The sequence below is a fragment of the Mugil cephalus genome, chromosome 22 (assembly GCF_022458985.1).
Source record: "Mugil cephalus isolate CIBA_MC_2020 chromosome 22, CIBA_Mcephalus_1.1, whole genome shotgun sequence".
Lineage (NCBI taxonomy): Eukaryota > Metazoa > Chordata > Actinopteri > Mugiliformes > Mugilidae > Mugil > Mugil cephalus.
The window spans coordinates 17142892-17287070 of NC_061791.1; the positions used below are offsets into that span (position 1 = coordinate 17142892).

Sequence of the window (144179 nt, forward strand, 5' to 3'; positions counted from 1 at the left end):
GGATCTGGGATTCATCGTAAATTAGCCTGGCTCTCTCAATTAGGAAAGCAACATTTAATCAGCTCAGCTTTCTCCCACTGGGATTTTTGTCTAATTCATTCCAAGGGCCTGTGGTTAGTGGGATCATCTTTTTCTTCTTCTTCTTTTTTTTTTTTTTTTGTACTCATAATTGTGAATGGAGCTAAAAGTGTTTGCAAAAAACAAAACAAAAAACAAATTCCGTCCATTTCCTTTCGATGCGACATTGGACTTCATGTAAGACCAAAAGCATCATTAGCAAGGATGTTCTGGCATATTTAGAGAGATTTTTACAGCATGCATTAGCACTGAAGCACTCTCAGCTGTGGTTTATGTGCTCATTGACACCAGTTACATTCTCGTTGATCAAGAACATGGTGGTAAGTTCCTCTGAGATGGACTTGGACCCATGCTCAAGCTCAGTCTGAGGTTCATAAATATATGTGTTTGGGAAATAACACTTACTGGGACAGTGGAGAACCACTGTATAAATGGACTTGTTGACCCATAAAGACCCATAAATCTTAACATCAAAAGCAGAATAAAAAAATAAGTACATACTGAATGTAAAAATGGTAATAATTAGAAGCAGAGCATGACACGTAGGACACGATATGATATGATATGTCACGATACTACACGACACAACATGATACGATATGATACAACACCACACCACACTGCACCACGCAGCAGCACACAGAGTTAACATCAAGAGAGAATTTATCAAAAGTAGAGTAAAAATGAGCTACAACTGTAACAATTAGAAGTATGTTGAATAAGAGAATAGGAGAGACACTAAAAAATATCAGTGTATATGGTGTTCCAATATACGTACATGCGGAGTATGTGTGGCCTTTGCTTGGCACAGGGGTATATACTGTACAAAGTGAATATTTGGATCTTTGTGAAGTTGAAATTATTGCAGGACTTAGTGGTCCATCTTGCACACAATTCCCTGCTATTCCACCAACTGACATTTGGTGGCGGTAATGTTCACCACGAAATGTTTTCATGAGGCCACGTACTGTTGATGATACTGGAAGGTTCCGCGCATCGTCAGTAATGGCATTCGTGGCTTTTACAGTCTGCATGACAGTTTTTTTTTTTCTTTTTTTCGTGGAATTGAAATTGTGGCACAATCTGAGACTCACAGGGAACAATGCAGCATATTATGCTGTATTTTGTAATGATACTGGCGTTTTCACATTCACTTTTAAGTCTCTTAATAGTGTGTCAGAGCTATGTTTAGTTCTTGCTTTCTTGTTCTTGCTGGCCACTGCCACTTATTAAGAAATAGATACAGATGTGTGTCTTTCAGCCAGTACCTTGCAGTAAAAGCATATGAGCTTATTTGGTTAGATACAGACACGTTATTTTGTTTACAAGACAAGTCCTTTTAAATCAACAGCTTCACATCTTGATTTTACAACTGCCATCTCCATATACCAGTGTATGTTCTGCAGGTTTTTGCACAAGGTATTAAAGTTAAGGAATTGTACACCTTAGATAATGATACGACTTTACCTCAGACAAAATTGAAACGCTAATACAGTTACAGTGGGGGAAATAAGTATTTGATCCCCTGCTGAATTTGTAAGTTTGCCCACTTCCATAGAAATGATCAGACTCTGGTTTTTATGGTTGTTTACTGGTTATGGATATAGACAGAATATCAATCGAAAATGCATAAAAAACACACAATCTAAAAGTTATAAATTGTTATGTATTTTATTAAGGGAAATAAGTATTTGATCCCCAACAATTCACTTAGAATTCAGGCTCCTACAGATTGGCTGGTGCGCATGTGGCACACAACTGTGCTCAGTCAACTAATTACCAATACTCCTGATCTTAACTCGTCATGTATATAAGGCACACCTGCTCTAAGAATCAGTTTCTTACATTCCAACTTCTACAGCACCATGGGCAAGACCAAAGAGCTGTCAAAAGATGTCAGGGACAAGATTGTAGACCTGCACAAGGCTGGTATAGGCTACAAAACCATCAGCAAAAGGCTTGGTGAGAAGGTGACAACTATTGGTGCCATTATTCGCAAGTGGAAGACCCATAAAAGGACCATCAACTGTCCTCGGTCTGGAGCTCCCCGCAAAATCTCGCCTCATGGAGTGAGGATGATGATGAGAAAGATGAGGGAGCAGCCTAAAACAACACGGCAGGAGCTTGTTAATGATCTGGAAGCAGTTGGGACCTCCGTCACCAAGAAAACAGTTGGCAACACACTGCGCCGTTATGGATTGAACTCTTGCAGTGCCCGCAAGGTCCCCCTGCTCAAGAAGGCACATGTACAGGCCCGCCTTAAGTTTGCCAGTGAACATCTAAATGACTCAGAGAAGGCTTGGGAGAAAGTGCTGTGGTCTGACAAAACCAAAGTTGAGCTATTTGGCATTAACTCGACCCGCCGTGTTTGGAGGATGAAAAAACGTGAGTATGACCCAAAGAACACCATACCCACGGTTAAGCATGGAGGTGGAAACATCATGTTTTGGGGCTGTTTTTCAGCAAAGGGTACAGGGCAACTTCACCGCATTATGGGGCCAATGAATGCAGCCATGTACTGTAACATCTTGGACAAAAACCTTCTTTCCTCAGCAAGAACACTGAAGATGCCTCGTGGGTGGGTTTTCCAACATGACAATGACCCAAAACATACTGCCAGGACAACAAAGGAGTGGCTCAAGAAGAAGCATATTAAGGTCATGGAGTGGCCTAGTCAGTCTCCAGACCTTAACCCGATCGAAAACCTGTGGAGGGAGCTGAAGCTCCGAGTTTCCAAGAGGCAGCCAAGAAACTTGAAGGATTTAGAGACTGTCTGTAAAGATGAATGGGCCAAAATCCCTCCTGCGCTGTGTGCAAACCTGGTGACCAACTACAAGAAACGTCTCATCGCTGTGCTTGCCAACAAAGGTTTCTCTACAAAGTACTGACTTGTGTTGTGCTTGGGGATCAAATACTTATTTCCCTTAATAAAATACATAACAATTTATAACTTTTAGATTGTGTGTTTTTTATGCATTTTTGACTGATATTCTGTCTATACCCATAACCAGTAAACAACCATAAAAACCAGAGTCTGATCATTTCTATGGAAGTGGGCAAACTTACAAATTCAGCAGGGGATCAAATACTTATTTCCCCCACTGTATGTATTTTGTGTTCACCAGGCAGTAAGTATTCTAATGAACAGACTGAAAGGTGTTCGAGAGGAAACAGAATTGATCATTTTCAGAGCTTCAGTCAGCATATTTTGACTTATGTGGCTTTGATTTTGTGTATTTCCTCTTATTTTTAATTTTAAACCATTTTTTTGTTATATGATGAGAAAGTAGTAACAACTGATTTTTTTTTTTTTTTTTCTGGAATCATTGGGAACATGTAGCACGCCCTCTGAAAGTGAGCACTCTAAAAATAAGATCTCAGCATGTCCACTGTCGGTTCTTGTCATTATTTGAAGAGACGTTTGAAATAGTCATTTTTACTTTAGTTTCCAATGCAGAGAAGTGTCCTTTTGGTCCCTGTGTGTCTTCGAGCGTCAGCAGGATTGTGTTGTCAGAGGTTCTGGGAGGGAGGCAGAGGTATTGTGCTTGATCAGATATAAACCCGGCAGACAGTCTGCATAGCGCGGCACCGCTGAAAGTTCACACTGAAAGGCCAGAAAACTCTTCCTGTGTCTGACAAGACCAGTGCCTTTGTAGTTCAGTGAAAGGAATACACTTCACGAGCATTTATCGTCATCCAATTAAATTCTCTGAAAAGTTGTCTTTATTCTGAGGACCATTGTTCATTTCTGTTATTCTACTGATTCAGTTCAATTATCTTGGTATATTTTATGTAAATTCCAGCTTCTTAAAATGAATCCCGAGAATTCATTCTGATTAATTAGAGTCAGAATGCCTTTATTGCCCTTGCAATGTGTGTGCAAACTGTTGTAAGCTTTCTTTTCACCATTTTCTCATTTTTGTTGGCAGAAAACATTGAAGATAAACGTTGGTAATTCCAGTCATGGCTGTGTGTCTAGCCTCTAGCCTCATCTGGGACTGATCCCATTGCTGCACTTGGGGAAAATGGACTGGGCAAGGACCTTGGCTTTCCAAAAGATACCGATAAAGATCAGCAATCTGGCTGCTCTATTTTTAGTGAAGATATTACAAGGATGGAGGGGGTTGAGGAGCGGGGTGCCTCCAGCTTGGGATGCTGTTTGCTTCCTGTATCATTCAAGGCAAGGATGGATGTTTATATGGCAAGAACTGTCTTGACCCACACGAGTCCCCGATACTTCCATTTCTATGATGAATGGCCTCATTAGTAAAACATTAAACAGACTCAGCACCCCAATTTGAGAATCCAGCCGAATCTGCTGCTTTTAAAATTAAAATAGGAAGCACATCATAAAAAATGAGTAATGTTATCAGGCTAAATGTTTTTCAAAGAGTTCACATGACCCAAATTGACCTCAGTTGGTGATCAGTGAAACCGATCCTATCCTGAAACTACACTGAGCTGTAACTAAGCCGTACGGCTTAGATTCTCTAAAGTGGGGCTAACAGGTACTACATACGCTATAAAAACTTTTATGGTTGTAGCAAAATAAACACTGTTATATAATAGTCGCCGCTTTAAGGTTTCTAGATATACAGTCACTTGTCACTTTATTAGGTACACCTCTTCAGTTGCTTGTTAACACAAATAGCCAGTCAGCCAATCGCAAGACTTGCTGAAGTTCAAACCGAGCATCAGAAAGCAGAAAAAAGGTGATTTTAGTGACTTTGAACATGGTATGGCCGTTGGTGCCAGATGGGCTGGTCTGAGTATTTCAGAAACTGCTGAACTACTGGGATTTTCACACACAATCATCTCTAGGATTAGAAAAAATATCCAGTGAGCAGCAGTTGTGTGGATGAAAATGCCTTGTTGATGTGAGAGGTCAGAGGAGAATGGGCAGACTGGTTGGAGATGATAGAAAGGCAACAATAACTCAAATAACCACTCGTTACAATCAAGGAATTCAGAATACCATCTCTAAACACACAACACGTCCAACCTTGAAGAAGATGGGCTACAGCAGCAGAAGACCACACCAGGTGCCACTCCTGCCAGCTAAGGACATGAAACTGAGACTACAGTTCACACAGGCTTACCTAAATTGGACAATAGAAGATTGGAAAAGCGTTGCCTGGTCTGAAGAGTCTTGATTTCAGCTGCAACATTCGGATGGCAGGGTCAGAATTTGGTGTAAACAACATAAAAAAGCATCGATCCATCCTGTCTGGAACCAGCGGTTCAGGCTGCTGGTGGTGGTGTAATGGTGTGGGGGATATATTCTAATCTTAGTACAAACTAAGCATGGTTTAAATGCCACAGCCTACCTGAGTATTGTTGCTGACCATGTCCATCCCTTTATGACCACAGTGTACCCATCTTCTAACAGCTACTTCCAGCAGGTTAATGCACCATGTCACAAAGCTCATATCAGTTCCAACTGATTTCTTGAACATGACAGTGAGTTCACTGTACTTCAATGACCTCCACAGTCACCAGATCTCAATCCAATACAAGACCTTTGGGATGTGGTGGAACGATAGAGATTTGAACCATAGATGTGCAGACATGTCATGTCAATATGGACTATGCCACAAAGAATTAAGACAGTTTCTGATGGCAAAATGGGTCCAACCTTTTACTAGTAAGGCGTACCTAATGAAGTGTTTGGTAAGTGTACAGTAAGTCTGTGGAGGTTCTCAGTCATCAAGGTCAAGGTATATCGAAAAAAAAAAAAGTTAAAACAACTGGACTTGAAGGGTTTCTTGAAGACATTTCACTGTTCATCCAGGTAGCTCAAGGATTCACCACCGACACCTGAAGGACAAAGAACACCTTTGAGGACAACCTCATACACATAGCCAGAGAACATGGATGCTTGGAAAGAGAAGTTAGGAAGCTATATATATCAAATTGGATAACCCCTCTCTGAACAAATGCATCATAATAGTCCCCAAACGTTTCACTGTGATCCGAATCTTGAGACTGGACTCACTGGCTATAATGGATCACTGGGGACAGAAAACAGATTCAAACTGTCCTCTTCAATCACAGGTAAGTTTCTGGTTGTTTTATTCTGATGAGAAACACCTACAGGTGTTCCTATTCAACTCTCTAGTAGTCTTTTAGAACTGGAGTACGCTCAGTAATCATGATAATTTAAAAGCTGTTGGAGTCTGTTCCACATTTCCTCACCCAGAATTTAAAAGCATGAATTTATGTCTTTCTTGCCAGATTTGTTAAAGACAAGTAATGAGCAATAAGGTTTCTTTGAAGTTGCGGTTTTCCAAAAGAGACTTGCATCAGGGGATAACGATGCATGTAATGATGGGCAAATCGCCTGCCGTGTCTCCTCGCTGATTGAGCTGTGCTTGGATTCCCTAAAGATGTCACTCTTTCCTTCTAGTATGCCGTCTCGTAGGCTGTCAGATGACGGGCCTTCTGGCTGACAGCTGCTTCCCCCGTTCAGATCTGTTCTAGTTCTAGGCAACAGAGATTCAGTGACACGAACACCAGGACTGGAAATGAAAGTGTCTGGTAGTGTCTGACGTACACTGTCTGATCCATGAATGACTTATGTAAGTGACATCATGCAAACAGGCTAGAGGATCAAATCAAATACTTGGTTAATGTCACTTTACCTGTATTTTCCCATACTACTACTTTGAGTACCACTGTTGCCTTTGCCACTTCCATCTAGTCTGACTTCTAGTAATACTACAACTGTTCTTTCTGTTTCTGCTAACACCTTTATTATGCTACTACTAATACTAATGGGTAAACTAGGCAATTTCCTGTCATGGTATTGGTTTTGTAACTATTTGGTCTATAATGATACTGAGTTTGTTACCCTTTGTTGTCCACTTTCCACTTTCCTTGTATTTCTTGTTTTATTTTGTAAATCTTTTACTTCCTGTCTTTTTCCACCCTTGTGATTATACTCTTCTGTCTTTCCTTCATGCTCCTCCCCTCATTAGTCTCACCTGTGTCTTGTTTCCCAGTTAGATCTGAATCCTATAGAGCCTCTTGTCAGTTCATCTGTGTTTCTTTGCTGTTTCCCTCTTTTTGGATTCTACATCACCTTAATCTTTCCTTTGGATTGATTTTTTTGTTGGACTGTTTTTTTTGGTAATGCACACCGATCAGCCACAACATTGTGACCACTTACGGGAGTAAGTAAATTACATTGATCACCTTATGACAATTCAGTGTTCTGCTGGTAAATGTTTGGGCCTGGTCTTAATGGAGATGTTACTTAGACATCTACCACCCACGTAACCCAGACCAGGTACCCCTACCCCATAGCAATGACACTCCTTGATGGCAGCAGCCACCCCCATGTCCATTCTCTGATGAGTCACAACTGTTATGGAGGCAAAAAGGAGACCTACACGTTATTAGGCCATAATATTACGTCTGTTCTGTGTATAAATGCATACCTAAAGCAAAGTAAAATGACTCGGTTAATATTCCTGCAGTCTCAACCTCTTATAGAACTTGTTTTATATAGGGGGGCCTTTTATGTGTTTGCCTGACTTTAAAGTGTAGTTCACTAACCACGCCTTGATGTTTATTGGGTGACAGGACATGAAAGAAATGCTGAATACAGAGATGGAAGGTTAAGTTCAGAGGCTGAGGAACCCAGGGAGTGAGACTGAAGGAAGCTTCAGCTGCATGTCCCCCTGGTTCTTGTCATGAACGAGGGAAGAAGAAGCAAAGAAAAGATAGTGGAGTTTGACAGCTGAGACGAACATGGAGAAAGAGGAGAGTCGGACACCTTTACAGGTAAGGGTGAGAAATACTATGAACATGAAATAATGTAGTCTTGTCCCTGAACTTCAACCTGAATTAAACTGTCATCATTAAACTTGGCTGAACTAGAGTCCCGGTAACACACTTTGGGTCAAATATAATTATGCACTCTCTGCTCTTTCCTGTGTGCACTATACCTGTTGAAGTCCTCTAAAAGTTCAACAAACGTGGGCTATGTCATATATTTTATAGACCTCTTTATCAAACATATGAGATTTTAGTCCCATATAAAAATCTTAACAGATAACATCAGTGAAGGGTAAAGTGACAACTGTTACCTATGCTCTCCAGTACAGAACCCTTACATTAAAATGTCAAAATTAGTCATGGTGAAAATGACCAGAACATGATCATATAAACTAGATGTCAGTGAAGTATACATGTCCAGCTTTTAACCGTCTCATCCCAAAAACTACCACACTCACTTGTGTGAGTGACTTCTTAATACTTAAAAAACTGAAATGACAAATTAAGGAAAACATATAAATTGGAAGGAGTGTGGGTTAAACAGTTTGCACTAAGACTCTATTAGTTTCTTAGTTTGATGACACCCACTTTTATAATTAGTGGCTCATTCAGCAGATAACAGGTGAACAGATCGGCTCCATGGCCTGTAGGCCTACTTTGTTTCTACACCACAGTTTTCACTCTCTCCACATATTTTTGTTCTTTATCATCAAGGATGGAAAAAAATAACAACAGACAAAAAGAATGATGCGGGCTGCGTGACCTGTTGATGGAGGAAAAGCTTATTTAACATCATTCCCGTGATTTTTACATTCACTGGGAGTAGATGTCACCTTCACTATATTGCATCGAGCCAGAACCACTGGAGAGGGGCGCTGATCATTTTTCCCCGAAGCTGAAGACTTGTGCTTTTCTAAAACAACGAACGTCGTGGTGCCACTGGAGCAGAGCTGTATCGCTCAAAAGATGTGTAACTGGTAACTTTTCACGTGCAGGGATGTGTTCAGTAGAGACACTGGCTGTTTCTTGACAGGATTTGTAAGTATTCCCTTTATTTCTTTTGAAAAAGTACCGACCCCGGCGCTGACGAGTGCTTGTGCGTCTTGGAGGGCAGGGACGCAGGAATACGCGCAACGGTATCAGCAGCGCAGTCTGTTTGGAGCAACGGTTGAGATCATTCATCAGCTCGCAGCGTCGCTCACTTTCCAGCACGGATTGATTGTGGAATACAAACCGAAGCGCTCTCTCTGAAATCTTCCGGAACGAATGATGGACACCCTCCTCGCCTCCCGAAAAAGACACGAAAGCGACGGATAAGTGAAACCGGAGATGCTGCGCACCGCGGCCAACCCCGTGGAGCTCTATTAAACAGGACTGTGGGTGTGTGCGCGTCGGGCTCGCCGTTACCTCCGGACTGCACTCGCCAACTTCCCCCCCGCTTTCCATCAAGTCATGTCTGATACAGAGCGATGGGCAAGTTTGACGACAACGAGAGGATAATCCTCAACGTCGGGGGCACCAGGCACGAAACCTACAAGACCACCCTGAAGACCTTGCCGGGGACGCGACTGGCCCTGCTCGCCTCCGACTCGGACATCGACTCCGTGCTGGATCAGCTGCAACAAGTCCCCGGCTTCATCGAGTACAACGCGCGGACCAACGAGTACTTCTTCGACCGCCACCCGGGCGTCTTCGCCTACGTGCTCAACTACTACCGCACCGGGAAGCTCCACTGCCCGGCGGATGTGTGCGGACCGCTGTTCGAGGAGGAGCTCTCCTTCTGGGGCATCGATGAGACGGACGTGGAGCCCTGCTGCTGGATGACATATCGGCAGCACCGGGACGCGGAGGAGGCTCTGGACGTGTTCGAGCTCAACGTGGACAACGGGGACGAGGACGACGAGATAGGGAAGAGGCTCGGCATCGAGGACGTGGCCGCCGACGGGAACGTCAGCCTGTGGAGGAAGTGGCAGCCGGTGATCTGGAATCTATTCGAGGACCCGTACTCCTCCAGGGCGGCGAGGGTAAGGGCGCACCGCTGCGTCTGGGGCTCTCCACACACGCAAGAACCCCTAGTTTATCCCACACTTGATGCCTCATCTTTTTTGTTTGTTTGTTTGTTTGTTCACGTAGACACACAGCAGCTCATAAGGGTATTTTAAACCAAAATCTGCAAAAACAAAAAAAAAGAGTATGAGTCACACAAGTTTCCCCCTCAAAAAAAAAAAAAAAAAAGTCTTGCTCTGCTTGGACCTCATTTCCTTCCAACCTTTCATTTAGTTTTTGTCTAGTCTACTCATTTTCTCTCTTAAATCTTGAAACCTGCTTTGAGAACAGTTATATCCTTTCCCCCCCCACTTGTCACATGCAAATAAGGCGTTAACACATTTAAGATAGATACTGATGGCAGCTGTGTATTTTAAGTGAATGGGCCTGTGTCAGACCCCGGCAACACCAGCCTACATTTGTTGCTCTGATGCTGATTGCTCCAGCCTTTATCTGTGCCACATTCCGAGCTCTCTATCTCTCTCGATCTCTAAAGGTTTTTGTTTATTGGGACATGACTCTAGGAGTGTCATTTCAGCAGTCACGCCGCTTCGGTTGCCCGTTTCAGTCTCATCCTGTGTCTCTTAATGAATTCCTTCCCAGCAATGCCAACACAAAAGCAATGTGCCAGACAGAAAATAGTGCAGGGCCTTTTGCTGGGAACAGAGGGGATGCAAACCTAGAGGCCACACTGTATATGTAGCGTCTTTGCTTTGTTTTCCTTTTTAAACCTCGTCGGATTTTCGGCAATGTTTAAGTGTGTGGATGACGTTTCAAGTTTTAGCATCTGCAACTCCTCGAGTCTTCAATAGCAAAAGGGAATCTGTTAAAATGGCTAAACACAAACACTCCATAAATCAGCTGAAGTTTTTGACGGTTCGCATTCAGCCTGTCACCTGGACTTTACACGAGCAGACAAAAGAAAGCCACATCTGCAAACACCTGCCTCAGATGTGAGTGGAAAACAGCCGCCTTGCTAAGCTCGCCCTCAGGCTGAATTCTGGGTAAAGGGCAGCAAATCGTTTCCTTATCGGCAGCCTGACGTCTTTGCACGAGTCGAATACTAGCTGCCGGCCGTGATGTCATGTAAATGAATGAAGAACGGCTACGCAAAAACCCCCTGATGGTGTCATCACAGGTTTGACGGATGGCAGAGTTTTTTTGTTTGTTTGTTTTGTTTTCCATTTGAGGTTAATTAAACACACAGTCACACAGGACACAACCAGCTGCTGACGTTCAGTCTCTGCTGTCAGAGGCGAAGCGCCTGCTGTGGCGTCGCATATGTGGGGGTGTGGTGGAGGGAGGTCGTGTAGCCTTCAGTCCTAGAGGGCAGTGAGGCAGTAGCAGCTTTTGCTGCACAATTATATTTGAAATTAAGGGATTAAAGATCAAAATGGAATTCATGTAAGGATAATTTTCCGATGTCTAGAGCCTCTTAAGTTAGACCAACAGGTGAGTCCAAAACATTGCCAGTTAATACTAGAGGATTTCTGCACAGCTTTGCGCTGTAACCTGGACGTGCGGCGTATTAAATAAGCGCAGATAACGGTCACAATGCCAGAGTTTTGTAGGAGACTTCACACTTTGCGTAGAACCTTCCGACAGCTTCATGATGTTACGTCAATACTGCCCTTTGGGTTGTTGTGGGGGTCTGAAGACATCCGTCTGTAAATCAGCCAGAAGCATTCTACCCAGAGACTAGTATTAGACCTTTGATCTACCGCACTAAGGTGTAGCCTGTTTGCATACAGCATAGCGGATCGTTTAACCACCGTGTGGCCATGGTTTGAATGCTATTTCCTTGACAAAAACCGTGCTGGGGAACAAAAAAAAAAGGTGGAGGGCCAGATCTAGAGTTCTTGTTTCTGTGCAAATTGCCTACTGTGAACTTGACAAAACCTTTTACATCTATACATCATTCACATTAAGACAGAAGTCCAATCAGATGGTCATACAGTCACATTTGGTCAAATAATACCACTGCACATTAGCTTTTTTTACAATAGCGATGCTGCGTTTTTTCTACATTTATCCCGCATTAGTCGTGATATAGCGTAAGAGGAAGATCCCCACTGAATAAGTTCCAATATTTAACATTTAACATCATTCAATATTTTAACCACTCATAAATGAGTCAAGCTTTACAGTCAAGCCAAACCTCCTCTTAGGTGCTAGACCTTTGTTTATACCTCCAACGGCTAAAAGTAGAGGAGCAGGATCAGCTTTGGTTTCATGTGCTGTGATTACATCATGCCTCCTCTTCAGTGTCTACAGGTGCAGCATGAACAGGGCAAACATGGGCTTTTATGAGGCTGATGTTTGAACAGAGGAAGCTGTATGGTTGGTTTATATAATGGCACGAGATAAGGCAAACATACGTATTTGATTATGTAGTATGTATTGTTAAAGGCTTGCAATCATCTCATATTAAAACCTATAGAACATTTTGTTTTATTTTATGTGTTAAACTGTAATCACTACCAGAATTTTGAATGTTAGAGTGCTAATCAGTTTCAGTTTCTGGCCTATTGATTCAATTATTATTTATTTTGTTGTCGTCCAATTGCACAGATGGACACCCATCTACATTTTTTTGTACCAAAAGGAAGGTGCTGGGGTTGATGAGCCTGTGTGTGAGTGTGTGTGGTATTGACATTGACCTTGTCCTGTGCCACTTGTCCTCTTCTTTCAATCCATCAGCAAACTTTCAGTGAGGACGAGGGCAGGAATTTGTCTTGATGTGTGAGAAGAATACTGATATAATAAGAGTACCGAATAATTAGTGAGTGTGCTTGATATTACGCCTTGATATCCTTCTCAAAGCCGCTGTAACACTGAGGTCACATTAACCTTTTGAGACCGGAGCTTTTGTCTGGTCTGCATTTTTAATTTCTCCAAGGTATTTGGGATCAGTATGACCTATACAGGCAGTTGAAGTTTTAGAAAAAAACGATGTCCTCATATGTGGACACAAGGATCATTTCATTATTTTAATAAAGTCACCAATGTGTGACAAAATACGAAACTTTTTTTTTTTTTTTTTTTTTTTCAATACCGGAACATGGCTGAGCAAAACCAGAATTTGCAAACAATGAAGTCCCAATGTCCTCAAATGAGTACTTGCCAATTAGCGAGGTTGTAGCTCAAACGAGAAACGTCAATAAGCATAAATAAGTTTTTCCGATGAAATGCCTGCTATCAGGTTTTTACTGACCAGTGTATTACCACTAGATGTCAGACTAAAGTGTCCACTAACGAGGACAACAGGTTTGAACGAACCAGAATAAGCTGCAATGAAACCTAAAACTTACCAGGGTCTCAGGAGGTTAAGATACACTGTAAAAACTTAAAAAAAAAAGTTTTAAAATTAGGAATATGTCACGTAAAATGAGCACAATTAACTGCCAATAGTGCAGGAACATTTAGCCTGACATGATTTTTTTTTTTTTTTTAAACAAGTGAACATATCTAGCTTCAAAGAACCCACAAATATCAAAAAACTAGTGTTTCTAGAGTAATTTGTGTTGGTACGAGGAAAATAAGAATGGTACGGTTTACTAGCTATAGTAATAGTTGTGAGTGTGTTCATCTAAATCCTTTAGGATAGTGGTAGCTCTCATTTTAAGTATTAACCTACTAGGAACCAGTAAAAAAACTTCAGTAACAAGTTATAATAGCTTATTAAGAGAATTTAGAACAAAACAATTATACTACTCAAACATAAAAGCTGTTCATAAGAGGAATTTTCCTGGAAAACAAAAACAACCATAAATTGACTTAATTTATTTCATCTTAGTTAGGTTCTTAGTTGTAGTGTAATGTTGGTTGGTTTTACAGCACCAGTTAATTTTTCACTCTCAATGACCAGGACACATTTCAGTCAGTCTGCCTTTCCTTGTTCACATCCGCCAGACTTTATTGGTGATTTCTTGGAAGTGTTTCTTGGCGATTACCCCGCTGACTGAGGAGCTAGCGGGGATACATCAGAGGTAAATATTGGGTTAGTTTCAGCGGCGCTTTACTGGCACCAGAGACTTGATGGAGCTGAGTGCTCGTGTTTACAACGCGCATACATCTGTCTCCCTGTACCAACGCTAGCCCAGTGTGCGCACGCAAAAATGAAGTCACACAACATTTCCCTGCCACCAGTGCAACTCGGAAGCATCTGTTTCTGCCTTCAGACCTCCGTCGTCAACGCGAGAATCCCATTCCCTGCTCTTCTCTCATGTTTTTGGTTAAACTTTAATAACGACTCACGCAGGGTTTGTGGGGAGATGGAATTCAGTGTGTGCCTAATCGGCACTGATCTGTCAGCTGACAAGGTGTTAGGAGAGAGTTACGTGGAATTATCCTCCATAGAACAGGAAGGGTGTGATTAGAGCCAGTTCACCCTTGACCCTGGCACCTTAGGGGGATAATATTAACAGTAAAAGACTCTTTAACAGCAGATATGATATGAAGTGCTGTAGTGGCGATAATAAAATAACGTGAATGGGTCCTGGATGTCCCATGAACATTTATCATCATATAATGATGATCATCATCATATGATTGGTCGCCATTTGCAGAAAGGCTCTGAAATTTTGTCACACTTACTGTTACTTGTCCTATGGTCCATGTTTGTATTCGCTCAAGTAAACTGTAACGGCCAAATCTGTTATGGAAAAAATGTTGTTTTAATTGGGTTATTCCTGTCCATGCAAAAATGTTCATAAGGGAGAGGTTTAAGTCACAAATTTACAGCCGTTCAACTCTCAAAAGTGCATATCCTGTTCTAATGTGTATCTAGTACTTAAAAAATCATGTTTGTTCTTCATCCTGTAATGGCCATGAGGGATTTTCTCTACATCCTAGGTCGTGTTTCTGTGCAAAAAACGAATAAGGCAAGCAAATGCGATCCTACCGCTTTATTAACACTTTATTAAGGTGAGAAGGAACCAAAAAAAACATGTGAGTGAAAGATGAAACAGATGGCTCTAAAATGGTTCATGGTTCATGGTTGCCTGAGCGACAGGTTTCTCATAGCCACCTGCTTTAAAAGGACTACATAAGATTAACCTGATTTTATGTCGTGATCTCTTCACGTGTCAAGCACAGAAACACTGGTAGAACATGCAAATTACAGATGTTTTGTGATTTGATCCTCATTAAAGATCTAACAAATTGCTAATTATATTCTAAAGTTTGACTCACTTTCATCTTTTATTCCTCATTTTAAACAATAGATGTTTTATATTTGCAATAGACCCTTGCCAGATGGGACCATTGATGTAGATGGAACTGCTCCTCATAGATAAAAATAATGTAAGCAGAGCTCCCCCTGGTGATTGGCTGCAGTATAGGTCATAAGCTCCACCCTTCTATGTTAACAGACAGGACTTGGGCTCAATTTTTTTTTTTTTCAAGGACAACACAGTATTGATTTAAAAAAAAAAAACACACACAAGTGAGTCTGGAGGAAGTGTGGGCAGGTCCCCGATAACGCGGCTCCACTCTCGGACCGTACTGCACCGACTCTGGCTCCTAACTTGGTCGTGCTCATCTGTGTGCCATGGAGTTAAATTTGTTTACAGCAATCTGCCTCTAATTGGTTATAGGATCCAAGTTTGTGGTATTGGAGGTATATTTTCCTCTGTAATCGCTGAAACATGCTTTACAATGAAAGCCAAAGGGAGTGTTACCAGACTCGTATCCTGGTCGGCACTGGTCTGACTATGCCAGGCTATGTACTAATACTTCAGTTCAAACTCCAAGAGCACATGCAATGAAATGAGAGCTGTGTAACTTCTAACCTAGGCCTACAACTTACCAGTCACCACTAATAGTAAGACTGTTATATCTAAAACCAAAAGCCACAGGCGAGTTGTTCTGACCAGTTTGATTGATGGTCTAAGGCTGATAATAATTCACTAGTTTATATAGGATGATAGCATGATGTAGCCCAACCACCAGTCCTCTAATTACATCCTAACTAATCAGACAGTACTCCATGTAACAGCTTCATTAATGGCCTAATGACTGATGGCAGAGCACGCCCCGGTGTCAGATCATCTGTCTGCAGCTATCAGAAAGCCTTTCATGTATTCAGGTAAGCCTAAAATCCCCCAAGTCGGGTCTGTTCCTTTAACCGAGTCGTCCGCGAGTATTCATGTGCCAGCACTCAGCACGGTAGCAGGCGTGTTTCTCAAGGCTCCCCACGCTGTTTCTATTGTTGTAGCCATCCTGTTCTCTCCTCACGCACGATGCTGAGATGTTCTCGTTGCTTTTTCTATGTTTATGATGGTGTTTCTGAAAGGAATACCAGCGAGCATGTATGACTCTATGTGTGCCTGTGTGCGAGTGTATATATGTGTTCTCCTATGTGTTAATCTGTTTGTTTGTCCTTCTCATATCTCTGTAGTTGGCCATTGCTGGATTGGGATGGTAACAAATAAAGGAAGAAGAAATAACGCCCACCACCTTTTTTCCATTTTCCCATGTCTGCGCTCCTAGGCAGATGTTTAACTGATGCCTGACTTTGTAGTACCCTGCCCCCCCCCTTCACTTCACTTCACCCTCACCCACCGTCCCACGCACCCCCCACCCCCCCCCACCCCATCCTCTCACGATCCCATCCGAGACTGCAGCTTGCTTTCTGCCACTTAAGAGGTTAAAAACCCAAACTGTCTGGGTGCCGCCTGACGCACGCCTCAAGATACCAAAGCCAGGCTGCACGCTCAGCCTGCCTGTTGTCATGGCAACATCATTGCTCATCACCACAGCCTGTTTTCATTGAGATCCATCCGGTTTGTGAAACTGATTGATTTCAGAAACCTGCTCGACCATGAACCCTTATTGCTCAGTAACCCCTTGCGTGCTAGCTTGTTAGTTTTGAGGGGTGATGCAAAAAAAAAGGTTGTTGAACGGATCCTTGTGTGCATGTCTCTTTAATGCCTTTCTTATTACTGTCATACGTTGACTGTACATCACTTTCTTTTCTTAACCTGGTCTGAGCGGAGCTACAGGTGCACATCGGCCTACGTGCACCTCATCAGAAGGTCCTTTTAAATCGTGTTATGCAGAGTTTGAGGCCGAAGGAGGCCAGGAAATATGGCGGATCCGCTGCAAACAGACGGCAAGGCCTCTCTGAGTAAATACAGGCTGACGTGTAAACAGCAGCAGACTCGACACTGCTAGGAGAGCTGGGTAAATGGCTGCCTGGACGTGGGCAGTGACGGCATGCCGCTGGGCATGTTTGTAGCCACTGCCATTCATGTTAATCTGTCCCGCCAATCATCATCTTTTGCTACTTGGGTTGAGTATAATAGCTCAGTGTACAGGAGTGGAGAGAGTCCCCCAGCTGTGGTAATTATGAAGGAAGTCATTATGAGTAAGACTTCCACATTAACGTCTTTGGTTATGTCGAAGCTGTATTGTGAGACATCTAGCAAGGGTGGTAGGATCCAAATGCTGGACACACGCTAGGAAGCGAGGATGAAATGATAAAAATCAGTTTAATGAGACTTCCAATGAAGGTTACAGAGTTAGGCAGGGTAACCCAAACAATCCAAAAACTAAAAAGAAGTGAAAACGCAGAACAAGGAAAGGAACCAAAGCAACCAATCGCAGAGGAAGGAGCATACAAGGACAGGAAGTACAATAAACTAAAAGACAAAGAGAGACCAGTGTTCAATGCCATGACATCTGTATTAGATTTTCTTCTGACTATGGAAATATTGACACAACCTGCTTTACCAACTGAGTCCCATCTCAACTATCACTGACATAGTCCCCCCAAGTATGCACTGATCAGCCACAAAATTAAAACCACTGACAGGAAAAGTAAATAACATTGGTCATCTTGTGACAATTCATTGTCCTGCTGGGAAACCTTTGGATCCGGCATTGATGTGGATGTTACTTAGACATGTAGCACCCACCTAGACCAGACCAGGCACCCCATAGCAATGACACTCCTTTCAACCCCCCCTACCCTCAACCTAGACCCAAGACTCAAAGGCCCCCCCTAACAACATTCTGTTGCCAGACACCATAGGACACCCTCAGAAGGCCCATGTCCATTCTCTGATGAGTCACAACTATTTTGGAGACACAAGGGAGAACTACGCAATATTAGCCAGATGGTCATAATGTTATGCCTGATTGGCCTATCAGCTTCAGTGTAAATAATAGCTTTCCTTATACACATTTAAAGTCTAATTTATTAGAAATGAAACACAACCTATCTGGGATGGCTAGTAGCCTACAGTGGCTAAAGTTAGCTTCTGTTCCCTAACTAAAACACATCTCTAAATTTGATTGATGGTAAATAGTGTGAAGCATTTATTAGAAAAGTAAAATAACAAGTATAATCTATGTTTCATAGTCCGGAAGATTACTTGTCTGTTGTTCCCTGATCATGGTCTTGTCCTGTTTTCCGTCAGTCAGTTTAATTCAAGTGCACCTTGGAGAATTGTTGAAAGTTTAATGTGTCAGCGTCCTGTAATTACCCCCTGTAGTCACTTGTGGTTATTAAACATCCAGTAGACTCAAACATTAGAACATCAGCTAAAAGGTTGATCCTTTCGTTGCTCAGTCTCCAGACTGCTTACTCATTTTGGCCTGTCTTTATTTTCCAACCACTTGCATTTCTGACTTTGCTGTTATAGTGTGAAAACAGATTTATATTGTGACAAACTGCAATAATCCTTTAGGACACATCTGAAATAGTTTAATCCCCTAACGCAGAAGCTGCTGAGTTCTGTGATTTGGCTTGGTGATCTATCACCCAGGAAAAACCTAGCTGATACTACATCAGCAATAACTTGTCTTTTAAATCTTTTCATGATTTCAGGTCGTCCACACCTCTTTCCATCCCATTCTTGTTTGCCCAGTAACTCAAGAATATTTGACAGAAGTTCTGTAAATTTGCCACTAACGGTGACTAAGGTTTTCTCTGAGCACTTTGAGGGGCTTTATTCACATTTTGCTCCAACTGTTTAGTTGGACTGACGGAGGAATTGATTAAATTATTTGGTGGTCAAAGGCCAGGGATGCTGTGACAGAAAGCCACTGAGAATACACATCTCGACCTTTGCCACAATAGGACATGCCGTATGGTAGGGCTGCACGATAAATCGTTAAAAAAAATCGCAATCTCGATTCACACATATATGTGATCTCATTTCGAAACACAACAATTCTTAAGCATTTCATTTCACGTGCATCACAAACAAATGCTCCCATTTCTTCCCAGATTTTTTCAAGCGCCTCTAAAGGCAGCACTGCAGCTCGACCTATGGTAAAGTGTCTTTACATCACGTGATTCCGTCAGTGGAGGAAGCAGCGCCTGCAGTTGAGTGTGTGGAAACGGTGAGGGAGGGAAGCAGAGAGAAGTTAGCGGTAAAGAGAGTTAAATGGATGGTGAAGAAACCCCAGGTGGTAGTGGCGAACTCATGGCCCAAAAAGGTTTGCATTCGGCGGTGTGGAAGTATTTTGGATTTAAGCCAGATGATGACGAACAGTCTGAGGTACATTACAAAGTGTTCTGCCCTCATTGCAGCACCGCAAGGCAACTTGAATGACCATTTGAATCTCTTTTTGTTTTGTTAAAGTTCATCAGTGCAATTAACATTTTGTATAAAGACAAAAATCGTGCCAAAGAATCGTGATCTCAATTCGAAGCAAAAAAAAATTGTGATTCACATTTTTTCCAGAATCATGCAGCCCTACCGTACATGCTAATTATGATAGTTTCACATATGTCAAGTACAAAACGTTTAAGGGACATTTTTAATACAAAGGGTAAAGATGAACTTCCCTGCCCCATTTTAACTGACACCTTTCAAGTATTCACTACATACAGTGAATCGTATGGTTTTAGAAACGTGACTGGCAGATGCATGCAATCACAAAATGCTCATTTTAATTAGTGAAAGAGTAAGTAAAGTAATTTTGAAACTGTTTTATGAATTATCAAAAAAAAAAAGCGCAGATATGTATATGGTGATGCAGTGAGCGTCAGCCACCAACAAAAAAGATGAAGTGCAGGGACGTGTCTGTGTGCATACAAAAGAAGAGGAGGAGCGCGAGAGAGGCCCGTTGGATAGTTAATGAGGCTCGTTCAGTATGCATGATCGGACCCCTTGCCCCAGAGTTGTCACCGCTCGCTATATGCGGCATCCCATCAGGCTTTGCTCTCTCGGTCTGTCAGCCGGTCTCACCCTTTCTCACACACACAGTCGCATGCTTTCCACCGAAATGAAGAACATACTCATTCCTGCTCCCCTGCAAAGAGACTTTTAAATTATTACGCAGAGGATTAAAGTGCCAGATTTGACATACGTGGTGACGGTACTACTCTGAGACCTTAAACTGGGTCTCTGTGACGGATTCCTAGCCTTTGGGAGGCCTTTGTAAAATATTCATATGGCAATTAGAAATCAGATTTAAAAGAATACTGCCTTTATGAGCTTAGAATAATTTTATTAATAGTTATAAATAGATGAACTTCTCCTAGCTGATGCGGAGGCACCTTGATGGAGAAAGGAGTGATGAGTTGTTGGTGATAATGGCTGTTATATCTTTCCTTTTGATGAAAATGCAGCTTGTGTTTCTGATATTAAAGATGTTTTTTTAAATACCGTGACGTTCAGCTGCGGTCGGCATGACATGCATTTGGTCATGAATGAAGAAGCATTTTTGAAGCATGAGACAAAAAAAAAAACGCATGTTTGACTTTCCACGAGAGCAGCACTCCTCTCGGTCCCTCTAAAGGTTTCTGCAGATTAAACAAAGCACTTGACTGTCACAAGTTGCGTCTCTTAACCCGCTCCCACCCACTAACTGTCTTCCTTGAACATCTACGCTGAGACTTTACAGACGCACGCCTGGAAATAAGAAAACAAAAACAGTTAGTCATTTGGCTCATGTGAAACGTTCAGGCGTGGCGCCTATGTAGTGGAAAAGAGTCCTCGGTGTGACAGTCACATCAACAATGGATTACGTGGCGGATGGCTTTTAACAAAATGCACATGACCCAATTTTAGCCAAACTGGAAGGGCTCCCTTGGTCAGTTTGGGAACAGAAACCGATGTTGCCATGAGCGGGGACTGCGGGAGGTGCTGCTCAAACTGGAACGGATCAAAGAAAAGATGTTCCCTGATGTCCATTTCGGCAGGAGGCCAGCCTGAAAGATGCTGGAGAATGCAGGACATGCTTCCGAAGTGCACTTAGGACTTAGTTAGAGAAAAGTCATGTATCATGCATATATGAATGCCATGGCATGCATGTTAAAGGTGTGCTCCTCCGCCTTCTGTGCTCTGCCCGTCGACCGCCCGACTCGGGCCTTGAGATGCTAGACGTTCGTTTGGGCTTAATGCTGAATAATTTATGCTCATCCATTCACTCTAAAAGATTGAGAGCTTCCCAAGGACAATGGATTTACTGAAAGTTTTTTTCCTCTGGCAGCATTTGGTTCATGCATTAAAAGGTAATTAATAAATCTGACTTCCAGGCTGATTTGTGTTTCTTGAGTCTGTGCCCCGCTTGGCTGAGGCACTGCCTAACCAAGAGATAAAACAGTGAGCAGAAACCGCTGTCTATTATTTTCATTACATCTCTGTGATGAAGGGTTCCTTATGTGGTTTTATTTACATTCCCCTTGGACATGCTGTAGTGTGTGTTTGACAAGATTTCCTCCGAGGTCACAGATTTTATACTGTATGTGGTCTGAGGGTCAAAATACAAACAAATGTGTGTTGAAATGACTTTAACTCAACTTCCACATACTTTCAGTCATATTTATTATCAACAGGAAGTCACTTTTCATGGAACAACATACTAACATTTGTAAATAAATAATTTAGTAAATAAAAAAAAAACAAATCTAGTTAAACATTTTATTTACAGTGTGTTGAAGGAGGAAATATGTCTTTAACAACAAGTACCACAAACTGAAAGGTAATGAAATATGATATGAAATGTCTGGTGCGATGAGAAAAAAAAATATATCTTGAATTTTGTATCCAAAGCATTTTTTTTTTTTTTTGATAAATTAACTTTATCAGTTTGTTCTCGTTGGCGACACCTATGGCAAAAAGTGGTAACTGCAGGTGTGTTCTGCCTGTGTAACTTTGAGTCGTTTGAACGAGAGCTCCACTCACTGTCTTTGGCAGAAAGATAACAGCTTGAAGATGGGACAAGAATTTGGCCTGTGATTTTTGGTTCCACAGGTACCAAATACCATAAATGCAACATAAGCTCAAAGACCGTCTTTTGAATCTCATTTGGCAACACACAGACTTTTATTGATATGAAAATCTTTGAGATTGCTAATTTAAAATCTGAATGAATTGTTGTGAAGTAATGTTTTTCTGCTTCATTACACCTTTAATATTGCATGTTTTCAAAAAAATAGCTTTAAATAAATAAATATATATATTTGTGACACTGGCTGAGTGAAGCTCTTAAACATGTGTGTGTGATGTCAAAATTGTCACTTTCACTACTTTTGACCTCAGTCTTCGACCTGCATATCACTAAAATCAATTTTTGGTTGAATCGAGGTTCAAATGGTTAGAGTATCATGTGGGAAAATGCAGTCGTAATGGCTGAACCTTCGAAGATAGCTCTGTTAAATAACTCCAGTTTTGAAAATCCTCAGGAAAGTTGGTGAGAAATTATGATTAAATGCAGAAATGCTTTATCAAAATGCAACAAAAAAAGTAGTCTTTTTCTCATAAAGGTGTGACATTCTAGAGATGGTAATGTTTTGACGTAACAACTCAAGTTTTATATCCAGTCACTTAGCAACTGAAACAATCTAATAAGCTGCATAGCTTTCATACTGTACATCTTTCCCATTGAGCCACAGCAAGTATTGAATAAACCCATCCCAACTGCTTAGATAAACTTAAATCTAACAGTAACGCGCCCGAGAGCCTTCCAGACACAGACAAAGGTCAGACCACATTTTCAGAGGGGTGTTTACGTTCAACGGCCTCTCATTTATTTGCTGTTACATTTATAGCACCGCAGGCTCTGGAGGGGCAGCGTATCACGCAGCCGTTCTCACTGCATTAATTTAAAACAAAAAAACATGGGAACTGATGATCATTGCGGAAACTGCACCACAAACGAGGGTCGGTCTGCGAGCTGAAAATGTCACAGGGACAAGCCGGCATCATCTCTTAATTACGGTGTCGGAGGCTGACCCTCTTTGACAGCTTCTGTTGCATTCAAAGCCGTAACATGCCTTGTTTATTCCTGTCCCTATAAAGTGAGGACGTGCAGTGAACCGGGAGGCCCTGTCTTCATGGTAACTTTGGCTGAAGCTAATTGCGAGCCTGGTTACTCTGCCGCGTCAACCCCTGGCTCTCAGCTTTCCCGCTGATCATTAACAGAGGCTCAAAGACAAGGCCTTATAAAGGATCCACTGTTTAATGCAGCCATATCTGAGCAAGCACAGCTCAATTAGAGGACATGTGGAGCTAAATCAGCACACCAAGGAGCAGGGGTGGACAAAGTGAGCCGTGGAGAGACAGGTGCACCTATAGTGAAAAGGAGAGTGGATGCAATTTAAGTCAGATTAGGAACCCGTGGAGAACATGAGTCCCAAGGCTGCTAGTGTTCAACCAGTGTATCACACAGCTGTGTCCATATACTTTCTTTATGCTATAGTTCCAATGTGTCTTCGATATTTGTCTACGGGAGCCAGGCCACTTTCTGCCCCACATACTGTATGAGTGGGCAACAGCTGCCTGCCCAGTCAAACTGTTAGGGATTAGGCCGGTTTGCGTAAAAAACTGATACAAAATGCAAATCATAAATAAAAATCAAATTGTATAAGTGCAGCTTGGTCATTGTAATGTATTACTCACCCAATACCTTTGTATTATTCCTTGTTTTATTAAATAAATGTTTTATATTTTTCTAAATGTCCCTTGCCAGATGGGAAACGATCACAGACGTTCAGATAGTGCCTTAGACCTGTAGTGGAAACTACCAGTCACTCCACTGGGAAATGATTATGCTCCGGACCAATCAAATCGTTCAAATCAAATCTATCGCTAAAATGCACCACTATGAAATCTAAAAGGAATGTTACCAGACTCATACTCTGACAAGAGTCTGGAGTCTGGCTAGCACTTCCCTACTTATGTTTTGTTTGAAGATTATGAAGTATTTTTATCAAAGGACAACAAGTTACACCATTTAACCCACTTTCACTTGGACCAGGGTTCAGCCATGCAAGGCACCTGGGAGCAGTCTATAGGCCAAGATTAAGTCTAAATTAACAATGTATGCTCCAGTAATTATTGATCTGTTGAATGTTTTATTATTTTTATTATTATATATGTATACATTTGCGGCTACCTAATGCAATCTACTGATAATCAAAGACAGTCCAGCTCAGATGGAAACAAGACTACTACTTCCACTATTCTGTGGAACCATAATTGCAAACACTGTTAATGGAACATTCCTAATTATCTCTGACATCTCCCTGTTGTTGATGATGACACATGGTAATGCATGCTCTGCTAGCCTAATATCGACTGCTGTTGATAACACAAACCTCCCAGGAAGTCGTCTCTCGAAGAAGAAAAACATGCTCTACTGTATAAAAGGTCGATGCGTTGTCTCTGGCCTATGGCACAAAAAAAAACACCGTCGTAGCTGCTGAGCTCCAGAAAACGGTTTTGTAGCATCCTCAAGAAAGCAGGGCTATCTCTGAGTTAAAATGTATCAAGAATAAGAAGACAATTGATGAAAATACACACCACTGGAAAAGCATAAATAAGGACAGGGTAAGGATCAGTGGTGAAGAGCGACTTTCTCCACTTGCTGTAAACAAATCAAAAGGTTATTAATATTTAAATCTGACGTTTAAATATTTAAAACTTAAATCATTCAGATGAGCCTCCACCCGTCATCTGCATGATTTAAGGGTCAAGTTAAAAGGGTCAGGTTTAAACTAGACTGTACAGCTATGACAACCCACGGGAGTTCCATAAAAACTTTCTTTGCATTTTTTAAATAAATCCCGATAGATATCCTTTCCGAGGTCATTAACATGCACTTTTCAACAAATCTATCTCCAAACACCCATTGTGTTAATAAAAATATTCATTATAGCCCCTTTAAAAGCAATAAGTTATAATTCTACGCGTAACGTATAAGGGTCATTCAGCATCTCGGCTTTTCCTTACAGCTGAGGTTCCTTACTTAGCTTGGAGCATTTTTGCATTTTTCTTTCATGACTCATGTAGTATATTTTGGTTTCCTAAGCAGCCAGCAGTGGAAAGGCTGAGAGAAAGTCATAGTGTGCTACCTGCTTAGTACCACACAGCACAGCCTCTGAACAAGGCGGAGCATTTAGCAGCGAATAACTCTGATATTTTTGCCAGAAGACAATGGAGACCAAAACTTAAAAGAAGGTTAGCGTACACTGGGTGTCCTAAAACTCAAATCAAATAACGATTGCAAGGCGATTATGTCAATACTGTGTTTAAATCGTAATCTCTTGCAACAATACAAAAAAAAAAAATAAATAAAAAATAGTAAAAATAGTTTTATTTTTGTCTGTATTATAGAAGATTATTTTTCCATTTCCCCCTGGGGTTGTATCTGTAATAACAGCTTTTTTTCAAATCTCTGTCTCACTGTGGTCCTTCTTCACTATAACAAGTTACTGGAAAAAATATGGGGATTATGGATTGTGGGCTGAACACATTAAATAAGAAATATACCTCAGATTTATTTTGTGGGAAATAAGTGTGACATGGTTGTCTGTCTTGGGACCGATTTAGGTCTGTAGTGCAGCCCAGCCTTTAGTTTCAACTTAAAATAGTACAGTTCAACGGTTTATTAAAGTTGAAAAGATCTGGATTGTTAATTTAAAACTTTGAAATGTCATAAAATTGTATCTGAAGACAGGTGATGTCCTTTGCTTCAGTGCCAGGTTAACAGATCAGATCAGTGTTGTGGACAGACTCAAGTGAAAGCGAGCTGACCCTCAACCCCGCGGTGCAGCGCGTGAGTCTGTCTGAGCCGTCTTCTATGGTTCACCGATAAAGACCTCGCAGAACCAATCCTATTAGTAACTCTCTACTGGATTCAGGCTCCTCTGGACCCAGAGGAGCCCTCCGCTCCTGCTATCCTCTCTTCTTCACCCGGCTCGCAGACAGAGGATGTTCACGCCCGAGTGAATTCACGGCCGTCTGCTCCTCAGTAACAACCACGAGGGGTTTGCCAGTACAAAGATAGAGTCCTGTCTCTGAAGGAAGAGGTTAAAGGGCACACGCTTGAGAAGATCTCTCTTTTCCCACTGTACGTTTGCAACAACTTCCCATGTTGTTTACGGCGATCACTTTAGACGTGGGGGGATAGTCTTTAGAGAGAATCGAGCACAGTTTTGGTAAGAAAGAGTTTCACTCCCTTTCTTCTTCATGCGATACATTCTAGCCCTCTATTTGTATCGTTTAATGGCAAATGCATGCTAGAACTAAACCTGTATGGTCCCTCTTTATGACAGGACAAATGATGCCTTTATCGAAGGACGGAACATGCCTCGGACCAGTTGACGTATGTTTGCGTAGTGATAACTCTGTCTCATTAAGGTACATAGCAGCAGCCAGAGAGGGAGGGAGGTAGGTAGGTAGAGCCAACCTTCAAGCTGACACTGTGTCACAAGGTTTGATGTCTGGGAAGTGAGGTTAAAAAAATGTATCTGCTGCCAATGAGGACAATCTGACATCTTTGAGATCTCAAGACCTTTGTTGCACAACTATCTAGTTCCTTTTCAACAACGTACCAAACACATTCAAAACAAAGTGATAGTGAGATCAGTCTAGCGCCTGACATGCCCTTCATGGCTTTGGAAAGCATGTAGTCAGCATGTAAACGTTGTTCAGTGACTGTTTCCAGTAACTTCTCTGCAGTTTTTTTTTCTTCATACAGGCAGTCACGTCAAACTCATTCCAGAATGTTCTATTGTTGCTGCTGGTAATGACGAAGGGATCATTAATATGTTCCCTGGGTCCTATGTTCCCTGCTTTGTATTTGACCGGGAAACATAGGACTTTTTTTTTTTTTTTTTTTTTAAAAAAAAGGGTTAGGGTTAGGGACCCGGGGAATATAGGACCTGAGGAAGATGGGTACGCTCCCATGACAAATTACCCTTATTCTGGAATGACACTGTTCTTTATGAAAGTCAGAATCAGAATCAGTAATTTTTTTTTGTGCAGCTGTAAAGAGTTCATAACGGGGTATACCGTATATCCTTGGACATTTCACTCCAATTTTTATGGTTTCCCATGTAATATTATCAAAGCAAATGACATAAGAATTTGTGGCTAGCGCTGCTTATTGCCATGTTTTTCCATCTAAAGAAATTTCGCCAAGCCTTTGTATCAAACAGAAGATTGGTAACATTGCACTTTTATTTAAATTGGCACGTAGACGGACAGGATGTTGAATATTTAATGATATATGATGCCTTTGGAAATAAACTGAGGGTGTGTATTCATTAGTACACAGGACGAGATGTTATAGTCCCTTGTGCCATGATCTAAGGCAAAACTCCTTTAGAAGCCTGGTCCAACTGGACAACCAACCAGGAGACCAGTGTTCAGCTACTAACTAACCTAGCCAGCAGCAGTAGGTAATAGAGATGATGGGAATGTGACCACAGTCAACCAGACTCATTAATACTCACTACAGACCCTCATGTGGCAGGTTGTCAATTTTAGAGAATCATACGCCTTCACAATTAACACGCTGATTGATGTCACAGCGTGCTGCAGAAATTCATAGAATTTCATATCAGTTATTTCCAATTAGACGTGAATTAATTTTTTTTCTTGATCATTTGGCCCCAGGTGCCTTTACCCCAGGATTCTTTAATCTTGACAGATTGAAAGCAACACACCCTCACGTTTTTACCAGAGGTTTGGAGTTGGCATGAAATACCAAACCTCTGGTATCTGACATCCTTCTCAAAGGTTATATTTAACATTTAAATTCTACCTTGCAAGGACGGATTTGCATTAGCCTGCGCTGGGAAGAAAGAAACCGTTTGCACATTTTTCTGCACAGAAAGATTAATTTATTCTTGTTGCACTGCACATTTGTGGTTTCAGGATTCCACTGTGAGCCTGTAATTTTTATGATCATTAAAAACATCAACGGCATGGCAGTATTTTCAGGTTAGTTAATTTGACACCTTTGGCCGTCTTTGAGCAGCTGCCAGAGAGAGCGGCGTCAGCTCACAATGGACTGTGCGGCCGACACTTGTCAGCTTAGAGGAAGTGTCACAAAAATCCAGCAACACTGGTGATGTCAGGAGACCTTTGCAGCCAGAGCCGAGACGGTTGAATGAATCTCAGAGCACAGAACCCGGGGAAACCTTTATCCCTCAGTTATCCATTACTCAACAGTGTCAAACCTTGCGCTTCGTTGGAAATTCCTGCTCAGCACTTAGTGAGTGTAGGCTCTTGTGAGGAAATCAGTCTCATACTTTAGGGGGAAAAAAAGGGTTTAGCTATCCGTGATAGCCTGGCAACGTGTTAAGGTATATTCCGCATCTTGACAGCTGGTAAGGTGAATACAGATAATGACCAAATCACAGAGCTAAATTTCTCAATGAGACACCAAAAGCAATTGATTGAGTAATCTGAGAAGGAGCTCCTATCTGAAAATCATGCCAGTATTATTTTTGGATGTGCCTAATGTTGGGGTTAAACATGATGTTAGGGTTAGTTTGTGGAAACCCACCAAAAAGGAATGAACCGCTCAGTCGTCTTTGGTCTCTCATTGTAGTAGTATCAACTCTGAACTGTCCACATAGTGATTGAGTTCTTTGATTTATCTCGCACTTGCCCTGTTCATGCACAGATATGACTCATATTAGTCAGTAAAATGAAAATCATCCTTAATATCTGCCTTCGCCGGAGAAGCGCTCTCCAGTGGGTGTCGAGTAAAGTCATTCATTTCAAAACATGAGTGGGAGAAGCACGTAGACGCAATTACTTCAGTATGACAACTGCTCTTTTAATGTACCTTAGTTGTAGTGTAAATATTTTGCAACTTAAAATGATGGGATGTGGACTTTTTTTTTTTTTTTTCCACTTGTCAAAGTACAAAGCTGATTCACTCCCACGTCAGCAATTTTGTCATCGACTCAGATCTCCAGTGTTACAGAATCAAGCTGGGAGGAGAACATTACCCCCAGGCCCTTTCTATAAATGACTCTAAAATGAATCTGTGTGTAGCGGCAATGCTCTGGAAGTCATTTGCGATACAAATGCACCCGTCTGAGTCAGTGACGTCCAACCGTGTGCTGCAGAGCGATCCAAGATGCTTCAGGTCGCGTTGGTGATTGGTCCCACCTGGCGGAAGGTTCCCAAAAACTAGAAACCAACTAGGCACCTGTGACGTACCAATGAACTTGTGACCTAACCTAAACACCAGAAGTACATGCCAGAAGTATTTTTTTCTTGCTACTTCTACAGTCTACTTTGGGACATGCCTTCATCAGCCCTATCCCTAGCAAATTAGAAGCAGTCAAATTGGGTGTTTTGGGGATCTATGGACCACGGTTAGAGTTGGGGGGTAGATTGAGCATAGTTGTACAGTGTTTTGCATGGCAATATCATATGTGGTTTGTAGTGCTAGTAGTTGCCTTTTCAGTCAACTACTACTGTTGAGATTTTTTTTTTAAATTTTCTGATACAAAGACAAGGATGGATGAAGGAGATGATAGGACACATGGGATTTGCAAGGTGAGGCATATGAAAATAATACTGTAATAACATGGTAAAACTATATTGTGTCTTAAGTATTGTTGTACTTGGTGATTATTCACACAACTACTGGAAGTAAGTGTACACATAGATGTTAACCCATCAGTGTATTCTTCTGTACTATTACTGAAGTGCACCTTTTCATTGTGGGTATGGTTTCAACCCATACAAAAACAAACAACTACACCCAATTGGATAGTCCAACCAAATCAATCAGAGCTGAACATATTATAATACTAATGTAATGAGGAAGAAATTGATGCTTTCCAAATTTCAATTTACCTGAGAGAGGAAACTTGTCTAACTGCTTCAAATGTGACAAGAAACCTAAAGTTTCTCATCACATACTGTACATGCATGAAGCTCTCTCCCCCACCTGCTCCTCGAAGGCTGTTCTGCAACACTTAACCTGAATTTTGTGGCAGTCAGCTCGCTCGGCTTGCCGTGGAGGGTAACCAAGCGCCTGCTCCTGCAGGCCAAGGAGCCATTTTAAGAGCTTGACTTCAGTGCCGCTCGAGCGCAACAAGCTCAGCCTCTCGGCAGTACGCCTGCTGTGATCCAAGGACGACTGCATCCCTCTCAGGCTCTGCCGTGCAGGGGGAGGCTTCATCTGAACAGATGCATGCCACTGTGTGCCAGCCACTAATGCCTCTTGGCATGTGATATATCTTAAATTACCGCCGCTGCTGGCTGTCAGAAGGGGAGTGTAGTAAGTCGGTTAAATGACTGTTTAATCCACCGCTAGCTTCACAATTCAATTTAGTATAGCTTGACTGGCGTTCCATTAGACGTAAAGTGAAAGGACACAAATTTGTGGCAACACAAATTTGAATGAGCAAATCTAGTACCTCACTCAATGGAAAGCAGTACTTGTGCTGTTGTGTCTTTCAGATATCGTGGCAAAAATAAATAGAAATGACAATACATTCAAGCCCTTGCAAAACCATGTCACGCAATATGGATGAAGCTGGTCAGAGCTATATAATCAGGTGTATAATACTGTGTATGGTATATACTGAGTTTTAAATCCGTTAAATCTGAGGTTGCTGTACAGAGGTAGCAATGGGTTTTGGGTCAACTATTGATAATTGTTGGCCAGAGCTGATGAGGGGAGAAACAGCAGTGACAGAGACTGACTAACATATGGTTCCTAAGAATATGGCTGAACTGTTGGCACAGAAACAAAATGAAATTCAAATGACTGTATTTGATGGTTCTAGTCGTCTAGGCATTCAAGAAAGGTTTCCGACCCTTTCTACAAAAAGGAAACTTGGCCTTAAGTAGGAAAGTGTTTCTTACGATAATCAAAAGTCAGGAAAAATAAAAATAAGGACCAACCATGATTACTGTTGGTCTAGCTGACCTTCACTGAAACAAGAAGGGACCAGTAAAACTGTGCAAACTCTGAATTGAATGACTTTGAATAACTGGAGATAAAGACTTGGTCTTGGTAACACCCTCTTTGGATTTTATTATGTAGCGTATTTCAACCAATCATTATTGTAAACAAATTCAAAGCCACAGTACTCAGATGATACGTATGTCCACACTGATGTTACTCTTCTGTCCATCTCTGCATAAAGCCAAATAATTAGATTATTTTACCAGAGCAGAATCGACTCCAGACAAACTTTCAAACGCAAAAATGCTGCATACTGTATTTGGTGGAAAACTGTGGCTGAATAATACAAAACCACTTTAACTCAGCAGTTTTGTATTAAACCTACGATTTGTAGATTTGCACCAAACAAACAAATGACAAAAACATGTTTTCTAGGTCAGTAAAGCAGAGACAGATGTATCCCAGCTTTTAATCCAGTTTAAGCGACTAAAATCCTGGATGCTACACTACCAACTGGACAACTGTCTGTTCAGAAAATGGTCAGGTCTTTCAAACTATCCAATTTGTATCAAAGTCCACAAGCACCTATGGCTTTCCAAATACGCCATACAAGTGCATACGTTGCCTTCAGCAAGTACACTTGCCAAGGCTTCCCACATTCATGTCCCGATAGGTTCTCGGCTTAAAACAATAATGACAGCAACAACCTACAGTCTAGTCTTAAGTCCAAGTGCATCATATCATGATGTATGCTGGCATGAACTGAAAAATAATCCTTTAGATGAACAACTATTGGCTTTCATCCAGTTAATAGTGAATATTTTCAGTGTTAATATAGAGTAATATTTGTTTTTATAAAGTGTCAACAATTGCAATTCTCAACACCTTACAGAATCCAGAGCCTGAGACCCCAGAGTAAGCACTAAGGCACAGGGGCAAGGAAAAACTCCCTTTTAATAGGAACAAACATTGAGCATAACCCAGCTCATATGGGGGGACCCATTTGCTTGAGGCCAGTCAGGAAAAAAGACAGGAAAAACAGAGATGAAAGGAGGAAACGAAAACAGCAGGGGGAACAAGATGATACACACATCTGATCAAAGCAAAGATCCAGCATCTAAACATGATACAAACAACAGTACAAGTCATGCATGTCAAATAAGAGACTGATATTAAAATGGATAAAGGCAGCTTTCAAACTGTTAACTGTAGACATGTTAAGTAGAATATTTCAATTTATATGAATAAATAAGGGCAGAGGGGCATGAAAGTGGCAGCGAGGTCAATGATAGTATGCAGCACTGCAGACCAGAGACGTCCGCTACATAAGTCAGAAACACACCGCTACACGGTTCAAAAACACACAGCTCCACAGATCAAAAATGCACAGCTCCACAGTGACAGATCAGAAACCTACAGCTCTGCAGATCAGAAACACACACCTCCACAGATCCACAGATTAGAAACGCACAGCTCCACAGATCAGAGCACACATCTCCACAGATCCACAGATCAGGAACACACATCCCCACAGATCAGAAACACACAGCTCGACAGATCAGAAACCTACAGCTCCACAGATCAGAAACACACACCTCCACAGATCCACAGATTAGAAACGCACAGCTACACAGATCAGAAACGCACACCTCCACAGATCAGAAACACACACCTCCACAGATCAGAAACACACACCTCCACAGATCAGACACCTACAGCTCCACAGATCTGAAACAAACACCTCCACAGATCCACAGATCAGAAACACACACCTCCACAGATCAGAAACACACACCTCCACAATCAGAAACACACACAGCTTCACAAATCAGAAACGCACACCTCCACAATCAGAAACACACACGGCTCCACAAATCAGAAACACACACCTCCACAGATCAGAAACATATAGCTCAACAAATCAGAAACGCACACCTCCACAGATCAGAAACACACACCTCTACAGATCCACAGATCAGAAACACACAGCTTACACAGCTCTGCATAATGGAAACATACAGCACCACAGATCAGGAGCATACAGGCTGGGGGGACTCAAGAGAAGATGGAGAGTTGGACACAAAAACATGCTATACAGTTGTAGCATATGTAAGGGATAATGCCCGACGAGGATGGACTTTGCGGAAGCGCTTCCACAAAGCAACTTGGCGGAAGCAACCTTCACGCCTCTGCGTCGACCATTCATTTCTGGTTACCAAAGCGTTTGAGCCAGAGCAATCATTTAGAACTGTCATCACGTAATTTGACTGGAACGTCTTTATGGGTTTCCATTATCACTTTTTAATGTAAACCCTGCAGCCAATCAGAATTGAGGATTCACACAGACCATGGTATAATAATAGATAAATGGCATAGATGGCAAGAGAGAAGAAATTAGAAGATAGGTTCCCAAGAGCGAGAGAGCATGCTATTACTACTAATGGTATTAATGCTCAAGGGAAGTTTTATTGTACATATCAATCACTACATCTTATATTGCGCAAAGCAGCAGACCCTGATATATAATGAATATTATTAACACTGTTAAAAACCTTTCAAGAAAAATAAACTCATATGGGCCACGCGGTTGAGAACTTCATATCCACTAAAATGAGTGTGGTTTGAAGTCTGGGAGTGAATCAGCCTGCAGTAAAATGGACATTTAGATTCAGATTTTGACAGTGAGGAAGATATCTTCTTCGAAACAGTATATTTTTATTTAATGAGACGAAATAAGATGGTGGCCCAAATATGTCTGTCAAAAGGTAGCCGATGAGTCAGTGGTGATCAGCCTAGAGCCAGCTACAGTTAAAACACAATATTGTAGTCCTCGTCAAAGCTCTCAGCCAGCAATCACAATAATACAGCATCATTAATATATCAAATTAGCATTATTGTGATAGTGAAGGTCAGTCTGAGATATGATGACACTAAATTGTGACTTCAATGTAGAAATTCTAGTTTCCCTCAGATGATGGTCTCTCTTGTTGCCATGGTGATGTATCAGCCAGGGGTACCGCCGTTATTTAGAACATATTTCATGGGCAAAGTCAACATGGAGGGGGGATAGTTCTTTTTTTTTTTTTTTTGTAAAGCAGCACCCTAAAATAACAGCAGCATCTATGCTATTTTATGAGCTCTGAAAGGGAGACAGGAAAGGATGAGTGGAAGGTAGCAGGAAGGAGGACTGATGCAAAAAGAAAAAGAGCAAAGTCACGGTGTGGCTAGTTTTATCTGAATGACCTCAGATATCACTTTCACCCAGATGCTGAAATGGGTTGAGGTAAACAGCTTGACTTTGGGAGGATTACACTTTGGCTTGCAGGAGCAAAAAGTCAGAACTTCTGCAAGACTAAGCCTTACTCGTGTGTCGGTCAGTGAGACTAGAGTCAAGGACGCTGGAATACTTAGACAGGGAATGAAAGAGTGTTTCACAGACTGCCGCAGGTCACAGGGTTCACACAGTAAGAGTCCTTTCACGAATGCAAATATGACACGATTTGGTCTAAAAGTAACAGAAAGAAGGTCTGCCCAAAGTCCCTCTGGAGTTGTCCAAATCCTTTTGTAAGGGAATAAAAAGCCCTGTGCGTATGTTCTCTGCATTTGACTTGACTGTTTTTGCCTCTGAACACTGGAATGAGGCATCACACAGCATTGATTGTGCACCATTAGCCATTAAGTGTATCTGTTCCTTAACATTGACCTTTCAAGAAGATCCATTATGCGGTAGGCTGCATTAAAGCTGAAATTACATTGAAGCTAGCAAGCCAGGCGAAGCTGGACCAACTCAAAAGTAGAAAGAAGAACACACTTAGCCACATTTGCTAGCATGAGCGCCGATTTCCTGCAAAGGCACATTCGCTAAATGCTTTGCTCATGCTATTCCGACACCCGCTGAGTCACTGCAACTCCTGCACACTTGCTGCGTTTGATACTTGGAGGAGAAGGGTCTAGCTGTGTCTCTTTCCTGGATCTGAATGAAGCAATATAGCAAATGAACAGAATGTCATTGGGTGGCCATGCAGCCTCATCACAGATTTTAGTCTCTCAGCACGCCAAAAGCAGACGCTGCTGTGCCTGCTCGCATAAAATGTTAAGGTGGTATGTGCGCTTGATGTGCTACGTCCTTGTAGTTTTGAGGTTTTCCTTTCTGAAGCACAACAATGAGATCTCCCTTTGGTTCACAGTTGTGACTAATACATGCACAACAAAATAGATACAGAAGATATAAAATTTGAGGTCTTTTTTGTGGGCCTCTCACATGTTATCCTTATATTTGAATTTGAGAGCTAAGCCCTGAATTATACCTGACCCAGGAAGTCATTTAATAACACTTTATGAGCAAAGTCTCACTGATAGTGCTAGCCTTAGTGATTTAAAAAGTCCCTCAAGTTACTTTTTTTTATCCTAAACTAAATTCTGCTTTTAATAAAACTGATATTTTTTTTATTACTATTATTTTAAAGGATTAAATTGTTTCCATTTATTATTCCATTTACAATTTATGTATTCATGAAATTAAAAATTAAATATTTATTCAGTCTAAAAGTTAAAAAAGTCTTTGAGGAACACTACTGATAGCTCGGGGTATTTATTTCCGGAACACTGGATGCTTTGCAGCAACTCAAACGTGACACTATGCAATGCACAAACTGGCGCTAAACCTTTTCCTCCTCATTCATTAGCGGGAAACATCAGCATAAATAAGCAATACGGGCCTTGTCGTGTTCTCCCTCGTTCTAATGTGTTGGCACCACATGTGAAGCGTGTGTCATTCAGAGCGGTATCATTCCACCGTTTATGCGGCGAGCGTTTATGGGAGTAAAAACAATCAGGCGCTGCATGAGATCTGCAGGTTCACCGCCGGCTGCCGTGTCACATTTTAAATGCCATGGTGTGCCTGCTCACGCTCGCAGCCCAGCATGTAAATATAACCCTCTCCTCTGTAGCACCCTCGTATTCCCGCCCTCCTCAGACACAGTCAATTACGCTATTCATTCTCTGCCAAGCTCTGCCTCGAACCATGACTCTCTTCCCATTAGAAGTCACTTAAGCAGCGTGCTGGAGGAGACTAGTAGAGTTGTGGAGAGGGTTCCTTTTTTACAGGCAACCACGCATACGCAGTCATGTACATACAGTAGGGTACTCAACCACTAAGAAATCTTCATCCGTCTTCATCTCTTGTCTTAACATCCTTCCCTCTTTAGTTTTCAGCAGCTGGCTAGATTGCACACATGAAGTTCCAGCTCTCACTTTCCTTTTGTTCCTCATTTCCTGTTGTGATAATTTGCATCATTAGGGAGTGTATTTTGTTGTCGCAATGATGTCACAATGCAGTATAATAATAATGACAGGAAGAAATTAAATTGCCAAACCTTTCTACATAAAATATAAAATACCCATCATAACTGTGCTGTGAGATTCCAGACGGGACTAATACACCGATTCTAGTATTGTGTAGGTCTCCTTATGCCTCCTAAACAGTTGTGACTCATCAAAGAATGAACATGGGGTATCCTGTGGTGTCTGACAACACAATGTGCGTTTTCATGCCAAGCTTAATCAAGCTTCTGACAGCAGTCCTCCCAGTTTACATGCAACGGAGAAATCCTCCTCCTCCACACCAGGTGGCGATATGTGTCTTTTCAGCAGGTTAATACCATGTTAATACGGCCCCCTTTACAGTTAACCCATTGCGTCATATGATAAATAAGAGTCGCTTATGCGGCAGACCGACATTTCAAACAACAAGGAGAACTCCAATTTTAGTCAGAGTAATGTGTTTACATGCGCTTAAGTTGTCCAGTTAAAGTCGGATAAAGTCAGTAATTGTTTTTTTTTACGTACATGTAAACGTACTGACTGTTGTTGGGTGGCATATGGGTCCTATGGGTTGAGGGGAGAAGTCTCTGTGTTCATCATCCCACAAATACTTGATCAGTTTGAGATCTAGTGAACTCGGAGACCAGGTCAACACCTTGTGCTGTTCGTCCTTGTGCTGCATCCTGCTGGGGATGGCTGCTGCCATCAATGCCATCACATGAATGCCAGGTCCAAAAGTTTCCCAGCAGAACACTCAATTGTCACAAGATGGTTCAATCTTATTTATTTGTCCAGTCAGTGGTTTGTAATGTTGTGGCTGATTGGTGTATAGGCACAGGCTGACAGGGTAACAACAACCAGGAGAAACTAATGAGGCGAGGAGCATTCAGAAAGATTTGTGTTGATCACTGAAAAGTAAAGTACCTGCAAAGAGAAAACTGATTTCAGAATAACACAGGAAACCCAAGGAAACCAAACTAGATTACAAAGGTAGCAAAAAACCATATTATGACAATGGAAGTCATCATAGAGAAAATGTTTTTATGTGACTCGATTTATAAATGTTAGCACAAGACAGAGGTTCAGTTCTTCGATGAGATGAGCCATCTTTTAAAAAAAACAACAACAACAATAGTAAATGAACTTAAATATTTTCCTGCACAATTCCAAAGCTTAACCCTTAAACCCATTTTTTTTAGCCACTAAAAGCATACACAAATTAACTGTGTAGGGCCAAGATGACTAATCTTGTGCTCTGCGGATAAGGAGAATTTTGAAATAAAAGCACTCACTGTGAGTTTGTAAAACAGTTTGACGTCCACCTGATCTAATTTGTAAAAGAGGGCATGATGCGCAGCTGTATCACTGTGAGTCAGTGACAGTATGAGTCAGTGGTGATGCTATTGAAACAGTTCTTAGAAATGATCAGCTGCGAGTCAGTTTGATTCAACGGTAATGGAGCACAACAGCACAGCATTTTAGTCGTAGTATTAACAAGCATCCGCTTGACTGAATATGTACAGTAACACTGAAAACTTCCAAAAATGGAGGCACTTTGCAATTTTAATAACAGAGACACATTGTAATTGTATAAAATACATTTTAGATGTAGACTAACATTACAGAGAGTTGCAGCTGTGTTGCAAAATCAGGAAGAGATTTTGGAGTTCCTGAAAAGTAGCTGGTGACTTGGGTCTGCTCAGCTCTGCAGGCGCTTTCCGATTTTTAATTTTTTTTTTTTTTTAAACAAGTCGGTGTCATTTCTCCTTTAATGGACATTATTTGTCTGGAGTTTGACCTATGACAGCTTTGCAAACAAACAAAGGTTTTGGGTTTTTAGCCGAAAGCAGAGAAGTGAGATCCAAATCAATAATGGAATCTTTACTGCAGCCGATTCTGCATCACTGATCTCTGTTGAGATCAACCTCAGAACACAAATGTGTTTGCGAGTTCATTTTTTTTTCGTAACCCTCGTGTGAAGTGTCTCTGCTCCCCCTTTTGATCTCTTGCTCCCTGTCTGTGAACGCAGACGGCAGGAGGGCTGTGACTCTTGAGGAGCCCTGCCTTGACACCATCTGTGCCACTCTGGCTCTCCGTGCTCGCCACCACATGACGGCACTAACGTCACTGCACTGCCCGCAGCAACAATACATGCTACACACACAGTATCCAGTACATAAGCTACAGTTTCATCAGCAGCCCTTAGGAGATCCTTGCATAAAACTTTTATATCTGTTCTGTAGATTATGACTCCAAGTGTAGGACTATTACAGCACAAGATTCCCTCAAGACTCATTTCACTATATAAGTGCACATAAAACTACATCAGATGTAGCTGTGGTAAGCTCTACAATAAGGCTTGAACTGTATTAAAATGACTGTCTTCAAGACTTTAACTAGCTAGAGATAGCTAGCTGTTAGATCTTAGGATCTTTTGATGGCTAAGTACTAGTGAACATGTGCCAATAGGACACGATGGATGAAAAGTACATGCTAGAAAGTTTATTGTGGTTTATACCGCCATGTCGATTTGACACCGTAGCTACGTCAGCCCAGACCCTACGCACACCCTAGCCGTAGCCTGACATGCACCTCCCCAAAAATATAACTGCACACCACGGCAATGCAGACCGCTAGAGCTGTGATTCATCCGCTAGGTAGGGACGTATTTCTGCTTCAGTATTCAAAGCTCCTTCTCCATCTCCGCAATTTTCAGGTTGATTGTTTTGGATCAATAAAGATGGAACACATTGAGGAAAGGTTAACTGAGGAGTTTCGGCGATACAAACATTTGTAGGTCTGTGGCGAAATTGTGGCAAAAGTATCATTTGCCATGGTTGAAAGTGGAGCAGTAAGTACAAACAAATATAAACTTGACAGGCAAAAAAAAAGCCAGAACTGAAGTGCCAGTGCACAAGAAAAAACTGCTTGCACCAGCATAAGTCTTGCGTGGGCTAAAACGTTCCGTCCATGTCCCAGAGTACTTGAAATGAGTCTTAATGCTTCCAACTGAATTTGTAATTGGTTGGGGTCTGTGTATCAGTGGTCAGTTTCACTGCACCATCTTTTTTGTGTTTGTTTTTGAGGCTCCAGAAGAGTTCAAATGAATTCCTGTGGATGAAGTAATTTGATTTACTGCCAGCTGCATCAAAGAATGGAAAAAGTTTTGGAGTTGGAAAGAAGTGTGTAAAGAAGTGAGTTTGCCAGATGTCTTGCTGCCACATTAGCTTGATATTGTTTGAGAAAGTCAGAAGGTGCCCTCAGCAGTTTTTTTTCTTGGCATATTCTTGTGTACAGCCAACTGCAAATCTCTGAATGCCTTAGAGGGCTTTCTCCTGTTGTCCCAGTTTGTCTAATTTATTGTGTGCAAAAGCTGTAAAAGATCCAGAATGACCAGAAAAAGATTTGTCCACTGTCTATTGCTAATATATTGTCTGTATTTAAAAATCATTATAACAAAGGACACAATTGATTTCCTTTCTTTATTCTTTTGATATCTGATATTTCCTTGCTCTGCCCCAGAGTTTCCCTCTCAGTGAGTGTTTGGAGTGAGTCATCATCTGTGCCAACTCTCGAAGTATGACTCAGGTTTAGCGTCTCATTATTGTCAAAATGCTGTCTCGGAGGTGTTTCCACACGGACAAGAATACAATTCTGTGGGAAAACACTAAGAGCTTTAAATCTAAAAATAAAAATCGTACCCTTTGAAGTCCTGTGTTTGCACTTTAACAAATCACACCCAGTAGCTGGTACATTTCTTCGCAGGAGAAAATTACTTGACTAGACATGACTTCTGCAGATGTCAGAAAGAGGTGTCCATAATTGTTGTCAGAGTGCTTTAATCTGGATTACTCTGTAATAATCAAGATTTCACTCCAAACACAACATGCAGATTATGGAAGTACAGTATTTCCAGCTGGGATAATGGTGCTAATCAGTCAAAGTCTGGCCTTGTCCAAAGTCTATAAACTTTTAGACAGTTTTTTTGCATGTTTTATTTATTTATTTATGTATTTATTAGCATCATTGTCTAATTCCACGTGAACCAAAGCTAGTTAAGTACTTTTGCATTTAACATGAGCTTAGGTTTCATGGCTATCAGATGGTCTTGTATTTATGTAGTGCTTTGCTACCGTGGTACTTTCCTTAACACAAGCGCACACAAACTCACACACCACTTGGAGCAATTTGGCATTGCGTGTCTTAATTCAAATACCAAGGATCCAACCACAAACCCACTGGTTCGTGGACAATCCGCTCATCCAGTTTAATCACGGCCCTATGTCAATTCCCTAAATGGTAGTAGCTGATTTGCAACTGTAAGATGTAAATCGTGGCATTTTGAAAGTGTCGCCGTAGTTATCTAGAATTGGACACATATCATACATCACCATTATATCAACTACCTAAAATGTCAGAATCCATCCTTGAAAAATAAATATTTTGCATGTACTTTAGTGTTTAGTCCCATCAACTAACATCGAGGGGGTAGAGTTTATGACCTATACTGCAGCCCGACACCAGGGGCAGCTCTACTTGCTTTGGCTGTTTTTTGTTTTTGCTAATTTTGAGGAGCTGTTCCGTCGTCCATCTTTACTTACAGACTATAGAGTTGACAAATAAAAATCAGTTACCAATACTGTTGCCAGATTGCTTGTTAAGAACATGTTTTTAAACTCCCTAGCCCGACTTCTTTTTAAGTTACTTATACCAGAAAAAGCAGAGGCTGTTAGATGTGTTTTTTTGATTTTTTTTTTTTATGTAGTTGTCTGTGTGTCGTGACCTATACTGTAAAATCACTCAGGAGAAAGCGAGAACAGGAAGATTCTCTGGCCACTCTAAAACCCAGCAGCCCACACACTCAACTGTGCCCAACAACAGTTTGAAGAACTTATAGCTCAGCCAGTGCTACGACATATGCCACTTACTTTAAATAGTGTTTACTTTCTCCAGAAGGTGGACCAGCTTCCTGCCCTGCTACTTCAGAGACCCAAAACCATAGCTTTCATTCCAGTGCAGGCTTTTCCAGTGAAAATTACATCCTCGCTCGGGGCTATACAAAGTATGAGGTGAGACTTCATATTAATGCGTTCGTCCATGTGTGAAGAAATCCCCCTGAATTTCCATACATATTACCCCTTTTCCTCAGAGGAAATGTATATTTTAATGTCATGCGACCACTCGTGCTGCTATCAAAGCTGTCAATCAGGCCGACTGATGAATTTTGCTGCCGCCTGTCTCAACGCCAAACACAGCAGGTCAGAGCAGATGCATCGAAGTCAAGAAGCAGTTGGTTGTCTTCCATTAGGCATAATATCCTTTAGGCCGTATGTACATACATACTGTGCATGACCAAACTCACATTGGTCTAAGTGTGCGGAGGTGAACTATTAATAAAGGACCTATTCTGGGAGTGTTTCTAAAAGGTTATAGTAAAGTAGTGCTAGAGGACAGTGAGAATGCTGCAGGTGTGAATCAGAACATATCTCTAATGTAAGGAAAGAGGACCCACAGACCCAGTCAGGCCCGAGGGGGCTTGGGGCATTGCACTTTCTTTTTTTCACCTGGGTCCGTTGGCTTTATTTCCTCATCTCTTATTCAATAAAATGCCTTTTATTTTTCAGTTTTTTATCATATTTCCCTCATTTGGTTTCACTACATTTCTACCATGGAAACAAGGAAAATGTCTGGGTACAGCCAGAGGCGTTACTATCGTGTCATCATGGAAATCACCAGATCTACAAATGAACAGGAAGAAACCTTGACCATGGGGGGACCCATGTGATTGAGGCCAGAGAGAAATGTAACATGCCTTAACTGTATCTTGTACTCTATTTGGATGCTACATGTCCAATTCAGTCGGATGTATGTACGAGTGACTGATATGTATGTATGCATCTTTTTCCTCTTCCACTCCCCTCCTCTTTTCTCTTTTTCTGCATCTGCCCAGCTGGCCTCATGTAGATGAGCTGGGTTCTGCTTAAGGTTTCATATTGTTTTTTTTTTCCTTAACACTGTTACCTTTTTGCTTGTGCTATGGATTTCAGGCTGTGGGTTGTGTAAAGCAGTGAGGCAATTTGGATTGTTATTCACGCTACTTAAATAAAACACATTTCATCTGATGTGATTTGTTATGGTCCAGGGTTACAAAATTTACAATACACGGTAATGGATTCTGGTGTTGCTGCAAGATTTTTTTTATTTAACAGGGAGATCAAACCTAACTCGTGGCTGATGCTAATCGGCGCCTTGTTCCCTTTGTCCTTCTTGATGTCCCTGATAGTGACTTTGACCATGTGCCAGGACATCCTCCTTCATCCTTCTTGCCCTTCATCCTTATCCCTCCTTTTCTCCCCTCCCCCTGGCTGTGCGAATCTGTAGTTATGCGTGTTTAGTGTCCCCGCACACAGTCGATGGTGTCAGAAGGGACTTGTAAAACTGTCATGTTGGGAATGGAAGTTGCCTGGCCCCGGGGAGAGCGATTAGAGCCTCGGAAAAGGTCATGTTTTATGGGCCCTTCTTTTAACCCCTCCAAATAGAGGTGATTATGGAGGAGGACACATTTTCAATGACCTGCTGTCCTGCCTTAGTGCCCTGTGTTCTTCTGAAGCTGATTCTCTCGTAATAATAGTCCCTTAGCCTTTTACTGTCATGACACTCATGGCTATGTTATGTTCAGTGGCCCTGAGCCCGGAAATGTGTAAAAGACCTTTGATGACAAGAGTAACCAGTGACTCACCTGTTCCAGTAAACCGGCTGTTATCTGATACAGGTAAAGGCACAACTTGATATTAACGTGTCACTGCTTGATGCGCGCTGCAATTAGCCCGTCTGGCATGTTGGAAAGCAAGCAGAGATTGTATTTCAGAGGTCGACGGGAAATTTGGATCTGTGCTTGCAGTTTACTTTCTCTGAATTTGGGATTAATGTCTGTAACTGAGAAACGTTTGTACTCAAAGGGAGACATTTTCAGTTATTCATATAGCATTGAAGAGTGAGGCTACAATTATGTGTTCATGTTCACGGGATAGATTTTTGCTTCTAAAATTCTCAACAGCTGGACATTCGTTCAGCAGTGTAAGGCTTTCTGACCTTCACCGTTTACTTTCTGTAAAAACCAAGCAAACTATGGAATTGGATTACATAGAATCCTTTAATATTCCCAGAACCCTGTTTGGATATTATATTCTTTCCTAAAGTATCGTTTTTATTCAAGTAGCGGATATTTCACTTTGAAACTAAAGACTGGGACTTATCTCAGAGGTCAGTTCAGTTCGATTTTCTATTTCAAGGAGCGTAGAGAGGATAAGTTTAAGGCTGAGAAAGGACGTGGGTATGAGAAGTTCCTGTCACCAGGACAGAGACAGACAGCCACGGGGCTCGGATCTGAACCACATCTGAGCCACTGTGTACTTATGCCAAGCACAGAGTGCTACTACAAAATAACACTTTCTTCGCTCTGATACCTTTCCTGGAATCCTCGTCCGTCAGCTTCTAAATTCACCCTCTGGCCTTCCATTGAATTTGGGGTCATTTTGCGTTTAAGCCCACATTGGCAGCGTTAAGTCTGTGCTTGTGCAGCAGACTATTCTGTCCCACAGGTCAAACGACGCTACGAAATGGAAGCAATGCCACTCAATCAAAGAGTAATTTACTGACCAGTTAGAACTGCCATCAGTTGAGCCGGGTTCGACTGACTCTGAAATCCCTCAAGAGTAGAACAATCTTATTGGCGATAACTTGGAAATGTAGCAATAGTCCAGCAATCACAGAGCAAAAAGCAACATTCAAGGCTTTAGGAAAAAAGAGTCCCTAATCAATAGGCATTAAAGCGGATAGACTAAAGTTTAAGTGCTATGAATAGCAGCTGAGCTTGTACGATTCCACTTGGCAGGACCCTGTGTGTAGACATCTAGAAATCTGCTGGGGAAGAACAAAAAGGAAGATGGTATCTATTATTACCTCTGGTTTCCAGGGACGCGGCACCCTAAGTAAACCAGGATTAAAGGTTGAATGGTCACAAAGAGAAAGCAATGGGCCTAAGATGATTACCAGTCAGTGAGATCAATTTTTATGTGGGACAGGCAGCCGTTGCCACGTAATAATAGAATAATGTGCACTGGCGAGACGAGGTGGATGAATTTGTCAGGGATTGAGGATGCTGGATGCATTCTAAGCATTCCGGGATGTCCTCTCCTTGTCTTTATGAGCGTTATTAAGCACCGTGCGGGCAGGGATGCCACTAGGAAATACCACCACCAGATGATGTGCAGGGTAAAACCTAATGCAGCTCATGGCAGATCTCTGACAGTAACTGCCACAATCGCAGTTAGAAACAACGAAAGATCTGGTATGGAGTTGTGTTTTTTTATGGATTCATTTATTGAGGTTTCTCGTGGCCAGAAAAAAAACAAGCTATTCAAACTTAATGTCACAGACGCATGATAAATTATTAAGTGGCCCACTTCAGATTTAACTATGCAAACTGTACATTATGACAATACAACACAAATGGCAAATGGTCTTGTATATATATCGCGCTTTTCTCTGACACATTAGAAGTGCACACATTCACACACCAATACCAAGCACTGGGAGCATCTCAGGGTTCAGTGTCTTGCTGAAGGAGCCTTAGGGATGTAGTCAGTTTAGTGATGGAACTGCTAATGTTGTGTCACACTCGTCACACTCTGTTCTGGAGCAAATGAACTGAACTGAATCTGGTTAGAGAGAGTAGTCCCTGTGAATTGCAAACAACCTGCTCCATGGAATGAATGCAATTCACAATGGGAACACATCTTACCAGCTTTGAGGCTGTGTCAGAACTTTGTGTCGAGTACCATGTGAACCCAATTTAACCAAGGTTAAATGCATCATTGTAACAATATTATATCAATTATTCCCTGAATCAGAACAATACATAGATGTGAAAGCACCCTATGTTTGGATTTTACGGCAACACTTATGTTTAACATATACAAGTGAAAGAAGCGTGTGTAGAACATCTTGAAAAGAATGCGGGGATGAGGACAAACATTGAGAACGGAAGTCTTCTCAGACAAACCTCCTTCAAATCCTCCATAAAGTAGAACAGATCCTTTAACTCACAGACATATACTCACAGACATCTATACTCCACAAATTTGCACCAACGTCTCCAGAGCTTGTTTGCACCGCGTGATCTTTGATTCAGCATTTTGATCCAAAGCCGCGAATAGCTGGCCTCCTGCCTCAAATGACACATTCTGGCCGTGTCTGGTCCTGTCCTTCAGTGTTGCTGGTGAGTCATCCACACTTTCTCAGACATGTTGTTTCATTCATAAAACAGTGATGCCCGGACAGCAGGGAAAACGAGGGTGAGTCAGGATGAGCCCGTCAGCTAGCCGCTAGCTGACCTGATGACACTGACTGAGAGGCGCAGAGTTTGCGAGATCACAGAGGTCTGGCCTATTAAGAAGCCTATTTGTTTTTTTGTAAGAACCAAAAAATATATTGTGAAATACATGGAGCTAAATAGCTTTTAATATCTATAACGATATATGTGCCTGTCTAATTTTGACAGCTTAAATTTGCAAAGTCATGCACCATGTAATCACTGTTGCCTCATTCAAAAAGACCATATCCCGCAAGTTGGGAACCACAGATGAACTTATTACATGCATGTTATTGCATATGTGGAACCAGTGCAGTTATCAATCTGAACTGAGACCTTTCTACCCTGATAAGTATTGACTAATGCGGTCATCTAATTACATGTTCAATAAAGTTAGACTGTGACCAGTTACCTACAGGTAACTAGTACATGAAACAATTATCTCTCAATTTGCCACATTTCTTAGGGTATCTTAATGATGTACAGCAAGTCCTCGACTCAAAATGAATGGACTAAAACCTGTAAAAGTCACCTGCTTCATGGAAGAGGAGGCTAAAGGAAATCATTAAATCTCCATTAAAAATACAACAAGGAGGAGGCCGGTGGGGAGAATGGTTGAAGAAAGGATCGTTCTCGCTCTGGAAGCAAGTGTCTCTTTCAGTTACTCCAGTCTCACACATGGCTGTGTGTGTAATTGCCCTTTAATGCCCTGCTGTAGCCACATGTGCTCTTGGGTTCTGTTGCTCAGAACTCGCTCTGCTATCCAGCTCTCTAGACAGTGTGTATTCCCAGCTCAGGTACTAGGGAGAGCAGCCCAGCAGGCAGCCTCACCTGTAGAGGAAGCAGGGGTGATCAGTCAGGAACAGGAAGAACACTAGGGCAGAAAACACAGACACACAGGGGACCTGGGCCATCTCCTGGTGTTCTCTTTATGCATCTATGTCTCACTGACTTTGGCCTACATTCACAACCTTTTTTCCACACGCAGGATATTCTTAGATGCCGACTATCCTTAGAATGTCATTCTTCAGGGGGGTGATCGTGGTGGCTCTCTGGGAAATTTTTAGCCCAATTTTCCCCCTGGTGTGATTACAGTTTCAACTTGCTGTTTGCGTTCATATTTGGGGTCCAAATGCGAAATGGACCCAATCCTTTCCCACTCTTTGGCATTGTCCCGTGGATTGTATGAGAGGTGAATCCTTGATGTCAAAAGTCCAGACACTTGACCACCTAATCAGTGAATCACTGCTATTGTGGAAGGTTTTGTGGAAGATTATCCAAAAATGTTAAGGAAAGGCAACCAGACTTCTAGAGTTTCTTCAAGACATTGCACCACCCACCTGAGTAGCTTCTTCTGTTTTTAGTGGGGAGTTGAGGGTTAAATGAGAACATCCGTGGGTGTAGTCCATCAGAAACTCGCTCGACTAATGTCTGTTAATGACCAGATGCTGGCACGACTAGTGCTGATGCATTTGTGTCAACACACTTAAGTGCAGTTTAAACAATTAATTTTGCAAGCGTTTGCAAGCATGTTGTTATCTTGTATCCTGAATGTAATCCATCTTACCCTGTAAACTTTTAGTAAACTATTCTTCTGGCAGGCATTCATGTTGTCTGTGCTCTCTCCTCTTTCCTTCCTTCCGTCTGTATCTCCTATATAATCCCCACTGATATGGTACATATCCCCTCACCAAGCAGGGTAAGACGAGATGTGTGGTCGCCTTGCTCCGAGTCTGCCTCGCATTGATCTTGCTGTCTCTTTTTTAACTAGACAGCATGGCTATGCTTACCTCCGCAGCCACACAGGCACATAAAACGCCCAGAGATCCCAGTGAGAGTGCCTCTTTGGTTGCGTTCTCCAGCTCCACGCAGCATGAGTTCTGCATCTATATCCAGAAATCCTTTCCTTTTTCTTGCGTTTGCTGTGCGGCAAAGCTGTTATGCTCACATGGCTCTTCTGCTTTCCCACTTTCACACCCCTGGAGGTGTGCTGTTGTTTGAATGCGGGTATTTTTAGAACATTAATGAATTGAGTTAAGGCGTAAAATGGCTGCCACGGGAGGTCAGGCACTGGTCATTTGTCATCCGGATGAAGTAAGCGAGCTTGAAAGACGGAAATAGCTTTGTTGGAAGTGCCAAGTCATCTCGAGCCAATCAGCTGGAACCAGAGGGTCCAGTACTTTGCTTGCCAGATTGGGGAGCCAGGCTCTCCATCTCTTGCAGGTCTCTTTCATCTTCTCCTGTCACACGTGGCCCTTAGGCGTTTTCCGGCAAACACAAGGACATAAATATCCTCCACCGTAGGAAACATGGCTTCCCCACCTGTCTAATAGTGCCCGTGAGCATTGCACAATAGTGTATATAAAGTGCCTTAAGTCCCTGTGGTGTATAAGTAGCCTCTGGCAAAACATGTTCTTCTTTGTGTCTCAGCAATTGCAGGTACTCCTCCAGCTTCAATCCTATAGCATTTTATTTCAGTTGAACGGGAAATGGGTCACATTCAGGGTTAGGTTCGCACTAATCACATATCATTATGTGGTGTGTTTCAACCGATAAAGAGAAACCATACCTCTGCACGCAACCGGAGAGTCCAACCAGTGAGAAACTAAACATGTTACACAAAACATTCTCGAATGTCTTAATCAATATTGTATTTAAACAACTCATTTCTCCAACGGCAACCGTAAACAAAACCCAACAGCACTCAAATGACGTGCATGACTATGTTGTTGTTTCTGTTCTGTCCATCACTGCATGAAGTCTGAACAATCTGATTGGCCTTGTAGATCTTTGCTGGGGCAGAACCACTGCAGTTCCAGACCAACTTTCTGCCACAAATTAAAAAAAAAAAAAAAAAAAAAAAAAAAAAAAGTAGGCTGGGAAGTGGGTTTGCAGGCTTGCATTTTACTATGAAGGCATAATTTGACATCTGAAGTTACTTAACAGTCTTCAGGAGCTGCAGCTCCTGAAGACTGTTAGCTTGGTTTACTAAGTTTTAGTTTTACTAACTTTGTTTTTTGTCCAGATTTTTTAAGTTGACTATTATGTGATAAAAGTCATTGACGCCGACTAGTTGCTGAATGACGTCACCAAGAAAAACACAGGAGAAAGTTCTGCTCTGCAACAATGAAATCTAGATTACATACAGACAGACAGCTCATGTACAGTATGCTACAGATATGTATAGCCTGGATAAAAACAGGCTGCAACTCAGCACCATCAATAGCACTGACTAGTACTCCATAGTGGCTTTTCGTGTTTTACTTTCATTCATAGGTAGAGGGGAAAGTGTTGGTTGAAAGTCGCATGTCCCATTACTTCTTGCCTGCTGTTGGCCAAGCTTGTTAGCTGGTGGCTTTTAGTGTTTTATTTTTGCTCTTAGGCAGAGGGAGAAGTGTAATTTGAAGTGTAGTCTCATGTCCCATCACGTCTTACCTGCTGCTGTTAGCTGGTTAGCTGGTGTCTTATTGTTGATTGCTTGTTGGTAGCTGACTGCTATCCTGATGGTTGGCTTTTCAGTTGGACTGGGCTTCTAAATGTGTTTTGCCTCAGAGGGACTGTAACATCTTATCCTGTGCATTTATGAATGCATAGTGTGTTGTAAGATGAGATAGTGTAGCCGGGTTAAAATAAATGTGGCATTTCTCCAAAGCCTTTTGTACCGTATGTAGCAGCTAAAGGTCTAATAACATTGACAATGAAATTCACCAACAAATTGTTGATGTGCAGCCTCTTCCTCTCTGTTTGGTGAAGCTGTTAATTGACTGTTGGAGAGGATTTGGACATCATGAGCGTTATGTTACAGGACTGAAGTCACCAGGCCGACTAATTAACTGGTTTGTGCAACCCCTAGTAGCTATACATTACGATCAGCAATCAAGGAGCTAAGTTTATTTTCCAAAATCCCAGACTAAAGCGCATTTTGGATGCATTTACTCACATGGAAAATTCCAAACTGTCAAACCTATGTACTAAGAAAACAAAAAACATAGTTACTGATATTAAATACACAAATCTAACTGTAATGGGCATTACCATATCTCTGTAGAAGCAGCCAGCACCTCAAATTGCCCTCTGAGGGCCAGACCACAACATCAGCCTTGCTCACTGCAGGCCTTATTGATTTTTAACACAATGTTCCCGACTTCTACCAACAGGCTTACTTACTGTCCACTGTGTCTATTTTCATCAATATGGAAAAATATAAGCAGCTTCAGAAACTCATTTTGGAATCCAGTGTGAGTTGCAGAGCCCTGCTACAATGCTAAAAAAGCAGCTGAGTGGAGCATGCCGCTTTAAATGACCACAAATGACCCGCAGCGTTTCTCTCAGGAATAAAATAACACTTTCTTCATTTCTTCAACATTTAAGAGTAAGCTTAATTTTCATTTTAATGTATGTGAACAGTGGTTGCTGCTTGCATAGCCCCCGGTTGCTATGGATAGCTGTGTAGTCACAGACTGATTTTCTGCCTCAGGAGATTGAGTCGTCCCCTGGGTCAAGTGTCAAAGGGCAGCACAATAATGTCACTCATTTAAAACAACAGTGGATTCTCAGTGTCTATGGGAAATCCTTTTTTTCTTTTGTTTACCTGCCACTGTGACCACAAATAGAGAAGCTCTCTTCTTTAGTGTCCCTGAGGGGTTGGCTTTAAAGAACTCCCTGTGACTAAAGTGAGGGGAGGTGGAGGTGAATGATGTGTGAGGTGTTTTTAACTCCGGGAGCAGTGAAGCGTGGCGTCCATTCCAGTCCAACAGACAGCCTCATTGGTCACCATTTACACATAAAGAAGCCCATTGGTCTCCAGTCATTTATCATGTTTTGAGGTGATGTAGAACCCAGTGGAAAAGCATTTTCTATCACAAAAAAAGTCCTTTGACACCACTGTATGTATGACTGTTACTGCTACTGCTGCTATAAATACTATGGACTATTTCATTTACTTCTACTACTGCAAACTGCTGGTTTTCCCACATTTATTATTGCAATGGTTATACCACTGCAGTTGTATATTTTACACTACCAAGGCTATGATTATGATTTCTGCTGTGGCTCATGTTCCAACTACTACACTATTTCTACTATGCACTAGGCTCCCAAATTCACTAAATCCTAGACACAGCATTCTGTTGCCAGACACCATTGGACACCCTCAGAAGGCCATTGTCAATTCTCTGAGTCAGTAGTTCACAATATTAGGAAGGTGGTCATATTGATATGCCTGATCGGTCTACATACATTACATACATACTTTAATTTCTTTAAATACACATTTACATGAATCCAACATATTTTAGTAAAGGGATAATGGAGACAGAGGATGTTATCTTGAAGTCAGTACTCATTCAGAGATACAGGAGCTGTCTCACACAGAGCGCCGCCCTAGCAGAGACCTGTCAATCTAAGTCTCCTGTACACAGTATGACCCGCCCCTATCACTGCTGAGCCAATCACAAGGCTGCATATTACACACTGACTCTGTTCAGGTTCAACTACTGTTGCACATGTGTGAAGTAAAAAAAAGCTGAATAGTTGAACCTGTATGTTACTTGAATAGCTTAATACTGAATGCAAAACAACAATAATAATGTATATTTATAAATAGCACTAGGCCGAGTTTAATATGAAATGTAGGGGCTCCATCAGTTTGGGTGTCCTTGGTCTGAAAAATGTTGAAGATCCCTGCTTTAAACATTTATTTTAATGAAAGGTTTCATAAGGTATGCTCAAGGAAAATGATCGTACACAGCTATTTCTGTCTTTCACAACTTGGGATAAAGCTTTCCATGATCTGGATGGCTCAATAGAGTAAAAGCCAATTAAGGCCCGTCTGTCTTCCTCTGTCTTGCATTTCCTCAGTCATTATAACCCTATCACACACACACACGCACACAGACTTCGATCCCCTCCGTCCCCGGCCATGGACGGCAGTGACCTTGAGACGGTGGAGAATTTGGAAATCGCAAACCCATTACAGAGTCGAGGGAGGGATGGATGTCGATGCTTTCCTTGGCAGATCCCAGGCCTCATTTAGAAGTTGGGGAGAGTGAGCTGGGCAAGCGTGTGCTTTCATTACAGAAGGTGATACTCAGACACACTGGAGGGAGAGAGGCAGACAGACAGAGGGAGAAAGATTACAGGGAGAGAGAGAGTCAAAAGCAGAACAAAAAAAAAGGCAGCATGATCCCAGATGGAGTCTGGGTAATGTGAGTCTACGCTTGCTTCCTTTGCCATTCTTTTTCTGAATTTCTTTTTTCCTTCTCTGGCCTCTTGTCTCCTTTCTCAAGTTTCGCATAAATGAAGCTGAGGTACAGTCAGATACTACCATTAAGCCTTGATAGCATGCCTCTCATTCATCTGCTCATTCACAAACAATAGATGTGCCCACACACACGCACATACAGGTGCTGACACACACACGCTGCTTCCATCTCTGCTTGATCTCTTACCATATCTCAGAACACTATACAGTTTCCCTCCCTCCGGCAATTCATTTCATGTTAACACAACATCAATCTGCAGGGCTGCCCTCTCCCTCTGCACACCCCTCCGTTGCTGCGCTGCTTATCTCAGTCACCTTCAGGGAAAACAAATGATGTTTTAAAACCACGCTGCTTAGATCCTCCTCACTGCATTTGTAGATCCCTCTCCACACTGAAAGCAGGCTGGCTGGTTGGCTGGCTGGCTGGCTGGCTGGCTGGCTGGCTTGTTAGTGTCTGGGTAGACCAGTGCTGTGTCTGCTTCATGTTTTTTCTGCTGTATCCATGTTCACATACTGTGAACTTTAAATTCTTGTAATATGTGTCTGCCCGTCACCGAATGCCTCTCGTTTTGATTCTGTTGCTACTCAAAGGTGTACTTCACTAACTGATGTGCAAGACTGACAAATGTATCTCAAATTTGCAGCCATACAGAGAAATCCATATATGCAGAGCTGTAAAAACAGACAGAAATTAAAGTAGATTCATGCTCAACTCTAAATGTGATTTAGTACAGAATTGGATGAGAATGAATGAGAGTAGCCAGACACCACCGGACACCCTCAGAAGGCCCACTTCAGAGGCACTGTGACATAATATTAAGCAGGTGGTCGTAATGTTATGCCTGATAAATTTACCATTTAGAATTAACATTAGTCAGAGGACACAATTTCTGTTCAGTTCCCGCTGGGTTGGTTACATGGGGCGTTTTGTTCTATTAGCAGTAGTGTCCATGTAAACAGAGCCACTGGTGATTGGAAGAAGTTGGAATCCAGCAAGTCTGTGCTGTGCTGAAGATGAAGTTGTACATACATTTAATTTTTGCTAATAGAAAAGCAAGATTTGTAAGATTTGCGTGGTGGAGTGGTTTCTGTTATCACTCCTGTGTGCGCTCTTCCTCTCAGAAGCTTCTTATGCGATGGCTCCTCTCACTCCCTACAGGCTAATTGGCCCTAACTCGATCTGAAACGCCAGATAGGCTCACCCATAATGCCTAGCGTTGATATCTATCCGCTGGGGGCTGCTCTTCTGTGTTTCAGCAAAATCAGCTCACCGCCTGCGTGTGGGAGACAGAGAGTGTGTTTGTGTAGTGAGGGGTGGGAGGGGGGCGAGATGAGTTTCTGTGTGTGTGTGTCCTTGTGATGTCGTGTGTGTGTGTGTCTGTCTACAAGTGCGTGCCAGACTGTCTGCATGGTACAGCGCTAACACACCGAACGCCGGCTGCTCCCAAATGTCAGTTTGTGCTGCGCAGGTTGCCTGGCAGCATGTCGAGGTTGAGTGAGCACGCTAATTTGATGAGAAGTCACATTGTAGTGAAATGGATGCAGATTTGCTCACTCTTTATCCAGATTATCGTAATTCCAAACATGATTATGTAAGCTTCATATTGGAAATACTAAATCCCATTATTGTAATTGCTGTAGTCTGGGACCTGAATTGGTCGATTCTTTGGCACAGTATCACCATGAAAAGGTTAATGTCAGTCACTAAGGAAGTGAGAATTCCTCAGTTCCTAGGATTTGTATATATAGGGTGTCCTGTGGTGTCAGGCAACACAGTGGTGTCTGTGGATCATCCCACAGATACTTGATCACTTTGGGATCTACTGAATTTGGAGGCCAGGTCAACACCTTTTTGTTTTTGTGTGTGTGCCTGGGTCAGGCCGCATGTTGCCTGTTGCCATCAAGGAGTGTCATTACTATGGGGTGCGGGTGCCTAGTCTGGTCTAGGTAGGTGGTACATGTCTTAGTAACATCTACATGAATGCCAGGTCCAAAAATTCCCAGTAGAACCATGTATTGTCACAAGATGGCCAATAATCAAGCTGCTGTTATAGTGTTGTATAGTAGTTGTGAATGTTGAAGCTGAGATCCTGTGGATCCTTCCAGATACAGACTGGTATTCTGGTGATTGCTAACCAACCACACATTGTAGTGGTGGAGAAACAGGCAGAGAGATGTAGTGATAGATAAAGCAGTTTTAATTTAGGAACATGAGCTTGAGAAACACCAAGGAGTGAAAGGCGAAGTGCAAAAGGATGTGGAAGATGAAGGCAGTGGTGAATTTGAAAGGAACACGACCGACATCACTGCAATAAGTGGCTTCTTTATCCGTTACTGAGTTAATAATTCTTAAATACTGAAATCTGTAACTCTAGCAACACTTGTGTATTAATAGTGACTCGTAGGTATCACATGGCCTACCAAGTTGAAATCAACTGAAGTGTAATTGCCAAAAGTGTTTTTAATTTCAGTTTGTTTGGTAGTTTGTTTAAATTCACGGATGCAATTAAGCTATACATGTCAGAGGTGAGAACTTTCAGCTGAAGTGTAAAGATGAAAGGCTTTGAGTACTATCTGCTAAAATAGATGTGTCTATTGCAACGTTATATCAACCTTTGAGAGCACTGAAAGTTAATGTTTTCAGATGGTGCCAAAGTTGATTCATCTCATTTCATCTTCTACTACTGCTTATTCTCACTAGGGTCGCAGGGGTTGCTATAGTCTATTCTAACTTTCATCGGGCACATGGCGGGCTACACCCTGGACAGGTCACCAGGGCTGTCGCAGGGCTAACACAGAGACAAATAACCATTCACACTCACGCCTAGGGTCAATTTAGGGTCACCAATCATCCTAACGAGCATGTCTTTGGAGATGGGAGGAAACCGGAGTACCGGGAGAAAACCCATGCAGACACATGAAGAACTTACAAACTCCACCCAGAAAGGCCCGAGCCGGACCTTCTCGCTGGGAGGCATCAGTGCTAACCACCGAGCCGATGTGCTGCCCCCAAAGTTGATTTATATTTATAGTTTACCAACAGGATTCTCAGCAAAACTATAGGCTAGCTTTGCACCTTGGTAGTCACACTGAATGGACCTGTGGCAGCCTGTTCATTGAGAACCCATGGTCTCTAACACTCCAGTCGTGTTATACACCACAGATCTCCTGACATCTTACAGGGGATATGCTGGTTTTTAACACCAATGCACACAGCATTCACACCCAACTACATCTCAAAGACAGGTGAACAGCTGTTGCCTGCCTGGTCAGAAATGTAAATGACATTATATTTGAGGTGGGGTACCCTCCTCTGACCTTCTAAACAAACAGCTGTGGGGATTGAAGGCCTTGACTTGGCATGTACACGGCACGTGAACTTTAGTTCACCTGTTAACCGGCCTCGTTCCTCCTTCTAATAAAAGTCCAAACTTCAGCGCCGCCAGAGGTCAGCGGTCTCATTTGTCTCTTGCTCAGTTTCCTTGCAAGCTGGCTTGATAGTAATAGGATGTGCTTCATGAATCATTAAGCACATTTTTTTTTCTACAATAGAGTGTGATTTGGCTAAATGGATGTACACGACAAGAGCTTTTCCATCTTATCTGTATTATTGAACGAGGAGTGGTTGGACGATGGATGGTCAGGATCGTAGCGTGTGAGCCGCAGCCGGTAGTCACATTGATTATCATCTCTGACTGTCTTTCTCAGTCTTCCTCCTCTCCTCTTTCATAATTTCTATTATCTTGTTTTTTTCCCTTTGCTATCCCATTCTTTATGACTCCCTTTCAGCATCAGTAGCTGTTCTTTCCTGCAGACACTCGCTTTATATCTATCCTTTGGTTTCTCCCTGGGGAATTTTATCTCATCAGCTTTCTGACAGAAATGTAATTATTGAACTAAATATATATTTTATTCCGCAGAGTGTTTTGGCATCCTGCCATGAGACCTAGGCATAGATCAGTCGTAAACGTAGGGGGGTATTCTAAATTTAGATCAACTTATAAAAAAATAAAAATCGAGTCTAAACATTGTGCAATTTTTTCCTGCTAACTGATAGTTCAAAATATAAAGGGGACGTCCTCTAGAGACTATGAATGCTAATTTTACTGTAATTTGCCTGTTACATGAAAGAGCTCTGCATTATCATTAGGATCCATTCTCCCAGGACTGTGGATCTCTTCAGGAAATTTCAAGGAAATCCAAACACTTACAGATACTGCTGGAGAGAGAGTCTGATTGTCCATCCTCTGGGAACTATTAATATTCAAACACACTGTCATGACATATCTGTCAAGTTGTAGGTGTATATGGACTTTTACAATTCAGCCAAGGGAGAATATTTTCCTCTTGGTGAACTAAATGAATATGAGAAAATAGATTAGCAATAAGAAAATAAATGCACCAAACTGGGAAATCGTGGCATTTGTTGGAGTATAGGTACATTTTACTACTACGCCTCCAGCTATGCTTTTGCATGTAATATTGTTCATTCACACCATGAGAAACTGTAGTGGTGGTTATATACAGACCACTACTCCATGAATCACACAACAGGGTTTCATTTGCACATTTCCTGAAATCCAATTTTCCTGTGAAATTATGACCAATGGTAAAACTGTTTGAAAACGTGTAGTGTTGAGGTTGTGTCAGACCAATTTTCCTGTGCAATACAAACAGAATGCTTCAATTTGTAACATACTGTATCATAGTACTCTATTAAATTAGAGTAATAGTTAAGTTATTCATCTTGAAGCATACAAATGTCACAGAAAAGGGTGTTTGCAGAGCAGCCAACACACACACACACAATAAAATCCTTGCTTATTTGCTAGATCACTTGGTTTCTGTTGTTCTCTCCCAGATTCATTATAGACTCCACCAATCAGGCATAACATTATGACCACTGACATGAGAAGTAAATGACATTGAGGGACATCTGGGACAGTTCAATGTTCTGCTGGGGAACGTTTGGACCTGGCATCCATGTGGATAGCAATGACAATCCTTCCCCAGCAGGATGCAGCCTGACACAGACACAGACACAAAAACGGTTTAGGAACAAATCAAAAACCATAAAGAACAGCACAAGGTGATGACCTGACTTCCAAATTCAGTACATCCCAAACTGATCAAGTATCTGTGGGATGATCCACAGAGGCCCCTCCCTTCAACCCATAAAGCCCAAAGGCCCCCACTAACATGCAGTTGCCACACAGTATGCAGTCCCCGTTTGTGAATGGGCTAATTGCAGCTTTCTTCAGAATAGTGCTGCCAGAATGGACGGTCTCACACTCAAAATAAATAAATATAAAGCTGGCAAGCGAACAGACTTGACTTGTATGGGATCATTTTTCCAATTACTTGATGAATCCAAGAGCACACTGGATGTGGGCTGCTTGTACTACTTCTTAAAGTGAACAGAATGATGACATCAAATGATTTCGTAGCATCCACCAGGTAGTTGTCAGCTGCATTGTTATTTGTGATGAGCATAAGCATTTTTATGGTTTTGCTCCAAGGTGTAGGCTTTCTGGATGGTTAAACTACCAAACGAAATACCAGTTTTATATCTGGAGTGGTTTTGTATGCATTTTGGTGGTTTTTGAACAGCCTTTGAGCTGGAGACAGGTTCAGCTGTATCTCACACACAGCAACACAGATTTATCTGAAATTCACCTCTACACCTTGACAATCCGATGAGAGCTTCAACATGACACCGTTTCAGAAGTGATCAGTCAGGACCAGAATACATATCTAGTATGAATAATTCAGCAGGCGAGCCACAAATAGATTTACTGTAGAGGCGACAGGCATGAGTGAGGCTTTGATCCTTTTTGAAGAATAAATGCTCTCAAAATCCTCCCGGTTGTTTCATCCACTGATATTACACATTACCGTTGCTGTCGAGTGGAGGTCATCTCTCTAGAGGAGGTTTGATTTGTGACAGTCTTTGATAAGTGCTGTCAATGTTTAGCTACCAAATTACAGTAATATATTTGTAATATTGCTCAGTGAATGTAATACATAGTCATGTTTTTTTTTATTTGTACAATTAGAATTTTAAAGTTTATCACCATGACTTAACACTTGGATAGACATCATGGAAAATCACAATGTCTGTCATACCTTGTAGTAATTATATGTATTGTCAGTACAAGGCCTTGACACACCACAATAGATAAATAATTCATCTCTTGCCCAATTATTTTGCGCCTGGCTCCCATGGGTGGAGATGAACTGAATGCTATATTACCCTGTGACACAGGTAACGAGGTGTGTCAGATTGAAAACGGGGTGTTTCACATCTAGCTGGGGGACACTCATCAGTCACAAGGAGGCCCAGACCAGCACATGCCTTTAAAAAAAAAAAAAAAAAAAATCCCTTGACCTTCATTTGCATTAACATTCAGGTTTCTAGGCTTCCTCTATGTGCGTGTGTGTGCATGTGTGTGTCCCTGGAGCTTGCTGAGGTGAGAGGTGTGACTACAGATACATCAAATATGAATTTATTCATTGTTAAGGTTGTCAGAGCTGGGAGACTTGGAGAAGTAGACCCAGGTCTTTAACAGTTGTCAGAGACCGACTTCAAATTCCAATTTAGGGGAAATGTGATTCATGGTGGGTAACAATCAAAGGCTGGATCAAACTGATGGATATATAACTGTGGATATATAGGCATTGCAGTATGTAAATGTAATCTACATTGACCCTTAAGACCTTTGAAAGAACCATTACCGTTCTGTTTAGATTTCTTTTTTCAGTAACCAGTTTAGGGGGTTGTTACATTACACTTAACTGACATTGACTCTTGTTTCTTCTTTATATCAGTAGCTGGATGAAATGTTAGCATGAAGTTGGACACTGCTTGTGTCCTACCTTCGCCAAAAGAATATAAAATATCTTTCTGTAACTCTTTAGTTGTCTTTTTCGTGTGTTGTGTTTTCTTGGCTAAACTGAGGTACTTGTAAAGGAATCAGGAAGGTGAGTGTCCTACTTAGAAGTGTTATAAGTGTCTTATAAGTGTCCTTACTTATGGAATATTTACTTATAGTAAATACTTCTAAAGGAATATGAAAATGGCTTTTACACATATATAATATGACTTATAATCTTTGGCCTTATGGGTTTGAAATCTAACTCTAAATCTAAATTAAAATTCTTTCCCATCATGTTTTTGGGTGGTAATCTCTGACTGTAACTTAACATCTGCATCAGATTTAAAAGTGGAGGTCCAGGTAGATGGTGGGCATACAAAGCAAGCGACAGTCAAATGCAAGATAGTATATGCAATTTTGCTGGGTGGGAGAGACAAACAGATTTCCTATATTAACTCTACAGAACTCTATCATTGTCCAACTTTAACCACACACTGCTGCTATAACAATGCTGTAGTTACTACAAGTACATATCGCGCTACAGCACGTGATATTTAAAAAAACAAAACAAAAAAAAACACATGTTAATAGTGAACATACTGTATCCTGATATTCAGTTTCAACATTTTGAACATATTGCCAAATCGCTTTGCATTGATAGAAAATGTTCCTTTTAAACAAAGTTCAAATGAATTGTACAGAAACACAACTGTACAATATGTTTAAATTAGCCTGACCAGGACCTCTGGAAGTTAATTTTTCAACTCATGTGGGCCCACTGCTGTTGGCTAGTCTAGTTATCTGGTGTCTTCTTGTTGGTTGGTAACTGGTCACTGTCTGCTAGCCAGACTGGTTTTTTAATTGGACTGGGTTTCTAAATGTGTTTTGCTTAGGATCTTGGCACAATGGATTGTAAAATCTTGTCCTGTTTATAATAAATACCAGCTGAGCTGTTTTAGAGAGAATTAAGGACACAGACATCAGTCATTATCAGTTATCCTGTCCTCCGTTTGCTGCTGATGTGGATTCACTACATGAAGGTATCGCTTTTGGAGGGAAGGGGCAAACTAAGCTAGCATTAGCATTAATCTACATACAAACAGCTGTTATTTGAGCAAAATATTACTTAATATACATTTAAGTTTTCTGAACAGTGATAAAATACTTTTGTTGGCCGTTTACTCACAAAAGTCACAAGCTTAGAGCTTGTGAACTTGAGTAAAATGTTGTCATTCACTTCACCTTCACCTGTCTCCATAGTGGAGACAAGGGCTTGTTACACCCAGTCTTAAAATGGTAGAGAAGACGCTGTTGATCATTTCATCCTCATCAGAAGCCCCCATCACACTCTTCCGTGTATGTCAAAGCGACGTAGACAATAGAAGACAGAAGCAGCACACCTGCAAATGACTACAATACGAGGTAGATGCATTCAGCATGATTTCAGTATAGCCTTTTGGCAGTTGGTTTTCTAGGATTGACTCAAAATTTTGGGGATTGGAAGTGTCAGTTTCGGCTCAGGGTTCCAACTATATGAATTGTATGGTCAGTTTACAGTAAGGGTTTTCTTCACATGCTCTGGCTTTGTCCAAGTCCAAAGACATGCTTGTTTGGTCAACTGGTGATTCTAAATTGGCTGTGGGTGTACATGTGAGTTTGAATGGTTTGTGTCTTTATGTTAGGCTTGTGATAGACTGGTAACAATGGTGTACCCTGCCTCTAGCCCAGCGACAGCTCAAATAGCTCCTGTTCTCTTCAGCTGTATATCAAGGGAGTGAAAATATATGTCCTTTCTTAACATGCATGTCAGTTATTTATTCTCTTGAACTGCGTTCTAATTTAATCGTGTTTACTGTGTGTGTCAGGGAGTGAACCGCATCAATATTTGCACGCAAATGTTGGAAGTTGTTCAGAGCACTGTTTTTCACCCAGGCATCGATACTGAAACTCAAGCCCGTCATGACACTCTACACCCGCCGGTATTACATTCTGCCTGACCTTTAATGGGTCAGCTGCAAATCCCACAAGGGAATATGTCACCGGCCAGACTACTCTATATGGCAAGCTGCCGGACTTGCTCCGTTCGCCCATGGCCATCCATCTTGCTGTGCACGATGCAGAGTGGGGACCTGCAATTTCTGCTTGCCTGAGGTATGGAACGGAGGGTTACACACGAACCCAGCTCTGCCCCGCAATCAGGCTTAAGCAGAAGGAGTCCAGCTGGGAGCAGATACATGGAGGAGCACGATGAGAACCGATGTCATGCTGAGCTGTTTCATCAGGCTGATTGGTAAAGGACTATTTTGGGGAATATTTTGTGGGAAAGTCACAGAGAACCACGAATGCTGCTCTGCCTGTTTTGATGGCAACTGTTCGGAATCAATCAGTTACGGGAAATCACTAGGCCAGGGTTTATGGGTTTATGTAATACTACCTGTGTACAGTATGAAAATAAGAAAAAGAATAAAGCCTAGCTCACATTATCTTATGAGTCTAAATTAACTTGCAATGAAACATTGCTGTTAGATACGGAGAGTAAAGTGTTTTATCAAGCCATGCTGTGTGTATATACTGTGCATGTACAATGTATAAAGACAGACTTTGATACCTCCACTTGCTTGGAGCTGGGTTCAGACAGTTTTGAACTGCTGCCTTATTCTGAAACCAGGTTGTCTTTCACACACACAGGAGAAACTTCACAGATATTCTCCACCAATATCAAATGTGCACACACAACAGGGTTTGAAAATAACAGCACAAAACACACACTAGAGGATATTATAGATTATTGTGCCAGATCAGGGAGTATTGAATGCTCCACTCAAGTGAGCTCAAAAAAAACGAGACTTAAATCTACTGTTCATTACGTGGTCATCTAAGGCAGAAGTAGTACAAGAAATTGTTATACTTTTCTCTTTATACTTTTGGATGAGAAAACGTTTGTAAAGCCTCAGTCAACACAGGGAGTGTGCTCCCCGTAAAGAACAAAATGTGAGATTTAAACTGCCAGTTTTAATATTTTCCAAAACATGCATGCTACCCGTCAACAGCGTCAGCTGCCTGGTATCCTTGTAGACTCATTTCTCTCATCGATTATTGTGAAACTACTGATGACATCAGTTTAAATCCTGTGAGTGAATCTGCAAGTGGTTTAGGAAGTTTAAGAGTGAATCTTTGAACACTTCACACTGCCATATAATCTGGACCAAACCACGTTACCAAGCCAGGTCCAGACCGGATTTCCCTCTCTGCACTTGTCACGGGGGTGAATTAAGGGATAAACGGAAATGAAACTCCTGAATGTGATGTGTGATATTGCAATTGTACCCAAACTTGCAGGGACTGGAACGACATATATATTATCATATCACAGAGCCACCAAACAGCAGAGCAAGATCGAAACAATAACATCAAAAAATAACATCACAATAAAAACACAGTATGGTTCATGGTGTGAACGGTGCACACCCAGTACACAGCAATCAGTATACAAAGTCACCAGACACAATATATTGTAGTCAAACAGACATTTCACCTCCACAGACACTGCTCCGTGAGGTTGTGTCCCCCTCACACACCCACACATGTATCGCTAGTTAGCATTACACAAATTCCATTACAATTCAAACAATAAGTAAACTATATTGTCAATTCCATTTAGATTAAAAAATAAATTAGACTCACCAAGCATCTTTTTGACAAGCTCTGTGACAAGTTTTCTGTTTAAACCATGCCTGGTTGAATGTCCTAGTTTTGTCTTTTCCATCTTGAGAAACTGTTAAATCCTCTGTTCAATATGCTCCCAAACCTTTTACCTCCAACCTCTGCTCAAGTGCAAAAGTCCTGAATCTCACACTAGCCAGGTAGTGAACTCCATCCATCATGCAATGAATGAATGAAACATGAATTATCTACCAGGTTGGTACCTTACTACGTTAGCCGAGCTAGCGATATCTGGGCAGTCCCTGCCCCTTGCTTCAAATCAGGCAATGAGAAACCTTCTGGGGCCCTGAACTTCAGGCCCCACTACCTAAACTGAAGGTACATGTGCATGCACACCCAGCAGTTCACCAGTCCACAACACTGCAGGCCAGGGCCATCTCAGCTGTGCCCCACCAAGCAGAAACAGAGACGCTGCATCAGGCACAACAAAATATTCACACACAACTACACTACCAGAAGTGTCTATACAAGTAATTGAGTTTGTCAAATTAGGGCATGTCATTGGGGACTTGTACTTATTGACTTATGCGCTACAACATTTTTGACAAAGGAAAACGTATAAAAACTGATAATCCTCATCTGCAAAGCAACGCCCTCTGGTGGGGCCGGCCCCTACTGCAGAGATGCCACTGACCTTGTCACTTTTTGAAGCCTATCATTTGAATCAGTTTTGCAGCAGTAGTATGGCTTGGCAAGTCCAACAAAATATTTTGTCATTTTAAGTAAATAGTCTAGAGCCAGAATGACTAGTCTAATCATTGCAAACCCATATATAGATGGCATTGGACTTTAAAATGAGGGTCATAACATACTAATGTCAACTTCTTCCATTCATCTCTTTTTAAATATGAACTGGAAAATTACTGGTAGAAATCAGCAGTGGACCTAAAACAATGCATAAATAATCAAATAAGCAGACAGCATGCTGGCAGTGCCAAAGGATATCAGACCTCATGGCTTTTATTTTAGCAGACTTTTATTTTGGCGCAAGCAGCCATGTCAGCACGCATTCAGAGTCTAAATGTCTAAACAGTTCCTGCTTTTAGTTCCAACAACGAGAGCTGAGTGCTGCCAGACATAATGAGAGTAAAGAGTCTCAGGTACGGGTCTCTGGTAGAGCGTAGGTTCGAGATTGTCGTATTGTCAAAACACATCAGCATTCAGCTCAGGCCCGTCGGATCTGGCCTTGTCTTTTGTCACACCGCTCCTCAGCCACCGCTTACACGTTCCCCATCGCCATAGCAACAGTGGCTTTCCCTACCTCGTCTTTCGGTGAGAGCCACGGCCCTGAAGATGTTGAATAATGCTGATCTGCTGTGAGAATCAGTGAATGGAGCAGACACAGTGCAGTGAGTTTATCTCACAGACTTGGAAATCCAGGGTTCAGCATACATCATTTCAATTTTTCATATTTCCTTAATGATTTTAAAGCATGCCACTCTGCTATTTTGTTGCACATCTGCAGATTGGTCTCTTGGGGTTTTTAGGTTAAAGTTTACATCACCAAATGTAAATCCCAGTGTCAATAAAAGAATATACATGTTCGATTCTTTTACAGCAGAGGCATAAAAATACATAATCACTTCTTGGATGTTGAGCAAACCTTTGTCTCGTCCAGCATGACACATCCCTCAGTTTATTCATGACTGTGGAAACAGCATCTGATAAGAACTGCGTGATATGCTGTTGAAAGCACTGGGACAAGTGTGTAAATGGACCTTGAGAGGAAATCATTTCATCAGCTATGCTTTTACCAATTTAGCCGAACCGGGATGGAACTTCTTGGAATCATGGAAACTTTTATCAGGCACTGTCCTATGATAAGGATTATATGATGTGGTTGAAAGCACCGGGACATGTTCAGAAGTGGACTTTGAATTTAGATTGTCATTATATTGATTTTTCCTTGCTCCACAAAAAAAAAAAAAAAAAAAAAAAAACATTGTTGAAAGGGTAGAGCAGAGGATCAGCTAATTCCAAAAAGAAAATGTTATACAAGAACATATTGTGAGACTGATTATGTTCCAGCGAAGGTCTCCCAGGTCAGTCAAATAATTTGGGTGGGCTGAAGAGTTGACAGAAGAGTATAAGAATTCAAATTTGTTAGCAATACAATGGCTCTAATTCAGGGGTCTTCAGGCCAAGGACCCCAAACTGATGGAGAGATTAAGTAGGGACCCCTACCTACTATATGTATTCTATATGAAGCTTGGGGTACTGCTATTTATACATGTATATTACTATTATCATGCATTATCATTGCATTCAGTATTAAGCTATTCAAATAATACACAGGTTCAAATTTCAAACATGTGGAACAGTAGGATGGCCGTGCAGCTGCCACATACTTTTACCTTTAAACATAGCTAAATGAGGTAGGGACAGTGAACCACCATAAACATTTTGGCTTCAGTTGACTGATGGGAGTAAGCTGCACAGTTAGCTTCTCTTCTGCAGCGTGGTTCTGGATTTTCTGGGGACTGAATAGGCTCTCGGCCAATTGCGGGGAGCCTGACGGAGTCAGCGTGTAAACTGTAGCTTGGTGATTGGCTCATCAGTAGCGATAGGGGCGGGTCCTACTACAGGAGACTTAGATTGAGAGGTGTCAGTCTGTATGGTGAGCTGTTGATACAGCTCCTGTATCACTGAATGAGAGAAGTGCAGACTAAAAGATAATATTGAATTATCCCTGTACTGAAATATGTTGGATTCATGTTCATGTGTATTGAAACTAATTTAAAATTCAAGGTAAATTATTATATTGATTGGAAAATCGTTCCTTGGTTTGACGAGTCTCAATTTTGGCGAGTCTCAATTTTGGCGTAAACAACATGAAAGCATGGATCCATCCTGCCTTGTATGAATGGTTCAGGCTGGTGGTGGTGGTATAATGGTGTGGGGATATTTTCTTAGTACAAACTGAGCCTGGTTTAAATACCACAGCCTCCCTGAGTATTGTTGCTGACCATGTTCATCCCTTTATGACCACTGTGTACCCATCTTCTGACGGGTACTTCCAGCATGATAATGCACCATATCACAAAGCTCATATCATCTCCAACTGGTTTCTGGAACATGACAATGAGTTCACTGTACTCCAATGGCCTCCACAGTCACCAGATCTCGGTCACCTTTGGGATGTGGTGCTTCATCACATCATAGATGTGCAGTCGATAAATCTGCAGCAACTATGTCATGCTATCACAGAGAGATCAAAATCTCTGAGGAATGTTTTATATATATATATATATATACATACATACATACATATATACACACACACACACACATATATAGTACCCCTGCGGATCCCCTGTTGCAGATCTATGCTCTAAATACTCTACTTTTTGCATAAATCAAGAACTAGATCCAGCTGGTGATCTACAACCTACCCCACCTCCTCCCTCCTTTCTTCTACTCCCACCCTTCACTACATCCTCTTCTTTGTCACACCCCATGCATGTAAATCGACATTATAGACTAATGTATATCTCTCACTCTTCCTCCATAGTTAATGTTTTTTAACTGTTATTTCTTTAAAATTCATGAGAACTGACTTTAAATTGAAACTGCACACCCACCGCAGAGCCATCATCTCTGACCTTGAAGCATTGTGCAAGACGGCATGCTCCATGGTTTATTTATTACAGCCCGTAGGTGAACAATACCTTCTTCCCCGCTGACTTGATAGACAGCAAACTCGCTCCATGCATTAGGCTTTGATTTTTCTATAGTTTGGTACCATGAGGAGGGAGGAGATCTATATGCTCAAACTGCTCTGCTTTGGACACTCCCAGCCTAACTATTTGTGTGCGTGACCCACTTCAGTGTAGCTTTTGGCTAAATTAAGCTGATGAAATCTGGAGCACGAAGCTTGTCAGAGCACAAATAATAGCAAAGTGACATTTAATATGCTCATTTACTGGAGAAGGTGCATGTTGTTGTTCGCAGGTTTGCATTAAAGGAAAAGGCTACGGAAGTTGGCGGAAGGTAGTGTGTATATCTGTGTGACCACACACAAAGGGGAGGTATGCAGTTTTACTAGGCTTGTTTCTTTCCTTTATTCCTACTCTCCATATAATTGCATGTTTGTTTCTTTTAAATGACAATAATGTATTCATGTATTCAGGAAATCTTGGGAGGGCTGAGCAAATGCCTGCCAACTAGGCTTTTAATCACAACAGAAAAAAGCCCAGATACTGACATCATTTTTTGCACTCTAGCAAGAACACACACACACACATACACACACAAACAAACATGCACTCACACGTTATAGACACACACACACACACACACAAATCATATGTTCCTCTCCACTTATCTACAAATGGATGACAGGAGGATGGAGCACTCCAATCTGTGTTTTACTAAGCTTTAATGCACTACCATGCAGTGTGTTCTTTTCCAAAAGACCATAATGCTGAACAACACATACTCACAAAATTTAGAATAAATAGGATGTGACAAAACTGTTGTATGGTTTGTGACCATAAGTGCATTTTTGTTTTTAGTCGTAATGGAATAGCAGCTGATGGTGACGCTGCCAATTTTTTTTTTTTTCGAAATCGAATCCAAAGTCAGTTGAAACAAGTTCATGTCTTTAACTCACTGGAGATAAGCCAAACATCAGATTAATTGAGTAAAATGTGTCCAGTCTCAAGTCGGTTCAGATCAAATCGGAGTTGAGACCCAAGTTAGTCAAGTCCAAATCTCGTCTGAAATCAATTTACAAATCCAAGTCAAGTTTCAGGTCAATCTAGACAAATGTGGTTGGCTATTTTCTGGTGTCGAGCTGTTGGTGAGCATCTAGTTGTTACAGTGTGTCCCTCATCTTCAGCACAATTCGTACCAGCTCAAAAACGCAGATATTTTTACAATGTCATAATCAGCTAGAATGAATAAACTACAGCTCTTGTTGTTTTTCAGAATAACATTTCCTTTCACATAAGTGCAAAATAGTTCTTTGGTGTTGGTTTGGCGTGTGACTATCTCAAGTAAAGTCCAGTCAGGTCATGAGTTAGGTCCAAGTCCGTCTGAGGTCAATTAACCCAAATCCCTATGAGCCTCATGTCAATGCTCAATTCGGTCGAGATCAGTTTAACAAAGTCCTTGTTATGTCTTAGACTATTCCAACTAGGGATACGCATTGATAAGATTTTATTGATACCAGTGCCATTATCGATTCTGCTTATTAATCCGATTCTTTATCAAAAAATGGTCTCTGCTGTGAAAGCCAGGGGCAGCTGCACTTACTGGTGATTGTTGAACACATGGCACTCTCAGCATTTAATGCTGTCCGTCGTCAACAAATGCTTCAGCATGTTGGTGGTGTTACCACTCTTTCTTGAAATTGCAGTGCTGCATAAGTTGCACATTGTGCTGTTACAGTACCTTCTGGTGAAGTGAAGCCACACTTTTGACCGCTTCAGTCTCTCCGCCGGCCTATCTTCCTTGTCATCACTTGATGTGAATGACATGCTTCGACGTAAAGATTCAGCACGAAACGAATCGATAAGGGGAATCAATAAGCATGAAGGTTAATGATATCAATGAATTGAACTGTTTTGAATCGGTCCTTTTAAAGAACCAGTTATCGATTCCTATCCCTAATCCCAACCAAATCAGTTACGTTTCTATTCAAGTTCTCAGCAGTCTCAAACCAAATCAAAGTTCCATATTGCTGAAGATTTGACTTGACTGAACCTACCCGATGTTACTAAAAGTACCCAAGCCATGAATCTATAATCTGCTATACTGTATTTACAGCAATACATAGCATAATTTTTTTCAAGCTGAATCTAAACATGGCTTATTCCAGGTACCATTCCCACTGTGACCAATGTGTCTGTTTGTTTGAGCGTGATTTACAGAAATAAAGAGAGTCGGAAGAGTTTTTAGACATTTTTAAATATTAGTGTGTACTGATAATGTATTTAGTACTACCTCAGTTTTCTCTGAAGTCAAATCTGAAGCAAATCAAACCCTCTCAAGTCTACACGTCTCGCATCTACAGCTCAACAAGCCGATAAAAAAGTTGACCATTTACCATATGGGGCCTGGATATGAATCCATTTCCACAATAGTGTCATCCTGTTTTTGTTTTTGACAACTCTCTTGTTTCCCATCAGTTTTGACACATTTGCCACTATCTGTCAGCACTGTTTTAATTTGTTTTGCCGTTACAAGGTAGAGAAAGTATTGAGAGAAGAAGGACTTTTATGCCAGAAACAATCCCCCGTGGATATCGCAGTGACAGCCTGCCACCAGGACATTCCACTTGTCAATATTTCTACTGACAGAAACAAACTGAATTGATGCCACCCCCAAAAACAAAACAAAATGAACCAAACTTCTTCACGTCGTTTCAGCAAAAGCTACCTCAACCGTCAGCCTTTCTTTCACCTCGCTCCGCAAACAATCCTGTTGTCAAACTGGGGTTTCTTAACTTAAAAGACAGGCAGGCCTTGGGCGTTTTGTGCCACACCGAATCAAACGCATCATGGGCCACTGAAACATCAAGGCTGTTAAGTCAGATGAGGCTACTCGTCTTCCATTCCAGCCTTGTCTGTCTGATCCTCCTCTGTTTCAGATTATCATGTCTCAGATGGGCCCCAGCCTTGAAATGTGATTAATGTCACATTTAGTCTCTGAGGATGTTTGGAACTGGGATTAGAATACAGAATCAAAGGATTGCGTCTATTATTGAGAGCATGGTCAGTCCATGTCCTCAGTGGACAATGAGTATATGTAATGGTATTTTCGGGGCTATTAAGATTACTGATGGGTTGTGTAGTGATATTTTGTTGGGGAAATTGTAATGTTTACTGATACTAAATTTCATTTATAACATTATGACCACTTACAGAAGAAGTATATAACGTGGACAATCTGCATAATCCAATGTTCTACTGGGAAACTTTTGGACCTGGTACTCATCTTTATATTACTTACACATTTACCACCCACCCAGACCAGGCATCCCCCACCCCACAGAAATTACACTCCTTGATGGCAGCAGCCATCCCCAGCAGGATGCAGCCTCTTAAAACGGTTTAAGAACAACTCAAAACACATGAAGAACAGCACAAGGTGTTGCCTTGATGGCCTCCAAATTCTGTAGATCCCAAACTGATCAAGTATCTGTGGGATGATCCACAGAGGCCCCTTGACTTAACCCATTACACCAAAAGGCCTCTACTAAGTGTAGAACAGAACTGTTTTGGAGGTACAAGGGACGCCTACACAATATTAGGAAAGTGGTCATATGTTATGAGTTATGTCTGATCAGTGTACATTTAAATTATGTCATTTCCTTTGTTTTTATTTATTGTACATGGTAAAAAGCAGATTTGTTAGTTTTTTGCTAGTCACTTTCAAACCTCCATATAAAATGCCTTCTATCCACTACATTCAGACCTGCTGTGACCTGTAGATATACTATTCGTACAGGGAGCCTTAGAAAACACATGAGAGCTGCCATCACTAATATTTATGCCACTATACTGCAGACATGTTCACATATCATCAGCCTCCACGAGTCGATGGTTTGTCTGAGCCATAGGCAAAGCGCTGAAATATTGATGGGCAGATGAACAGATGAAAGAGAGAAGCAGTGCGAGAGGCGTGCTGGTTATATTTAGTATCACAGTCTCCCTGGGATCTTCAAGCGGGAGTATTTTCGTCTGACTGGAGAGGTTGAATGCAGCTTTTGTTGTAGGTTTTTGAGTGATGTTACGATAAGCGCTCGCATGCTGTCTGCCCGCTGCTCACTTTTATCTTTGTCTTAAATTCTTTGTTTTCTACCAGGCATTATTTGGGGCAGCTGTGACGGGATACAACTACTGAGGAATATTTTGACACAAGACACTGATTGGGACAGGAAGCTGTTAGACAATAGATAGCAGTAGTACTCATCACTATGTATTTTAACACTGCTGCTTAATTTTTAACATCTAAACATGAATGTGGTTTCCCGTAACACAGATCAGACTGAGGGAAAAATCTAAATTTGGCTCAAATGCCAATGTTGCTTGATCCTACACTTCCTTTCCTGCATTTCCTAGAAGGCTATTTGTAAAAGGTGCCACGTTGGGAGTTTGACAAGCCAATGCTCTTGGAATCCACTGTGGAATAAATTGGGAACACTGCACTGACAGTTTGCCATTCATTGCACAGAGACAAATAGAGAGACAGGTCAGAGATGAAGAGTTCTGAAGACTAGTCTGTCTATTAGACCGCACTTTTCACATCACGAACCAAAAGAAAGATGTTTCAGTATCACGTTGTCAAGTGTCTTGCTGTAAGAACTTCAGCCGAGGACTCCACTGGTGTACTGTAATGTGATCAACACTGAAACACGTGTAGGGCATGATTTGACATTGTGCAAGACCTTCCAGTACAAGTACAATGTTATTTCTGACTTACCACTATCAATAGGATAGTGGTGCTTCCAAAAGCCTTAGAAATCACTATTATTATCATTATTATTATTATTATCACTATTAAAAAATATACCAGTTTACCAAAAGCAAAGTGCCTTTTGTTTGGTTTGGTTTAGGCAAACAGATTACTTGATTATGTTTAAGGAGAGATTGTAGTTTGGATTAAAATAAATAAAAATTAATTTACAAGGTTACAATTGGGTAAAGAAATAGTCAGTCAAATGTTTTGTTAACTCGTCCTTCTACCCAGACCTCCTCCCAGTTTAGGGACTCTATACATCTTAACAGTAGATACAGTAGATTTTTTTTCTCATTCCAATTGAAGTCATTCAGATTGAAGGTTTCAGGGCAACTGTTTACACGTGAGGTGGTCTATTCCGATCTGATGTTTGCACGTACCACAACTTTTAATCGAAACAGTCGTTTTACAGACGTGTGACATGCGCAGATCGATGACAACATCATGTGATCAAAGATGGAGGTCTCTCGTCTAATCAACATGGTAGTTGCTTGTTGTTGCAGTTTTATTATTAAAGCAGCGGTTTGATTCAGAAACTTTATGGGGTCATATCCACTTTTGGTATTGTGTTAACCTTATAGTACCCGGTATTCAAGGTTTTCCAGTGGTTCTGTATTTGTTCCACACTTATGTCCAACTTCAATGAATTTTTGAAGGACCTTTTTAAACAGTTTGATATTTCTATTTTTTCTGCTGTCTAAGCGTACAATAATGTCTAGTTCTTTAAGAGTTTTTATTAATAACAAGCAGGCCAGTTGAGGAAACATCACTCCAACGTCACTGCGCATTTGTGTCAAGACAGAGCATGCGCAGACAGAACGGAGTCTGACTTCATTCTGATTCACTGTTTACATGACTTTCCATCGGTTTGGGGAAAGGAATATTCTACTCCTGTGGAACTGGGAAATTAAATTTTATTCGGTTTGGGCCTGTTTATTCCAACTGAGGTGTTTATATGGAGCATTTTCATTTGGTTTGGGCTTCTAAACTGATTTTAATTTGTAACTTTGACTCCATGTAAACCACCATTGTCACCTGACATTTGGGTCTTACTTATTATTGAGAACTGTCTGTTGCACTAAACAGTATCATTTTGGGATTCTTGTTGAAGCGCATTGAAAGATTTCTGAACCTAGTTGTGGTCATACAAACCACGGAAATACTTTCAGAAATTGATTGGTTACTTATGTGCAGCAGCACTCATAAAAGGTTAACCAAAACGCTTAGTTCTCTGAATCGTTGCCTTGTCCTCTGTCTGGTCTCTGAGTTTGCCGAACGGAGTGATCTGCTTTGTTTTGACCCTTGGAGTCTCTGTGTAAATGAAGTCGACCGAGGCAGGCAAGGATTCATCTGTCTCCGTGGCCCCGCTCCCCCTACCCTCCTCTCTCCTTCAACACTGGCTTCACGGACTTCAAGTGACAATGAATTATTCAAATTAGAATGCCTGGAAATTTTTTATTTTTTTTGATGAGCTATTTTTAGCCTCAGCATGTGGTTGGGTTGCCAAAAGCTATGGGTTTAGAAGGGTTCCCCCAGTGAGCTGGCTGTCATTTCACAGTGAGCCGTATAATGAGGACGGGGAGGAAGTGTGTGTGAGTGAGGGGGTGGGGATGGGGGCGACGAGGAGAGAACAAGGGGAGCAGCACATCGTCTTGTCATGTGAAACGGCGTCTGTGTTTTTGGTCAGGAGTCGGGGATCTGTTGTTGGCAACGCCCGCCTCCATCAGTTGTTGATTCTCAATTAGCGGCAAAGACTATTTATTAAAACCCATCGTTTTTAGCTCAGTGACTGACAGCAAATCCTGCTCTTGTTTTGTCATCTGTCTGCGCTAAAGACAACAACAACAATCTTTTATCACATTCAGCGGTGAATGTGGCAGGGAGAAAGGGGGACACCCTTTTCACAACCAATCACCCTCCACCTCCCCCACCCTGTTGCCTCCTCCGCCTCCCATTTTTCTTCCCTCTCTTTTCACATTTGTGATTCACCATCTTGATCTGTCAAAAAAAAAAAAAAAGAAGCAGTGCTGTTACCATGGAGGCAGTTGATTAAGGTAAAAAAAAAAAAAAAAAAAGTGTCGCTCTGTGTACAACAAAAACATGCTTTTGTTTAGGGACCTGATTGTAATGTAGGACAATTCATTAGTAACCTCCTATTCCTTCCTGTCTCTGATATTCCCTGGGACTCATCACTGTCCTCCCAGGCACCCGCTTTATTTTTATCCCGCTTTATTTAATCAAAGAAATATCATCCAGCCTTGTCTCTATAGAATAGGCAGAGATAGAAATCAATTACTCGGCGGTTTAATTATGTATGCTCTACGATGGTCTTTAAATGAGCCATTCAGCTAACTACACTGCATAATGTTGATTTAACCACTGTTTAATTTTAGAATGGGGAGTTTGAAGTGACAGATCTTGCAAATACAGACATCATGTCTTGTTTCCCAGTATGCACCATTCCCCTCCTACGAGCTGGCTCACTTACCACACGGCATAAGCTACACAGATATATGGGGCTGTGTATACGGCTAATGGCCTGGGCACTTAAGATGGCAATCATTAAAAAATTCTCGAGCCCCATAGGACCTATTTGGAGCTCCATTAACTGAAACACACCCTCTGAAGACAAGCCTTATACAATCCTACAGAAATTAAGTTTAAAGCCCTTCAAGAATTCTTATTATGTTTTTTCTGACGTACAAGACACCCAGAGTTCTTTTCTCTTTCCAGCCAGTCTGACCTATTCAGAGTGTTTTTCAATGGCTCTAAAGCAGCATAAATAAACTAATGGTCTTGTCAGTCCCTTTTATTCAAAGGTCAAACAAGTGAATGTCTTCATCTGGGTTGCGTATGTTCAAAAAAACAATGTTGCACTTGACTTTATTGTGCTGATTCTTGTCCGAAACTACATGTGAGTAGGCTGGGTAAATGAAAAAAAAACATGTGGAGCCAAGGATAAGGCCAACCAAACAGCAAGCTAAAAAAACAAAACAACAACAACATACAGCGCATGCATAAATACTGTATGTATTAATACCATCCTACTAGCAAAGAATCTACTGATTCCTGTACGCACAGTTGACATTGGCCTTACACGTAATTGTGTTTTATAATACAAAGCTTTCTTGCAAAGTGTTTTGTGACTGGCCATAATTTTGCAGGGCAAATTTGATTTCGGGAAATGAGGAATTAATCAAATGCTTCAGCAGTGAGTGTGGCCACAGGCATTTATTTCTGTTCTGTAAAGAAGGTGCCCTGCTGTTCCCACACACCACCAAAGTAGCACCAGTGAGCTGCTCATAGACTGTGTATAAGAATGGATGGTGTTTGGATGGTCACTATTATATCATATCCTGTTTCTGTAGCATTAAATAACCGGCTAAAATGAAACTTATCCAAAAAGTGACACTTGAACATATGTCAATATTATATTAATTACCTAAAATCATTGAAACCATCCTTGATCTTATTTGACATGTATTTTAGTATTCTAGTTTGGTCCAAATCCCACCCACTAACATGGAGGAGGTGGAGATTATAACCTATACTGCAGCCAGCCACCAGGTGGAGCTCTACTTGCTATGGCTTTACTTTTGAGGAGCCGCTGTCAGGTGCTAAGCAGTGCCACAGCGTGCACTCTTCCAACGACACATCGGGTGAACTAGGTAAGCTCCAGGGAGCGACTGCAGTTACAGCTCGGTTCATGTGTTCTGGAACGGAGTGTGATTGCTGTGTTCACACCAGCCCAGGACCTGAGGGATAAATGCTCCCGGTTTTGGAACAACAACTGAGGTATGAAAGCAGTCTAAATACAGGCATACATGCAACATGCAATTTGCAATCTGTATGATTTATTGTCAAATCAGGGATAGGGGTTAGGGTTAGCGTTAGGCCAGAATAGGTTAAGGTTAGGGTCACGGTAGTTGGGTGCAAGTGCATACTGCTATATGTCGTGTTAAAGGACACGTTCCCTTTAAAGGAAAGGCTTTGAAGTAGCAAGAGAGCACAATTGTGTTATTATTGTAGTAGCATTGTTTCCACTTGTTTGACAATCTGAGAAATTCCACTTTCATCCTCTGTGGTAAAAGAGAGCACTTGTCCATCTTTGCTTTATTTTGCAATTTTTACAACATTTAAAGGAGTTTTTTCTTTTTTCTAATTAATCAGTCAAGGAAAGTTCTGGACATAACACTGACGTATTGTACCCCAATCGGTCATGACAATGAAACCACTGACACAGAGTTTTCTGCTGGGAAACGTTTGGACCTGGCATTCATGTGGATGTTACTTAGACATGTAGCACCCACCTAGACCAGAACAGCAATAACCCCATAGCAATGACACTCCTTGATGGCAGCCTGAAACACACAAACACACACACACCAAAACAGTTTAGGAACATCTCAAAAAACATGAAGAACAGTAAAGGTGTAGAACTGATCAAGTACCTGATCAAGTTCCATCAGAAGAACCATGTCCATTCTCTGATGAGTCACAACTGTTTAGAGACAAAAAGGAGACCTACACTATATTAGGAAGGTGGTCATAATGTTCTGCCTGATCGGTGTGTCGCAGATGAGGCAAGCATGTTAGCAAATAGCATGTACAAGATTGAGCATCAAAATACTTGGTTGCATTTTTTAAAAATATTTAATATTGAGCTTCAGGGACATAAATTCGTATCTTCTTTATGGGCTTGTTTGTCCTCACAATTGCTTTGGTTGCTCTGTAAAGGACACATCTTGTCTTGCTTTGGCTCTGAATATTGGCACTGGATGTGAGTCCTGTGCTGCAGATACACTGAGTATGAACAAACCTTTTATCCGAGGATACTGGGCTGCATTCTGCATGTACATGGATGCTGAAAAATGATGTGTGACATAGCTGTTGAAGAGGGTTGTTGATCCAGCTGTTCTTTGAGCTCTGGACATTGAGCATAATGGCATCATGAAGAGGAAAAATACTTAGCTAAAGTTAGCGTAGCACCTGGAAATTGTTTATTTCCGTCTTCATCTTGCTGCCAAAACCTCTGACCTGGCGCTATCACAGGTTGCCAAAACTCCTAAACAATAAGCCGTGGAATCTGTTTAACTTTTGTTTACAAGCGCTGGTCCACTGGTTACTAGGCAGCGTGAAGAGAGGGAGTGCAGGAGAAAGGGACAGATACAGAGGGAGAGATGCTCCTGTCATTATGTAGGTGATCAGTGTCGCTCCCTGGTGTGTTGTCAGTGCCGTGGGATGTAGGGATGCGAAGGCGAGGAGGGGGAGTCGCTTTGAAGAGACACAACATGACTGAGTGACAGACACAGAGAAACAGACGGAGGGATGTCTCTGCCCGGGGGTCTCTGCTTCCAGCTGGAGCTCAGTGTCTGTGGGAGAGAGGGTGAAAGACCGAGAGAATAGATTTTCTGGCATGTATCCTTAACTCTGCATGTTTATTAAGTGATGTTAAGGATAATGTCGTGGACTATTTATGGTTCATTTAGTGTTGGGTAATGGTGTAGTTTGTTTCTCATTTTATTCCACTTAAACGACCTTAGCAGTTGTTTACATACATTTACAGTGCATATAGACTCCTTCATGGCCAAACAGAGGGACGTTTTAGGCGAACACCGTCACTTTCAACCATGAAAATGTCGTCAAAACAGATGTATCGAAAACACCAACTTGAAGTTTTATACCAGCTACTGCCAGTGGCAGACAACTTTGGTTTGGCTTTGGAGATTAAAAGAAAGGATTGGAGTGAGACAATCAACAACATGCACTCTTCTTATCAGATAAGATTAATATGTAATGCATCATCAGTTTCAGCCTGGATAACATTATGGGTTAGAATCAATCGCGACTGAAATTACATTAAGTTAATGCTTGTTCCACATTAATGTTTCGGGGGTGTCCAAGCAGAAGTTGCATTTGCTACTTTACCGTCCACAGTGGTTCCACTTCTTGCAATATCTTTGTAGAGTCTTCATTTGATAAAGACAGACCTGACTTTGTCCCCTCTGTGTCCTCCTTTGGTCAAATCTTCCATCCCGTGAGTGAGTATAGGGGTTGGTCAATATAGTCCCATCAGTCAGAGTCAACTTTTTAAAATAACACGGTCTCAGAGAGTGAGTGTATATTTTAAAAATATGCGTTTTCCTCATCCATTCTTGCCAAAACAGTCCATTGAAATATGACAACCGCCATTTACAATCTATCGTGTTTGAGATGTTTGGCATCCAGTTAAGTCCGGCCCCTCAATAAATGCCACATTGTTTACAAACCGTGAAGGGGTCTATGAGAAATATACAGAATACAAATTATTTATATAGTTCATCTGCAACCACTCCATTTTGTCTATATCAGTTGAAACTATAGATGTGCAGATGCGTTGGCCAATGCATACATACTGTATATATATATGTGTATGTGTTTTTACCCTGGCAAGATTTAGAAATGAACGCATCCACAGGCAGCCCTATGCTGCTGAAGATGCTGAGGACCCTGGCAGCCTATACAGTTTGTGCAGCAGTTTGACCTATGCATGGGAGTTGGGACGTGGTGTCCATATTTATATACAGTCGGTGGTTAAAACATGGGAGTCTGGAGTCTGGATACACCAGCCTAGGTCCAGATTAATATTGTTTGACATATTAGCAAAGTGAGAACAATGACATCAGAATTCACCTCGAGTCATATTTTCGCCAATTCCTTGAGAAAGATCCATGTCTCTCCCTCTTAGCAGTCAGTTCTCCTCCAGTATACTCAGATGCTGGTTGTTAACTTCTGTCTGCAGACAGTTTATAGTGGGTTTATAGAGACATCTTTACCAGATAAATAATGTTTGCTGCTGCTGCTGATGGAAATAAGCTGATGAACTTGGTAAGCCAAGCAATGAACCAAAACAACTGAAGCTCTAAAAACAAAATTCTTCAAAAGGGGCTGGAGACAACGTGTGTGAACTGGCATAATGTTGACGTACCCTCCAAACAGTACTTCATGTCCACTGTCTCTCCGCACTGAGCAGGGATCCATGTGGACGTGATGTTTAACACGTCTGCGGACTTCATGTGTGTACACAGAGGAAAAGCCCTAAATCCAAATTGAAATTATAAGCGGGCAATCAAGCACAAACAGAAGGCGAAGCTCGCACGAGCTCGAACTCCCAAACCTCAGAGGTTTAATTATGTCAGTGTGTGTGTGTGTGTGTGTGTGTGTGTGTGTGTGTGTGTGTGTGTCTGTGTGTGTGTGTTTGAGATCCTTTAAGACTATGTTAGGCCCTCTGGGGTCTCCCTAGCTCAGTGATGTCACAGAAAGCTTTTCACAGGATCAAAACAGAACAACAGTGGATGGTGGTCTATAGGAGTCCACAGCTTTCACTCGTAGTGTCAAACAGATGGCAGCGGTCCCAAGGAGGTGAGGGCGGCAAGCGCTTTGATTAGCCAAAGCAGCAGGGTGGTTTCTGAAACAGAGCCTGAGTATAGTGATGTTGAGGGTGTGTGTGTGTGTGTGTGTGTGTGTGTGTGTGTGTGTGTGTGTGTGTGTGTGTGTGTGAGTGGTGTGTGCGTGTGCGTGTGCGTGTGCGTGTGTGTGTGTGTGTGGTTCAGTGGGACGATGCCAAGGTTTTGCCCATCCAAGGTGCTGCTGTGCCAACAGATGAAGGGATTTATATAAAAATAAATAAATGTGTGACCCGTGCTGCTCGCTCTGTTTTCAGCTTTCTGTGCGAGTGCCGCAGGATTTGCCGCAGACTATTTCAAATACTACCGGGGTTCATTTTAAAGATTAATTCTGGCAGGGCTTAGTCACAACAAGATGACAACTCACTTTTCCTGCTTGGCAGGTTAATTTTAATGTAATTCCTCTCCTCGACAGTTCAAAACTGCTTAATACACACTGCATAGTTCTTCACTCTGAAGAGTCGCTTCTGACAGGTCTCTCACACACCACTGACATTCATTACATGCTTCAGGCCCAATCCAACAGGGACAGCCAGAGTTTCCATTACGATCGCACTTTTATTCAAAAGTAGAAACGAGGCTGTAGTTCATGTAAAGTTCCCTTCGAGTTTAAGTGTAATTTAATTTCATGAACTGAGATCACCCCATTGGGTCCTGCTGTTCATCGTATGCTCTCCATAGGAAAATAACACTAAGGCTTTCACTGTAAAGCCACTACGTTCACCAACAAGCCTGGAGCAGACACTGCCGCTCACTATAAGGCCACAATCATCCTTGCGAATACGTGAACACAAATGCAGCAATATGAGCCTGCTGAATCTAATGCGTGACCTTTGTCAACCCTTATTCCAGACAAGAGTTGGCCAGTCTTCTTCTACGAGTTGTTCAAAGTCCAGAGTTGAGAGTTTGTGCAACAGGTCAACATGAACAATGTTGCAGCAGTTGTTGAATAATCATGATATATTAGTAGGTACAGACAATAGAAGGAGTTATTTTTAATAAAATCTTAAAGATCCTTGCTTTACAGCTGCCAAACAGTGTTGCAGTTTGTTAAATGTTTGTAATCTGCTTCTTCTTGCTAAACGTGAGTATTATCATTAGATTAATTCATCATCTATGAGGAGTTGTACATGTTACATTGGTACAGGTCCAACTTTTGACAGTTGTTTTTTATGGAAAATATTTAATTTAATCCCTTTATCTTTACCTTCTAGAGGCCTCACGTTAGTCAGACCTATCCATTTGTGTTCCAATGCGCCGCGCGCTGTTTGCAACCTGATGTTGTGTAACTCCAACTCCAGTGTCCTGGCAGCTCCGGGGGCCAAGCAGCAGATATAATTCACAGGGAAATCGTGCGATTGAAGCTGTGTGATCTGGCATTTTGCTCGAGCCTCTTTCTCTGACCGTGGACAGGCTGAGTTCCAGGGAGGGGCAGACATGTCTTGTGAAAAATGATGTGATTATGAGGAAGGCCTCCCGGCTTCCGGGCTGTGACAGCGATCTTGTCCCATCAACGTTTAGGGTGGGGGCGTGATGACGAGACTGCTGACTGAATCTGTTAAGCCCTAATAAATCACTCTATTTGCACAGTGCAGCTAAAATAGATACTCAGGATTATGGATGAGACATTTTAAGAAGTCTGGCATCATTTTGAGCGTTGTGCTTTGCATATCCCAGTTACTTTGAAATATGCCGTAACTGCCATTCGGTCTATGGTCATTCCTCAGTAACAAGAGCAAAGACACCATGAGGGCTTCCGTGGCTCAGTAGTTAGCATGGGTCCTTTGAGCAATTGTTCCATGATACTGATGAACCACCATCACTGTAGTGACAAGTCATAATAAAAACATCATGGGTAGTTGGACTGAAGGTCAGTCTTGATGAAGTAATTTACCTAGGTCACTATGCTTACAAGTCGGCATCATCAGTTATGAGTTCCCTGGTGTAGAAAGCCTCCACCACCACTTTTTTGTGCAGTGGCTCCTAGCGGGCACAAGAAAGCTGAAGAAGACTAGTGGAGGTCTAGTTATTTAGAATTTCAGTGTTTTAGGTGGAGTGGAAAGGAAACCAGGTACACTCTGGAACAGTTTAACTTGAACAACTCATTATTTTGTGATGGCATGTGGTAGCATTGGCCTTTGTTCATACAGTGTTCTTTGTAAGATTGGGGGTATTTTGGGTGACAGGATGTGAACATCAGCAATTACAGGCCCTTGTGTGTGTTAGACCTTTTAGTGTTGTGGGGAAATCACTTCTATGTTGGCTTCAATGAATTTGTAAGTTGTGTGTGTGTGTGACCATTTGGCTGTGGAGAGGTCAGTTGACTGTGTTGGGACTACTTGTTTGTAAGGTAGTAACTTGGTGTAAGTAGTCTATTTGGTTTGCGGCTGTTGGGCTCTACATTGCCTGTCTTGGAAGATCGTATCCGCATAATGACCGAGAGGCTTTGTTCACTTTCATGGCTCCTGGAGGATCCCTTTTGAGGGCAGAGGTGTTACACTCCCCTGCATGTTCTCCACTGGCCTTGCAGTGTTTGTACTTGTGATTACCTAAACCAGAATGAAATAAAGCCTCATTTTTGTAACTCTATCATGTGTCTCTACTTTATGTTGTGGCCCTCGAGGCGGGTCACAAACAATATTTACTTATGTGTTCTTTAATTTGACCAAAGCTACTGTGTTTGACTAAACGGCTGCATTTTAGTCATTGTGAGACAAATACGGAAAATCCTACTATGCTGTTATCGGAATCAAAGCTCTTTTTGCTCTTGATCCATTTTCACATTCAGGTAATCGATATGCATATAGTGTCAGACAGGGGCCTTCTTCATAAAATAAAGGTTTGTACACCTTTTTTTCTTTCCACAAAGTTGCAAACGATGTGGAGAACGGCACAATGAGCAGATACTGAAAGGAGGCACCACCTCAGTTATGGCGACTTGTTTATTTCAGCCTTATTTTAGTTTATAGTACTTTCCCGAATTAGTCTACTGTATAGGAGCATAATGCCAAATCTGTCGAGGATTCTTAATTAACCAACAACCAAACAAATATATAAATGGCTAAATCAACCCAAGCATCCGCCACAATCTTCCGACTGTTTCGTGCAATTGATTGTGCCTTCCCCTGTAGCATCGGCTCATGCTAATCAGTTAAATCAGCCTCTCTAATGATGAATGGTTGTGGTGGAAACCGGCAAAGACGCGGCTATGCACGGTGAAACGTGAAGGTCGCAGGTTTGACCTCTGCGGCGGGAGGCTCGGCAGCTGCTGTGACGACTGGCAAATTCCTACTTCAAATTTAAACTTTAAAGCTGAAATGTAATGAAAACATTAGGGCTTGTCCTCGGGCTAAATTAAATCGACATTGTTCAGAGATGTGCAGTCTGTGCCACATCCGCCCTGTGCTGCCTTCAAAGAGCAATTTATAGAAGTCCAGGACTCATTTAGCATGCAGAGTGTGTGTGCTGGAAATCAGGATGTCGAGAAGCATGTGCGATTTGCAATCACATGGTAGGATAGCGCCTCTGCATTTTTAATGCCTGTCATAAATTACCCCGTGAGACTGTGTGTATAAACAGGAATGTCAGTTTGTGCGCCGGTACGTTAGTGCGCTGTGCATGCATGTGCGTTTCGTGTCTGGATAGCTTAATGTGACATGATTCAGCCGTCGCAGGCTGGTGTGCACCAGGGAGAAGATATATCCTCATGCAAGAAAATGTACAGCACGAGACAGCAGTTGTCATTAGTTGGGGGAGCACAGGAGCAGTCGAAGGCAATAGCTCAGGCAACACTGCTGTCCATTCGGCCAGTGTCATAAGAGAAAGACAGCGATAGAGACGCAGAGAGGGGCAAGGTGAGATCAGAACTTAAGTCAAAGTAAAGGAGGGCCTCTACAACTTCTGGAGGAAAAGTTTTCAAATCCAGTACCTGGAGAAATGGGTCAGGTTTTGGTTTTCGCAACTTTTATGTAAGACATAAGAAATACTCCGATCAGGCATAACATTATGACCACCTGCCTAATGTTGTGTAGGTCTGGGTTGAGGGGAGGGGCCTCTGTGGATCACCCCACAGATACTTAATCGGTTTGGGATCTAGTGAATTTGGAGGCCAGGTCAACACCTTGTGCTGTTCTTCATGAGTTGTTCCTGAAGTGTGTTTGTGTGTGTGTCTGTGTCAGGCTGCATCCTGCTGGGGATGGCTGCTGCCATCAAGGAGTGTAATTGTTATAGGGTGAGGGTATGTGGTCTGGTCTTGGTGGGTGGTACATCAAAAGTTTCCCCACAGAACATATTTTAACGTATTGTCACAAGCTGGACAATGTTATTTAATTTTCCTGTCAGCGGTCATAATGTTTTGCCTGGCTGGTATATATTCAGTTTATATATTAATATATAAATGCGTACATGTAATTTTTAGTGGTCCAACGTGTGCATTGCACATTGGCAGAAATAATACTACACAAAAATGGGGTATTGTAGGGTGCTAAACAATCAACATGTTCTTCAACAGCACATGAGACTAGTTTAGGCTTTAACATTAGTATAAAAATCCATTTAGATTTGATTTATTTCATGGAGCAGCATATAATGCTTGTAAATTTAGCTTTTTATTTGATAAGGTATTTGATGAGTTACAGGTGCTAAAAGCTTTATTTATATGCATACCAGGTACCACTACATATTTAACCACGAGGAATCTTTCATAAGACACTACTACACGGTGTGCACATGACTTTGTCTGTTTTCTTTTACCTGCACCCTTGATCACTCTGTGGTGGAGGAAAAAAAAGAATGATTTCTATATGATGCTTACAGCAACCAGAAAGGACCAGCACGTAATGAAAAGCCATGTCAAAGATGGAAAACGGGAAACTCTTGTTCATTTGCACTTATGATGCTGAAATCTTGCTGAACCTCTATGATCGACTGCAACAAGTTCAGAAGGTCAGGTAAACAAAAAGGCAGTATTATATGCTATTCATATAGAGTACACTGAAGATCCTACATACGCAAGTCTTTATAACAATCCCAGCAAAAGAGGACGATCCCACACTCTAACAGCGCAATGAAGACATGTGCATCATGTACAAAGAAAAGCCCTAAAGTCGGCGCACGCACACAGTTCAGGATGAGGGCGACCCAAATAGTGGCCGTGATATTTTCGGAGCGCGTGAGTCATGCGATCCAAAAACAAGGCAGAGTGTGAAACGACTTCTTTAGAGCTCAGTAGGCAGAACGCACCGATGGATGGACTGTGGGAGGAAGGTGGAGAAGGAGCATAGTAGGCTGCGTGTGTGGAAATCTGCTCCGTCTAGCTCTCGGAGAAAGCGTTGGATGTTTGCAAATCCAGGGTAGTGGAATATCAAGATGTGAGCGCTGTATCTGACAGGTGGCTTGCAAAAGGAGATGACAAAACAAGATTTGTTGGAAGTCGAATAAAAATTGTCTGTGACTCATCATTTTAGCTGTCGTCTATCACTGGCTCTTCAAAGATGAGTCTAAAATGATAAAATTTTGAATAGAATTTGATTATAAACGTGTTCTGGATCTAATACTGTATCATCAGTGTTCCCACTGCTGCTTTTGTGAATTTTGAGTTCACCGTCACATGCTCTTGTTTCCCCTTGTTGATGAGAACATTTTAACAAATAGAGTATTCACTGACATCACCTCATCTCTCCAGTTACCTCGCCTGAATCTGGTGATTAATAGTGTCCCAATAAAACACACTTATCCTGGGGTGTTTTTCATTTTGGCAGTAAATATGAATGTAAGGGTTACCTACGGTGCCCATGAGGACCATTGAGGTGTCGCTATCTGCCTGTCTGACTTTGCCTTTGGACAATGTTGCCCTGGCATAAATCGCTTTCATCTGTAATTGGTTGTTACACACATAATGAAATCCAATAGATGTGTTCTCAGACTCTAATAAGAATCAAACAAGTAACAGTTATAGTTCCTACTATGAGAACTTTGTGCATCCCATGGTCTCCATTAGCAGCTTTGTTCCAGTTGTCTTGGATCAAGGACCCATCCCGTTTGTTAGACCAGCCTTAGCTGAAAGAAAAGGCTGCATGCTTCAGTTAACGCCAATGGAAAATACATCTTTAGCTTGTAGGACTTGGTGTCCATTAATATTTAGATTCAAAGCTTTATGTCATGATTGTTAATGGTGAGTAATGCTTTATAAATCCGACATTGTTCATCCCTACAAGACCATCATTGTGATTGTCTGTTCTTTGTAACTGTAAGGAAAACTTTAAACAAAATGTGCGGCCCGGATGCTTCACTGAAATTTATTGAATGACATGCTTCTAACACTTATAAATGAAGACACAATTACAGGTGGCCCAAGGTCTACCTTGTGGTACATGATAGGATGACAGGGGTTCATCCCATCCAGGCATTTGAGTGATTTAAGCTTAAGAATGATCACCACTGAGTCAGTGTTGAATGTTCACATCTGTAAAAATAAATTACAAAATGTTCTCTGTTGTACAAAATAAAAAGCAATCTGAGCCTCCGAATGCCAACAACCATACACTATTTAAGAGATTAAAGTTTACTTCTACCTTTTATGTTAATTTTTTTTTAAATGTTATAGATGATTCTTTTTTCATTCATGCAGTTCTTCATGTTTAAGTATCCTTGCTACTATTAAGGTTTTACACACAATGCAGCTACATGAGAGTGTGATATAACGCAATATGCTAAAGACCAATATTTATACAAATGTCCAATATGGAATTCAGGAAATAAGAAAAACACAAAATTTTACTTATTATTTTTTTCCCCTCTGTATTCCCCACTGATATTAGAATCGTGGTTCACGGTTCCCTTCTTTGCCTCACTGCCAACTGCCTACCATATTAGCAACAGTAAATTAATTGTGACTGCATCTGTGCTTCCATGTTACCTCTCTAGGAACACGGGGAAATGTGTGTTTATGTGTTGCTCTTGCTAATAGACTGCTTCTCTCTCTGGAGTCCATTCAAATTAATGCAAGTTAATTAAACCTGTCTGGGTTCAATCTCTTACCCAACAGCAAATTAATTGATTGGTTCTGGTGTTGTGTTTATCGTCAACCAAAGTATTGGACCTTATGGATCACATGACGTTAAAATGTAAATGGTGGATTGGCGGTAATGTATGTTTTCTCTTTTCTCTTTTCCTAGTTTATTGCCTTTGCATCTCTGTTCTTCATCCTGGTCTCCATCACCACCTTCTGCTTGGAGACTCATGAGGCTTTCAACAAAATCATCAACAAGACTGAGACGAACCGGAACAGCAGCTTGCCCGACTCTGGTCCACAGTACGAGATTGAAACTGACCCTGCCCTCACGTATGTGGAGGGCGTTTGCGTCTTCTGGTTCACCATAGAGTTCCTGGTGCGAGTGACCTTCTGCCCGGTCAAGCTGGAGTTTGTTAAGAGTGTTCTCAACATCATCGACTTCGTGGCTATCCTGCCTTTCTACTTGGAAGTAGGGCTGAGTGGCCTTTCTTCAAAGGCTGCCAAGGACGTGTTGGGTTTCCTCAGGGTGGTGCGTTTTGTACGTATTCTGCGTATCTTCAAGCTGACACGTCATTTTGTGGGGCTTAGGGTGCTGGGCCACACGTTACGGGCCAGCACGAATGAATTTCTGCTGCTCATTATCTTCCTGGCATTGGGAGTTTTAATCTTTGCCACTATGATATACTATGCCGAACGAATCGGCGCCAAACCGAATGACCCCACGGCTAGTGTCCACACCAAGTTCAAGAACATCCCCATTGGCTTTTGGTGGGCTGTGGTAACAATGACTACACTGGGCTATGGGGATATGTATCCAGAGACCTGGTCAGGCATGGTGGTGGGCGCGTTATGTGCTTTAGCTGGTGTGCTGACGATAGCCATGCCAGTGCCTGTTATTGTCAATAACTTTGGGATGTACTACTCTCTGGCAATGGCAAAGCAGAAGCTTCCCAAGAAGAGGAAGAAACACATACCCCAGACAATACAGGGAGGATCCCCTACATACTGCAAAGCTGATCTCAACACCACCTGCAACAGCACTCAAGGTGACCTGTGCCACGTCAAAGGGAGCAGGGTACTAGAACGCAACCGTTCAGGTAAGACCATATGGTCAGACCAAGGCCATGTGAAGGAGAAAATTATGGGGAGCTTCATCTTAGCAGTTCTGTACAGATAACACCAAACGATGTTATTTATGTGGTGGCAGTCAGGAGAATCCATAGGGGACCTTATCTGCCCATTTGACAGATCAACCCCTGGGACTAGAAATGGTTTCCCCTTTTGACCCATAATCACCATAGCAGCGCCTCACAGAAGACTGAGCTTTTTTGCCTTGCAGCCTTCATCTGTGGTTGCCACAGTGATAATGCAAAATGTAAGAGACCAGAGCATGGCTGTGTGAAAAAGTCTGAGTCTTTCTTCCAGTGGGGATTGTTCATTTGTTGCTCCTACTCGTAGGTGGCTGTTTTCCCCTCTAGGCCCATGTCAGTAATTTACTCTGACACATCTGATATTGATGTAAATTAGTGCCGACCCCAGTATACTGACTTTTCTAGTGCACACATTCCTGAGGGTAGGTGCACACTCTGGGCTCCGTGCAGTCTATTTGTTTATTAGGTCTCAGAGCCGGACATTTAATAAGCATAGAATAATTCATGCCTCGACCAAATGCATAAATACAATGAGTCTGTTTTAGTCACCTATGTGATTTCCTTAGAGGTCATTTAAAATAGAAAGTGTGCAGTTACTTTTCTCAGTGTCCTTTACACATTACAGTGTGGTACAGAGACATATTCATTCCACAGTGATGTCTATCTGTTTTTCTGTCTGTTAGCATGTCATATGCCAGCTGAAAGAAAATTTCACAGAAGGTATCCTCCATATTCACTTCTAATGAAAAACTAGTCCACATGTTAAGACAGCTTGTTTTTTTCCCCAGACTTTAGATTAGTAAATACCAAAAAAGTGTATCTTTATGGCACAACTTGGCAAAGGCACCAAACCAGGAGGCAGTAACTCTTTTTACCATGAAACCTTTCACTGGCTCATAAGAAAACAATGAATCTTTGTCATCCGCGGGAGGTCTACTCACCATCTGACCTTCGACCTCACTGCTGCACAGTGGTGCTTGTGACATTTGGTGCCAGCATTTCATGTGGGAAGGTGTGTTTGATGTTTGTCGTGACTGCAATTCTCCCGTCACATCAAACGCCTCCATTCCCCGTCCACAATCCCCTTTCCGAGCCCATATTCCACTCCAAGTGTACCGAGTCAGTTTCTATTCATTGTTCCTCAGAGACGGTGTCATTACAAACAGTGACATTTCACTCTGAGATGGTCAGCTTCACAAGTCATGTTCACAGGTGCACAATACAGTACAATACAATACAATACATGAAGATCATCAGGAGAAACACTATTAGACAATTGCTGTTTTATTCGTTTAAATCGCATATATTTAACATCCCTTCCTGCTCATAGTAGAATACCATGCACTTTTAATTTTCTTTTAAAATTAGGGGGAAGTAGGGAAAATGAAAAAGTTTTTGAGTAGTATTTTTTTTCCCAGAAACACTGCAACCACAAAACGCTGACCTGAACTAGAGATGTGACGTTCACGGATAAACAATGATGATGGAACTGAGTCACATTTGTGAGCTGTTCTTGTTTTCTTTATTTCACACTGAGGCACACACAGGAAGAAGAATAGGTACAAGGTGAGGAACGCAACAGAGTAGCCTACAAGCGTAGCGCTTATTTGACATGCTGGCATGTCTAAGTTTGAATGATTCAGAGCCAGATTTTATCTTATCATTATCATTTCTCCCAGTGATTATTTCCCAGATAAGTTACCCCAAAGATGGCATCTTAAAACTAAATAAACATCAAAATGAGCCAGTCATTTCAACAGCACTCTGAAATGAATGGATCCACAGGATCTGACTCCCTTCAAAGAACTGTAAATCATGCCTCTAACTTGAATTCAAAGAATGAATGAATAAAAATGTGTTCTCAATTTTAAAATGGAAATGTTACTCTTAAGTTAGGTCTCTTTTACCAGAGAGCTGTTGCAGACTTTTAAAATTACCCAAGGTTAAAAGCCAGACTACAAGAAAGTAGTTTCAGTTGCCTGGCAACCAGTAGCTATGAGAAAGGCTCATTGCTATCATATTTTCTAATTATGTAGTTTCTTAGTTGAGAATCGGAAATTACTGATACCACCACAGAAACTTCAGCGGAATAATATGTTTATTGAGCTGGTTTAAGACCAGGGTTTAAGGGTTCAGTATCAGAATATTCTAAATTGACTGGCATGAACCAGTGAAAAGGCTGGTGGGAACATTTGTGTTTCCTTTTTTTCTTCTTCTTCTTCTTCTTTACAGTTCTGTCAGCAGACTGCAGCGGGGGCAGTGACTTCACCATGTCTCCTGAGGAGAGGGTCCCCATGCGGAGGTCCAGCACCCGAGAACAGGACCGCCGGAGCGGGGGCACGTGTTTCTTGCTCGCTGCCAGTGACTACAGCTGCCCAGCAGACGGAGGAATACGAAAAACAGGTAACTGCATGTGAAAATTTCATCTGCTTTTCAGTGTTATTCCATATAACTAAGGATGTAGAGTAGAAAATGATTAAGTCAGTCATTTCATTAGAGCAAGGCATGCGTAATCCTTGTTTTAGAGAATCGTTCTGATATCCATATTATCGTAACTAATACAGATCAATGTTTAAGTCATCGCTGTGGTGTCACCATTCATTTATTTAAATTTTAGAAGTTAGAGAAGGCATTTATAAAAAAGGGACCTCAGTCAAAATCCTCATCCGCTGATCCGTGTGCTTAGTGACTGGGACACCAACATCCCTGGCGGGGGGAAGGCTGTTTGTTCAGCCCTAGTCAGCTCAGGTAACGTAACCTGGTGGATCCGCTGTTGCCTGTTCTCAGAAGTGACACGCCGTCCCCGGCAATTCGGAGGGGCAAATGTCTCCATGCAGCTGACTCAGAACTGTTGCTTCTTGGCAATTTATTCATGTGTTCTTGTTGCCAGGAAACACTTGAATAAATGTTTGACCCGGTGTCTCCCTTTTTTGGCTGTTGCCAGGTCCATTGCCCATTTACAGCGCCCAGATAAACACCAGCGTATTATCTGCCTCTAAGGTGCTGATACACCGGTAGTTACTTCTGATATTTCACTATCAGATGACATATAAAGGACTGAGGTCGCCGATTTATTTTGATCATATCAACTCATAAACATTTTGACTTCTTCATTTGTAACACAGTAACAAGTGCTGCTACTTAAATTGCTGCACCAAACCTGATACCAGTTCTATCAGTTGATGATGATGTTTAACTCCATTTGATAGTGAAAGGTCAGGCTCATAGGAAACTTAGTTTTCCTCTGAACAAAAATCAGTCCTATTATTTTGACCATTTGCTAAACCCCACCCCCTTCTTTGGTTACGGTTGCTATGGTGGTGAAGGTGCTTAAGTTGCGCAAACAGTTGCAGTTTGCTGTGATAATGCTGGAATTTACCACACATAATATTACAAACACATAAAAAGAAAATGGAAATACTGTAAAGGAGCTGGATTGTCCTTGTGTCCCTAAGATAGGATTTAGCCCCAGTATTTTTCTATGAGATGATTCTTATGCATGGTTTTTAATATTTATTAGCATCATGGACCAGTGTTCTACCACATTCACGTCAGAGTAAAAGAAACAATTGGAAAGACTTGCACATTTTTAGAGTTGCATGCTTGATAAAAAAAAATTTCCAGCCACAACATTAACCACTGAAGAAGTAAATGACATTGACATCTTGTGGCAATACAATGTTCTATGGGAAAACGTTTGGACATGTACCACCCACCTAGACCAGACCAGACCAGACACCCCCCATCCCAAACTGATTAAATATCTGAGGGATGATCCACAGTGGCCCCTCCCCTCAATCCATATAACCCAATTAATAAGATTCTGTAGACATGTCCATCCTCTGATGAGTCACAACTGTTGGGAGACACAAGAGAGACCTACACAATGTTAGGAAGGTGGTCATGTATACATAAAGCATGCCTTCTTGTGGTTGGTATGCTATGACTGAAAAGTTGTTGCATGGGGGAAAGGTTTAGCAAACAGTCGACTTCATATCTTGCTGTTACTGTGAATTTAAAGTTTCAGATTAATGAAGAAGTCACTTTCCCAAATTTTATGAGCTGACCACAGCTTCCAATGAGTAGTGTCATTAAATATTTTTACCATGGTTTGATGTCAGGTCCTAAGGATTTGCTCCCTGAGCTGTCAGTTGCTACCTTTAGTTTTGAAGCAGCACGTCAGTAGAAAGGTCACACCTGGAAAAGATTTCCAGAAAGCCTTGTTGCTGCTGTCCATGAGTTTTCAAAGACAGAAAAGGTCATGCATGACAATGTATTTGTTGATTTGGGTTAGGTTTAGGGTTAGGGTACAAAGGCATCGCTGCAAAATACTTTAATTTACAGGCTCCTTACACCATGTAAGGCCTTTGACATGTTTGTTAGATTCGTTTCTTTATTTTATCTCCAGCATCTCGAGACATTAATGACGTGTTAATCTGCAGCGTAACGTGAAGGCCTTAAGCGTTGGCTAATTGCCTTCTGTCAGAAGTTAACCGCCTTTCCAGGATCACATTGAAACACGCTGCTCTTAGTGTGATTGCTCTTTAGCCTCCTAGTGCTACTGTTCGCACTCTATAGCAGGCAAATCAATGCTGTTGTGCGAAATTAAATTCCCTCTGCCATTTCGTAAGAATTTCGGTGGTGACTTATCTAGAAGTGCACGGAGGACAAAGAGAATTATTTGATTAAAATAATTTACAACTATCATATTATCTAATCATTTAGTAGCTCAGCTAAGAACTGAAAACTGATGATGCTACCACGGAAGCATTGGAGCTGTGGTGTGTTTTCTGTGCTGTTATAAGCTCAGGGTGAAAGGGTTCAGTGTCAGAGTATTAGAAATTGTATATATCAGAGAAACCAGGCATGATTTAAATAAGCTGTTTTTTGAATTGGCTTAAACACCGCATGTGGTCGAGATCTTGTACAGGGGCACGTCACGGTGGCGTCACTCTCAGCAGGCCACCTGGATAGTTTTGTTTTTACACTGATAGGCAGCAGAGCAGCTGTGCCTCCATATCTTCTGCTTCAGCTGGAAGTGGAGGTTGCAGTTGGCGACACGCTGGAGCTAATGCATAAAACATCGAATCCTTTCTAGTCTTGGCTACCTGTTGGCACAGACCCAGGCTTCCCTTTGTTGGGCCGTCTCGGCTGGTTCAGAAAGAGCCCCGGTTTAATTTACACCCTTCCGCTTGGCGGAACAAATGGTGGCGTATGCAGTACGGTAATGAGGCAACATTTCCATTAGCTGTTCCTCATCAGTGTTCATGCAGACCGATTGGCATATTTCATTAATAGTCTGGCTGCTTTGGCTTGCTTGTTTATTTTGAGCTGAATGCAAATTTGCTAGTGTTCATCACATACAGCATTTTTAGAAGTTAGAGCTGCGGTAAAGTGTGGATCTGTGCAGATGACTGAATGAAGGTGCTTTTAATCATCCTCATCATCATTAGTATGAGCACAATGCATTTATACACACATGAACAATCTGTAATATTTGATGCTCGGTGTGCATGCTGAATGTTTTAAAGTGAATGACTTTTACATATTTGAAGCCTGTACCTCAGTGTGAGGGAGCAGTCTAAAATCTATTGTTGCACATTAGCAAGATTTATACTCCTAATGGGTCCCTGTGAGAGAAAATACTAATGATGGTGCCATAAAATGAATGATTGCTTTTGTATTACTCTATTTTTCAGCCCTTACAGCTTAAGAATAACAGCTTCTCTTATTTAACTAATAGGTTTCGACGCTTACTTTGACAGATGGTTATTTAATCATGTGGCCTTTTCTCAGAGGCGGAGCTGCTGTGGAGGTTACAACGATCTGATTGGTTGATTGAGTGGACAGAAAGCTCTTTCATTCCATTCGATCACTCACAACCACGGCTTACATTACGTTAACACAGTAGTTAACTGGCCAGCCAAGCTAACTTGTTTCCTAAATACTGTTCTTTCAGAGCCACAAACAGCTGTTTGCTTTGTGCTCGCCATGACTGGGAGACATGACAGATATTTTGGAACAAGCTGTAAAGTCATTCTCACTCTCTGAAGGGGTTAAATAATAAACTAACCTGACATTAGTTATAGGTATAATAATAAAGGTAAATAAAGGCTCCTTTATACATCAACACAATTGCATCAGTAATTAACCAGAAGTGTACTTCTAACCTTCTCTTCTATTTTTTTTTAAAGCCACATTCTTTTTCAAATTTTCTGTTATCAAAAAAACCCTGAAAATGCTAACATGTTGGAGAAATGTGAATACATTTGATAAAGTTAACAATAACTCCATTCTATCGAGCTATCCTTGGAACTAGAAGACCTGAATAGAATAGGCTGCAGTATTAAGTTTCACCCTTAAAATCTATGAATACACAAACTTCCATCCCTGTTAATTGAAATATGGGCATAGTTTTCCTAGTTATACTCCCCTGCTAGCATTGTAATCATGTGTATGCTGGCTACTTTCATCGGGTTACAGCCAACACTGATACTGGATTTTCTCTCATTTAAATTTTCCGGAGAAGGCAAGCTTTCAGACATTTGAATGATTTGTTGACATTTTTTTTTTTTTGCCAAGCAGCTTGACTCAGTCTGACAACTAGAAGATTGATAGACAGTTTTCACAGTTTTCTGAAATCACTCATTCCTAGTCATTAACTGGATGATCTGATTTATCTTCAGATTCCAGTTTTCAGCTATTGAGGGCATTCATTTCAAGTCAGAGCTGTGGTTCCTCTGCTCTGCCCACTCAACCAATGAGGTTCCTCCAAAGCAGCTCCAGTTGTAAACATTTTCCTGAGTTTAATTTGCCTTAGTGTCACTGTCAGAAAATGTGCTGTGCATGCACTCACCATACAGTATGTTACTGTTGCTCTGTCTCACTCCTGTCTCCTGTCTTGTCTCGGTTCACTCGGCTGGCTCGGACTCGGATCGTTGCCTGCCTGCCTGCCTGCGTGCCTGCCTGCCTGTGTGTGTTCATGTCCTGTTCCTGCACAACCACCTCCACCACCACCACCACCACCACCACCTTTTGTCGCCCCCTCATCTGAAGGCTATGAGAAATCCCGGAGCTTAAACAACATAGCGGGCATGACTGGCATGGCTGGTAACGCCCTGAGGTTGTCTCCCGTCACCTCGCCCTACGGATCACCCTGCCCGCTGCGGCGCTCCCGCTCCCCTATCCCCTCCATCCTGTGAGGCGTCCGGCCCCCGAGCCAATTTGGCCCAAACCTCTCCTCATCCTCGCCCCCTACGGCATCATATCTGAACTCTGTTCTAGATATCGTGACTAGTGGATAAGTGCTTCACATAGTAGCTAAGACTAATGTTAATAGCTTGGGCAGCCTGAGCAAGTTCTCATTTCCCCCCATTTCCCTTGAAAGTACATGTGCTTAGCTAACTAGTCAGTTCTCCCGTGTCACTTGGAGGTCCCTTTAGTTCGATATCGTTGTACTTTGAGACTTGCAATAAAAGAACTCTGACTGGTGGCTTCAGAAGTAGCAGCCATAACATTTAATACCGAACATATTAATAATCAGGGATATTAGACATTGCTATATTTAGATACCTTGAAAAAGATGTGCTTCCAAAAAAAAAAAAAAAAGGAAAACGAAAGAGAGATGTCACTTCATTTTAACTTCATACAACTGTGGACTTTGTCTGCTTTATTTTTGGGTTGGAGATGAGAGGGATGGGTGCGGGGACAGGGGTTCGTTTGTTTCAGCTCACACAAGCACACGTGCAGTCTGTCGCTCTTCACCCGCGTCTGGGCCCGCTCATGTTTGTGCATGGATCATCCTGTAACATCCGTCTGCAAGCAAGGAACGCGATAAGCGAAGGAGAGGCAAGGACGAGGATTTATTTAATGCGGGGGTTTGAAGTTAACGTTGCCGTGCTTGGGTTTAGGCGGGGTGCACACATCTTGGACCTGCATTCTGTCTCATTTTGCCATTGGCTTCACCAACAATTCACAAAGGAAACTAAAAACGTATGATGCCAGCCGGGTGTTCGTTTCTCTCTGCATGTGGGTTTTTCTTCCTCATCTGCTGAATTTCCGATTAACCAACTTTAATGTTCTCATTTTTATTTTTTTTTTCCTTCGACGGCGTGCCACCAAAGCTGTTGTGTTTCTGGTTGTTCACACACAGATAACTGCAAAGAGGTTGTCTTTACTGGTTTCACACAAGCAGAGAGCAGCGTTCTATCTTAATGGCTTGGGGGAAGGCACCGCCACGGCGGAAAGGTAACTGTCTGAAGGGGTGTGAGGGTCAGATTGGAGAGTGGAACCCTCTCACTTTCTCGGGCACGAATCATAATTTGTGTTTTTTTTTTAATGTGTGTGAGTATTGACACGGTGGGGTAATTCAATAATCTGTCAGGAGAGGTACCCTCATGTGCAAACGTGCATCCATGATGCCACAAATACAGCTGTTTTTGTAGCATTTCATCTTGTTAACTATGCCAAGACACACATGTGAGATCGTAATTAAGGTGAAATTACACATTTTGAATCATGCGTCTGCAGGCACGGTTGAAAATTTGCATTATTTACACCCCAAATATTATTTTTAGTCAAAAATTCTTATGAAAATCCATCCTAACAGCCGTCATTAAGAGGTCTGAAATGCCTAAACAGTGCAGACTAGATGTGAATACTCTACAGCAGGACAGATGCGTTCACATCAAACCTCAGATTAAAATGAAGCAACCTGTTGGTTCTGCTAAAAGGCGCCGTCATTTCTAATTGACGAGACTTTTCTTTTTTTTTTTTTTTTACCGTGACAGGCGAGCGTAATTGCCTCTGCGCGCCAACAGGTGTTGGGCAGCGGACACAGTCAGTCATGCAGCAGCGTGCCTCACCCATCCCTACATTATGTCTATACCAGCAGCGGAACGTTGCTTAGCAACTGGCTCACAGCATCTTACACGTAGCTCGGCAAAAAGTCAAACAATTAAACAACAAATAAAGAGCAAACAATTCTCTTTGTCTGCACACCAAGTTATTGAATCACCCCTCACTCAAACTACTGCAGTATACAACAGAGCTTTTATAATTCTGGCTTATAGAGACCATAGATTTGTACTGTTCTCATTGTGCTTTTTTTCAAATAGCCATTGTGTGCATAGCAAGGACTTCTGAAAAGATGATGCATTTCTGATATTTAGAGATGTGTTTATATTTTATTTAGACAATTCATTTCCTGTTTGAATGACGATGGGATAGGACTGTCATCAGTTTGAGGACCTATTGCTGTCGGAAGACCCTATTTGGAGCCACAAGGCCTCTCCTACAGGACAATATGGACGAGGTTGCACTCAAAGGCCAGTGACTGACTGACAGCCACCCGGCTCACGGCTCAGCGAGCGGGAAAGGACCTCGACGAACAAACGGAAATTCTGGGAGGACTTGATTTTTCTCTTTTTGTTTTCCCGTCCTGTGGAGTAAGGGGTGGGGGCGGGGCGGGGTGGGTTAGGGTGGGGACAAAAGCAAACCGGACACATCCTCAAAAACTATCTGTAAAGACACTGCTCCTGTAAATACGACGAGACGGCACATCTGGGCCGAGCGGCTCCGTCCACACATCTGTCTTTCGACGGCGCGTCGGGTAACGAGGGTGGCTGGTTGCTTAGCTGCGCCGCGACACTCGATCACTTTTCTTGCTGTGGTATCCCTCCTCGCAATAAGTGTTAAGATGTATCAGTTGAGGCACTTTGTGTTCTAAAAATGGAGTGTATTCATATATGAAAATCAACATAAAGTATATACAGTATAGAGAGACAAATGTGCTAAGTTGAATAAATGTGACATTATGGTCATCTCTGCTTTTATTTCCCTTGGTAATTTCAGTAGGTTAATTGCTCTGCTGTGTGTGTGTGTGCGTGTGTGTGTGTGTGTGTGTGTGTGTGTGTGTAAACGTGTGTGTGTGTGTGTGCGTGTGTGTGTGTATCCTAAAACTCCAGGGTAAGATCTGCAGGTTAAAAGGCCAGGTCAGCGAAGGCCAGTGAGTGGACTCGATAACTTCCAGTTAGTCTGAGCACAAACGCGAATGAGACAGTCCCCCCCTCCCCCCGTGACGCAGCCGCCGTTGTAGAAGTCCCCTCCCTCCGTGCATCATACGCGCAACTACCCCGCGTCAGTGCTGTCAGTGATGTTTGTCTCTTCACAAACCAAATTATTCTTACCGGACTAATCCTCATAACTCCTGGTGGCTAAAAAACTAAAAAAAAAAAAAACTGCTTAACTTGATTCTTCCAAACTTTTCCCCTACGTGGGAGTGGAGCAAACGTGTAGCACCAAGTTATAATGTGGGACTTCTAGAATGGCTACGTCTGCACAGTAGCAATCCCATGTACCCAAACAATCAGATCGGATTTGCAATAAGCACCCGAAAAACAAAAAGCGCCGATCCACACTGTGATTTCAGCAGCCCGTTCAAACAAGAAGGAAAACTGAGCGAGACAAAAAAAAATAAATAAATAAAAAAAGGCAAAAAAAGAGAAAAAACTCTCAAAAGCTGAGAGGCCGGGGACCGGGAGGCGGCACGAGTAGTTGCGCGCCACGCCCGGGTCGCGGCCTGCGCAGTCGTAGGCTAGCTGTTCAAGTGTCACCCTGTACCCACAATCCTCCTCGTGTAGTACAAACGCTGCTTTACTCTTTGAATTAACAAAGGGGTACCGTTCTTTGTGTATTTCTAGGATGACGTTGTAACTTGAAGAAAAAAAAAAGGAAAAGAAAAAACAGGTGTTTATTTTTTTGAATCCAGAACATGTATTTTTGTGTCTTACTGTTGAGTACATTGCTCTTACCTGTGAAAGTCATGGTAGTCTGATGCTGTGCTTCTCCATCGTGTCCTCGAAACTGTCCGGCTTTTGACCCGAGTTCATGTTTTGTATGTTTTACTGTGAGGAAAAAAAAAAGTTCTAGTTTGAAGTCTGTATTCGTGGAGCCTTTTGTTGGCATTCTAAAGTGCATGCTTTAAAAAAAAAGAGAAAACCATTATGTCAAATTGTAAAAGAAAAAAAAATTAAGATGACATACTGTATATCACGTTCAAATCAATGTGTATAGAGTAAAGGTAAATGATATGTGAGAGATTCACATAAACTATTTATCTTTTATCTCATGGCCTCTTTTGATTTATTTCGCCTGTGTTCTACCTCGTGGTTATTTTGGGTTTACTGAAAAAAATAAGCAACTCAGACTCAAAATGCTGCTTATTTAAACTGGTGTTGAAGATCGGAAAGTAACCACTTTTAAACAAATACAAACCGAAACGTAAAAAATACTAAAATGTTAATAATCTTGGAAGAAGTGGCACGGTAATCCTAAAATGGGACGGTGCGGTCATGATTGACACTTTTTTCCCAATTTCCCAAGAAGTTTAATGAAGTTTTGTGAATAATAGGGAAGTTAAAGACAAATATTTTGAGTTTAAAGTCATCTAAAGCCCGGCAAATGTCCCAAACCACCTGTTTTGAGTTGTGTCTCCTGGTTCGATCCTACAGCGCTGCAGCTCTAGTTAATAATGAACGTATTGTTGGTACTGTTTAGTCCTGCACTGCATCCCCAGACAAACAATACTTCTCCTGCTGTGATTCAGACGACTTTCTGTGCTTCTTTCAAAAATCTTAAGGGAAAACAAGACGCGCAGAGCCGTGGCATGTTGATCCGGTAAAAGAAAAGAGAATTCCTGGACTGGATCTGTTCTACTGCTAGGGTAGTCTTGTTTCCGATAGCAACAGGTGCAAACCAGATCTCGGAACTTAATGTCTTGATACAACATTAACTTATTTCCTAGTCTAAAAGTGTGAAAGAATTTCGGAGGCAAATTGTCAAAACACATATTTCAATGTGGTCTGGGTTAACGTTTTGTTTTACAGATTTCACTTCTTTTATTTTTTCTTTCTTTTCTTTTTTTTTTTCACTGTTTCCCAAGAGCTTTAGTGAAATTTTAAATGAATAAAGACAAAGACAAATATTTTGAGTTTTGAGTCATCTAAAGCCCAGTAAATATCACAGGCCACCCGATCTGAGTAGTGTCGGTTGGTTCGATCATGCTAAAGGTCTCCAGCTTCTTTCTTGAGTTTCTTAAAATCTCTTGCCTTCAGTGCTGCACTGCATCACTTGACGAAAATGACTGATGACAGATGACTGTCTTTGCTGCTTTTGAAGATCTTAAGGGAAAACCAAACACGTGGAGCCGTGACAGAATGCAAAAGAACAAATTCCAGGACCGTGTCTGTCCTGCAGCTAGGGTAGTCTCGTTTCCCATAGCAACAGATGCAAACCAGATCCTGGGAGTTAAGGCTTCAGAGATAAGAACTGAAACAAGAATCATGTATCTGGGCGTATAAGTGCTGCATACTTCATGATTCAAATGGTGCAAGAGAAACACGTGGGATTTGTACGGGGCCTGCAATAACTGACATTGTGACATTCAGTGCAGCACGTCAGTTAGTGGGAAAGGGCACTCTATCATTCACTCTAATAACACAGATGTGTTTCAACCCTACATCAAGCTCATTAAAGCTGTAAATGTCATTTCCCAGGGAGAGTAAAAGGCAAACAAAGCAGCTGGTGCCTAAAAACAGTAGCTGGATTTGTCTGGCGTCCAGCATTTAATTCTCCCACGGGTTCAGGCTGAGATAATGGCGAGCCGCCGGCATCCTCTCCCACTTCCCGTGTTCCGCGTTCGTCCTTCAGCTCACGTCCAGCAATCAGCGCCGCTCTGCTCACTGTATCTCCGAGACGTCCCAACTATCTTTACTCCGGTCGCCATGGAAACAGCCACAGACGTGCCAGAGAGATGTAAACAGCCCAGTCAGAGCAAGGAGTGTGTTTTTTTTTTGTTTGTTTTGTTTTTTTCTTTTCACAACAGGACCCTTTCTTCCACTCACCTATCCTCCCTCTCCCTGTCTGGGCAAGGAAATCCAAAATACCGAATTCAAGACATGAATTTAAAAAAAAAAAGAAAGAAAAAAACTTCTTGGTTGACACCAAGTGAAACACAAAGAAATGTTTCCCTCAGAACATTTTATTAGATATATTACATCAGAGAGGTGGATGTTATGGTGGCTGGGAGAGTTCAACGGGCAGGAACTCAGAAAATATGTCCCAGTAGGCAAGACACAAGCCAAGTAAGACAGCACGTGCGATGCAGCTAATCACAACACATGCAAATACAGAAAAACTCGCAAGTAGCACAAATGACAATAGAAATATTTAGAGGAAAAGCTTTGAAATGCATAACATTATGTGTTTACAGAGCCCCATAAGTGACTTGATGAGTTAAAAAAAAAAAAAAACTTGGCAAAACTTTTGTGAGATCTCGCCCATGTCCCTTAGGGGGCTCCGTACATGTTAGTAATGCTGGCAATCTGCAAACAAATTGTGTACCTTGTCTGATTATTTCAGCTGACAAGCTAAGAAAGGGCAAAAAAAAAAAGGCCTGTTAGTAATCACACACTAAGTATGTTAGAATGAAAAAGGACAAACAAAGCTATATCTGACGCCACTGACGAGTAGCAAACACCAACCCAAAAATCATAAAACTTTGAATAACAAGCACTTCATGGTGTCCTGTTCAAACATTTGCATTTCTTGTTGCTGGTTTTAAAAGCAGAAACATGTTTCAGTATTAGCAGCACATGTGTTGTCAAACAGTTGATTACTTTGCTTGAGTATTTAGCTCTGTCGGCCACTGCGATAGGCTAACAGTTAATCTAACCGACTGGAGATGGGATCTTTTCACAGATTATTACAAAAAAAAGTCTAAAATTGTGTCACTTTTATATGGTGTAAAAGTTTTTGAAAAAAAAGGTGGGCAGGTTTTATGAAAGCGTTAGATCTATGCCATAGCATAATCTCTTCCCAACGTAGTGACTCAAGGCCACTTTTCTGTCGCAGAAGAAAATCACACAACCTTCAATAGTTCGAAGACAGTTTTGTTCCGCCTCTTGACAGTTATAAGTGGAAAGCAACAGGAGGTTAGGGGGGGAAGACGACATGCAGCAAAGAGAGCAGGCTGGAATCGAACCACTGCTGGGAGAAATATGGCCTCAGTTTATGGAGCACATGCCTCAACCATGAGAGCAGTTGGGGCACCCTTGGTTTTGCCCATTTGACAAATGTTCCTTGTGTATTTTTCATTTCTATTTTTATTGTATAATATGTAAAGAAAAAAAAAAAAGCTTCTATATGAAAGCTTTCACTGACGATTCAGTACAACAGTGGAACATTCTGATGACTTCTCGTTTGTCCTTTTTGCTCTTAGACCATTAAGGCTGAACAATGTCGTGCCTTCTTTAGACCATGGCTTACCTGTTGACTACAACAATGTGCAGTAGATCCATACAGTAAACACAACAAAAAAGTGAACAGAATCTGGACAGTTCACAAAAGGCAATGCAGAGCAATATAGAGGGGGACTGCCGGCATTAGAGGTGAATGCTGAGTGGAGACATTTATACAATGGTGACACAATAAGGTGTTCTGATAAAAGCCTCCACACTGCTGATGGTTGCCCTTTATGTATTTATACGCACAGTATAAATGAAAGCAAGAAGCTGTCTTACTGTGGCGTGGCATTTAAATCCAGATAAGTGCCGCGGAATGAGACTGGTATAGTTGACGAGGGCAGAATGAGTCAGGCGGCAGAGTGGGGGCTCCGTTTACAGGCTTCGTTCCAGGTGCATACTCAAAAAGCCACGAGAACGCTCTAAATTACTCACACGCTGACACCGAACCCCTTATTGACAGCCGGGAGGGCAGCCTGTAGTGGCGTGCGCTAAGTGCCACAAGGGGCTGTAAACACCGCCATCAGCTCTGGGAGACAACAGAAAAATAATAATTAAAAGAACACAACAAATAGAGTTGAGGCGAGGATCGTGCTGTGGATACTCTGGCTGCCGTGGGTCCACGGATCTGCTGCACAGGAAACCAGCCCTTCAGCATTCCTGTCCACCACTTCACTACTGTAAGTATGTGGGATACCGATATGTACTCCTCCGTAGTTTTGAGTTTCCATCCTTTATTTAGCTGCAGGAAGAGGAACAGAGATCAGGCAAAGCTACAGCTATAATATAATATTTGTTAATGTCAATGTGTCAGATGGTTTGCACATAATTTGTGTGACTTTTGATGTGTTTGACATGGAAAGTGACTTGGGAATTGGATTTGCTGGAAGAAAATCATTCGTTTTCAATTCAGATTTATGCAGCATTGATCTGACTCTCTTTTTTATCACAGCTCCCACTGAGGGGTCAGAGGTCAGCGGCGCTGATGGAACGTGCAATTACTCACAGACATGTCAGGCTATCAAGCGGACACACACACGGCTCCAAATGCACCTGTGTTTGGACGTTGAAAGTATCACCCACACCGGCAAGAATTAAATATATCTCGAGGCCATATTCTGAATCCAAGGTAAGCCAAGGTCAGTCTCAGTCAGTGAAAGAGGAAGTTAGCTAGATGTTAGCTAGGCAGTAGGAATTTACTAGCTATGTTTTGAAAACGCAGGCTAAATCTGTTGCTATCAGAAACTGAGCCACCAGTTCACAGAATGTTGACATAAACGGGGAAGTTATCTTGTTTTCTGCTGCACTGTATTAATACTGATATTAACTCCAGCGACGGATATCTAGCAGCTATTGGAGGTGGAGGGGAATTCTGTCTGCAGCTGCAGCAATTTACCAGGCTGACGTAGCTAGACTCAAGTGTTACTCAAGTGGCACAGCATTTAGATTTCATTATGGTGTGTGTTTTCAACAAAATAACTCTGCACGTATTTGGATAGTCCCACAACCAGTCACAGCAATTTTGTTGCATGGACTAGAGTAACCCCATGTCACTGAAAAGGCCACGCCTCCTTATGGGTGAAAACAAAGGACACAAATGCGTTGTGTATTGTTCTTCAAACAATTTATAAGATAAAACTCTGAGATTTTCTCTGCTCCCCTCAAGAGAGATTGATAAAAACTGAAAAAGTGGTTGGCTTCAGGCCATAAAACAGGTGGGCAAAGATGGAAAGCTGGGGGACTGTGTACATGTGGGGCATATTAATCACTTTAAACTATGATGCTAATGTTAGCTAATGTTACGTTACTGTAAAGCTTTTTTTTAATAAAAGGGTTAAAATTGCCAAGTTTCATGCTGTAATTTATAAATTTAACATTATGGACTAATTATGAATTGATGACAGATGTCAAACATTACCGACCGATTCAATGAGGTAAGAGTAAATGTCGGGTATGACACCTCCGACCACTGAGTTCACCCATTTCTCAGTCGGTAAGCTATGACATACGGCCCCTATTTTGTGTATTTGGATGTAACATCGCCGATTGTCGCTGAGCAACAACATTATATATGTGTCTGCCTGACTAACAGCCTGATTTACGCCATTTCACTTGCTTTCCAGCCAACAAATGTTAGCAACACGAAATAAACTCTGATTACGAGGTGATTTGTATTTATCGCCAGTGGCTTGTTGTCACCCGAACGGGGGTGTGGCCTAATTTGCTACTGTTTTCTGTAAAAACTTAACTCCGCTGTGTATTAATAATTCCATCCAAATGTCGTGACTGGCCTGGCAGATTTTGCTGGAGAATAATCAGTTCCCAACGCGGTGACTCCAGACTTTTGTTGGCAGGGAAAGTTTGAGCTGGCTTCCATTTAAATGTGGCTTTGCCTTCACCCTCATTTTATTTTTTGCACCATGTCACCAAGCACTTCGTTTCAGGGTTAATTTAATTGTCCTTTGCATGGGGACCACAACGGGCCATGTTGACTAATAGGAAAAAGGTCCTGACTGTATTTTTAAATGATTTTCAGAAAGATTTATATTTATGTCTTTTATTTGACAAAATATTCAAATATTTGGTGCTCCAAAAAACTGGATCAGATCATAAAAATGCAGATTTTTTTTTTCAGTACACTTTATAAATAAACCTGCAGGTTTGTATTTTTTGGATCTACTTCATGCTGGCAGCTAGGTTTGCCAAGAGCTGACCGAAATGTTCTGTGACAATAAACACACATTGGAAATAAATCCACAGAGACAGAATGAGACCATTAAGATTGGGGAAATGTCTTTTTAATAAAGATGGGTGTGTCGGCTGTCAGGTGATTTACCTAACCCAAGCATAAACCTTCTGTGCTCCTCTCGCGTTTATTTGCTTACTGCACCGCTGCCAAAATCACTGGCTGAACAAACAGAGTAGAAAGACAAGAGGTGCTCAAGAAGTGAAACACCTTGCATGTTGAGCCATAAATTCCCGATGATAAGCAATGGGTGGGGGATGGAGTATTAAATATTTTCAGTCAGACATTTTCATTGATCAGCTGAAGCCTCTTATCCAGCTCAGCTGCCTCCATGTCATTACACAGCGAGAGATCACAGGCAACGTGCACCCGGCAGCGTGTTAATGAGCCCAGTGGTGCTAAGGTAAGCCTGTGCACACCGTTGCATCAGGCTTTGCGAGCGGCGCACGTTTTCAGCAAGTTAAATTTAGCACAGTGGATTTTTGATCGAGGGCTGGTTCACTACATTTTCTCTCGTCGTGGCAGTTAAGCTCCCGCACAGCTGCCAGAATACCTGGAAAAGGTTTAATGTCTGATATTTTAATAGTGTCAACAAAGACGGCATGCTTTTAATTTCCAATGCCAAAATTTGAGCCTAAAATAGACATATTTATGTACTTAATATCAGGGCATATTTGAACTGGAGCTCACTGACATATGCAACGTGTTGGCATGCAAATATATACAGTGAAATAGTTTAAAGGAAAGCTGCAGAGGTTTTGTGAAGGTTGCAGATTTCAAAGTTATTATTAATGCACAGGATAAGATGTTACAATCCCTTGTGCCATGATCTGAGGTAAAACTCATTTTGAAGCCTAGTCCAACTGGGAAACCAACCAGCAGGCTAGCAGTCAGCTACCGACTAGTAACCAACAAGAAGACACCAACTAACTAGCCTAGCCAACAGCAGCAGGTAAGAAGTGATGGGACATGCAACTACGCTTCAACCAACACCTCTCCCCTCTGCCAAGATCGGAAGTAAAACAGTAAAAGACACAAGCTAACTAGCCTAGCCAACAGTACTGGGTAAGAAGTATATATAGGGGGTGGTGTTTAGCTCAGTGAGTAGAGCACCCGCCCACGTGTTGAGGCTACAGTCCTCGCTGCAGGTGGCCCTGGCTCGAATCCCACACTGCATGTCATTCCCCACATTTCTGCCTCCCCATTTCCTGTCTCTCTCCACTGTCCTTTCAATCAAAGGCTTAAAAGCCCAAAAAAGTAAAAATAAAAAATAAGTGTATACATACAAGCAGTTTTTCAAATAGTTTGCATTTACCCATTCACACACAGTTGTGACACAGCATTTTGCCTGCCCCTGGCAGCACCTTCGGCATGCACAGGGAATGGTGATTGAAACTCCAACCTTGTGTGTGCACCCACCGGTTACATTTATCATAATCATCAAGGAAACGACCTGACTTGTGGTCAGTGTGACACGCTAGTTTGGTTGTTATATGATTGCAAGATGCTTCACACAAGGACTTTTTTACTGAAGGACTTTCCCCCAGATTTTGGGATCCCACGTGGATTTACTTAGTTGTTCTGCTGGTAGGTGGAAAGTAGCCACAGGAGTTTTACAGCTGGCTTTTTCTCTCTAACGGTTGTGGCTTGTGTGTTACCATGGTTACACATGCACAGATTGCAGCCTATATGGATCACTTCCTATTGGACAAACCAATACTGTATTTGGCACAAAAGCACCGAATTATATTGTTTTATGTGGGAGGCTAAAAAGCTAAAAGATATATATATATATACACAGACACACACATAGATTGTCTTATTCGTGACATTCATTTCCACCTGGTGTCTTGACCTTATTCCATGTCTTTATTTGTATTATCTAAGTGGACAATATGCAGTTAAGATCAAAAGTTATTAAATCTGGTATACAAAAAAAAAAAAAAAAAGAATTCCCCTGCTCCTTACAGTTTGAACACTGTTGTAGTGCAGCTTAAGTAATGTCCTAATGTATCCAGACGTTCTCTTAATGGATTTTGGACGAAAAACATTAAACACCACAAGAGGCTCTGGGGTCGTGTTGTTTATTTGTGCTGCGATGCATTCAGGCACCAAATTACTGAGAGAACGCTGAAAGTGCCTGATAGCGTCTGCTCTCAGCTTATCTCCTAGCAGTCGCTGACTCTCAGCTGACATGTAATTAACAGAAAACATTTAAAGTCCAGCTCACTGCAAATAAAGGAGAAGCTACACAGCTAGAATGGCCCATCCTTTATCATAAATGAGTGAAAAGGCTGCTGGACTCTTCATCCGAATGCACGGGAGAGCGCACATTAGTCGGGAAACGGCTATGAGTAGCTGCCTAAATAAAAAAATAAATAAGTAAATTAAATTCTGCTTGAATTCTGAACAAAGTGAATTATTTCTGCGCCACCAAATGCATTTACTTCACTGTTTCAGCCATGTCATGCTATGACATGCTACATTAATGGAGTCCATGAGGTAGTAGGCAATTATGCTGTCACCAGGAGGAGGGGTTCCTGTAATGGACCGCACATGAATGTTAATCCAACCCAGTATCCACGTCGCTCCACATGTCAGAGTCGAGAACTGTAATTAATTGTGTGAAGAAAAGATCCTTGTTAAGCCTGAAGTCGTCTATTCTTTCATTTGAAAGCGTAGTCATTTCTAGTGTCAGCTAGATTTGTGTTAAATGACAAAACATTCAGGTAAAGGAGCAGCAGAAATAGGTTTATTTAATTGCTGTTTGAGGGTTGCCTGGCATAGCTAGACTCAATTTTTAGCAGAATACGGTGTGAGGCTGGTAACACGCCATTTAAAATTCCATTATGGGGTGCGTTTAATTGATACAGAGAAAAAAGTACACACAATTGGGTAGTACCACATTCTGCAGCAATTAAGGCATTTGTCGACTCCCTTAACACTTTGATGCTCCGATTGGTTGTAGGACAACCCAATTAAGGGAAGAGAATTGTTACAAGACTCATATTCTGATAAGAATTGAGTGTGGCTACGCCAGGCTAATTATAAAGGACTTTAGACATAAAACCTATTACCCAGTTCTCCCCCACAGCTCTGGAAAGGACTTTGAGGATGCTGAAAGTAATTCAGAAGATAGCAGAGTATGGTTAAAAACTCTTCAGATTTTTCTGAAGTTATAGCAGAACACTGTGAGAGAGATGTTCAGTTGGGCAACCAAGTCATCACAGTTTGATATAAAACAATACGGGTACCTTACGTGATGGGAATGACTTGAAAAACAAGTGTTGACCTAACCTCTAAATTCACTAGATCCCAAACTGATCAAGCATCTGTGGGATGATCCACAGAGGCCTCTACCCACAACCCATAGGACTAGGGTTGGGGTTAGGGTTAGGGTTAGAGTTAGGGTTAGGGTTAGGGTTAGGGTTATGGTTAGAGCTCAGCCCCCACTAATAAAATTCTGTTGTCAGACACCAGAGGACACCTGATCAGTGTGTTTCAGTTCTACTGAACTCTATAGGCGAGGAGAATGCATTTAAGAAAACAGTTTTTTGGTTTATAAATGCTTAATTAAAGAGATTTAAAATCTTTATGAGGGAGCCTATCTTTGTCTAATTGGCAGGTGTCTCCATCTGTCGCTCAGAACTAAAATTTCAGATTAATGTATCAAAACATCCCTCCAGCACCCTCTTTCAGACATGGCAGGTGCCACATTCACATTTCTTTCCACGTTAATCATTAATTGTTAACAACTGGACTAAACTGCAGCTTTTAGCCCAACAGCATCCGTTAGTCATCTCATATCTGGAGGATAAAAAGGGTTACAAAATGGATGTTTAATATAGAATTAAAGGTGTGGGAGCTGTAATTCACAGAATCCGGTTTTCCTGCTCTTAATTATCTGCTGGATTGTTGCCAGAAGCGGTCTCAGAGATAAATCTGAATGTACTCAGTAGTGGTTGGAGCCTTATGCCGGGTTAAAGAACAACGCTAATTACGACAGAAAAGCTTCCCACGCGGACCCCCACCCCGCTCCCCTCCCTCCCTGGAACAGTGAATAATTCAGATGGCTGGGACTTAAATGCAGCCAAACAGCCATAAACTAGAAGCCTCTTCATGTGCCCAGGTTAGAGTATGTCGCTAGATTTTCTATCCTAGCTGTTTCACTTTTTCTCCTTAAAGATCTCACAGAGCTTGGGCTTCACTTTCACTGTTCACACTCAGTTTCATTATCCAAACTGAGAGCTGGTATAAACTAAATGAAACCCAAGCTGCTATTGACCAAGCCCTGTTGCAACTCTGAATGCATTCATTGCCTTTGGACACACAGGAGTTAAATTAAATTAAATCAGTTCAAGAGTAATGCAAACAAAAAGGGAAGGTACACCAACAAAGGGTAAATACCAAATAAAGAAGAAGCAATAGTCATGATCCTGTCCCCCTGAGGAGATTCAGTGCCCAGACATGAGAATAAGGCATCTGTACGTGTTTGCAGAAGGGGAGGTGAGGTTATTATTGATCTTAGGGCGCCAGGAAACCTGTTCTCCCATTTCCACTGTAATGAAACATAATCGCTTTGAGAGTGGCAACTTTGCCTCACAGAGAGCCTTCAGATAAACTGCACCTTGCCAGTTGGCACCGACTCAGGGGTTGTGTGTGTGTATCAAAACAGGGAATGGAACAAAGAGAGCATTACGATGCACCAGAGGAGGGTAATAAATACGTTATCAGAATATAAGAGTGAAAACTCCTGGTAGTATTTTGTTTTGTTTTGTTAAGCTATAGAGATTTGGAGATTTGGCAGGTGAAACTAAGAGACAAATTACATTGGAGAGACACCAACAATCTGTCTAAAGGAGTAAAGATGTAATTTTCTTTGCCAAGTAACTAAACATCAGGCTGAAAACCACCATTTACTGCCTTCTCTGGCTGAACATTTGTACATGTCTGTACCCTGTAACACTGATATACACTGATAAGTACACTTAGCTTCAGCAGCATCAGACAATCCAGAGCTGAAGCAATGAGTCAATTAACAGATGTATGTCAATCAACAGAATTAAATCAGCAAAAATCCAATTAAGTAATTTATTTACACAAAACAACAAAAAACATTAACTGATTGCAGCTTTTAATATTTACGGGTTTTAATTATCATGTGTTAAATTAAACTGGAAGATGTCAGGTCAGGCATTTTCTAGACCATAGATCTCCAATAGATGCTCATACGTCCGTTAAACCAGTCATTTGCTTCTGGGCTGTGAGGAGAAGTTATGATATGTAGCATTATCATCTACACTGATCTTGGCAAACCCATTGTGACGTCACCCATTGGATTCTAAACATCAAAAATTAAGCCTGAAGTGGGCGGAGCCTATGGCCGCCATTTTGGATGAGCCTTACTCTACCCACACTGAGATACTCCAATTATGGCAGGTTGTGTTGGGGCGGAGCTAAAGTGTCCTGGGCGTTGAGACCTGCCCACCCAACTCTCAGCTACCAGTTACCTCAGGCTACTGTCTGTCACTCGAAGCAGCAATGCCCTTAATTATGCAGAATTTTAAACCTTAATAAATAATAAATGAATGAGTTCAAATGAAAAAAAAAATTCCCCTCTGAATAGCTGTCATGAATAGTAATAGTGAATAAATCATTGAGACCCAAATCGTTTCTTGTACCAGGCTGTAAACATGTTTAATAATGCTGTAAAGTTGGGCTTTTAACATGTTGGTCTATGGCGATTTGGTCCCTTTTGGAGTCAGCCTCAAGTGGCCACTTGATGAACTACAGTTTTTTGCACTTCCGCATGGACTTCGTCTCTCAGACCCGGAGGTTGCTGCCTAGTCTGGAGTCACTACATTGGGAACTGATTTTGCTCCGGCAAAGACCTGCAGGCCTGCAAAGACCTGCAAAGACCTGCAGGCAAAGACCTGGGTGGGATTTATTAGGCCATATCAGTGACTGGTCTATCCATGGACTGAAATTAGTTTACAACAAAATGAGTCTGATTGGTTGTAGGACGATTGCGTGCAGAGATTTCCCCTTTTCTCTGTATTGGTCAAAAAGATTTATCGTTTGCTACGTTACCTTCCCCCACGACAAACTGTGTGTTTTAGAGGAAATGCCACCATTGGCAGAACCTTTTAATGAGAGGAACAAGTTCAATTAATGGATTAAAACTTGTCCCCTTTGTGAGATCCTTAACTTGCTCACTGAACTAACTAAATTTGTCACGTCAGTGGGTATTGACAACTGCCTGCCAGGACACTAGTAGATAAATCTGGAATTGTGGGGACGGTGAGAGGGCATAGCATGGTTTTCTGAATCACATTAAAATCATAAATCATAATACATTTTCTGTACTACATATGATAAAAAATGGCTTAGCCAACTGTGCTATTGGGATAATGATATGTTCCAAACATTAGCAGGGATTTTGGGAGACTGAGGCTTGGGTACAGTCATACAGCTTTACCACTGATGGAACAGATAACCCAGAATATACAAATAAATAGAGCTGTGACTCATTTCTGAATGTCCTGGTGACATCCATGTCAGTGTGGGAAGAAGGTCAACCCCTGGACCAAAGAGAGCCATGGAGTCATCACCTCAGCATGATTCAGTGAAAAATAACAAGACAACAACAATAGCCCCTAGTTGTCTCTCTGGTCAAGCTCATGAGATCAATTCCAGTTCTTTGATTTTGGTCGGTAGGAAAATACCTACATTGCACAATGGTCAAACGCTGTTCATTTGTTGTCACTTGTGCTTAGTAGTGACTATTGTCATGGTTTTGAGGGTTTTGCGTGACCTTGTTTGTTTTTTCTGACGTGTCCTGCTTTATTTTGTAACTAGTTTTCTTGTTGGACTTAAATTTACTTCCTGTCTTTTTGTTTCTGACTCTGATACCATTCACCTGTCTTGCCTTGCGTCTTTTGTCTACATCCTCCTCCCCTCGTTGGTCTCACCTGTCTCTTATTATTCCATCAGCCCTGGAGTGTATATAGCCTTTCCCTGTAAATAGCTTTTCTCTTTGTCAGGTTGCCTGTGATGTTGCCCCTGTTTGTCTTGCAGTTCCTTAACTTGTGTGTCAGACTTCTTGTCTTAGTTTTGGTCCTGACTTGTTTTTGTAGTTGTGTTTTCAGATACCCTGCCTTTCCTGCAGCACCTTTTGTTCCTCAGGTTTTATTAAGTAATTTTGCCTTCCCTTTCTGTACTGCCTTTGGGTCCCATCTCACCGGAACCAGACTGTCATCATTTCTATGGTGTGGATGATCACCTGCTGCTGAAGACGACGGAATAATGTCAAGCAGTTTCTGTGGTTCAAAATGAAACAGACGGCTGTGCTGTGAATAGTCTGTAAGTCTTTATAAGGAAAACTGATCCCATTCCAAAAGCACAACGCAAATAAATAAATAGAAAACCGTTAGGTGCCTCACTTTCCAGTATCACCTAGTATAAAATGTCACAGTTGGGATGAAATTACAGAAGCGCTAACATCTCATGAGAACACATGGAATCCATTTACAGCATCAAAATACAAATATTAAGCAGGGGTGGCATTGCCCCATTTGTACAATGAAACACAAGAAGATTGGGTGCAGCTGCAGAAGCTGTTTTACTTAAACACAACTGATCTCAGACCCACAAAATCCTCACCTTTGTGTTCAGCTGGGAGTAAATGTGGGAAGTTGTTCTCCTCGCCAAATAAGTAGAGCTCAGCTGAACCGATTAGTCCGTAAATCAATGACGAAGGATCCACAGCAATTTGGATAAGCTGTTAACCGTTTCAGTTATTTTTCAAGCAAGAATAACATCTTTGTCAAACAAAACATCACATCTTAAGGTGTCATTTCGTCAGCCGATTTGTGATGAAAACAATCCTGACATGCAGCCTCAACACATACTCTTAAATCTGAGCAAGGTTTTGGTGTCAATACACATGGATTAATATAATACAGTTTGCAGTCTTCGAAAATATGGCTCAATAAAAAAATTAAAGAGTATGAATTTAAAGCAGCAAACCTGTACTTTGTCAGTTTTAGATATGCTGTGCCATAAACACAGTCTATATGTTTGATATGGTCAAATTCAGGGTACTTCTTGAACCACGTATTCAGGATAAACGGCACAAAACAACAGAGGTGGACAATTGTGGAAACAAAGACATGATGGGGAGACACAGAAACAGAGGCATAGAGACCTTTTCTAGCAAATTAGTCCAAATAGCATTTGTTCCCCCTGACAGCTTCTGTCTGCACATTCAGAAAAACATGAAGGAGGGAGGGAGAGAAAAAAACAGCCAGAGCCTGGGGAGTGACCACAGCTGTCAGGTAGAGCAATGTGTCACTCAACACTTGCACCCAATTTATGGAAAAGGACGGAGGAGCAAAAAAAAAGAAAAAGAAAAAAGCAATCACTGGGCAATTTAGCAGTCTTTTAGCTATCGGTTGGTGGTGAGGATGAGGCACAGCGAGGGACATACAGCTGGGTTCTTCTCAGCACATATCTGTTCTCTCTGTTTTTCAGACCCTATTAGAGGACAGCAAGTTAGTCTTTCTATTTCCTGGAAATAAACAGTGAATTTAAGGCTTGTTTACCTGGCAGTCACTGAAAAAACAGCTCAAAGGCTATGAAGCCTTAAACCACTGTTGTTGCTATGCAACACAGACTTCAAACTTTAACAATTGGGAAGCTAAATCTAATTGGTAATAACTAAAAAGTAAAATTGTTGTTGCTAAAAAGCAAAAACAGAGATTGTGTTTTTATCTTCAGTGTTATTCTGCCACATGTACTAAAGAATGTAAAATAGGATGTGTGTGTATTATGCAAATGCATGATTCCATGTGTGGCATGTACAGTAGTATGTATGGTACATTTAAACGTACCATAGTACTATGTGCATGAACATGTACATGATATACTGTATGAGACCAAACTAGCAAACGGAGCATCCTGAGGCAGTCACCACTGTAGAAACACCTTCACATTTAATTATTTTTCTTCACCTTTATTATTTTCAGTGTTGTAGATTAAAGGCTGTTACATACTCTGCAAGAATGGACAAATTTGTTAGTTTTCCCGTTTTCCAGAGGTTCATTCTGGCAGGGTAACTTCACTAGGAACTCAAGTGCAAAACTCCTCACCGAAAAGGTGTGGGAATAACAACATTTTTACATTTTTCGCTTTTCCGCATGTACCACGCCCACTTGTCATTTTTTAGAATAGTTGTCTGACACCACACAGAAAAAATGTTCTTCCCGGATGATGTGTCGAGAACAAGCTGCGAGAACTCCCAAACTGGGAGAGAGAACAAATTTCTCTGTTCTTTCAGTGTATGTGACAAGCTTAATAATGAAGATATCAAGGAACACACACAGAATCATGTAGTAAATGAATGAATTTGTTCTTCAGGTTAGCCACCTTTTCATTTGATTATGGGATTATCTCATTCAATTTCACGAGGTTGTGACCTGGAATTTAAAAGTTACAAGCTTTGCCAAGAATTTCTTGCCTTATTAATGTTTTTAAGGTACACATTTCCATTAACTAATGTTAAATGTGCAGAGTCAAGCTTTTATTTGATATAATCGAATCAAAACGGTAGAGCTCAGAACTTAGCTCTAATTCACCATGTTGCGTTGCTAAGTTTTTTGGGGGGCAATAAGTTTGCATACTTTGTTTAAGTCAATTTATTAAAAATGCAGTTTTTAAAAGAGGTTTTAAGTTTTTTACCCTTAATAATAAAAACCTTAATTTAAAAACTGAATTTTGTGTTTACATGTGTTATCTTTGATGAATATTTAAATTAGTTTGATAATCTGAAACATTCAAGGGCCAACATTACCAGTCAAAAGTTTGGACACGCCTTCTCACAGAATGAGCAGGTGCTTAAAGGTAGACAGAGAGAAATGTGTCTTTATGCTCCTCTGTGCAGCAATTTTCTAAAATACCCACCTAAAATAATGGTGCTTGATCTCAAACTCTTCAACTTGCTGTGCTGCATTGTTACAGGTTAAGGTTTTTGAGCGCTGTGAGTTGTTACAGTTGTTGCTGTGAGTAAATTACAGAGGCTACAATAGAGCCCCAGTCCCCATCATGTTAATACCATAGTTTGTCTTACCGCACTGAAGAAACCACTTTCATCCATCTGTATAAAAACCAAATACATTGGGGCCAGTTTTAAGTTCTCTTTAAAGTATGATATACCAAACTTAATTCATAATGGTCCCTGACAGTCTTAACATGATGACCCCTGTTATGTCCTCCTTAAACTGTGATGTACTGCTTGATGGCAGTACCTCCTCCTCTCAGTAGCTCTGTGCTGTGCTCTAAATAATCTCCATCTCACTTTAATCCCTCTGTATCCACTTCATGGGACTCTGAATCAAGTGTTTTTTAAGGGTGCAGTCACCAAAGACTAATCAATCTGTACTTTTATCAACCTCCATGCTCAACATTTTTTCCCATCAGCAGCAATAGTTGGTCTGTCATCCGAACATTCGCCTGCCATTACAGACACGCTCCATCAGGTTTTGCTTCATAAATGAGTACGAGGCAGTTTGCAAGGCTAATGATGCGCCACGGCTCGTTTAGTCCTCTGCTGCCAGGGCTGTTGGATAACATGGAAGATGGCATGTCTGAATGGGTCTTCTCCGAACTACAGCCTCATTCGTGATCTTTTTGCTCTTCATTAACATAAGTATTTCTGTTCAGATGAACCACTTACTGTACAGATGAATCGGTGATGAACGCTGCATTGCACAACTGCATTTTTAACATTTTCTACATACTTTCTTGGTCTTCTTTGTTCCTTACTAAGTCTTCACGCTGGCTCATTCTCTTCCAAGTCACATTCACTGGAGGAGCTTGTGAGCTATACTGCAGAAAGTCACCAAGGGGAGCTCTACTTTTTTTGGCTTGACTTGGGAGGGGCTGTTCTGCTGTCCATCTTTATTTGCAGTCTATGGTCAGCAGCACTATATATAATGTATCATTGTCAGCATGTTTTGCAATGGGACCCTCCATAATTTAACAGAAACATACTATGGGTTGTACAGAATAGTCGACCAGACAATTTAGTCAACTTCGTTGCTGAGCCATGACGCTGTAAGCGTCAGGTCGATTAGTCACGAATCAAGTGACAACAACAACATGGGTGCCTCTGAGAAGACAGGTGAGGAGTCCGGTGGGTCGTCAAATTTACAGCGGTTAAAAGTGTATGGAAATACTTGACTAAAGATGAAGCCCATGCTACTGTATGGTAGCGCCAAAGTACTTCTGCAATGCACACTGGTCCTAAAAGGCATTGTCTAACGCTAGCAGAGGAACAGTCCAACTCTGTCCTCTTAATGGTAGTCGGTTCCCTTTACTAGCTTTTTTTTTAACCCCGCTGCACTATCCCATGCACGTCCCAAAATGTTAGGAAGCACTATTAAATATTATTGATGGTGTTGATTTTTATAGGATATAGGCTACACATGTCTACAGAGCACAGTATAATAACCTTATGTGTTTATGTTCAGTTATGTTGTGTTCCATTATTGCTTGACATTGTTGCTGTGTTTTTTATCCCTGATGCAGACTGTTACTCCAGACTTTTCTTTTTTTGATGTCTATTGAACCTCCATTCATGACGTCTACAGTACGTCCTTATAGGGGCTACTTGTAGTTCAAATGTCTTTGTGGACGTCTTTTCTATGTCAAATAGAACTCATGTTAGACATTGGACATCTTTTCTACATTAAGACATTTTATACTGTGCTGTACTGCTTTTAGTTTCTTAGACTTAGACTTAGAGAGACTTTAATGATCCACGAGGGAAATTACTTTGTCACTGTAGCTTTGTTGCATATAAAACTAAACACAAGAAAGATGAAATAAAATGAGATTAAATTAAAGTAAAAATAAAAATAAAAAGTGCAATCAAAAAATGTACAGAATTAGCACTATGAAAAAATTATACATTGATCAAGGACAACTAGTCTATACAATGCATTGTGTTGTGAACTGATAATTCAATTTTCACATTTTTTATCGCATACTCAGAATAGGGACACTGCTAATGAAAACATGCAGTCTGGTCCTCAGCCAGAAAAAAAATTCAGACATTGAAGAAGCACATAATACTCAAACATTAAACCCTAAATTAATACTTTATGCAGAAACATAATTGTCAAGAACTTTGTGGACACAGTCCTTGGGGTTCTTCTTGCCATTTTATGCTATTCTCTCCACCTGTTGAAATAAGTACATTTTAAGTTGACTTACAGCCCCCAGAGGAACCTGACAGTGTGCAAGTGCACTGGTTCTGTATTCCGGACTTGTAAAACCTACCAGGGTATCAAAGGCTTCTTTGTCAGATAGGTGTTGCTCCTCTTTCTCGAAATCCTCCATTGTCTCCATCCTCTCAATGTGGACGGCTGAAGAGGCAGGCTCCTCTCTTATACTGATTGCGCAGGTCAATCAGTAACCCTAAGACCTTCTGGTACACTGAAATAAATGAGCACATTTGTTTAACCATTACCTCCTATTTGAATAACTAGGCTAGCTAGCTGGTCCAAAATTGTTTTTGTAATCAGCTTCAGTGTTTGTTATAAGCATAGTTTGAAAATGTTTTTTTATATATTTTTCAAGTTCAAATGTTACCTGACATGAGGAAAGAAGCAACAACACAGCTTGGTGTACGATCAGACTGACGTTGTTTTGTGTTGGTATGACTGACAGTAGGTTACCGGTAAGTAAACTTTCAGAAATGTATTCAGGTCAATAATATAGATCAACAGTTTTCAAAGTGTGAGGCGCGCCTCGCCTGGGGGGCACCAGAGGACTTCAGGGGAGGCATGGCGTGAGAAAAAAGTAAACCTGAAAAAAAAAAGTGTAAACATCTGGTTAGCTAACTACAGTGCATATGAGGGGCAGAAAAGGGTTGATTTTTAGTAGGCTACCTCAAGTGAAAGTGAAGAGGACACAGTCTGGGGTGAACAGAAACGGAGGAAGTATGACCCTGATTATTTAAAGTTTGTTTTTTCATGTATTGGTCCTGACGATGCATGCACAGCTTAATCGAGCTATGCTCAAAATTTTCTGAATGTCCCAGTTTACATGCAACAGAGAAAATCGAATAACTGACAGGAACATGTCCTCCTCCACACTAGGTGGTGATATGTGACCTTTTCAGCAGGTTAATACGGCCCCCTTTCTGGTTGACTAATTACGTCATATTATCAACAGCTGACTAGCAGCAATCAGTGGAGGGGAATGGGAGGGAAAGTGGGTAACCTCCTGCTTGAGCTCTGTGTTGGATTTGTCTAGGAGGATAAGGTAAGACTATAACAACAGAACCACAGCACTGCCCCTTTACGCCCCTTAACACTGAAAGACATTAAACATTAACACGCATCAAGAAATGGTCAAAAAGTAAACGTAACATACTAAGCATGTCAATCCCTGATATAGATGATATCAGATGTTGCAAAGCATTACTTTCTTCTGTGTTTATGTTAGTGACCAAATCAGCAACTAGTCTGTGTCAACTTGATTTTTACCACATAACAGTTGACTTTCAAAAAAACTCAGGCTTTCAACCCCTAAACATATGCATTAACTCGGATTAATCCATCGTCACGATTAATCTGATTAAAAATTTGAATGCAATTAATCCATCTGCGGCTCAGAATGATTCTGACCATTTCATTTCAGGCAGTTTGTCCGAGTAGAGTTATCATCACGCATGTGCAAATGTGCAGTTGATCCGGTAGTGACAGGCAGCAGAACCAACCGATAAAGATGGAAGACGCTAAACAGCACGCTCGTCCCCTACATGGGACATTTGAGTACAAAAAGAAAAACAAGACGGAACAGTGGACCAACATAAAGTATAATGCACACTCTCCAGGAAGGAGTTTTCTTTTCACCGAAGCACTTCCAGCTTAAAATAGCACATTAACACCAAGCATGTTAGTCAGGGATTATGCTAGCACTTTGGCTAATGCATCACCCAGTTTCACAGAGACAAACCAAAACAAACCAAGACAAAGACAAGCTGGTAATGCTGGCTGCAAATATGTGTCCACTCTTACAACCACTGTTCACTGGGAGAGATTGTTCTCAGTTGCAGCAACATTGGAAATAAGAAGCGGTCAGCTCTCCTCTCATTGGACAATGTCAACAAGTTAGTTTGTCTTAGTAGCAACAGGGACACATTAATGTGGACAAATGTTGGTTTAAAGAAAGACAAAAAGCAGATCAGTTGCTTCAAGTTGTTTTGTTGAAACTGTTTAATCAACACGTACAGTGCAGATATATCTCCTTCTTTCTTGAGTCTGTTTGCTCATTAGAATTAATGATATTTAATTGTGATTAATCTAAATTAATCCACAGTAACCCTGTGATTATTCTGATAGATAGAAATTTTAATTGTTTTACAGCACTAAAATAAACATAAACAAATACATAGATTCAGGGCAAACTGATGTATTTAGGTAATCAATAATGTCTCTTGCAGCCAAATAAACGTACCAATAGACTGTATATTGTACATAGATCATATAATCAATACATATGAGGAACTGTGAACACCTGAGTGTTCACAGTGATAAGTTAAAACTCTATAAGTGACTGTTATACCGAGGCTTTTTATAAGTGGCAACATCATAATTTTTGCAATTTTATCACACACATCTTTCAAATCTCAGCCAATGACAGTAAACCTTCCCCACGAGTTCTATTATTAGCGCTCAGCTGAGCTACATCCATGTGTTTCCATTAAGGACAGGCTGAAGGGTGGGGAAAGACGTGCTTCCTCAAGCAAAAAGAAGTTAGAGTTGAGCTGTACGGGGAGATGCCTACACACACATTCATAGGTTAGGCATTTTGCTGTCAGTGACACATTGAGTAAATCAACCGCCCCTTCCAATTAAGCAGCCCCTACAGACTCAGTATTGATCTACAACTAACACGGGTGACACTTGTATAGGATATATATATATGTATATATTTGTGGACCGATCGAACCACACTTTATCTGAATGTGTATCAGTGGTCATCTGTAACCTTAGAACATTGGAAACAAACAAGATCAGCTTTCTTCAAAGTCAAATTTCTCATTCAGCGTCTCGTAAACTTCTCGTTTGCGGCTAATGTCTCCGGGATAATGTTTTACAAATGACAAATTTCATTTCTATTCCTCACAGTGGGTTTTATCCCGTTTTATCGTCTGAATGAGGGCCAGCTTGCCCTCCAACGGACAGATCTGCCAAGGTAATTACTTCCATTAGCCCCCTTTCACCTGCTTTGACAGTCGGGATTCATTAAGATTATCAGTTTATTAATCCACATGTAATTAAGCGCTGGGGACCTCCAGGGTCCTGCAGAACAAAGAGAATATCGCCTGCCTTCTTTATCAGCCCGTGACATTCGTTGAGCGTGACCCTACATTCTGGCTTGTTGCAAGTCAGTCAGACAGGGTCGCTTCTTTCAAACACCTAAATTAGCCTTGAGCTGGAGGAAACTTTATTCCTCTGTAATCAGTTTTAATTTAATTGCTCTGCTGTTTTACTTGAGAGCAAAGTCTTGTCAAGAACATTTATTATATCCATGCTACCTATGCTGCTCTTCCAAATACAGTACATGATGTGATTTTTCAGTTATATCTGTTCATTCCATCTAACCTACAGAACGTACAGGATGACTCAACCACATAGGTTACAAAATCCTTTGGATTATCTTTATTTATGGTTTATAGACTGCCTGTTCATAGGGTCTATCACAATGTTTATAATACCACACGTCATAGAACATGTCAAGGTACGATCTTCCTATTATTTAAGTCTGTGTATGGGAAAAAACAAGGAAAATGGTAACCTGTTACTAATTGTAAAGACAATGAACACCACTGAGCTATACCACACCACTTGTTATGATGCACCAACACTTGTACATGAAGTAACACTACCCACTTACAGGTAAAATGTTGACAATTTAACAAATCAAACACATCTTTGCACAATTCAGTAAACTCAGGAATTTTGTATCTCCAGTCTTAAGGCCAAAACACGGTCACCCCTAATGCTTTCTGGCCACACCCCCACATTGCTCAAGCTGGACACACACTGACACTTATCGAAAAATACAATGATTTAACACCTTTAAAGCCCTCCTTCTTCTTACCTCTAAGAATTTGCCTTTGTTGGTGAGAATTTTAAGCTGCATTGGCATGTTGTTGAAAACTATGATGAACAAGTCACATATGGCAATTAGTTGAGGAGTCTCTGTTCATCACCCCACAGACACTTGATCAGTTTAGGATCTGTAGGCCAGGAATACAGTTCTTCATGTATTTTGAGTTGTTTCGAAAGCGTTTTTGTGTGTGTCTGTATCAGGCTGCATCCTGCTGGGGATGTCTGCTGCCATCAAGGTGTGTCATTGCTATGGGGTGGGGGTGTCTGGTCTGTTCTAGGTGAGTGCTATATGAATACCAGGTCCAAAAGTTTGCCAGCAGAACATTTCATTTTCATAAAATTCTTGTTGCGTGTCACATGATAGCAGTGGGTTTTTAGCCTTCTGCTATATTCCCAATAACAGTGACAGAGCAACGTGCTGGAGTTTATTTCAATGGAACCCAAGGAAAATGATGCTCTACATTTGTTGGTAGTGGCTCCCTATATATCAAAGCTGAGCTGGCTCCAACTTTTTCTGGCACTTTGGCGATGCAGTAACACACCCACCAATCATATGTGACTGTTGCATCAGTTAACTTTTAAACTATTAATGTCTCAATATAGCCATGGAGTGCTTGAGCAACACTTTATCAGCTACTCAAGGATAGTGTAGCTGGTCACATTGACTTTAGTCAGTGGTAGTGTGAGTAAAACATTAGTATAACATCAGTAGCCACTCATTATTGTCAAGCTGTGGACTGCAACCAAATAGACATAATAACAGAAGAAGAAGAATAGATAGGATACATATTAATGTATGTATGTATAATATATACAACAGCATTGAATGAAGATTGAAACGTGTTGACAAGTCTGATATTAGGAAATCTTGGCCTATTATTACTATTTTTTTGGTAAACATTGCAGCGTAACAGCTACAGCCGAGATGTATTTAAGAATGTCACAGATCAATTTTTCAATGATTTTGTCACAAAAATAAAAATCTCTAGTGGCTCCATTCCACCTGGTCTCCCTGAAGTCCAGCTAATGAAGATGTTTGGACACGGTGGGATTAGGTACATCTCAAGAATGAAGGACATACAGTATTTTCATTTGTCTCTCTCTGTCACGGCACTCTGACAAAAGCTCATCAGACAGCTGCAGCTCATTTAGAAAGCGTTGCTAGAATCTTCCTAAAGATCAGGGAGAAAAAGTCTTTACGGAAACACAAACTGATTTTTAAATGTTGCTGCTGTTTATAAAAGCTGAATGCTTAGGGACGAAATGCATCTCTGTTCTGATCTGATTTTTGTCCACCGCATATCTCAATAACACTCTTCAGAGAGATAGACATCTGTTTCAGCTCAAAGTTTTTCTTTATAAGTTAAAAAATAATTCTAATTACTCTGGCTTTCACATTTTCCTATCCTATTTTATCTATTCCTGTTTATTGTTATTTTATTTCTCATGCATCCGGTTTTCCTCTGGAAAGCAGTTTTGCACATTTCTCACATTTGTATCTCACCTTTCCTTTATTCATTCAAGCATCAAAAACACATTGCCGATGTCACAAAAGCGACACCAAGCAAATGTTGCTGTAACAGAGCTCATGAGGGTAAATAAGACACATTTAGCACAGGGCACTCGTCTTTTCTGGACGACAGTCGGCTGAACCACGGTGGCAGCTGGCATAATGAGTTTGTCCTAATCTATAATTCATAACTACATCTGGTTTGACTTGAGTTTTAGACTTATATAATTCACTTGTGCGAATGCTCTGTAACACAACTAAAAAAAGAAATAACCAGACAAGGCGGAGTGAGGATATTAGTCTTTATATTTTCTTTATCAAAAAGACAGTGAGATGGAAATGAAGGCCGTAATGTTGGGTAGATTCAAAAGCCGTGCCTAAGCCACTTGTTGGTCCACTTCCTGTCCCTCTTCTAGCTGCAGGGCCCCCGTCCGCTCAAAGTGCCATGAAGTGATTGGTTGTGTTATCAGCTGAAGCGAGGTGACGCTGGGCCTGCGGCGCTGCGGGCTTCTTTCTTTCATTAGCATCATTCGATTACTAGTATCTGGGTGCTGAGTATCTCTGGCATCAGGCTCGGAGCCGAAAGCGCCCATCTGGGTGTGAGTAGAAAGATAGTGGTAGAAATGTTGCTCCGGAATAACCCATGACATGGCAGTCTCCGGGGCGAAGGTCTCAAAAATGTCCATGGTTCAATGCATAAATGGCTGCAGCTGTGTGTTTTTCTGTATATGCAGTGAGAGCTTGAGCGAGATGAATGGGTACAAAGGTCACAAGCTTTACAAAAGGAGAACATTACATACAGAAGAGTTAAAATGAAAACATGGCAAACACCCAGACCGGAGTGGTAGGGTGTCAGGACCAGTCAAAATCTAATGTCAATACAGAAATTCAAATGACTGGAAATGCTTTGGGTATCTGATGCTCTTTCTGGATGCAACAGTTGAGAGGTATTCCAGACAGGTCCTGCTCAGAGGAGCAAAGCAAGAACACTGGAAGGATTATCAGCCAGCTGGCATACAAATGATGTGGAGTCCTTCAGGAGGAGCTGGAAGATGTGGGTGGAGAGAAGGACATCTGGGTTGCTTCATTTTAACATGAAGCCAGCTAATTCATAATGGCATCTCTGCAGTAATGCAACAGAAAGGCCTCCGGTTAAAAGTGGTTGTATGTATTAAAGATGTATGGCGGAACAGCCCCTCAAAAGCCAAAGCAAGTAGAACTCCCCCTGATGGCTTGGAGCAGTATAGTTCATAAGCTCCACCTCTTCCATGTTAGTTGACAGGACTTTTTCAAGGATGTAACTGGTGGAGGCAGAGCAGAGCACAGCAATAATTAAACAAAAGTGGTAGTGAGTCTGGAGGAAGTGTGTGCAGGTCCACTCTTGGACTGACCACATTCCTGGGAAAGTAGCGCCAGTTTGGCCAATGCAGGGAAGTGGGGCTGCATTGTCCATATTTATATACAGTCTATGGTTGAACCAGGTCAGAGAAGTCAAAGGCAATTCTCTGGCCAATCGAATATGTCATAACAGATTTATAGTAAATCATTTCTGTATTTCATGACATTAAATTTGAATGTCATGAAATACGTGATGTTAGTTTGTTATTTCTATATTTTGCCATCTGCGGGGATCACTGGTAATTTTCTGTTCTTTCGCATTTTCAATACAGCTTGGGTAAAACTTCCCCATCTTTTCAACTGTCCCAAAATATCGACCCCAGACCCACGACCTAACCATTGTCAAGACAGTAGTGAGAGCCAGCCAGAGACAGCACATCAGAGCTTTTCCTCCTGTGTTTTTCCACACAATGAGCCGTCTGCTCGACTTTTCTAATGCCAGATATGGTTGCTAGGAGATTTCAGATGTAATTGCAAAGCTTCAATGAACTGAGTACATGTTCCTCTTTCCCCTGATGAGACCAAGGAAGGAAGGGTGTAGAAAATGAGCCCTAAAACATCTGTGTGGTTTCGGACGAAAAGCAGTTCTTGAGGTGGGGGTCGCTGTTTAATGACAGCAGGCACCACAGACAGAATAGACCCTCATAAGATCCTGACCCTCAACCTAAATTTCACCTCATAAACAATGTCTCAACATTAGATTTGACCGTCTCGGCACCGCTCGCTTGCTTGCAGCTGTTTGACTAACAATTTATTTGCTACCTTCGGGGTTGGACAGGTCTTGCTTGTCCAGAGAAATCCTAAATTCATTCTGTCAGCTTTGGCTCACCTCTGAGTCAAAGATTTCCCTGTGGGACAAGACCTTTTCACATGTGTTTCTTTGTGGTTGAGCCTGAAAGTACAGCCAGTGTTATGTTGCTAAGTGTAAATGCGTCATCTAAGTCCAGTTCAGCATCCTGCTGAGATATTTCAGAAAAACTGGGCTGATTTAAATACGTTAAATTAAGTTATTATAAGTTCAGAAACTAGACCACACCCCAAATCATTATATTTCCCACACTTACTTATGAAAATGTGTTCTAGCCCCCTCTCTCTCTATCTTTGTCTCACAGGAACTAGGGGACAAGGATTTGAAGCTTCCCCCCACGCTGAGTCTCAGTCCCTGACTTTCTCTACCATTATCAGTCTACACATTCCTCCCCTTTTTCATCCCATCACTTCAACCCTTCTCATCCATTTTCATCCCTTACCCTTTGACCCTTTTCATCCCTCCATCCGTTTCTTTCATGACCTGTCTACCTTTAAAAATATGTACATCAATTAAGGTGTGGTTTTTGTTTGTGAAAGCATAATTAGGGCCAAGCAACCGTCAGTCACCCGACTACAAAATGCCTGGAGGTAGCACTTTGAAAAATGTAAACCGGCTGCTGGTAGCGATAGAGCTAGACAGAGATGGAAAAAAGAACACAGAGTTCCTGTTTTCGAACATTTTAATGGGGCCCTTTCATCAGTCTGCTGTTGAGGCTGATAAAATAGGTGTCATTTTATGTATTCAGCTTTGTGAAAAGAAGACTGCTGGTGAGTTAAAGGCTGGAAACTAGGAGAATGAAAGCAAGAAAAACACGGAGGAGTTCTTGTACACACCGAAGCCCCCCCAAAGCCTCCCCGGCCGTCAGACGGGTTGTTGAAGTATTTAAAGCGGCAGCAGGCCCGTGCTACATCCATCAAGCTGCCAGAGAAGGTAAATACAGCAGCTACACACTCGCATCTTAGGTAGCAGTGCTTTACAAAATGAAGCCGTGCCGGGCCAACAAGTGAAAATAACACTCCCATAGAGTAGACACACACACACACACACACAAACACTTTGAGCAGAAGTGGATAAAAAGAAGACAGTGATTTGGAGAAAAAGGCGTAATTTCAGAAGTGAATCAGACACCCGTATCTTTTGAAATTTAGACTGTTTGGCTGAGACTTTATGTAGCCACATGGGAAATTGCTTGGTCATAGTAGCTCAGTTGCAAAAAATAAAATAAGTAGTAAAAGTAGTAAAAATAAAAATAAATAGTATAAGCAAAAACATGTAAGATTTGCATAATGTACAAAGCTACACAAAGAAGTACATTTACATTATATACATATATACCCTGGGGAACCCTTAAAAAAAAAAAAAAAAAAAAAAAAAATACCATAACCCCTAGAATTTTGGCTCCCATTCCAGCCAGCAGAGTTGGAAACAGGACACCTCGTGGGGCACGCTAATTCTTGCCCTTTTCAAGTACAGTACCACCTTTATTGAAGCTATGAACTTTTGTACAAATTTTCTCATCTATTCGACTCTTTAGAAAAACCACAATGCTAAAATATCGCTCAGTGAACACTGAAGTAAAGGATAATCAGAAGACTTAAAAGCCTCCACCCACGATGCTACTTTCTAGAATTCACAAATTTGTGACAAACAAACAAAACAGGAAGGTAAGCTGGTCTCTTGGCAGTGGAAAAGGAATCAGTCACATATGCATGCTGATTGAGGCTTTACACTGCCTGGCGCTGAGTTACATTCGGGACCTTTTATCACCTTAGGAGCCCTAGTTACTCTGCCAAGAACTTTCGGCAGAGAACTTTGAATCACCTCTGTGGTTCAGTAGATGGAGCGGGACATCCGCAAACCAGAGGGTTAGGATTAGGAGGTTATGTCAAGGTGTCCTCCGAGTTGTTCCTAGTGGTTTATATTGGTGTGTGAATGTGTGAGTGCACGTATCGTTTTGACTGTAAAGAACTTTGAGTATCAAAAAAAGTACAAAAGTGTTTAAGAGGGCCTGCACCAAACTCCTCGCCTTAGGAGTAGTAGGACAAAACTACTGTCTTATTCATTTCAGTGCCTATTAGTGGTTTGACAATATGGGTATATTTCAACTTGGCAGATGAGGTTAAATTTTTAACCTAAAACTAGATCTAAAGAGGGACCACTTATTAGAAACCAACCAAGGTTCACAGGAGAATTTGTTGTCAAATTAATGCTGGAATTGCTTACTGAATTGGTTACACTACAGTGGGAAAAACATTTAGTTCCACCTAAGTTGGCTCCCAAAAACTGGACTAAAAGTCTATTTATTTGCTGCATCATCTCCACATCCCTGTGCACACAACTCCAGCTCAGGACGTTCTATCTTATGGCTGATACTGTTTTTAGTGTGTGTGGACCACATTGAAACTTAAAATCTAAGGTGCACAGTGTAAAACAAAGTGGAAATACCACAGCAGCTTCTGTATTCACTCCACATCCCCAAAGTGTCAGGAGTTGCTTGGCAACAGGCACAGAGGTGAATCGCAGTGCTAAAATGGTGGCATCTCGAAAGCAGGAAAAACCAACCCCTTCGTACGCAACGGTGACTCCTCTGTGACGGATTTGCGCGAAGCGACTGCCAACTGCTCTGGCTTTTGAGAGCAAATGAAAAATGAATGAAGTTCATTTATATATTTTTTATTTTTTTTTGCTTTTTTATTTCTCAGATTGTTTAAACATGCACAGAGAGCAGGCTTCACGGTGGATGCTGTTTCAGCTGTGGCCTGTATGTATTCATGAGAACAGCTTGAGACTTCTGAATATATTACCTCTCAAGCTGTTTTTTGGAATATGATACATTTAGAGTGTACAGAGGTAAAGTCAAGTCTCAAATCGTGGCACTGAAGTTCCAAGTCAAGGTCATTACCTTTGGTCACCATTTCATTGTGCCATCTTCGGTCTTTCAAAACAAACCATTCCAATGGGGGTCCATTCAAATCCAGAAAGAGAAGGGAGGAGAAGCTTCATTCACGAACTTGTCTGTGAGCCCTGATTGTTTCCTTTTCAACATTATCGTTTTTCTGTCTATACTGATGTACCGTACATTCTATGTAGGATTAGTTTAGAAAAAATAACGAGAAGTTCAGGTGGTGAAATGTTTAGAAAAAATGAACATTAATGAGCAAATAAGAACATACAGCCGTGACATGTTTGTTGTTTTTTTCTGCTATCTCATTGTGGGGAAGATAGAATACAGGTTAATATGGACATGTTTTTTAGAGCTCCCCCTGAAAGTTGCAGAGCAGCTTTTTGGGGCAGCTTGAAACCCTCTCGGTGGAGCTCCCCTTAGCTCCCCTGTATAACAATAATGATATTAATAAAGAATAACATGTTTCATTTTTGATAACATTTCTGCTGTGTTGGACTATGATGTCGTAACTGTGTTAAAATATTTCTCAAACGGCTGATGACCCAATACCCCTCCAATAGATCTGCTCTAGCACCGACTCTGGGCCCTATGGCATCAAACTGATGCAGAAGAATAGTGTGGTTACACCAGTCTAGTGTCAAACATAGGCAATGCCTTATTGGTTTGCATATGCATCTGCATTCTTATGCTTGAAAAATGCTTCATAGCACAACAAGTTAAATAAAAATCTCCACTGCAACCTGTGACAAACTATGTGTGTATTGCTAACTAACAGAGCTTATTGAAGCTGCATAATGCTTTATACGTATATGGGGCCAGTCCAGACTGCCTAACTGAAAATATATAATTCAGAATGATGCCGATCTAGCAACTGACGTAAACAATACATGGTACGAGACTAGTATTTAAAATTAAAATAAAAGCGACATTTATACTAAATTAAGAATATAAAATGGTCTAAAACCAGCTCCATTCTCTGTGTATTGTAGGCATCGCTTTTGTTAGTTTCAATTCTCTCGTTATTTCTCTTTTTATGTCTATTTTTCCTTCCTCTTTTTCCACTGTCTGCCCTCATAAAAGGGCACATCTGTGAAAATTTCATTAGAAATGTGTCAATGGTCTGACGAAGAGTAGGTTGTCTATCACTGAGACATTTCACATGTGACGTTACCAATGATTATTGATTTTGTAAGACCACGTTTAGGCTTCTGAATGTGTATGTAAGACTTACGAATTTACACATTCACATTGGGGGTGAATTTAATGGGTTTGTCCAGTCAATGCTTATTTACCCAAAACAGCCTTCAGAGTGTAGCTGTTTATAGATCTTAAGTTCTCTGCCTTACTGAATCCGAAGATTATTTTCATGCTTAATCACTTATTCACTTTTGGTCTATAAAATATTAGACATCAGTAAAAAATGTCCTTCACAATATCTTAAAGGTCAAAGTGAATTAACTTAATTTTGAATTATTCAGGAGTGATAAATTGAATTCGTAGTCTTTTCATCTGATCCTCAATTGCAAATTGCATTTTAAAGTCTGCTTAAATTTGAGCTTGTCATTGATCCGACGTTTAATGAGAATGACTGAGATATTATTGAGATTCTAGTTTGCTGGAAAGAGTGTTTAAACCTCCATTAAACTGAACACATTAACTATGGGACATTTACACATCTACAGTAGTCCCAAGTTTGCCCGTGCTACACCCAAAGACCAGACAGATGCCTTTAAGAAATGTCAAACTATTCTTTTTTACTCAATGCGACTGATTCAGTGAGAACAGGTCACAACTCCCCAGGCTGGAAGAATGAATATCTGCTCGTACTTGCTAGCATCATCTAATCTTCAGTCAAGACAGCCTCACACAGATTCTATTTTTTCATTGTGTCCGGTAATTAACAATAACAGAAAAACCTCAGTTACATGGTTTCTGTGTTTATTCTCTTGGATCATTTGTCGTATAGTCTTAAAATAGCAAAAACACCCATAATTTTCAAGTGTTTCAAGTGTGTGCTGATAATCACCTACGATCTAGACCATAGGTCTTCAACAGGGGGTCCACGGAAGCAGGGGGGTTGCAAAATTTTTGGTTGATTAGACATTGCTGCACACTATGGTTGCTTTCAGTTTTGGAAAAAAGAAAATCCTTTTTCCGAAAATCGAAACATTTTTTTCAGAATCTATCACGGCTGGACAAATGACACAATATCATGTCCATTGTCCCCTGAATATTGATATATATTTATATAAAAAAAACTATTTTCATTACTCTATATTGACTTACACTAATGGAAAATAAAGTCTTGAAGGAAAATCAAATGCAAAGTTTCTGCGTTCTTTTCTGCTCAAGCTGACAACCTACCAGAATGAAAACGCACATCATAAAGTATGCTGTAGTCACTGTGAAGCTACTGTATGCCGTTAATGAAAAAAGTTTTTCATCTTGCATCCATGGAGACCGTGAAATATTGAATTTGAGCTGTTAACCTTTCGCTGAAGGTTCTGAGGTTTTCTTTCATGGAACAAAGATTTGTCCTTGGAGCTTTCAGGGAGACGTCAGCCATAGAAATTGCCGTCCTTTCATCTCATCTCTGCCGAGCAGCTCAATGGAACTCCTCCCTGCCATTCCTACCATGCAAACATGCGTTCATCAGACATTTTGAAGCCTGGAGCCGGCAGGTTTCCGTAGAGTGCTGGCAGAGATGGAGATAAGACAAAGGAGAAATGACAGTCGTCATTTGCTGCTATAAATGATGAATGAGACACTCAAACATTTGACCTGACCTGCAGTCAGATAAAGGACAGTATCATTTCTCATACTTTGTCATTCAAAAGGAAGAAATGTCATTTGTCCACTCACCTGAATGTGCAGGTTTCTCTGTAGTTCTTATGTATATATATATTATATATATATATATTATATCCTTTTTTTCCCTCATTCAGTGTATAAACTTAATTATTTCCACTCTTTCTTGTTAATGTCAGTAAATAGATAGTTGATAACATGGGTGATGTTAGTGTTTCCACACATTGATCGTGATTAAATATCTACAAATAGCACAAGTCACAACCATCCTAAATATATCCCATCAGTCTCACCAGTTTCTCTCAGATCGGATTTTTTTTTCTGGTGCTTGAAGCCTATGTAACCTTCGTCCCTTCTGCCAACCTGATGGGAGTCATTACGGGGATTGACATATGGGTAAGCTATGCTTCAGGAGGAAGCCATCTGGCATAATGTTTGCTGGCAATCCTTCACAGTTGCAGAACACAAGAATTTATTTTCACTGACTTGCTGTATCGGGTTGTGTAGTATCGACAGCATTAGACCACCTGTACATGTACATGTGCTCGTGTGTAGACATAGCAGTCCATATGTAATGCTGTAAGTAAGGTAACTTTGTTAGTACCCGAGGGTAGATATAGTTTGCATTTTGGTGAGTTGCCTGTTTTCACACAGTAAACACTTAAGACAGAGGTATAAAACAGTGACATGACAGTGCTTCAGGCTAAGAGATGATAAAAACATATTAGTATCAAAAGAATGTATATAGTAGTTCTAATGCAGATCACGTGTAATTTTTACAGCTGCTTTTGATTTATTTAATTCTTCCGGAGTCTAACTTGTCAAAACTGTAGACTTCACATAAATATGGACAATACATTCCCGCTTCCTTGCATTGACCATATTGATGCTATTTTCCTGGGGATACAGGCTGTGGAGCTGCGTTATCAATGACCCATTCACATTTTCATTTAATTAGTACTGTGCTCTGCTCTACTACCACCAGTTACAAGGAAATGTTGGATTATACGCTGTACTTGTTTTTTTTTTCCTCTCACGGCCCTGTGGGACTACTTCACAGAGCAGTTTGGCATGATAGCGTATACTGATCATGATGTCACATCCTGTTTTTATAGCATCAAGTAACTAAAACCAACAAAATCAGAAAAAAATTATGTGTGACTATATATAAATATTATATCAACTACTTAAAATAAGCGAGTTTTTTTCTGAAAAGAAAAAAAAAAGATTTTAGTGTTTTAGTTCGGCCCAAGTCGGGGGAGCTGTTCCGTCATAGAGCAACAGAGAAAGTTATTGGTGCAGAAGGTTAAAAGGAAGAACTGGATGCCGTTTGTTAAGATTTTATATAGGGAAAATAAAGTCATACCATCATCAATGTGTACCTTGATCTCCAAAAAACCCAACACCACTTTACAAATGAATTAAGTCAAGTCTTATGCTAGGTAGTTAGCTAGACTAAAGGTTACTTTCCTCCAATGTATCAAATATGGCGCCCATGATTTGAGTTAGCCAGACTCTCTCTAATATAAGACTCTGTTCCGTCATCCATTATACAGGCTGTGATCAAAACCCTATATCTGTGCATGGCAGTGCATTGTTTATGTTGTTCTCTGGGTTTTTCCCTGGTTCTCCAGCTTCCTCCCACATTCAAACCCTAAGGGGTAACCCTAAGTTGAATGTGAGTTTGAATGGTTGTTTTTTTTTTTTTTTTAGTTTTCCCTGTGATATAGTGGTGACCTGCATAGGGAGGATATACTCCAGTCCCCTGTGACCCTCTAGAGAATAAGTTGTAAAGAAACACCAGACGTCATTTGGACGTTGGTTTTTGGGCTAAATCTGGTCGGTCCGTCATAGTCTTGATTTAGTCCAGAAATAGTCGTTGAAAATTGGGCTGTGTTTGGGCCGTCCAATTTTGTCCAAATTTAGTCCAAAAATAGTCATTGAAAATTGAGTTGTGTTTAGCCCGTCCAATGTGGTACAAATAAAGTCCAAAAATTGTTGAAAATTCAGCTATGTGCAGTCCATCTGATTTGGAAAAGAAGAGGAAGGAGAATGGGAATGGCCGGGAGTGAGAGTGATGGGTACAGGATTGCTGGTGGGCTGTTTCTCCCTTACGGAGAGTTCGTATTCAATTTTCCAATTATGCTGAAAGAAATTACCACAGTATTTGATGCCATTCCATCACCATAATGCTTTTTAGTGGACCTCCACCTACCTACATGTGTCTCTCTCCTCAACCCAGTCGACTCACGAGTTGAAAAAATTTGTTTCTTGCAACATCCTCAAAATAATAATAGAAAAAAATGTGTCTTACTTACAAGATATTGTCTCTATTCCACTTGTTATGTCATATTGGAATTGATTTGTGAATGACATCAACTAGAGGAAAGTCTGGTTGATTCCCTATAAACACCTTGTGAATAAGGTGAAGGGAGAGTCATTTAGAATTATTCACAAATATTACCCTACTTCAAAAGAGAAATGTTCTAAGGACCGCACAGAAACAGTGTTGCACCTTTTTTTTTGGCATTGTTCACACACCAAAGAATTCTGGCAAGACTTTGAAGAAGTCAAAGAAAATAAGATAAACATTTTATAGGAAATGTATGAATTATGCATTCATAAATATCAATGAATATTACTATGAATATTAAAATACGTTGAATCATGTGTCCGGTATCATGCCTACATGTATGACGTTTGCAGGAAAAAATCCCATGAAAATCAGTTTTGTATTCAGAGTTATAATTGATTAAATGCGCTGATGCTTCATTTCTCCTGTCAGACAGATTACACTGAGTGGAGTGGGTGACCGGTCCAAGATGGCGGCCATATTTCTTGCGCCTCAGTAGCCAATGCGCCGTATACTCTTTATATGTCTATGTGCTTAAGTGTTGCCTATTCAGGTGCTAACATTTAGCAACATCCTGCCTGTTCAGACCAAGTGCTCATAATCTGAATGCTAACTGACTAACTCGAACTCCTTTTTTCATTGTATTGCTGATTTGTGCTGATCTTACCAGACTAGATGGTTGCACATCTAAAAGTTTTTAATCTTTAATCTTTAATTTAACTTTAACTGAACTTAACTTTTATTTATATTCAATTTATGGGCCTTCAGACTTGAAGGAATATTTTTAATTTTGGTAGTTTTTTGAGCGAGGGGAGTAGAGGGAAATGCACTGTAAATGCAAACATGGTATTTAATTAAAAATAGTAAATTGATTTAAATGAGTTTTTATCAAATTGCTGTAAACACTCTCTTTTAGTAAGTTACATGTAATTTGTGGTTGAAAAATCTCACCAGCTCAGTCTACTTGAGCTGGATTCATTTAGAAAAAGTATGTTTTCGATAATGGTGCTTTTTTTCTGTGTTGGAATGTAGCTAAGTACATTTCCTCAATGCTGCACTTAAGTACAAAGTATTTTAAGTACTTTACTTGAGTTTTTGTTTGTTTTCCATATTACTTTCTACTTTTACTCCAAAAGATTTCAAAAGGAAATATTGTACATTTACATAACTACATACAGTATGTAATAATACATAGACCTTATCTTGGTCCTGCTTGTCAGAGATACTGGAGCAGGTTTCTGTTCCAAAGTGTCTGAGACATCACTTTTGATAGACTCTTTTTGGTCTTCTTCAGTGTGTCTCGTGTCTTGCCTGGAGGTCTCCAGGCTGAGTTCCAGCTGCAGTGGTTGATGTTTGTACACCTGTTTCTTTTTCTCGGTGCACTTTTGTAGCATTTTAATGGTGCAAGCAACCATTTTATCCAATGTTAGGATAGCCGTGGGTCTATATGGAGTTGCAGGGTAAATGCTACGGTGAATGGAGTTGACGCACATTGCTCCTATTTCTCTGAACATCATGCTCCTTAAAGAGTTTGAGGTCTCCCGGCAAACCTCATCTGGAACGTCCAGAGCTTGAGAAAAAGCTTAAGGTAGTGCATCCTCCAAACTGGACAACAGGTCATCCCAAGGCTTGACTCCTCTCCTTGAGACTTCTGCCAGCGTTGATTTTGTAAAGAGCGCCATGATGTCTGTTAGGAGCTCCGCCAGCATGCACCTGGTTTCGTCATCAGGGTTTCCTGAGAACAAACGTGCCCACTGCTTGGGTGTAATCCATCTGAAGAAAGAATCCATGATGGGGCGAATTGTGTCCACTGTAGTTGGAGGAGTGTCCTCTTCCTGTGGACTGCTTGTTTGGTCCATGGCGGTGGTTGTCTTTGTTGCCATATCACTCAAACTAGGATTGCGTCTTGAAAATATCTTTTCAGAACAAGCTTTAGTTATCACCAACTGTCTTCTCGTTGTATTGAATACTAACTGAAAGTAATGAATCTGTAAGCTTTTGTTTACACTGTGGAATGCTGAGGTACCATAGGACTGTGACATCATCAGTGAGGTCTCTAAAAGAATGTGACATCATCAGTGAGGGTTCATCAGAGTTCCTGAGTTCTACCCATCTTCACTGTCTATAAAATCAATAATTTAATAAATAAAACGTCCTGAACAGATTTCCACAAAATACTGTGAATGAATTTAAAATATACAATTAGATTTTTTTTAAAAGGGGTAAAATAAAGCAGTTTTACTCTTAGCCATATAGGGTTTGTTGCTGAGAAGCTTCCCATCAACATGATGCTCCCACCACTGTGCTGATTTTCAGAAATTTGAATCAGAAACGCTATATAAAATACTAAAAATACTGTATACTAGTCACAACTTTTAAAATATGGCAGTCCCTTCATTTCAGCCCTAGGGTCAGTTTACTTACTTCGAAACTATACATTTTTTCATTACCTGATAATTGTTGCTACATCGATTAAAGCTCTATCTATCTTTGTTTTTAATATTCTAAGAAGAGAAGTGCACTGTACCATTACAAAAGTAACACTTTCCCTTTAAGGACAATGGTATTCTTGAGTTGCTGATGTTGTGCATGTTGCAATAAAAAGTTTGTCAATCTACTAGTTGAACGCGATGTATGTGACGTATTGGGCACCCAGAGGATATATCCTCATAAACCATTCATTCTTTTTGCATAAGCCTATATAGCTACACCCCAGCACACCAAAACACTCCAAGTGTGCTGAAAATGCATTTTTCTACTTGAACAATGGTGAGCAGAGGTTACGTTATCCTTCACGCTGTGCTCCTTTCATTCAGCTGCAATTCTTCTCGCCTTTCTATTACATGCACGGTCAGCCATGCTTGACATATAATAAACCATTAACCAAGCACAGAGAGAGGTCATTTGTACTGGAATGGTCATGTGGTCAGACAAGCACTTGTACAAACACGTGAATTGATTTGGCGCAATCTGCCGGTGGAACAAATGATGTAATTAAAACAAAAATAGACTGCACTAAGTCCCCTTTCAACCAACAATTTTTCCCTAAGCTGATGGAAACAGAGGGAGAATTCTGATGAGCGGCGGCTTAGCATTTAGCAGGTGTTTATGACTGCTGAGTAAACATTAAGTTTGTTGAGTAGAGCCCACACACCTGGTCAGTATGTGAGGAATGAAACCTGACAGATGGTTTCTGATGGCTGGTTTTGTACAGGCTCTCAAAGCTGTGCTCCTTCCCTCTGCAAAATGTAAAGCAACTGTGTTTCAAACATTCAAGTTCCGGTAACAGGTATTTTACTGTACAACCACAGATGTTCAGTGAACTTAACTGCCTTTTAGAGCCAGATTCAAAGTGGCTGCACAAACGATATGTTTATTTAGGTAGTTGTTATCTTCTAAATGGATCAACCCTGGTGGTCATTAACTTTGTCCATAAAAGATCAGTGAAATCTGTCAGGCTCATAGACTGTATCACAACAGCGGAACAGCTCCTCAAAAGTGAAGCCAAAGCAAGTAGAGCTCCCCCTGGTGTCTGTCAGAATAGGACGTAAGCTCCACCTCCTCCATGTTGGTGGATGGGGTCAAACAGTCCGGCGAAAATGTGGTGAAGTCATTGATAACGTCATTGTGTTGCTCTACTCTCGGACCATACTGCGCAGACTCCAGAGACGTAAGACGGGAAAATATGATCAGTTTGGCAATGCAGGGAAGTGGTGATACATTGTCCGTATTTATACAGTATGGTCAGTCTGCAGCACTGATTTGAAATATATGTGAGTTTAACGAAATTACTACAAAATGAGTAACAGACAGTAATCCCTAGGTTGGTAGGATTCCAGCAGCCTGACCAATAGATCCCACTTCCACCATAACCTCAGCTTGCCATTCTTCAAGTAGAAAAGGTGTACAGGTGTGCAGCTGTACAGGCTGCTGTATTAAGAACATTGGTATTAAGAAGATCTCCGGGCTTGTACAAAAGCATGGCGACAAACCACAATTTGATATTAAGTTGTATACTGGCATGTTGAGACCCAAGGTTGCACTAGGACAGTGAAGACAAGAGCGTGTTTGTCGGCATGTGAGCATATTCACAGGAGCCTCCTTTGTCTATTCTGTTTCTCACAATCCAGTTCATATACAACATCAGTTTTAAAACGAATAATGCTATGAATTCATTATTAATTACACTGCCTGGACAATAAAAGTCAGACAATTCAATATTTCATTGGATCACCTTTAGCTTTCATTACAACACGCATTTGTTGGGTTATTGTTCCGATAAACTTCTACAATGTCACAAGATTTATTTACATCCAGTGTTGCATTCATTTTCCACTAAAATCTTGTATTGATGATGGGAGAGCCTGACCATTGGGCAAAGCCTTCCTCAGCACATCCCAAAGATTTTCAGTAGGGTTAAGATCTGGACTCTGTGGTGTCCAATCCATGCGTGAAAGTCATGTGTCATGCTCCCTGAACCACTCTTTCACTATTCGCACCTAATGAATCCTGGCATTGTCATCTTGGAATATGCCCATGCCATCTTGGAAGAAAAAAATACATGATGGATTAACCTGGTCATTCAGTGCATCAGGAAGCCAGCTGACCTCTTTCTTTGGGCATAATGTTGGTGAACCTAGACCTTTAGCAACTGCAGCAACCCCAGATCATAGCACTGCCCCCACAGGCTGGTACAGTAGACACTAGGCATGATGGGTCCATCACTTCATCTGGCTCTCTTCTTACCCTGAAGCCCCATCACTCTGTAACAGGGTCATTCTGGACTCATCAGACCATATGACTTTCTTTCATTGTTCCCTTCACATTGTCCGTGTGAATCTTACCTTCACTATTAAACATATCACTGAATTCTACTTTTGTTTTCTTCGATTTGATTTCACAAGACATTCAAGTGATCACCGATCACGATTAATTGGGATTTTTTTCCGACTACATTTCTTCCTCAAAGACAATGGTTCCTCACTATCCTCACATATTATAATATGGCATTGGAGAGTTCTTAACCCAATGTTAGTAGTTTCTGCTTCAATCTCCTTAGATGTTTTCTCTGCTTGATGCATACCTATGATTTGACCCCAAACAGACTAACATCTTTTCCACCACCACGGGATGTGTCATTCATTCATTCATCATCTATAACTGTTTATCATGACTATCATGGTCAGGATGTACACTAGCTTACCCAGTATGTGCTCCCCAAATGGTCAACCTTTGCCCCTGCTGTCTTGTCTTATTACCTGTCTGTTTGATCATCAGTGAGGCAATGTGTTTCAACACTTTCCAGAATATGGTCAGTTTCAAGCCATGTTATTGGTGCTTTTTCCATCCTTTAGGGGTGCCCAAGTACCTTCCAAAGTCTCTGCATCAGACCAGTGTCCACGCTGTTTTGTCCTCCGTTAGTGATGGTCCTTGACCAGGAGATGTCCAGAATTGTTTTTGCTGTGAAACATGGACACTTTATCAAGGTTGTTGCGTCTCGCCCTCATATCAAGAGGACAGGACACCACAGCTGGGTGTGGTGGCCTCCAGACACCATTCATATTGCAGGAGACAAGACAAGCTATTAGTTTGTGGTTTTGAGTAATTAAACCTAGGACGTCTTTATAGGCTGCAGCAGTGGTGAACTTATGCATTTTTCTGCATTTAATTATAACCAAGCTGACAATCTACTGGAATGAAAAGACGGTTGACCAAACATGCTGCAGTCAGTGTGACGCTGCTGTATGTCTTTAATGAAGAAAATTTTTATTCTGCATCAGTATTGGCCGTGAAATATTGAAGATGCGTTGTTAATCTTTCTTTCCACTTAGTGCCTGGATGATTGAAGCGTGCCAGTAAAATATCCGTTGTAATATCATACATTTTTTAAATTTCCAACTAAAAACTTGCAAAAAAATGTAAAGAAAGTCATAGAACAGTATTAATGCGCACTGTGTCTGCAAATGACGCAACCAGCGAAAATGCGAGAAAGTTTTTGCAGAGAGGCAGAGTTTTAGTGTGTCATTGAGAATCTGCAGTTTCAGACTCAGGGGAGGATAGTGGAGGGAGGGGAGCAGGCAGGGACAACCGGGCATACCTCGTTCTAATCTCACCTGGCCTCCTTTTTCTCAGCAGATAGAGGCAATTTGTCTTCTGTGAAAACCTGCTCTTAAATTCCTCTTTTTTTTTCTCCATCGCCCAAGTAGGTGCCTCTATTTTTGGACCACAAAGGAGGAGTTTCAGTTGACTCTGCGTGTGTGAAAGAGAGCGAGCGAGAGGAAGGGGAGGACAGAAGGAGAGCTGCGGGGTCGATCTCTACAGGCACACAGTCAGCTGTGCTCCTAATTCGGGGTGTTTGCTGGGCCTTCTTCCCCCCCATTTGCCCTTCAAACAGCATCCATCCCCTCGCGGATCGCCATGGCAACAAGGCACACTTTCAGGACAAAGCGGCAGCGGATATGAAAAGGATTATGTAAGAGAAATTTAGATGAAAGTGGGTTTGGTATTGAAATTCACCCCTGACAAACATAATTGCGGGTCTCCGATCAAGCCCAACAGGGTGCATGATAAATGATTAAACAGCAGCAGCGGAGAATAAAACACATAAACCAACGTGGAGAGACTGAGAGGCACCTGAGCAGCTCAGCTGATGAAAAGTGGCTTTACATTAGTACTTAACTTGTTGTCAGCCCACTCTGAAGCACTCAGTGCTGCTGACATTCATGACATTCATGGGTAAAAAAATAATCTGTGCTATGGATGCTTGTTTATGTGTGCGTCACAGATCGCTTCCGTACTTTCATGCACTTAATGTAATTGAATTTATTGCATCCAGACTGTCGTAAAATAGGGACAAGTGGCCATGATGGTTTCCTGGATCCAAACATACAGATATTCTGTTTACCAAAGATGTGATTGCAAATGTTTTACTTATTGAATGTTTTACTTATTCACTTATTGAAAAGTGATGTTTCTTACTGGTATTTCAATATGAATATTATTACTTATTATACTGTATTTACATATAATTACTTCATACTTTATATATTATGCTATTGTAAAGTTGTGTGGAAACGTTTGTGCATCAAATATAGAAACAGCAGGTATATATGATCATTTTCATAAGTCAATGTTCAATTTTTTTGCTAAATAAATTATTATAATGTAGTACATAATTATATGAAACAGGTTATTTAAAATATTAAAATATCATCTTGAAATATGCATTATTTTATTCAATGTTAGTGGAATTGATCTATAAATATGTATGTTTGTATGTGGAGCTCTTCTATCTCTGGACATAACGAAATCTGCAGGCCCAGGTAATTTAGATCTGTATTTTTTTTTCTGAAAGGGGGGGACCCTACCTTGGCCAATCTCCAAGTTGTCCATTTTGTCAAAAGTCCTTGAAGGTCTTGTTAATGATCAGTTGAAGGAATTCCTCTATACTTATAATATTCTCTCTCCATATCAATCTGGTTTCAGGAAGCAACATAGCACTATAACAACCTTCCTTAAATTCACCAATGACATAATAGACTGGTTGGATCACAAAACAACTTGAGCAGCCCTCTTTGTTGACCTTTCCAAGGCCTTCAACACAGTGGATCACTCCATTTTGAAACAACAATTGCTTGACATTGGTTTATCTGAGCATTCCGTTGGCTGGTTTGATAATTATCTGTCTAATGGAAAGCAATGTCTTTATTTTGAAGGCAGTTCATCCACATTGTTAAATATTTCTACTGGCATGCCACAGGGCTCAGTTTTTGGCCCTATTCCGTTTGTTATTTAGGTAAATGCATTGGGCAGTTGTCCCAAATGCCAAATTCCATTTCAATGCTGATGACACAGTCATATATTGCTGTGGTTCCACTCTTGCTGAGGCCCTTGGCAACTTACAGATTGCTTTTAATCTTGTGGAACATCAGCTCATTGACCTAAGACTAGTTTTAAATGCTGCCAAAACTAAACTGATGATTTTTTCCAATGGCAGGGAAGTACCTGTAAGTCCTCCCAGTATTTTGTCATTACAAGAGTGTGAGATAGAACATGTGACCTGTTACAAGTACCTTGGCATTTTAATTGATGATCAGCTTTCTTTTAAACCACATGTGGAAAATCTGGTAAAAAAAAAAAATAAAAATAAATAAATAAAATTTAAACGTGGATTCTCTTTCCGTCACAGGTATTGTTTTTCTTTTACTGCCAGGAAAAAATTGGTTGCTGCCACCTTCCTACCTGTACTTGATTACAACGACCTTTTATATATGAATGCCACTGATAATTGTCTGCGATCCCTGGATACAGTGTATCATGGTGCCCTAAGGTAAAAGCTATGGTATATAGACTACTTATGTGATTACATCTCAAAAACCCAAAGCAATTACTGTTTATCGTCCAAAGATTTGTACTTATTTAATGTGCCCAAATCTCATTTTGAATTTGGTAAATGCTGTTTTAAGTACTCTGCATCTGCTACTTGGAACTTCCTGCAGAAAACTTTAAAGTTAAAGGAACTAATAAACCCTTGGATTTTTGAAAACCCGTGTGAAAGACCTTGGAACAGCTACTTTTCGTACTTGTTCTTCTTTTAATGTAAACTCCGAGTCTTAGTCCTGTTGTTTTTTTTATCTTCCATGTATTTTACTTGTGTTGTGTGAGTTTCTGTCTGCTTTTAATTGTAATGAACAGATGAATGCAATGGACTGTATGTATTCATTTATTCGTTCTAAAATAAATGGGATATGATTCAATGTCGAAATGGTTATTGTTGAGGAGAAAGATAGATTAGACAGTATTATTTCATGTCAGAATGTACAGATTTACTGGCACTAATCAGCCAAGAACAGAGAGAGGATGTCTCTGAGGAATGGAAGTGAATGATCCTGTCCGTGTCACAGTTTTCTTACTTAAGGCTCTGCAGATCTCTTCGGTCAAAGACACATGGTATCTACAGCAACCAAATTCAATTTTGATCAAGAGATACGCACTGTGCAAAAGAGTTACAGTGTCAAGTAGCTGCCCAGAGCAAGACAACCTTACACTTCACGCATCAAATGTTGTTTGCTTTTCCCCTGTTATTTCTTTGCTGTCAATCCCATCAGTTGCCACGCGTACCTTATTGTCTTGTCCTCTGAGCTGGGTTGTATGTACTATTACTGAATTCATTTGGACTTGTGGAAATGTAAACTAGATGAAAAACATCTATGTGCGAGTATCCAAGAGGAGGATTCAAACACAGACATCAGTGCTTGGTTCCACACTTGCTTCCTCTGACATCTGGTAAAGATGCAGCGGGACAGGATGACACCACACATTACTCACATGCCCTTAGCTTTGTCAGGCTCATAATAAACTCTGCTGTAGCTGTTATCTGTCCAAGTCTTTACTAGCTCTTACTAGCTCTTTGCCAAGCAAGAATGAGAACGAAAGTTTTATGGTAAAAAAAAAATATATATATATATATATATCAATGTGCATGTGGATTTATGGAAGAAAGAATAAATCTGCAGGGCATAGTTTGGTTTGATGGCTCACTCTTCAATACACAGGCTCCTCTGTCTGTCCCATAAACAGTATATATAAAAAGTCTGTCCTCAAACAGTAAATTGGGTGTAGTGGGTTTTACTGCAAAGTGAATTCACTATAAATAAAAGATCCACTTCTTAAAAATACAATGAAATGTTTATATCGTAACCTTGTATTTTTGTCTGTAGTGAAAGAGTGATTTACACTAGAATAAGGAAAGTGGACAGAAAGAAATCACAGTACTCAGAAGTAAGTCACTTTTTTCCTTACACAGTCTTCTGGAGATTATTATACCATTGAAAATACAGTCCGAGAGATAAAGGTTGGCCTCATGTCTGGCCAATTCATTCTATTTGTACTTGTGAACATCAGATACTCTGATGCTTATGACAGAACTGAGTGCTCTCCTCAGGAAGGAAAACACACCTACCACTATGTGCGTGTGTTTCTTAGGGCTAAGTGCACGAGTGCAACACAGTGGAGGGTGATATGTCAGACATCTGTGCAGTGTGCAGAACAGTTAGTTTCTATGTGTCTCTGACGATTCCTCGTGGACTATCACTCCAGATCAAGGTCACAGATGAGTACCTCTCTCATTTAATGCATTCCACATTTCTGTTTTACACTCTGTTGTGAAATTCCAAACTCTGTATCGTTTTAGATATACTCTACTGTACTCTACACACTGACACTGAGTGGTGTCTGCGAGCAGAGTACTGGTCGGGTGGAGGCTGTGGATAGCTGCAGTAGGTAGAGCTAATGTGGAGTGGTTTATACTTCTGCGTCAGTTTGACGCCATAGCTACGCCATCAGCCCAGACCCTACGCAGACGCTTTGCTGCTTGGGCAAAGCCCCTCTGCACATTACACGTTAGCCAAAATGTCCTCACAGAAATTAGTCATCCAGGTCATTTCATTCATTATCTACTACCGTTCACCCTCTAGGGTCGCCGGGACGGGTGGAGCCAATCCCAGTTGTTTGTTCATAAATGCAACATTTATTTTAAAAAATAAATAAATAAAATATTGACAGGCTGTATGAAGGTTGACATATATGTACTGGCATATGAAGCATTGTTTTTTCCTAATGGCATATAGAGAGGAGGACACTGTAGGATAAATTAAAGGATTATATTATCTTATTCTTGTAGGGAAACAGCTTCTAAAATCCACCCATCCATTGTGGTGCCATGTATTTTTGCTGACATTGTAATACCGTGGTTTAATCCTCTTTTGTTGAGCCAAAGGGTTGTTTTAACAGTATCACCATTTTATTGTAATAATTTGTGTAATAAAAAGATGTGAAAATGGCGAGAGCCTCCCAGTATTCATATCACATCACCCTCCATACTGTAAACCCAGACAAGTAGAATGTACTTAAAAGATAATAATAATACTAAAAAAAGGTAACTTAAATTTTTAAGTAATGAGACATTAATTGAATAAGTGAAGTGGACTATGTTCAATGTACTTGAGCCGATAATGTCAATGGAATAGAACACTTAAGATGAATGTACTAATAATCACGTTACAGTATTACTTCATTACCAATTCAACTATTTGAATTTGAATTATTCTAACAGACCAAATGTAACCCTTTTAGCTCCTGAAAACTCAAAATACGTCTTTTAATCAATTGCCGCTTAAAATGCAAATGTGCAACTGCAACGTTACATTCATCCAATCATTGTTTGGGCAACTGGCAAACTGGCAAGATAAAACTCAGCCCTGCTGAACACTGGCATCTTAACATTTAAATAACAAATATGTACATGGAAAAACAAAAAAACTCTACCTCTACCTCCTCTCTAAAATGAGTTAAATAAAAAAAAAAATCAAAAGTGTTCTTCATCAGTGTTGGGGGTAAGGGCGTTACTTCTGTAATATATTACGTTTAGGCAGTAACGGAGTAATATAACGTGTTACTAACTATATTTTAGTAATATTCTTACAGTTACTGAGTCTGGTAACGCGTTACAATTCGAGTTGTCGCATAGGCGGAACACAGGCGCAACAGCCGTAAATAAAGAGGAGAAGAAGACGGTTTAAAATCAAGAGAAGAAGAAGAAGACGGCAAGATGGCAACAACTGAACATTTTCTAAATGGTTATACTCGGACTGTTTGGAATTTGTCACAGAAATGGATAAGAACCTCACACCAAGGTGCACTTTATTTGCTGGTTAGAGGCCGAGGGAACTATCTACGGCTAAAAATAGTACAAGTAACCTGAAGAAACACCTGGAGTTAGAGGCTATACAACCTCTTGCTAGCAAACAGACGGAAGATGACGGCGCGAGCAAATCTAAACAACGAAAGTTTTTTTTTACTCCAGTCCAGAGGTGAAGATTTTTGACCCAGGAGAAGTGAGAAAGCTGGGGGCTGAGTATGTCGTGGAGGATGCGCTACATCTTTTTACAGTTGAGTCGCCGGTGTTTCCAGTTTCAAGTGACAAGGTAAAAACAAATCTCTAATGATATAGTCCTATTGTTAAGGTATAAACACATTACAGAAATATATAAAGTTATGAGTCACTAGAGTTTTGTGTCTCAGTGTCTGCGGAGAAATCATTCATGGAAGACAACCTTTAGAACTATGCAATGAAAATCGCAGTTCATATACTTGTAGTAGATTAAAAGAGGTGAAGGGACAGTATAACTGGCACATCATTGTAGACATCATTGAACCCTCCTCATCATCAGCGTCCTGAATAAATGAATCGCACATAATCAAGTCAACATGACAACATAGTGCTATAAACAGCCTCTATATGTACACAGTGCATGTCTGCACTCATGTCTTATTTCCTGATTAATTTCTTCCCATTAAACTCAGGTCTACTTAATGCAAAGTACTGTGGTAAACTAATTTACCCTTTTTCTGCTGCCTGCTTCATTCTTTATTTTCTATTTTTATTTATTTATTTTTTTTAGAGAACAAATGCTGTTGGAACCTGGGTTTAGGCTTAGGGATAGCACAGT

The 144179-nt window shown here is 41.1% G+C and overlaps 1 protein-coding gene and 1 long non-coding RNA gene across 3 annotated transcripts; both read left to right on the forward strand.

Annotated features, from left to right (window-relative positions):
* Positions 1–7062: 7062 nt before the first annotated feature.
* kcnc2 (potassium voltage-gated channel, Shaw-related subfamily, member 2) lies at positions 7063–97778 on the forward strand. 2 transcript variants are annotated; one of them, XR_007111247.1, is made up of 7 exons: positions 7063–7250; positions 7663–7863; positions 8572–9881; positions 85668–86601; positions 88888–89058; positions 93712–94902; positions 95849–97778. XR_007111247.1 is itself a non-coding variant. In XM_047575177.1 (6 exons), the coding sequence occupies exons 3-6, from the start codon at positions 9327–9329 to the stop codon at positions 93855–93857; spliced, it is 1806 nt and encodes a 601-aa protein (XP_047431133.1). In that variant the 5' UTR covers positions 7063–7250; positions 7663–7863; positions 8572–9326; the 3' UTR covers positions 93858–97778. The 2 variants fall into 2 exon arrangements, 1 of the variants encoding a protein (XP_047431133.1); XM_047575177.1 differs by having other exon boundaries at positions 93712–97778.
* A 3426-nt stretch (positions 97779–101204) lies between these two features.
* LOC125000224 lies at positions 101205–111507 on the forward strand. The gene is made up of 3 exons (XR_007111295.1): positions 101205–101635; positions 101908–102084; positions 110952–111507. It is a non-coding gene; the product is annotated as an uncharacterized LOC125000224 (long non-coding RNA).
* Positions 111508–144179: the final 32672 nt, after the last annotated feature.

Excerpts from the sequence above, each read along its gene's own strand:
- kcnc2 (XM_047575177.1), top strand. The coding sequence starts at position 9,327 with ATGGGCAAGTTTGACGACAACGAGAGGATAATCCTCAACGTCGGGGGC. Across the intron at positions 9,882-85,667 it reads ACTCCTCCAGGGCGGCGAGG|TTTATTGCCTTTGCATCTCT; the intron begins GTAAGGGCGCAC and ends CTCTTTTCCTAG. Across the intron at positions 89,059-93,711 it reads CGGAGGAATACGAAAAACAG|GCTATGAGAAATCCCGGAGC; the intron begins GTAACTGCATGT and ends CCTCATCTGAAG.